This window comes from Schistocerca piceifrons, chromosome 5 (assembly GCF_021461385.2).
Source record: "Schistocerca piceifrons isolate TAMUIC-IGC-003096 chromosome 5, iqSchPice1.1, whole genome shotgun sequence".
NCBI classification, from domain to species: domain Eukaryota; kingdom Metazoa; phylum Arthropoda; class Insecta; order Orthoptera; family Acrididae; genus Schistocerca; species Schistocerca piceifrons.
In genome coordinates this window covers 503,785,443-503,929,621 of record NC_060142.1, presented here as the reverse complement: position 1 = coordinate 503,929,621, position 144,179 = coordinate 503,785,443, and the positions used below count along the sequence as shown (strand labels likewise).

Below are 144,179 nucleotides of genomic sequence, written 5' to 3'. Positions count from 1 at the left end.
TAGTGCATAACGTCCTCTTGAATTATAGCTTGTTGTTGTCGAATGTAAAATGATTATCTTTTTTTTTGACATGTGGCTAAATGGCATGAAAGATTGTATTCTGTAATGTAAATTCAAGTGTCTGAAATGTTTGTAATACGCATATGTATGACAGTTTATTTACATACACTAATTTGAGAGACGCTCTCAGATCGTGTAATTTGTCCACCAAGCTTAAAGAAATTGCGTAACATAGAGCTGGAAGCTTTGGCCGAGCTGTTCTAGGCGCTTCAGTCCGGAACCGTGCAGCTGCCATGGCCGCAGGTTCGAATCCTGCCTCGGACATGGATGTGTGTGATGTCCATTGCTTAGTTAGGTTTAAGTAGTTCTAAGTCTAGGGGACTGATGACAACATACATGTTTTTTCTTCAGAGTTTAAATTTTCGCTTTTTCTTTACTCTGATGACAGTTTCTAAATAACGAGGTCGTTCTGTGGGGATCGGTAGTTTTCGCAGCAAAATAGTGGAAGTTTTTTTCCCAATTTCACGCAGGGTGGTCATGTATAGGCCTCTGAAGTCGGATCGTTTGTAATTTGCGGTGGTACACTTCGTTGGATGTCGCAGAATAGTGAGATGCGAATTGTATCCCACAGTCGAATGTAAAAACTATACCAACTTTGCTCATAAAACTAAAAGAAAGTCCACATTAATTATTGTAACGATTGTGTTCTCCTTTTTATAGATGCTTGATTATAAGAGATGCATTGACTGATAAGTCTGTAGATACACTGAAACCCGGTTAAGTTCTGAATTGCAGCTGCTGAAAAGGACACATCAGCCAATCAGAGTTGCAGCTAGCAATGTCATGTTAATTTAGCAACCTTTGGTAGAGGCTTATGTGTCACACACTCTACTGTAGACTGAATGATGAAAAGTGAGCTCACCTGGCAGCAGTTTTATCACATTCAGAAGGGCGGGCGCTTGTGGGGGCGATGTGAGGTCGCCCTAGCCAGCTGTGCATTACCAGGGCGCGGCATGTGGGGTGGGCCTGTGCCACTAAATTTTAGTGAACAAAAAAGTTGTACTTAAGGCAGCCCCCCATTTATCTCCTATTGTGTAGTTGACATTACATCATTTTGTGTTGGCCTAGGGCCGATGCCGCACCGTTGCCGTAAGGCGGGGAGGGTACCACTCGTCTGCTGGTGGGAAAGTGGTATGCTGCAGATAAATATGCGGCTCATTAGCAATTGGCCATTTGAAAAGCCTGTGCCCCCCCATAGGTGGATCGAGGTAGGGGGAGGGATGAGTGGAGGTAAGAGGGCTTCTAATTTCTGCAGTTTGTGAACATACACCATCTTCTCTGCAATCCTTTGGGACGATGGTTTCCCCAGTGCATGCATTGCATTATGACCTGTTCATTACGAGTGCTGGTTGTCTTCACGACAATTTCGATGTGTAGTTAAAGAAGTGAAGCATTTTCCATCAGTAGTGGCAGTTTGTATTGGCTTCGATCACCTGGGCTGCGGGGTGATTGTCTAGCTGGCGTCTGTGCCGAACTCTGATAAATACATTCCTCAGCTGTGTGCTTACTTATTAAACTGTTCTCTGCCCAACACCAGCATCTTGTCAATTGAATATATTTCCCACCAAAAAAAGTAAACATATCACCTTCCGCTCCAGTCTTTTTCCTGGCAGCTTGTAGGTGGAGAGTGTGTCTGGCACTAGTTTTGAGTGGTATTGTTCAATTTTTTACCAGCAGGATAACACCACTTGTGTGACATCATCAATTTTTTAACTGTTTTGTGAATTTAGCCACTCCTTGTGTAGTACTGTGCATGTCGTTCTGTAATTGGGACCAATCTTTATGATTAATTATGTAATTAGGACTGATCTTTACATCAACTTACCAAACAAAATAAATAAAGTACACTAATCTACCCCTCCTCTCCTCCATCTGGACAGCTTCCATGTAATTGGGGGAGGGGGGGGGGGGCGGGATGCACTTGGGATTTCCATCCAGAAGGACCAGGCTTTGAGTCCCAGAAAGGGCACAGCCATTTTTAATTTCCCACCAATTCCTAGGTGGGGGAGGACTGAGGTGGGACGTCAGCACAGCTTGGGGACAAAGAAATTCCCGCTAAAATTCGAAATTCCCACCAATAGGATATGTGGGTGATGGGTAGGAAAGGAGGAGGGAACATGAGGGGGCAGGGACAATGTGCAGGCTGACGAAAACACATACGTCGACTGGGGGTGAAGTGGAGGGGGGTGGGGGGTGGAGGAAATGAATTGATCAATTTAATTAATTTGCATATCAATTTAATATCAAAATTGAGGTAGAAGCCCAAGTGCCCTACTACTAAGATTATCACCAAAGTGTTGGCAATATGTTCCCGTTATTCTTGCAGAACCTTGTCTCCGTCTTATAGAGCAGTGAGATCGCTCTCAACAACCAAGAGAGGTGTATGTTGGCATCAAATAATGCCACCCCAGAACAATACTGCACCACCACCTTGTAGCGCATGTGGGACACAGTGATGGAGGCATTAGACATTACCAGGTTATCTCCACACATTTTGTCTACATTTGTCAGGGTAAAAACCAATAGGAGTTCCCAGAATGAAATTTTCACTCTGCAGTGTAGTGTGCACTGATATGAAACTTCCTGACAGGAAATTACTATGTAACAGACTGAGACTTGAACTCAGGACCTTTGCCTTACTGGGGCAAGTGCTCTACCAACTGAGCTACACTAGCATGACACACAGGCAGCTTCACTTCCACCAGTAGTTGGCAGAGCAATTGAGCGCAAAAGGCAAATGTTCCGTGTTAGAGTCTCGATCCAGCAAACAGTTTCAATATGCCAAGAAGTTTCACATCAGCGCACACTCCGCTGGAGAGTGTAAATTTCATTCTGGTAACATGCACCAGGCTGTGTCTGAGCCATGTCTCCATTCTATCCTTCCTTCTAGGAGTGCTAGTCTTGCAAGTTTCGCAGGAGAGCTTCTGTGAAATTTGGAAGGTAGGAGACGAGATACTGGCGGGAGTAAAGCTATGGGGACGATTTATGAGTCGTGCTTGGGTAGCTCAGTCGGTGGAGCACTTGCCTGTGAAAGGCAAAGGTCCCGAGTTCGAGTCTCGGCCTGGCACACAGTTTTAATCTGCGAGAAAGTTTCAAATCGGAGTTTCGTTCCTAAAAATCGCCCGATGCCAGTCCTTGGGCATCCCTTCTGCATGATTTCTTGCCCATCTGTAACGGAGCCCACAGTATTGAGATGTACGACGTACAGCTCACTGTAGCTGTCAAAAATGGGGATTCGCATCATGCAATCGTCTCGCAACAGTTTGATGCAATACATGGCGTCATGTAGCTTCTTTTGAAGCTGGATACAATTCTGGAGCACTAAACCCATGGTTCCCTTGTCTCAAAAGTCGTAGATATAATCATGCTGTGCATTTGCCAAATGTGGACTGCCTGTGTAGTGTTATGTCATCAACAACACTTGTCAACTGGAGACGATTCCATGTCGGCACTACATCACTTTGACTCCGCTGCACAAGTCGATTAACGTCCCTAGTGCCATACCATCTGTGTGTAACGCGATGATGTGGACCCGATCACTCGTCGAAATTGTCCTTCGTGGAATGATGGATGCTCACTCTACTGTTTGACAGACATCTCCAATGTCGTCCTACAGGTGCTTTATTTTCAACTGAAATGGTGTAATACATTAGAGTACGGAATTCTACCCATAAGTAATGCTCATAGTAACAGCCTATATGTTCACAAAGTCAGGGGTGACCTTCCAATCGGTACAGCAACGGTCGCAATGGCAACACATCTGCATGACATCTCGGGACTATGTAACACTTCTGTTGATGTGTGTATATGGCCTTTTTACGAGTGTCACCCAGTTGAGATATTTATCAGTTCAGTTACACTCCCCCACTAGACAGACAAAGCAGTGGATATTTGGATCTCCTTTCTGAAATAAATCTAAAGCTGCCCCCGACCTGAAGGTTGGTTTACACAGTGTAATGCTCTATTAGCCAGCCAGATGTAAGCAGGGGGGGGGGGGCGCACAGTTTCATCTAGTCATTGAATTAAGGTGTAGCTCGGCATTTTGCACATTAAAAAATCTTTGTCAGAGCTGAAAGAAGCATTATGTGACAGAAAAAAATCCTTGGATGTTACAGCCAATGTGATCTGCCACCACAACTCTACCAGTCATCTGCATCTGGTGCGCACATCCCATAGATTATCTCTGTCGAAAATAAACCCACATGAAATAGATTCATTAGCAATCCTCAAACATGCGTGAAGTAAGTTATGAAGTGCATAGAGGATATGACAGTGGATCTTTAAGGCACTTAACGCATTGAAGGGAGTGCTTTAAAAAATATTCCATTTCCAGTTTGTGTTGTAGTAGGGCTAGAGCGTCCAGTCTGCTGATGTCATTTGCGAAACTCGATTTTTCTTCATACTCATATCGTTCCCCCACCCCTTCTCTCATTACCCAGCCGTACGCCGCGTCGGAAGCGAGATTGTTGGCGGAGGGCGGGGTGAGAAGTGATCGCCGAATGGTGGGGGCAAACCCCAGTTCCCCTCAGTACTCTGTCGCCACAGTCGAACGCGGAAGTCTCTCTCGTCCGCCGTTGTGGCTTCTGATGACAGAGAACTGGGTCCCACGCTTTACTCTGAGTAAAGCAATTGTTACTATTGATCAGGGCGTCAGCCACTTGTATTTCAACAGCCTCCCTTAGAGCACAATTCTACAACGAGGACTTAGCACTTTGTTTGCTCACATTTCATCGAATCCACTGTAGCTATGCACTTTTCAGCAATCGCAGATTTTATTGCTTGCTTGAGTTCGGTGTGTCTCCTGTTCTCCTGGCGTCTTTCTTCAACTGTTCGCACAGCCTGCCCGATGTATACCTTATCGCATTTGCACGGAATGCGGTAGACGCCCGGTTTATGGGGCTCCAGGTCATATTTCACCATAACTAACAGAGCGCGCGGTTTCGGATTGTACGGAAAACGCATTTTATGTTGCTTCTAGCCAAGATTCGACCGACTTTTGCAGGCGTACGGCAGATATGCCACAGTCTTATCATTCATCGTTGTATTTTATTTGCAAGGGCTGTACCTCCAGCCGCTTCAGTCTGGAACCGCGCGACTGCTACGGTTGCAGGTTCGAATCCTGCCTCGGGCATGGATGTGTGTGATGTCCTTAGGTTAGTTAGGTTTAAGTAGTTCTAAGCTCTAGGGGACTGATGACCTCAGATGTTAAGTCCCATAGTGCTCAGAGCCACTTGAACCATTTGAAACTCCAGCTTGAAAGCACGTCGGATCTGTCTCCCATTCTATCTGATCTTCTCGAATACATCCTTAAGATGATTCAGCTCCCTCAGTAGGGTTTCTTCGTTCGATATTGCACAGACTTGCAGCCCAGTATACGTAGCACAACCGCACTCTGTGAAAGATGTTGGCAGCTGGAGGTGTGAAGATATAAATCAGTGTGAGTGGCTTTCCTGTATACAATGTTTTCACTTTCTGCTTTCCACGTTAGTAGGAGGTTCAAAAATTGGATTTATAACAGTAGTATTAAGCCCCTACATCGGCAAACGTCAGCACCTGGAACTCTGTAAATTTCATTCAACAGCTGCAAGAACTACAACTTCGTAACCAGGATCTTACAGTGAGCTTTGATGTGATATACCACTTCATAAGAGTGCCATTTTCTGACTCAAGGAGAAATTCAACCACACAATGGTTAACCGAATTCGTTCTCGCAGAGTCTGATCAAGATGGCCGCCGAGTAAGTGACGCCAGAAACTATTTCCAGAAAGTTAAGTGATTTAGACAGGAATATAATTTAGTTTAACACTGACAACAAATTAAATACGTGCATTAGTGTATCGTTTAGTCTTGCCGTTAAAGGTTTCACTTTTCTTTGCGTATTTTTTCAGAAAACAGGAAAAGATTGTAACTTCGCGAAATCGCGTTTAGGCTTAAATTTTGTAAACGTATTTGTTTCTTGTTTCACGGTAATTTGACTAGTTTCTCGTTAACAAATAAGTAAACTACCATAAATAGCGTATACCTTCATTGTTTTAATACAGATCTCACAAAAATAGCGGAATTTTAAATCAGAAACTTGCTTATATACATTTGTGAATAGGCTTAATTCTTGTAACGTCTTTTTTGACTTTCGGTAATTTAATTGATTTATTCTAGCTAAAGTATTATTTTTGACATGAGTGAGAAGTGCCTGACTTGCGGTAGAATTGTTAGTTCCGGGGTTTGGTGTGATGGATGCAGTAGTTTTTTTCATTTGGGGGGGGGGGGGGGGGGGGGGACTGCAGTGGCGTGGGTGTCGGGAAAGTGGATCAGGCTCATCAGTGGTTATGTAGGATTTGCAGCAGAGATAGGAAGATAGTGGAACAGGAGGGGAAAATTGCTGCCCTTCAGGCTGAGTTAGATCAGGCTAGGGAAGATCTGGACAGGTTACGGAGGGAGAAGGGCAAAGAGAGGTGGGAAGTGGCAACAGGTAACAGAAGGAACAGGCCTAGAACTAAGTCTGACAGTTTTGTGGTGAATGTCAAGAATAAGTTTGACCTGTTGCTTCAGTTAGAAACTTTTGAACCTCAAGCAGAGGTAGATGTAGACAGGACACAACAAACTTTCAATAGGAAATTGAGAAAGAATGTAGGAAAGTCATCGAAAAGGAAGAAAGTTTTGTTGTTAGGCAGTTCTCATGCCAGAGGTGTAGGCCAACTTCTGCAGGAGGAATTAGGACCAGAATACCAGGTCACAAATTTTTTCAAACCAAGTGCTAGTCTGGATCAGGTGACAGAGGATTTAGGTTCACTCTGTAAAGGATTTACCAGGGAAGACACCGTGGTTATTGTGGGAGGGCCAGGGAACAGTATCGACAGAGATCCTGGGTACAGTATAGAGTGTGACCTGGTAAAGATTGCGTCGGCATCGAGACACACCAATGTTGGATTTGTATCTGCCCTGAGACGCCATGACCGGCCTCATTTGAACTCTTCTGTTGGGAGAGTTAATTTGGAGTTGGAACGGCTGCTTGGGTCAGGTGCAGGGGCTCATATTGGTGTGGTTCCTGTTGATTCTCTCAGTAGGTGGGACTATACCAGGCACGGCCTACATCTCAACAGGAAAGGGAAGGGTAAACTGGCTAGGGTAATAGCTGGAAATTTAAGGGGGGAGGCACTGCCATGAATGGTAAAATACCAGTGGTTACAGGTGTTGGAGCAGCACCTTTTTTAGGATAGGTAAGACAGAAAGATGTCAAGTTCTACGAGGTGTCAGGATTGAAACAAATCTTCAGTTTAGGAAAGAAATTAAACAGCACAATTCTAGCACATTGGATCACCAATCACAGCTATCAATTATAAATTTTCACCAATCACCAGAAATTTTATCTCCACCAAGTTGTATCTCAGTCCTAGGTAATTGCATTGATGAATTAAAGTCACCCAACCCAGTTGACATAATCTGCCTCTCTGAACACCATGTGACCACTGGTATAGGAACTATGCCTAACCACAATGAGACACTCAGACAGGAGAGTACTGCAAATGTTAGAATAAGGAAAGGTTCTCATAAAAGTATAATTAAAAATAATGTAAGTATATTTCATCAAAATATTGGGAGTTTAAAGAATGAAATAGATGAGCTTCTAGTTTGTTTAGAAGATATAGAAGCTGAGGATGAAATAGATATCTATGCCTGTCTGAGCATCACATTGTTACTGATATAGATAAGGTAAATGTAAGTGGATATAAGTTCTCTGCACATGTAATTAGAGAAAATATGGAGAAAGGAGGAGTTGCCATATATGTCAAACGTTATCATTGTGCAAAAAGTACAGAAACAAAAAAGTTTTGTGTAGAGAAACATATAGAAGCATGTGCCTGTGAGCTTCAATTAAATAAAGGCAAATTTATAATTGTAACTGCATATAGGTCCCTATCGGGAAATTTTCATCTGTTTCTGAAAAATTTGGACTCCTTGTTGTGCTATCTCTCAGACAGGGGGAAGCAAATTATTATTTGTGGGGACTTCAATGTAGATTCTCTGAAAGAGGGTAATAGGAAAAAATGACCTTGAAGTATTACTCGGTTTTTTCAATTTGACACCCATTATTGATTTTCCTACTCGGGTGGTAAAGGATAGCAGCTCACTGATAGACAACTTCTTTATAGACCAAGATAAGTTTAACCAGATAAATGCTCAGCCTGTTGAGAACAGTCTTTCTGATCATGGTGCACAGCTAGTTACAATATATGACATAGCTCCATTCAGCAGTACTAAACAGTCCTCCAAAGTAGTATGTTCAGTCAACGATTTAACAATTCCAAATTTCAGGAAAGCCTGCAGCAGTTAGACTGGGATGAGGTGTACCGTGAACCTGATGCCAATTTAAAATATAATTTATTTCATGACACTTTTGTAAATGCATTTGAAAACTGCTTCATAAAAATGTACTCGTAAGACACCATGTAACAAACCATGGCTTACTAAGGGTATAAAAATATCTTGTAACTGGAAAAGGGAAATGTATCTGACAGCAAGAAAGAGTAGTGACCCAGAAAGTATCAAACATCATAAAAACTACTGTGCTATATTAAGAAAAGTTATTAAAAAATCCAGAAGTATGTGTATCATGTCTGAAATCAGCAACTCTGATAATAAAATTAAAACAATTTGGAATATTATTAAAAGAGAAACAGGTCCACCAAGAGCACAGGAAGACAGTTTTACCATCAAATTGAATGAAAACTTTACGAACAAAAAGTCAGAAGTTGAAAATATTTTTAATAATCATTTTCTAAATGTTGTGGATATAGTAGGATCCAGGTGTTCATTAGAAGATGCTAGGCTGTTAATGGAACAGGCCATACCTATGCAATTTGATACAATTTAAATCTCAGCCACTTCTCCCTCTGAAATTAGGAAAATAATAAACTTGCTTAAAAGCAAAAACTCACATGGAATTGATGGCATTTCCAGCAAAATACTAAAAGCTTATTCTCAACAGATAAGTAAGATTCTCAGCCACCTATGTAATAGCTCTCTGGAACAGGGCATTTTCCCTGATACACTGAAATATGCTGTTGTTATACCTTTGCATAAAAAAGGGGATAGATCTGATGTCAACAATTACCGTCCAATCTCCCTTCTAACAGCTTTATCCAAAATTTTTGAGAAAGTAATATATTAAAGAGCAGCTTCACATATCTGTAAAAATGAAGTTCTAACAAAATGTCAGTTTGGTTTCCAGAAAGGTTTTTCAACAGAAAATGCCATATATGCTGTCACCAATCAAATTTTGAATGATCTGAATAACCGAACACCACCCATTGGGATTTTTCGTGATCTCTCAAAGGCTTTTGATTGTGTAAATCATGAAATTCTGCTAGACAAGCTCAAGTATTGTGGCACGAGTGGGACAGTGCACAAATGGTTTAATTCGTACCTAACTGGAAGAGTGCAGAAAGTTGAAATAAGCAGTTCTCATAATATGCAAAGATCAGCACATTCCTCAAACTGGGGAACTATCAAGAATGGGGTTCCACAAGGGCCGGTCTTGGGTCCTTTGCTGTTCTTAATATATATTAATGACTTGCCATTCTATATTCATGAAGAGGCAAAGTTAGTTCTCTTTGCTGATGATACAAGTATAGTAATCACACCTGACAAACAAGAATTAAGTGATGAAATTGTCAATAATGTCTTTCAGAAAATTACTAAGTGGTTCCTTGTAAACGGACTCTCACTGAATTTTGATAAGACACAGTACATATGGTTCCGTACAGTAAATGGTATGACGCCATTAATAAATATAGACCTTAATCAGAAGCATATAGCTAAGGTAGAATATTCAAAATTTTTAGGTGTGTCCATTGATGAGAGATTAAATTGGAAGAAACACATTGATGATCTGCTGAAACGTTTGAGTTCAGCTACTTATGCAATAAGGGTCATTGCAAATTTTGGTGATAAACATCTTAGTAAATTATCTTACTACGCCTATTTTCATTCATCGCTTGATATGGCATCATATTTTGGGGCAATTCATCACTGAGGAATAAAGTATTTATTGCACAAAACCGTGTAATCAGAATAATAGCTGGAGTCCACTCAAGATCATCCTGCAGACATTTATTTAAGGATCTAGGGATATTCACAGTAGCTTCTCAGTATATATACTCTCTTATGAAATTTGTTATTAACAACCAAACCCAATTCAAAAGTAATAGCAGTGTGCATAACTACAATACTAGGAGAAAGTATGATCTTCACTATTCAAGATTAAATCTAACTTTGGCACAGAAAGGGGTGAATTATACTGCCACTAAAGTCTTTGGTCACTTACCAAATAGTATCAAAAGTCTGACAGATAACCAACAAGTATTTAAGAAGAAATTAAAAGAATTTCTGAATGACAACTCCTTCTACTCCATAGAGGAATTTTTAGATATAAATTAAGAAAAAAAGAAAAAAAAACAACAAAAAATAATAAAAAATTAAAAAAATAAAAAAGTTGTTATATTAACTTAATTATGTTGTTAAATTAACTTAATTATGTCATGTATTGGAAAATTTGACATGTTCCACATCATTATGAAATATCGTATTCATGAACCATGGAACTAGTATTAATCTAATCTAACATCTATACTTTCTCTCTTCAATGGCGACTACTGTGAACAAACGGATGGCGTAACTGTGGGCTGCCCTCCGTCACCTATTGAGGCAAACTTATTCATGCAGAATTATGAAGAACAACCTCTGGAAAAAAAACTGCAATGAAGGCCACATGCTTTTTCAGGTATGTCGATGCCACATTTGTGGTATGACCACATGGGGGAGAAACATTTCAGGAGCATCTCCAACGTCTTATCTCCTTGCATCCCAGTGTTAAAGCCACTGCACAGTTGAAAGAAAATGGCGAACTCCTTTTTTTTTTGACGGCCTACTAAAGCACAGAAGGATGCCCCTATGAGATATAATATGTGGAGGAAAGATGCTCACATTGATCTTTAGTCCCATACCACCAGCTGCTATCATCCTTCACAGTCTGAGGGTGTGCTAAATACACTGGTTCACAGGGCCCATCAGATGAAGAAAGCCTACCAAGGGAGCTCAATCACCCTTAAGGAGATATTAAAGATGAATGGATATGGCGGGAGACAAATGCGACAAACTTTCAGGCTGGAGGTACAGGTCCAGCGAATAGATCACAAGGAGGAGAAAAATTGTGTATCTGCCATACACTGGCAAAGCATCAAACAAAATCGGTAGAATAATGGTTCAATATAACATTAAATGCATTTTCTGTATTCCTCCAAAAACGCATACGCTATTAGGTATGGTTAAAGATGACTAGGGACTCCGTAAACCTGGTGTCTACAGTATTCAATGCGACTGTGCTCATGCATACATCAGGCACAATGCATGGACAGCTGATAGCCTACCACGGTACTCTTTTTGTGAGGATGTGGCAAAGATGTTAAAGCCCAATGTATTTACACATATTAATACCAGGTATCTGGTTCTCCCAAAGGAAGCAACAGATGGCAATTTTTCGCTTTTAAATGGTTCTTAAAACAGGTTATACGATCTGGTTTTGTGCAGTCATTATTAATTGTTTTTGATTTACCTTACATTTCTTAAACCCTAAACCATATCATGTAAGTTTTCATTGTCTTTTAAAATGAAATTCAGAACATCAAATTTCGTTTTTATTTTAAAATTTTCATTTCTATTACAATGTGACCTCTGTAACAAGAGACTGTTAAGTGTGGCTTTGTGTTTCAGTGTATCTCATCTTGCATTACTACTTAAGCTATTTGCTAATTCACTTTGAATGAGCATTTCTCTATGTATCTGTAGAGCAAGTTTCTTTCATACTATGGTATAAAATGATATTTTAATTTCTTAATATAAATTACATGTATCATCTAAGACGTTTCCAGGATGTTTTTATTCCTAAAATTAATATGCATACTATAAAATAAAACCTTCCATGTACTTCTAAAGTTAATATTTTCTTTGTATCTCACAACTTTCCTTGCACTGTAAAATAGGTTTCCTTGAAATTTAATGATTCTATTTGGATGAATTTCATGTTTTCTATTCTCTTTCTATTTGCATCACAAAAAACTTCTAAAGTAATTGCAAATAGTATTCAGTTTATTGTAATGTGTTCTGTACATCTGTTCTGTCTTAGATTAGTCTGGATTCACACTCAGAACTGCAATGACAGTCTAAAGTGCTTTTCACTATTACTATATAATGAGAAATTTCTTTCTCTTGTGTTTATGGGCTTTATATATTTTTTTTATATTTGATGGTAAAACTGTTCCAGGAAAATTAAATTATTAGACTGTGCAAAATTTTGGCTTACTTTTTTAATATGGCTGGTTGTAGATTGGATAACTGTTAACATGGCATTCATAAAACTCAAAAACACAGTTTATTATAGATTTCAACACTATGACACATCATATTAATTACTCATTTTTCAGAATGCTAGAAGAGAACACTGTACCAGATTTCGGTAAGTTACTCAAGTTCAGTTGAGGATCCTAAGACAAAAGCCAATGGGCAGTAAAATATAATGAATAGTCCTGTTGTGATAATTAATAATATGTTCTTAATGTACATAATGTTTTGGTACACAATCAGCTGGTGCCAGTAGAGCCCCTCCCCTTCCAACAGATTTCTACAATGTGTCATATTACCTCTTTTAGTTGTTATTCTTATTGCCCTTCTCTGCAGTTTAAATAGTGAGCTGGTGTTTTTTGCATTTGATCTGTCAAACAATAATACTACAGTTAAAACTATGTGTACATAGAAATAGTCTGTTGTACACTGATGACAGGATTCTACAGACGTAATATGCTGATGGCATTCTTTGCTGTAGTGTATTTGTGTACTCATTCTTCTACGAGTGACAGTCAATAATCATCCCTGAAATTTCGTGTTCATTACACAGTCTATGGAAATATCACCTGCATTTAACACAAAGGTAATACTGGTACTCTCCTTCTTCAAAATAAACTCATGATGTTTGATTTCTTCACGTTCAACATTAGTTTATTGGTTATCAACCAATTGTAAAAGTCTCTAAACTTTAATTTCTTGTTCCTACCAAAAATTCTGCTATTTTATCTGTTATTACAATATTACTGTTATTATGACCACACAACATCGTGATTCCAATACAACATTAATTTATTTCTCTCCAAGGAACGTACATCATGGAATATAAAACATTAATTCAAGGATAATCAACATTTCCAGAGTGTCTATAATTACAAAAATCAACCCGCAACACCCTCCCCACCCTGGTCAACTTCTAGAGGTATCACCAGTTGAACGGGACGTGAGATTATGGATCCTTCTGAAGTTTGTAAGGATACAGTTCGTATTTTCCCATCTCTTCCTTCATGAAGATCTTCTGTCCGCACCTTCCTCCACATGTGTCGTGGGCAAACATCCTCTTGTAGAAGAATGTCATCACCCAGCTGGAGTCTTCCTGAACCTGGCCTTGGTTGATGAGTTTCATGGAAGTTTTTGAGCAGGATCAGATATTCTTTCTTCCACCTGTTCCATAAATGATCTACCATCTTCTGCAGCCGTTGAAATTCCTTGAACAAGTCCTTCCTAACTGGTGATTCTGGACCAGTAGGTAGTGTTGTGAGTCGATCACATACAAGGAAATGTGTGGGCGTCAGTGGCTCAGATTCCTCTCCCCCTTGCGTAATTGGTCTAGAGTTTAGTGCTGTTTCTATGCTGACCAGGATTGTATTGAGACCTTCTTCATCCAACTGTGACTGTCCTAAAACTTTTCTCAGGCAGCGTTTGACAGATCCCACCATCTGTTCCCATGGAACCATACAGAAGCATGGTGAAGTGTATCTGCTGTGGTACCTCTGGAGGTTAGATCAGCTCGATTTTCGCCACCAGGGCAGTGCCTCCACTGTGATGGATTCGTTAGTCGTTGTATTTCCGTAACACGGTTTGACACCAAGGTTTTTTATCGATTAGGGTCATGTTGTATCCACCTTAAGGCTACAGTTGAGTCAGTCCACAATGTAGCACGACTTGCATTATAGCTTGTGGCCTTACAGGAATAATGAAGTAATCTTGATCAAAGAAGTGTCGCTAGAAGTTCCAGCCGTGGAAGAGTTATTTTTTTGATGGGAGCGAGTCGGTTTTTACTGCAAACTAAATGGACTGATGCCATATTTGTTGTGGTGCACCGTACATAAAGGACTGATTCATAGGCCTTTTCTGATGCGGCGTAAAAGACATGGATTTCTGGCTCAGTGTTTTCAGATACACCAACCCATCGGGACATTTTTATATGTGAACATGATGGCAATGTTGATACCCACATTCGCCAGCGTTTGCTAAGATCAAGGGGTAAAAGCTCATCCCATTCAATTCCTCTTGATCAAATTTCTTGAAAAATTATTTTTGCAGTGAGGGACACAGGCGACAACAAACCCAGTGGTTCATAGAATCTAGCAGTGTTTCGTAGTACTTCTCGCTTAGTGGCAGGACGATTTATAACATTGTCGGTAACATTGTTGTTAACAAGACTGAGCGTATCAGTCTGTGTGTTCCAGTGGACTCCCAGTACCTCCGTATCTGTAGTGTTTATGACACCTTCTGATTGCCATATTCCAATCAGTTGGCTTGAATTTGTGGCCCACTTTGCCATTGGTAGACTGATCTGTCTCATGAGTGATGTAAGCTCATAATATAAGTTAATTACGGCATTGTCATCTTCAGCACCTGCTATAAAATCATCCATGCACATATTATCTTCAGCAAGTAAAGCAGCTTGCGGAAAATTCGTTTTGTGCATTACAGCAAGTTCCTTCAGCATGGCTGCAAGAAGAAACGGACTGCAGGTAAGTCCGAAAGGTAGCCGGGTGAAGCGGTATGTAATCGTTTCGTCAGTAGTAATATAGTTTCCTTGTTGATCTATGATTACTTTGCACCAAAAAACCTCGTAAGATCTCTATCTTTCCTGTGAAGAACTAACTGTAGAAACGCTTGTTTGATATCGGCAATTAAAGCTACTTGATGCAGGCGATATCTCAGTAATATTGAAAGAATGTCAGGAAGTAAATTAGGACCTATTTCTAAAGAGTCATTCAATGAACGTGCATTCTGGTCGTGCGACGAACCATCAAATACAATCCTCCATTTGATGACACCTAACCTTTTTTTCTTTACTGCATGATGTGGCAGATAAAATGTGTCACGCAATTTCTGTCCAGAAGGGGTGACTTCCATATGTTTCCTCTTGATGTGTTCTATCATTTGCGCCTCGTAAAATTGTTTCAGTTTCTTGTCCTCCGTAATTTTTTTCTCCAGTGAATCAATTCTCTTCTCTGCTTGCTGAAGATTATTAGATAACATAACGTTGAGTTTTCTGGGGAAAGACACCACTCCTCTTACGTCTTTGATGTAGTAGGATTTTGAGAAATCTTGCAATAACGCCAATTCCTTCTGATTCAGAGTTGTTGTTTCATCTTCTGTGATTCCCATTGTTTCTAAATTCCAGAAACGCCGTAAAATAGCGTCTGTTGTTGTCGCTGTCTCTAAACTGATGTAGTTTGCCGTCACAAGGTTAGCCGTGGTGCTTGATTTGCTTCCACTAAGAATCCAACATAGAATGGAAGATACCAGAACAACTGGTGACGTTAGTCGAATCGGAGGGGAATCTTTAACGATTGTCCAATAGTAATCTGCTCCGATAAGAATCTCGATGGGAAGATCTTCTGTACCATCCCTTAGGTCCGCAAACTGAAGTCACCGTGTGCGTACTAGCTTTCTTAAATCGGAAGGCACAGTTGGGTGCGCGGAAAAGGAGTATGTGCTTCCAAACGCAGTCATAGACGTCTTGGAATTAGTCCACGTACCCTGTAGTGTGAATTCTACGATTGTACGATGCGTTGAAGTTGCGGATGGCATTTCAAAGGCGTTGACAGATAGATCACGATGTTCTATAGTTCTTAAACGTAGCTCATCAATCAGGAACTTGGAAATGACTGACTACCCCTATCCAGAACGCAGCGAGTAAGTTTGCTTAATCCTGCGGGTCCACTGACCCAAACTCGAGCTGTCTGAAGATAAGTAAAACCTGTTGAACTTACGTCGATTTTCCCTACAGATGTAGAGCTAATTTGCTGAGAAGATGAAGAAGAGGCAGCAATGTCAGTACAGATACCTTTGTGATGACTTTTCTTGCACTTAGAACACGAGACCTTTCCCTTATTACTGCAGTTTCTAGCATGATGACCTCGGTTTAGACATATAAAATAGCGATTATCTTGCTTTAGTTTATCGATACGTTGTTGGCTGTCAGTTACTATGTTGCAGTCTTGGGCCCAATGAGAGCGAGCTTCGCAAAATACGCAATATGGTTGTACCGGTACTTCTCGTATAGGCTTAACGCGGATTTTTCGCTTGCTTTGAATTTATGTGAAGCGTTGTTGCAGTGGGCGTGAAGTTAGGAGATGACTGATATTCTGTACGAATCTTTTGTGCAGTGAGAGCACCACGAACTTCTTCCAAAAAGTTAAGTAGTTTCAGTATATCTCCTTCCGCTACTTCGGTTCTTCTAGCATGAATGAGCCATTTCTGGCACATTTCAGCGGGAAATGCACGCAGAATTTTCGGAGTGAGAATTTTACCGTATGCCACGACGTCATCTCCTGAGGCACGCAGTGCTTGAATACGACGGTTACATTCCAGGAATGTACTGTTCAGCGTCTCAGGTGTCGCTGACTGTACAGGCTTTACCACATCCAAATAATCGAGGTGCGCCTGTATAATGCAATTGCTATCTCCGTATCTATTCAATAAAATTTTCTTTGTTTCTTCATACGTGTTAGCCGTTACAGGTATTCCACCTACTAGCAACTTCAGTTCGCCTGGCAGATACCCTCGTAGGAAAACATGTTTGTTTTACTGTATAAAGGGATGGGTCTTTATCACTTGTGGATTCAAATTGTTCCCAGAAGCGGGACCACATTTCGACATCTCCACAAAATGACTCAAACTTAATTGCTGGTAGCTTGACAGAGTGGAATACAGTTGGTTGTGTAAGCACTGGTGGTGACGTGATATTCATCTGCGACGTTGTGGCTGAAAGCTTGTAATCAATTGCTTTTGTAGCCTTCTGTATAGCGCGTTTGACTTTGTCTATATATTCCTCACAGCTCAGCACGTCTGCATTGTATTCATCGTCAGAGAGAATATTATGAATAGCGTCATCTAATGAAACGAGCTTCTCTAGAGTTTCTTGAAGACGTTCCCTGTAATGTTCAAAATCATCAAACGGGCTTTCTGTGGTAAGAGCATCAACAGCCGCACAAAACCGCGTAGCATTAGTCCTCTCCCTAGTTCGCTTTCTTTTGAAGTTTGCTAACTGTATCTCTGATTCGTCCTGCATTATGTCTTACTAAAGACGGCTGTTGTAAGATTGTTTACGAGTGCGCTTGTGAATAGCTTAAACGTTTAACAAGCGGCGTATGCGCAAACATAAGTGAACGAAAACCTTTTAACAAAATTAGCTACTCTGAGTGCAAGTTTCAGGCTTGCAATACAAAGCCGCAAAAATTGTTTTCAAGCAACCAGTTCATGCGATCACACTATATTGGAATGGACTTAGCATGTGATACGGTCCGACGTCATCTGTTGTATACTACAGCGTGAAGCAAGCTGTTAATTGTTGAAATCGCGCAGGAAATCGTAATTTCTTCCCGAGTTTCGGCACCAAAATATTACGGACACACAACACCGTGATTCCAACACAACATTAATTTATTGCTCTGCAGGGACGTACGTCATGGAATATAAAACATTAATTCAAGGATAATCAATATTTCCAGAGTGTCTATAATTACAAATATCAACCCGCAACAACTGTCATCCACAAACAGAGTTTCTCCTTGTGCTTAGCACTGAATGGAAAGTGAAAGCTGTATAGAAAAATCAGTAGTGGTCTTATTACACTACATTGAGTACTCCTGTGTTAATGTATTTTGGATCTGATAACTGCTTTATTACAATTCTCATTTCATTCGATACCTTTACTGTCTACACACTCCATAATTTCCAAATATGGTAACAATCATTTATTTGCTTCTCCTCTTAATCCTAATAATCGTAGCACCTTTAATAGAATTATGTGGTCAACAATGTCAGAGACTGCAGATGCATTTCAAAATATGCCTGTTATGCAATTGTTGTTGTTGTTGTGGTCTTCAGTCCTGAGACTGGTTTGATGCAGCTCTCCATGCTACTCTATCCTGTGCAAGCTTTTTCATCTCCCAGTACCTACTGCAACCTACATCCTTCTGAATCTGCTTAGTGTATTCATCTCTTGGTCTCCCCCTACGATTTTTACCCTCCACGCTGCCCTCCAATACTAAATTGGTGATCCCTTGATGCCTCAGAACATGTCCTACCAACCGATCCCTTCTTCTGGTCAAGTTGTGCCACAAACTTCTCTTCTCCCCAATCCTATTCAATACTTCCTCATTAGTTATGTGATCTACCCATCTAATCTTCAGCATTCTTCTGTAGCACCACATTTCGAAAGCTTCTATTCTCTTCTTGTCCAAACTATTTATCGTCCATGTTTCACTTCCATACATGGCTACACTCCATACGAATACTTTCAGAAATGACTTCCTGACACTTAAATCAATACTGGATGTTAACAAATTTCTCTTCTTCAGAAACGCTTTCCTTGCCATTGCCAGCCTACATTTTATATCCTCTCTACTTCGACCATCATCAGTTATTTTGCTCCCCAAATAGCAAAACTCCTTTACTACTTTAAGTGCCTCATTTCCTAATCTAATTCCCTCAGCATCGCCTGACTTAATTAGACTACATTCCATTATCCTTGCTTTGCTTTTGTTGATGTTCATCTTATATCCTCCTTTCAAGACACTGTCCATTCCATTCAACTGCTCTTGCAAGTCCTTTGCTGTCTCTGACAGAATTACAATGTCATCGGCGAACCTCAAAGTTTTTATTTCTTCTCCATGAATTTTAATACCTACTCCGAATTTTTCTTTTGTTTCCTTTACTGCTTGCTCAATATACAGATTGAACAACATCTGGGACAGGTTACAACCCTGTCTTACTCCCTTCCCAACCACTGCTTCCCTTTCATGTCCCTCGACTCTTATAACTGCCATCTGGTTTCTGTACAAATTGTAAATAGCCTTTCGCTCCCTGTATTTTACCCCTGCCACCTTTAGAATTTGAAAGAGAGTATTCCAGTCAACATTGTCAAAAGCTTTCTCTAAGTCTACAAATGCTAGAAACGTAGGTTTGGCTTTCCTTAATCTTTCTTCTAAGATAAGTCGTAATGTCAGTATTGCCTCACGTGTTCCAGTGTTTCTACGGAATCCAAACTGATCTTCCCCGAGGTTGGCTTCTACTAGTTTTTCCATTCGTCTGTAAAGAATTCGTGTTAGTATTTTGCAGCTGTGACTTACTAAGCTGATAGTTCGGTAATTTTCACATCTGTCAACACCTGCTTTCTTTGGGATTGGAATTATTATATTCTTCTTGAAGTCTGAGGGTATTTCGCCTGTTTCATACATCTTGCTCACCAGATGGTAGAGTTTTGTCAGGACTGGCTCTCCCACGGCCGTCAGTAGTTCCAATGGAATATTGTCTACTCCGGGGGCCTTGTTTAGACTCAGGTCTTTCATTGCTCGGTCAAACTCTTCACGCAGTATCGTATCTCCCATTTCATCTTCATCTACATCCTCTTCCATTTCCATAATATTGTCCTCAAGTACATCGCCCTTGTATAGACCCTCTGTATACTCCTTCCACCTTTCTGCTTTCCCTTCTTTGCTTAGAACTGGGTTTCCATCTGAGCTCTTGATATGCATACAAGTCGTTCTCTTATCTCCAAAGGTCTCTTTAATTTTCCTGTAGGCGGTATCTATCTTACCCCTAGTGAGATAGGCCTCTACATCCTTACATTTATCCTCTAGCCATCCCTGCTTAGCCATTTTGCACTTCCTGTCGATCTCATTTTTGAGACGTTTGTATTCCTTTTTGCCTGTTTCACTTACTGCATTTTTATATTTTCTCCTTTCATCAATTAAATTCAATATTTCTTCTGTTACCCAAGGATTTCTACTAGCCCTCGTCTTTATACCTACTTGATCCTCTGCTGCCTTCACTACTTCATCCCTCAAAGCTACCCATTCTTCTTCTACTGTATTTATTTCCCCCATTCCTGTCAATTGCTCCCTTATGCTCTCCCTGAATCTCTGTACAACCTCTGGTTCTTTTAGTTTATCCAGGTCCCATCTCCTTAAATTCCCACCTTTTTGCAGTTTCTTCAGTTTTAATCTACAGGTCATAACCAATAGATTGTGGTCAGAGTCCACATCTGCCCCTGGAAATGTCTTACAATTTAAAACCTGGTTCCTAAATCTCTGTCTTACCATTATATAATCTATTTGATACCTTTTAGTATCTCCAGGGTTCTTCCATGTATATAACCTTCTTTCATGATTCTTAAACCAAGTGTTAGTTATGATTATGTTGTGCTCTGTGCAAAATGCTACCAGGCGGCTTCCTCTTTCATTTCTGTCCCCCAATCCATATTCACCTACTATGTTTCCTTCTCTCCCTTTTCCTACACTCGAATTCCAGTCACCCATGACTATTAAATTTTCGTCTCCCTTCACAATCTGAATAATTTCTTTTATTTCATCATACATTTCTTCAATTTCTTCGTCATCTGCAGAGCCAGTTGGCATATAAACTTGTACTACTGTAATAGGTGTGTGCTTCGTATCTATCTTGGCCACAATAATGTGTTCACTATGCTGTTTGTAGTAGCTTACCCGCATTCCTATTTTCCTATTCATTATTAAACCTACTCCTGCATTACCCCTATTTGATTTTGTGTTTATAACCCTGTAGTCACCTGACCAGAAGTCTTGTTCCTCCTGCCACCGAACTTCACTAATTCCCACTATATCTAACTTCAACCTATCCATTTCCCTTTTTAAATTTTCTAACCTACCTGCCCGATTAAGGGATCTGACATTCCACGCTCCGATCCGTAGAACGCCAGTTTTCTTTCTCCTGATAACGACATCCTCCTGAGTAGTCCCCGCCCGGAGATCCGAATGGGGGACTATTTTACCTCCGGAATATTTTACCCAAGAGGACGCCATCATCATTTAATCATACAGTAAAGCTGCACGCCCTCGGGAAAAATTACAGCTGTAGTTTCCCCTTGCTTTCAGCCGTTCGCAGTACCAGCACAGCAAGGCCGTTTTGGTTATTGTTACAAGGCCAGATCAGTCAATCATCCAGACTGTTGCCCTTGCAACTACTGAAAAGGCTGCTGCCCCTCTTCAGGAACCACACGTTTGTCTGGTCTCTCAACAGATACCCCTCCGTTGTGGTTGCACCTACGGTACAGCTATCTGTATCGCTGAGGCACGTAAGCCTCCCCACCAACGGCAAGGTCCATGGTTCATGGGGGGGGTTATGCAATTATTGCTCCCTAATGCATGAAGCACCACTTTTATCATTCCCACTTTTGCTGATTCAGTAATTCATCTACGAGGGCTATCCACAAAGTACATTACGTTTTGGAATTAAAAATAAATAAAGTATTGGAAAATTTTTTATTATATACAGATGAAAGCCACACTGAAATACTACTTTTCTACATAGTTGCCATTTAAATTAAGGCACTTATCGTAGCGATGGACGAGCTTGGAAATTCCTTCGTCCTAAAATTCGGCCGCCTGCACCTTCAACCACATGGTCAATCAGTAACCCGGTAGAAATACGATTTTTGTGGATTTCCTGGAAAGAGGCACTACAATAAACTCTCAAATGTACTGCCAAACACTGCACAACCTCAGAAGAGCAATACAAAACAAGCGCAGGGGAAAGTTGGGCTCAAAGATCTTGCTGATTCACGACAACGCTCGGGCCTACACGGCAAATGCCACTCGTGAAGTTCTCGAATCTTTTAAGTGGGAGTTGTTTCCTCATCCACCGTACAGTCCCGACCTGGCACCGAGCGACTTCCACTTATTCCCAGCAATGAAGAAGTGGTTGGCTATGCAGCGTTTTGACGACGACGCACAGCTTCAAGAAGAGGTAACCACGTGGTTGAAGGCGCAGGCGGCCGAATTTTACGACGAAGGAATTTCCAAGTTCGTCCATCGCTACGATAAGTGTCTTAATTTAAATGGCAACTGTGTAGAAAAGTAGTATTGAAGTGTGGCTTTCATCTGTATATAATAAAAAAAATTTCCAATACTTTATTTATTTTTAATTCCAAAACGTAATGTACTTTGTGGATAGCCCTCGTATTTTGGTAAACAAACTATACATCACTAAATATGTTATATTCACTCACGCAATTCATTAGTGATTCTTTATTTTTTTATAATGTTAACTGTAGAGAGACAGATCTGTAATTTCCCATGTCTTCTGGAATACCGGCCTTTTGTGTAGATACAATTTTATCTTATTTTAGACACTCTGGAAAGCTACCTGAGTTGAAGGGATAATACGTTAGTTAAAATACTTTCAGTACACAGAACTGCACTTCATCTGTGCATACTGACTTCCAGTTTCTGGTATTTATACACTTTTCGTTACTTCAAGCTCTGTGGGAGATAACAATATTATTTGCACTTTGCTTGTGGCATATGCGCAATTCCTTTTACAGAAGCTACATCTGTTTATGACAATTTCTGTTGCAAATTTTCTTCAGTACTGGAAAACATTCATTCAGAAAATTTGTTATTTTCTGTAGGTTATTTATTATTCAGTTCATATCAAGGTGCATGTCGTTATGTTTCCATTTGTTTTTCTCTGTTCCCTATTTTACAATCACCCACATTGCTTTATTTTTATGCCAAACATTAAATAGTATTTTGCCACTTGAAGACTTTTTTTTTTACAAAAAACACTATCCTCATGTAGATCTTTTTGCGAAGTTGGTAACAGTCTATGAATTCTGGGTCACCATGCTTCTATTCTGAGAACTTCTGTATTTAAAGGTGTGTGAGGACTTTCAAACACCTGCTGTTATTCACATGCTTGTATTCAACATTTCTACTATATGGGAACTTTTGGAAATCTCAGGGCACATTTATTTTTAGTGGTGTGTTTGTGATTTTTATTGATCCCATAAATTTCATATCATACAGGTATGTACTTGTAATACAGAAATTTCATTTCAGTTACATCCAGAAAATATACATATAATAGGTTACACAACAAAAACATACAATAGCTTGCATAGTATGTATATAATGCTCAATAATTTACACTAGAGTTAAAAATACATTTTTGTGGAACTTATATTGTACATGAATAGTTTTAATTCTAGTTTAGTTCCATACACTAGTTAGTAACTCTAGTTTCTCTTCATATTGTAACATTTATAATTCACAGTATGAACTTTTTCTCAGTATCTGATCATGTATTCAGCCACACTGTATAAGTCTCCTTCTATTAAAAACTTTTTTAGAGATGTAGGGAACATCTACTCAGTTTTGAGGTCTCATAAATCCCTTGGCAATGGTTTTATTAATTTTGTACCAGTGTATTTAGGTCCTTATTCAAAAATTTAAAGTCTGTGTGAAACGTACTGCGATTATTTTATGTTATTTGTGTTTTGAGGATAAACAGTCTCATTGGTTTCCAGCTGCGTGGCATCTCTTAATGCAGTCGCAATGTTGTTTTATATACAGGGTGGAGACAAATTGTATCACAACATCTTAACCCTGGATAGCTGATGCCACTAGGAACTAAAATTACTAATGTTGTCTAGGTCGACAACCCACAATTTTTAAACTATGAAAACTTGGCGCCACGTGCTCCGGTTGGCCATGGAATTGCTCTGTTGCCAGATGGTCTGGAAAACGCATCACTGTATATGCTTTGCCTGCTGGAGATCGCGATGTATCCAAAGTGCCCCACATGCTTGATGGTAGCACGCCAGCCTTCCACTTTGGGGCCTGGGGGCGAATCCACAGGGGTCCCGACACATCCATTGTAGTTTGTAATCTCCCCGCAAAGTATGTTAAATAAAAATGGAAATGAAGCCAAGCGTAACCTTCCCACAAAAAATTGATAAATGAAAATTGACCAAAAACCCACACAATAATATTAATTAAATAATAAACCATGAACCAAATGTAACCTCCTAACAGAAATAATAATATCTGGTAAATTTTATAAGGACAGCAGCGCTGACCTTCGGCCCTGTATTCTGAATAAAACAAGCAAAAATTCTTACCTCAATAAAACTGCAAATATATCTGCTCTTAATTATACATTCTTTGACACAGCTTCGTGCAATGCTGACGTATATATACACTCCTGGAAATTGAAATAAGAACACCGTGAATTCATTGTCCCAGGAAGGGGAAACCTTATTGACACATTCCTGGGGTCAGATACATCACATGATCACACTGACAGAACCACAGGCACATAGACACAGGCAACAGAGCATGCACAATGTCGGCACTAGTACAGTGTATATCCACCTTTCGCAGCAATGCAGGCTGCTATTCTCCCATGGAGACGATTGTAGAGATGCTGGATGTAGTCCTGTGGAACGGCTTGCCATGCCATTTCCACCTGGCGCCTCAGTTGGACCAGCGTTCGTGCTGGACGTGCAGACCGCGTGAGACGACGCTTCATCCAGTCCCAAACATGCTCAATGGGGGACAGATCCGGAGATCTTGCTGGCCAGGGTAGTTGACTTACACCTTCTAGAGCACGTTGGGTGGCACGGGATACATGCGGACGTGCATTGTCCTGTTGGAACAGCAAGTTCCCTTGCCGGTCTAGGAATGGTAGAACGATGGGTTCGATGACGGTTTGGATGTACCGTGCACTATTCAGTGTCCCCTTGACGATCACCAGTGGTGTACGGCCAGTGTAGGAGATCGCTCCCCACACCATGATGCCGGGTGTTGGCCCCATGTGCCTTGGTCGTATGCAGCCCTGATTGTGGCGCTCACCTGCACGGCGCCAAACACGCATACGACCATCATTGGCACCAAGGCAGAAGCGACTCTCATCGCTGAAGACGACACGTCTCCATTCGTCCCTCCATTCACGCCTGTCGCGACACCACTGGAGGCGGGCTGCACGATGTTGGGGCGTGAGCGGAAGACGGCCTAACGGTGTGCGGGACCGTAGCCCAGCTTCATGGAGACGGTTGCGAATGGTCCTCGCCGATACCCCAGGAGCAACAGTGTCCCTAATTTGCTGGGAAGTGGCGGTGCGGTCCCCTACGGCACTGCGTAGGATCCTACGGCCTTGGCGTGCATCCGTGCGTCGCTGCGGTCCGGTCCCAGGTCGACGGGCACGTGCACCTTCCGCCGACCACTGGCGACAACATCGATGTACTGTGGAGACCTCACGCCCCACGTGTTGAGCAATTCGGCGGTACGTCCACCCGGCCTCCCGCATGCCCACTATACGCCCTCGCTCAAAGTCCGTCAACTGCACATACGGTTCACGTCCACGCTGTCGCGGCATGCTACCAGTGTTAAAGACTGCGATGGATCTCCGTATTCCACGGCAAACTGGCTGACGCTGACGGCGGCGGTGCACAAATGCTGCGCAGCTAGCGCCATTCGACGGCCAACATCGCGGTTCCTGGTGTGTCCGCTGTGCCGTGCGTGTGATCATTGCTTGTACAGCCCTCTCGCAGTGTCCGGAGCAAGTATGGTGGGTCTGGCACACCGGTGTCGATGTGTTCTTTTTTCCATTTCCAGGAGTGTATATGCAATGAATACAAATCATGTTAACAGAATGACGAAAGTGCACTGTAGTACAGAACATATCAGGAAATCACAAATGTATAGGCAACGAGTACAAATCATATTGAGAAATGACAAAAGTGCACACGCACTGTAAAACTCTCTAATATTTTTTTACAACAAATAAACATATCAAGGAGTGAAATAAAGTGCACACACACTATAGAAGTCTTTATTATTTTTAGAACAACTGATCTTGTTAACAACTGAAATGAAGTGCACACGCACTGTATATGTCTTTATCATTTTACAAGAATTAGGAAAGGAATGGGAAGGATTGCGTCATGGTTGTAGCACTTTAGTTTGCACGCAGCTGCACTGAAAGTCCATATCTTTCTACAGAAGCACAACACCAAGTGAGACAATCTGAAGTTCTTTTCCTTGAAGTATTAATCAGTGTAGCCAAGACACTGAAATGTCGTAATAACATTCCATGCTATCATTTTGGTAGTACACTAGGTACACCAAACAGTGGGACCATACTAACATCTCCATCGCTCAAGGTGGTGGACAGCATGCCGTGTCAACACCACATTCTTGTAAGGTACACCAACGTAGAATTAGTGCAAAAACCAAATATAGTGCTCCATGATCATGAGGATAGACAATACAAACGGATAATGCAGTAATTTCTGGTAATTAGGTCAGAAGGTGAAGGACATTAAGTCACATAGTAGTCTTCATTGAGAATTATACTAGTCTAACAACTGATTTGAGTAATTGGTGGCACTCATCGCCCAGTTACTGAACATTTCTGTACCATGTATGTAGTATTACAGAATAATGTTCATAAAATTATCTGAATATAGTAATTATTGGCACTCATTGCCCAGTTACAAACCATCAGAAGTCATCATTCAAAACAGAAGCTAATGAATGGCATAGTATTAACATAATTCACTTAATTATAGTAATCATTGGCATCAGGTCATCTTATTACAATAATCAGTGGCATTCATTGGGCAGCTACAAAGCATTTTTTTTGTATTATTCAGAAGTCATTATTCAAAATTAGTTAATTATTGGCATACCATTTTTACATAATTAATCTAATTATAGTAATTATTGGCATCATAGGTCATCTTATTACAATAAACAGTGGCATTCATTGGCCAGTTACAAAGCATCTTTTTTTGGTATGTATTATACAGAAGTCATTACTGAAGTGACATACTATTCAGAGCTGATCAGAATACTCAGAACTCTCTTACACTAGTAGCATTATTTGGGACTGGTAATTCCTTTATTTGCTTTTGAGTTATTGCTGCAAATGAAGATGTGTAACGTCATTCGTCATGAGTCAGCTGTAGCAAGGTTATGAAACAAGTAGAGTATATGTGATCACATTCTTAAACGACATAGGTTTAATAACTAACTATTTATACCACATTAATTTCATGCATAATTTCTCCTGCAAAATATACAAAATGGATTATGAAACTGAAAGAAGAAACGCATATTATGCTGAAAAGTAGTGAACTTCGAATTAACAGGTAGTGAAATGTGTATAAAAAATATATATGTTCTCTAGCTGTCCTTTCCAAAACCTTCAGTCATCATACCATGCGATATAAGACATACTATCAAAACGAACTGCAACAAATACTTAAATAACTACATAGCATCTCTTAACTAACAGCAAATATATAAACTTCATCATTATTTTCATCTGCAAAGAAAAACTTCATTATCCATATCACCATAACTCCATTATTATCATCACCTGTAAAGAAAAACTTCATTATCCATATTAGCATATTCTTCATCATTATTCATCACCATTCATTATCATCTGCAAAAAAGTCACTTCATTATTCATTATACAACTATTCCTTATTTCTAGCATATTTCATCACTAAAACTAAGATGTGTAGTTCTGTCTGACAGCCTGCATCAATCGCCTCGTATTCTGAAAGAAAAAATTAGTTAAGACTGCTATTCTACGATGTGTATAGTATATTCTTGTTAATGCTTGTTTATTCTGATCCATTTACTCTTCATCACGAGGTATTGCATCCTCTTTCGTTCATTCCGAAGGTGAAATTCCCATTTCTGTTTAATTTATTTCGTTTACACGTTATTTCTTTCTGAAAATGATGAACAAAGATTAATGTCTTGCATTTAATTCATATACCCATTAGATAAAAACTGGTTTATAGTAACATAATTGAGCATACAGCATAGCATGACAGAAAACGTAATATGTCAAAAACATCGACAGTGTTCAGAAGCAAAAATGTACACAGTGTATCACAATGTAGCAGCAAAAAAAAAGTAAAATAGTCACGATATTTAGCTATCATAAGGCAAAATTTTAAAGTCAACTGGTGTTTGTTATATCTTAAATATTTCATAGTGCATACAAACAAAACAGGAAAACAATCATACATACATGAAAAATGGAAAATATGCACGGTCTGATGTGTAACGACAAGAAGAGCGACTTGCTAACCTTACCTTGCCGGACACTTGCCAAGAAAAAATACGATAATCATCAGTAAGTGTTCATGTGAATATAATTGCATAAGTGGTCATAAAAAAATTAGGAAATGGCATTACAGTGTGATAAATCATAAACTATGTTCATTCAATAAAAGGTTTGATGTTGGATACGTGGTGGTTCCCTTTGGTTTTTCTTGTTCTCAAAGTTTCGACGTGTACTACATTGGGGTGAGGAATGCTCCGAATCCGATATGGACCTGCGTATAGAAGTTCAAATTTACTGCACCTACCTTTTCTCTATTGTATAAATAGTGTGTACGTACTAATATCTTCTGTTCAATGTGAAAGTCACGGCGTGTACAAACCTGTTTTTGCTGTCTTCTCCGGCGCTCTGCGGCACGTTTGATGTTGTTCAGCGCAATGTCAATTATTTCATGGTGTCGTAGTCGACGAGATGTAGGAAATGTTACTAATTCTTTAATTTTGTTAGGTGGTTCAATATTTTTCAGTATAACAGACGGAGATAGCATAGTAGATTCATTTGGTATGGAATTAATTACATCTTCGAATGAAAGTATGTGTGTGTCCCAATCAATATGTCTTTTATGGCAGTATATTCTACACAGTTTACCAATTACTTTCATTAATCGTTCACAAGGGTTCGAAGAAGCATGGTACCTGGATATATAGATCGGAGAAATGTTTCTAGCTCGTAACATACTTGTCCATATAGCAGATCGAAACTGTGATCCATTGTTGGAAATTACTTTCAACACATGCCCTACATGAAATAGGAAATGTTTTACAAATGCTTTCGAAACAGTTTTAGCAGTAGCTTTGCGTAACGGAGTGAAGGTAATAAATTTTGAAGTGGGTTCAACAGCAACAAAGATGTAGCAAAAACCTCTATTAGTTCTGGGAATCGGACCAAAAATGTCTACAGCGGCCATGTGTCTTAATTTAACAGGTACACTGGGATGTAATGGAGGAATATGTGAAGTCGTGTCTGATTTAGCTTTCTGGCAGATTTTACATGACGCTAAAACTCGTCGTATACGTTTCTCCATATTGGTTAAATAACAGTTCTGTCTCAGTATAAGAAAACATTTTCTGGCTCTGTAATGTGCGTAACTTAAATGAGTATACCAGATTAATTTGTTAAGAAGTTCATCAGGAATGCATAATAACCAATTGTTGCTGTCAGGATGAGAGCAGCGAAACAGAATGTCATTGCGTACAGTGTAATGGTTTCTAATGGTAACATTATTCCTATCTTACCAAAGGGGTTTGATTTCTTTTCATACGTTGTCTTTATTCTGCTCTTGTGCTATGTCTTGTAATGATGACGAAATAAAATTTTCAAATGCAACTTGTTGAATGTACATGACGCTGAAATTTGCTTTGCAGAAGTTGGTTGCGATGTCTTGCTGATTGTTGCGGAGAGAACGGGATAGTGCGTCTGCTACAATATTTTGTGTGCCGGGAATGTGAACAACTGTAAAATTAAATTCCTGCAAATAAAGTTTCCATCTACTTAATCTGTCGTGTGTAAATTTAGCCAAAAGTAAAAATTGTATCGCTCTATGATCTGTGTAAACGGTAGTATGTCTTCCATAAAGAAAATGCCTAAATCGGGTAAAAGCCCATACAACACATACTGTTTCAAGTTCTGTAACAGTATAATTTCGTTCATCCGGTGACAGAATGCGACTTGCAAAAGCGATGTTTTTAATTACTGTACAACCATCTTCTTCAATTTCCTGAAAAATATGTACGCCTAAAGCGGTGTTAGAACTGTCGGTGGCAATGGAAAAATTTCTGGTAAGATCTGGGTGTGATAAAAGTGGTGCATTCAACAAGGCTTCTTTCAGGTTCACAAATTCAGAATGTGCTTGCCTATCCCAAGACCAAATAGTGTTTTTACCTGTCAATTGACATAATCTAGGGGTGTGTAAAGCAGAGTAATGAATAAATTTACGAAAAAAGTTAATTAAACCCAAAAAGCTACGTAGTTGCTTCTTCGTCGTAGAAACAGTAACGTCACGTAAAGCTTGAAGTTTTTCCGGGTCAGGCGTAATGCCTTCTGCTGAAATTACATGTCCAAGAAATTTTATAAAAGTTTTACCAAAGTGCGATTTACTGAGATTAACTGTGAGTCCTTGTGCACAAAAAGTTTGCAACAGTCGTTCAAGAATCAGATGGTGTTCAGACCAGTTAGCTTCTGCAATAAGAATGCCGTCTACGTACGTTGTGATTCTGTCTTTTAAGTTCTGTAGGAAGTATTGTACTCAAACCGCGAATAAAAGCTGCTGAAGAAATTGTTAAACCGAACGGTAATTTACAAAATTGAGAACAGTCACCAAAACAGAGAAATGCTGTGTACTTTCTGCAGTTTGGATGGAGCTGAATTTGCCAAAATCCCGTTTCCAAATCTAATGTGGAATAAATAGCAGTACCATGAAATTTCTGTAGAAGTTCTTCTAGTGTCTGTGGGCGATCTGTTTCAGTAATAATAATGTCATTGATGTGACGCGAATCAAGTACGAGGCGAAGTGAACCATCTTTTTTCTTAACACTATGGAGCGGGTTTATGTACGGACTAACTGCCGGTTCAATAATTCCTTGGTCAAGCATAGCTTGCAATTCTTTCTTAACTTGTTCTCTATGAAGATACGGAATAGGATAATGTTTGGCTTTAAATGTGTCGTGCTGTTTAACTTGAAATTCGTACATAAAACCGGACATAGTACCAGGAACGTTGTCAAAAACTGGAGCTTGCTGTAAAAGAATTTTGTGTAGTTACGTGCGTTCGTCGTCTATATTTGCACTGCTCTATTTAACTTTATCTGAAATCATCTGTATAACGTCATAGTCGGTTTCGTCTGGAGTATTATAGTTGTGTACGTACGTATCTGTGAACAATGTGGAATTACAGTCTATGTTACGTGATGCGGAAATCACATCTGTACGATTAATTGTTTGTTCTTCTGCAGATAAAGAGTGCTGAAATTCTAAAGCCAGTTGTACATTTTCATCCTTTAACATTAAATAGGAGTTTTGAAAGTCAATAATGGCATCGTGTTGTACCAGAAAATTCGTACCTAAAATAATGTCTGTCGTCAGTAAGGGAACAATCCAAAAATTTGAGTGAAACGTATGACCTGCAATACAAAATGATAAATGTGTCTGTAATTTTACATCTACTCCTTTACTAGATACTGCTCCTTTCACTTTTGTTTTGCCTAATGGTAACGTAGGATAGGTATTCTCTTTGTTACACTCATTGAAAGTGTCTTCATTAATAATTGACATTGGTGATCCAGAATCGATTACTGCTGAAAATTTCGATGATCCAATTTTATTTTCGATGGCAGGGTGTGAAATGGTTTTTTGAACAACTGGTCTTTCCTGCAAAAGAGTGTCTCGGATATCGTCAAAAGTAATAACATTTTCGTGAACAACATTCTGCGTGTCAAAAGTAGTTCTTGTGTTGCTGGAAGATGCAACCTGTACTGTATTTAATCAAATTCTATCTGATGTGCTATTATTTTCAGGAGGATGCTGTGGCATATCGACTATTTGAACTGTTCTGTTATTTCTTCCTGACGTATTACGTTCCGGATGATATCTACTGTCTGGTTCATTCATGATGATATGTTGTTGCTGATGTTCTTGCTGCTGATAAGATCGACTGTTGTTAAATGTACGCTGAAAATTGTGCTCATTATTTTTACGTCTGTCGTGATAGTCATTTCTATACGGCGCATTGCGATAGGAATTGAAATAGTGTGTTTTCTGTACGTACTGATTTCCTTGTTGCTGTGCGTTACTATTTGTTGGGGGCGACGCTATACGCGTACGCGGTGAAACATTAAAGCCTGGATGACCTTGTACATTACATTGTTGGTTAGGTATGCTAACCGGTTGGTTTTGTTGCTATTGCGGTGAAAAACCTGTATTGTTACCAAAATGCGTTCGCTATTGGTGATAATTTTACACATACTGATGATTAAAATTTTTTCTGTTATTAAAGTTCTCGTGTTTGTCATTTCTGGAGCGTCTAATGAAAAATTGTCACTTTCGGTAAAATTTGTCATATCGGGTTTTCTTTACTCTTTCTTAATCCTAGATAGGGCGATAGTTAAAGAGCTGTTTTAATAGATATAAAGGATAGTAGAAGACAGGGCAGCAGTGCAGAAAACTAAAGATGAAACAGCACTACTACGGCTCGGGGCCCTGTGCATGCTACGGCACATACTCATTAAAGCGTAATGAATCCCCTGAGGTCAATTACGCGCTGCAGATAAACTTTAGCTTTTGCGTTACAGGCAATGGCGGTAAAAATTCAGAAGCAAATTGCTGTATCCATGCTAATTCAAGTTTCTGCATTACAGGCCAAGCTGGTGAAAGTACAAAAATAAATCGACGTATCCAGTTCAAAGCGTGTACCTGTGCTCTGTCATTTTCAAATACCTTAGATTTTCTTACGGATATAAATTGCTTATAATCAACGTTATCGTCTCTGACTTTGTGAACAGGTCCAGCATTGCATGAGAATCTATTTGTCTGTGTCTTTTCGGATTTTAAGTCCTGTAGCTTTTCGGATTTTAAGTTGCATAGTCTCTGTAAATTGCTTACGTTATACTGGCTGTGTGAGTATAACAAATGTTCGGAATGTGCCGTATGCTGCGACGTGTTAGTGACTGAATTATTTTTCATTTCTGTCACTTTAATACGTTCGTCAACTTGCTTGTTCTGTTGTTCACATTTCTTATCGACTTCTGTATCCACAGTGTGTGAAAGTTCTGGTGACTTTAAATTAAACTCGTCGTGTAACTGTGTTGCGTTTTTAGGACATTGTTCAGTGACTGCACTAATTTCATCTCTAACTGATTCTATTGTGGCTGCATGTGTATTATTTAATTCTTGTGCAACAGATGTAATTTCTTCATTACTGTTCCTAGCATGAGCCTTACTTTCTTCACATGATTGTTCTTTCGTGTTGTGACATTGCACGGTAACAGCTGTAATCTGTTCACTAACTTGTTTGTTCTGTTCGTTAAGGTTGTCGTGTTTTTCGTTCGACAGTTTGACACTTTCATTAATTATTTCGATCGACCTGTCATATTTTTCATTGAGTTGTTGGCACGAATCAATAAGTTTGTCTTGTTTTTCACTGAATTGTTTGAAATTTTCATTACGTTGTTTGTACGATTCAATAAGTTTGTCGTAACTTTCATTAAGTTGTTTGAAATGGTTTTTTTTGTTTTTCATTTCAACGTTTGACATCTTCATTCATTTGTAGCAATAATGCCATAATTTGTTCCAAAGTAACATTACCTACTCTATTCTCTGTACTGTTTGATGGTGTATATGCATTTGTCACGTTTTGTGTATCCATTTGGATATTCTGTGATTCTTGAAAATGTTTGCTAATCGGATGTGCACTGTTAGTCACTACCTCGGAATTAAATAAATCTGTCGAACTCTGATTACACTGTTCATTTTCGTTAGAAAAATTTGTCTGTTCGTTACGTAAATCTTGCAAACCGGGTGTGTCAAGCTGGGCAGCGTTCATTGTAACAGAACGTCCCGTGTCATCAATTGTCGTCAAATTAACAGAGGTCACAATTGAATTCATTTGTTCATCATTAGGATCAAAATCAACATTAGTGGTCGGTACACACCAATTGTCTGTAATTGAAGGATTGTCATCGTTACACTGCGTGTTGCAAGTACTATCGGTCAAGTTATTTAAGTCAGCTATTTCACTCATTATACATCGCGATGTACTATTAACAGTTTTTCACGGCATTTTTACACAAATCAAAACTATTCACAAATGAAACAAAGACAATGCAAAATGCAACAAACACAAATACAACAAAGAGCAACAAATTGCCGATGATCTGTGAAAGAAAGAGTGACAAATTAGAAAATGCGTTGCGCCAGATGCAAACTACGTTTAAGTAATTAAGAGCAGATATATGACTACTTATCAGAAGATTCACAAAGAAATACGATCCTGGCCGGATGTCGCCAAGTGTAACCTCCCAGCAAAATATGTTAAATAAAAATGGAAATGGAGCCAAGTGTAACCTCCCCACAAAAAATTGATAAATGAAAATTGACCAAAAACCCACACAATAATATTAATTAAATAATAAACCATGAACCAAAAGTAACCTCCTAACAGAAATAATAATATCTGCTAAATTTTATAAGGACAGCAGCGCTGACCTTCGGCCCTGTATTCTGAATAAAACAAGCAAACATTCTTACCTCAATAAAACTGCAAATATATCTGCTCTTAATTATACATTCTTCAACACAGCTTCGTGCAATGCTGGCGTATACATATTTTTTTTATGCTTGGAAGCAATGGTAATGCATTGGAAAAATTCTTTAAATTGAAATGAATGCTTTTTTTTAAAAAAAAGAATTACTTCATATTATAAAAATTATTATTGGGGCATTTTTTCTGAACAAATTAAATAACAATTAACGTACATTATTAATTATGCGCAAGGCTGCTTCTTTACCTTCTACAATGATACTCATCCTCCAGAGTCCTGACCAGAGTCGCGAGCAGAGCACACAGCCGATGCATGCTGACTCCCGCAGACTACTACAACCGTCCACTCGCTACTAAAGCCGACTGACTACTACTGTATCCGACTGACTACTACTGTCGACTCTCGCAGACTAGCACAGACACGCGACAAGCAACAACTAACAATAAACTACTCTCTGGTCAGAGATTCTGTCATGCCTCGCCCATCGCCGGCGAAGCGTACACCTTACAAGTTTCATGATAAGATGTACCAGGAACAAACCCATCAACAGCAGTTAGTTCGCATACAGGAAGTCTTTTACAAATAGTGTCAGCCCTGGAAAGGGCCTTTTTTTGGAGCTAGGACATTGTTTACTTAATGATGGGGCTTGAACTGGCGACAAGCTTGGTAACGCCGAATGGTGTTTCACCAAACTCTTTCAAAGATTTCTGGCATTGCCGTGATGTGATTTGCGGCATGTTGAGTATGATCCATTAATTCCTCTTTGTTTCTATGTGGTTCGCATCTGGGTGGGTGAACTAGAACCTTGAAGAACCCCACAGGAGAAAGTCCAGTGGCATGAGGTCTGGTGATCACGGGGACCATGTCCTATGAGCACCTCTGCCAATTACCTGGCCGTCAAAGAGTTCATTTAAATATTCACGCACAACACAACTTTTATGTGCGGGCACCCTATCATGCTGCAACCACATACATAGTCATATGTCCACGGGGACATCTTCCAGCAGGCCGGATAGAGCTTCTTGCAAAAAGTGAAGGTAATTTGCCCTGGTGAGTTCAGGAGGTAGACGTACCGGCCCAAACAGATTGTCACCACAATGCCTGCCCAAATCTTGAGCGAAAATCGTTCCTGGTGTCCGTGGACGTATGCAATGTGAGGATTTCCCCTTGCACAGTAATGAACGTTTCGAGTGTTGTAAAGGTCGTCCTGAGGGTAGGTGCACTTGTTGGTAAACAACACAATGGCAGGGAGGTCGGATCTCGTGCAACACTTGCATAAACCACCGGAAAAACCGTAACCTGTGTTCATAGTCCTCCACAGGATTTAGGTCTTGGACAGGGTGGAAACTAAATGGATACTGGTTGTCATCCTTCAAAACCTCCCAGAATAACAGATGAGTGATCTCCGTGTCATGTCCAACCACTTGAGTACTTGTCATAGGTGCTTCCTCAAAGTGCTCGAGAACACTCTCTTCAAATGCTGCACTCCATCATGTTCGAGGTCTTCCAGCATCACCATGATATCCTGCTAAATAGCCTGTTTCGTCAAGTCGCCAGTAAATTGCCATAAACGTTTGTGGATGTGGGTGGCGCCTTGCTAAGTACCATTCCTGATACAAGCGCCGAGCTTCACGCGCATTACCATCGGCTAATCCATAAACAAAAACCATATCTCGTTGTTCTTCAGACGAATACTGTGCCGCCATGCTTACTGTATAACTACATCGCAGGTGACGTGTGTGTGCTCCCAAGCGAAGCTTACATGTGAGTGCCTCTGATGTGAGGTGGAGACAAACAGCAAGACCTATTTGACACATGTGCGTATCACGATGGGGCAGTGACAGGACGAGGGATATTTGTATGTGTAAACTGACAACCATAGCACTGCCCGTCAATCAGCAAATGGCAGCAGGGCAATCCCACACCCAATCCGAGCACGTGGTGCCAAGTTTTCGTGCTTGAAAAATGGTGTATTGTTGACCTACACAACATTAGTAATTTTGGTTCCTACTGGCATCAGACATCCAGGGTTAAAATTTCTTGACACAATATTTCTCCACCCTGTATACAGTGAAGGAAACATCAAAGTATTAAGATCTTTGAAACAGATTCTACAAAATTCCTTTTGCTTCTTATCCAGTATAATTGAAATGGCTTTCTTCTATAGTACTAATACCGTTTTATTCCTGTGGTAGTTGAGTTCTCCCATAGTGTGATTCTGTATAGCATGTATAGTTCAAAAAGTACATGATAGACAGTGCACAAGAGGTCTTGATGTGAATACTAAGCCAGTTGTTTCATTACAAATATCACTGAGCTTAGCCTGTTGGTACAGTATTTATCTGCTGCTTCCAATTTAGCTCACTGTCTATTGTTCCCAAAAATTTAACGGAAATTACTTCTTTCAATTCTTTTTCACATAGAAAAACATCTATAAGTTCTTCCATCTGTTTAATGTTGAAAACCAAGTACATAGTGTATTTTAGATTAAAAATTAACTCATTGTCCATGAGCCACTGTGGTTATTGAATTATATGATAGTGTTTTTCTCTAGTGCTTCAAAATTGTTGGAAAAATTTAGCACAGTCATGTCATCTGCATACAGTATCTTATTTTCATTTTCATATCTTTGTACCTTATCTACAAATAAACTGAAGAGGGTAGCTCCCATAACACATCCTTGAGGTACACCATACATAATGCTTCTACTTCTGATCTGTGTAAGTTGTTAATGGTTATATATTGCCTCCTGTTACTGAGATGTGATGTTGTACAGTCTGCTGCTTGTCTGCAAATACCAGTATTATCTAGTTCATTTACCAGGACTGTATGATTAATTGTGTCAACTCCTTGGATAAGTCAAGAGAAACCCCAGACATTATCAGCTGGTTGTCCAAGGCCTACATAATAAATTCTGTTAATTATTCAATTGCTGTTTCTGTTGATTTCTCTTTTTGGTATTCGTGCTGTGCCGGAGTTAGTATATTATGCTTTTCCAGGTAAGCAGTTAGTCTGTTGAGCATGAGCGTTTCTAATGTTTTGGAGAAGACTCATGCTAAGGATACTTGTTTGCGATTATCAGAAGCATCATCTATTCTCCTTTTATATATATGTACTACCGTACTTTAATTAATTTAGGTTGATCAGGAAATATTCCTACTCGAAATGAGCAGTTGACAATATCCAACTTTGGAACCAGCATATTCTGCTTACACTTCCTCCCAACTTTAGTCTAGCAATAACCTTGAAAAATCGTGCATTCTATATTTTATGTATGATCACTCTATTCTGAAGAGTTAACAGCGAGAAATTTCCCATGAATTGTTTGCTGTGGTGTGTGGTATAACATTTGATTTATTCACATTAGGTATTTTTTCTATAAACCTATCTGTCACCTGAACCAATAGAAGAAACGGTTATCGTCAGACTATAGTTTGCATTTATCGCTATTCTCTTCGGTTTTATGTAGACGTGCTCTGCTTGTTATTGTTACCATAACAATGTATCGTTGTAGTAAACATACCTTGTTGTGAACTAGTTGGAAAAAAAGCAAATATTTGTTTCGTTTATTCCTGCTGATAGGACGTTGTGGCTGTTAATCTGCAGCAAAGTTAGACATTACGCAGCGCAAGAGGTATTCTTATTTGTAGAATTATAAGTAAACACTTTGTGAGTACAAACCTTACTGGTCACACTGTGTACACAACTAACGTACTGTTTTTACTTCTCATCTTAGATCTGAATGAAATAACATCATTAGGTGTTGTGTTAACGACAAGAAAATTTTTTGTTCCTAAATTTTACTTCAAAAAGTCGTAAGTGGATACCACTGTTTTGACATAGGCCTACTAATGTTGTATTTGATAGTATATGGTTTGTAAAAGTCAAAACTATTTTTTTTGTAAAATGATTTATGATCGATTATTATCTTAATAATTTCGACGATAGCATTTGAAGCGAAAAGAGCACGTTTTGACACTGTTTTCCGTGGAAGGGGATAAACTAGAGTCTTTGTTCGGGGAATCATTCATCTACTAAACCCCTTAACATTTCAATGAATTCTAGGATACACTGAAATTTAGAGTATGGGGCGTGTTGATGTGAACTCTATATAACCATCTACAACATACTAAAATTCCAGTTTAAACTAAGTATTTTGCGTCACTAGAATTCATGAATCAACCTTCGACCATAGATATTGGTAGACTGGTCATGACGTATATTTCGTGGCACCAACATCTCTACTGCTATACCACGTGACTATTGGCAAAACAACGGTGGTATCCTGTTGTGCTTATGGTTGTACCGAGCGTTTTGTGAAGGGAAGTAACATTAAACGTCGCGTGTAAGTATTATTAGTACAATTTAGCGGCATTTCTTGAATACTGATAAACTATTGTGTGTATCATATCCTTACCCAGAACGCCACAGTTACGTAAATTGGCGGTTTGAAGTGCTGTGTGTGTTTCCAGGCGCACATTGCAATCGTATATATTTCTTGATATGGTAAGCTACAAAGCCGCTTTTTCTCTTTCGTATAGGTTTCCTAAGGATGAAGGGTGCAGGCAGATGTGGATACAGGCAGTGAAACGAAAAGATTTCGAGCCTACTGCGCACACACGCATCTGTTGGAAGTACTTTGAAGAATATATATATATATATATATATATATATATATATATATATATATATATATAAACAAAGATGATGTGACTTACCAAACGAAAGCGCTGGCATGTCGATAGACACACAAACATACACACAAAATTCAAGCTTTCCCAACCAACGGCTGCTTCATCACGAAAGAGGGAAAGAGAGGAAAAGACGAAAGGATGTGGGTTTTATGGGAGAGGATAAGGAGTCATTCCAATCCCAGGAGCGGAAAGACTTACCTTAGGGGGGAAAAAAGGACAGGTATACACTCACACACACACATATCCATCTGCACATACACACTATATATATATATATATATATATATATATATATATATATATATATATATATATATATATATTGTGTGTGTGTGTGAGAGAGAGAGAGAGAGAGATATTTATTACCAATAACCCTTCCCACTCCAAAAGCGATGGCAATGTGCATTGTTACTACATAAGAAGAAAGGATGATTTTTACTATCCTGGATTAAATCTGACTTTGGTACAAAAAGGGGGAATTATGCTGGTATTATTTTAAAGAACAATTTGCAAAAACAAGTTAGGGGTTTGATTTCTCATCAGGGTTTAGTTTTATTTTGTACTTCCCAGTTACAAAACATACGAATATCAGAAACAAATACTAAATACCATTTGCAAAAAAGTAGTTGTATGACCTATGTTAGTTTCCAGATAATAAGCTGTAATGTATGGGATAAATAATATGCTGCTACAAAAATCTTTGGTCATTTACCAAAAAGCATTAAAAGCCTGACAGATAGCCAACCAGCATTTAAAATCAAACTAAAAGAATCTATGAATGACAGCTCCTACTCAGTAGACGATTTTTTAGGTATAAATAAGTGATTGGAAGAATTGTCATGTAATGATAGGTCTACCTTTCATTAAACTGACACTGTGAAGTATCGCATTCATGATCTGTGGGACAAGTATTCATGTAAGTAGGTACTGATTTTGTAGATATCTTATTTGATACATCTACGAAACAAACTGTTTAAACCAAAAAAGAGCTTTCAAATGAAACTGCTTTACGTTTTGTGGGTGAACGACACAATTGAGTTCGTTACATTCGATGTGAACACGTGTGTTTACGTTACAGGTTTCGTTGTTTATGCCGATTTATGAAGTCTATAACACTTTCTACAACCAAGGCACTAAAACACACACACGCAATATTTACATTTTATGCAGTGCATTACGCATATTGTTAGTAGAGAATGCATCTCATAATTGGTAACACTGAAATGTTCGCGGCGAATATATTGCCGAACATCGAAAGTGTTTCAGCAGTTCACAAAGTTCATTGTGAAGTAATGGCTATAAAACCAAATTTGTACCGTGGTTAAGCAGTAATTTATCACTTCTAGCTGTGTTTACATAAGCTACATTTAATGTGGTGAAGTTAGCAGGAAATCCACTGAGAAATACTGGAAGTGAAATCAGGAATCAGAATGCTGCCTTGAACTCCCGCCGACGTTCTGCCAACAGTCACGTGATTCTATGTTGCAGCCACGCTAGATGTATAGCCGCTGCACTGCTTGCCCAGTCTATTAGTATCTATGGTCGAAGGAATCAACCGGTAAATTACCGCTGCACTACCCGTTATCATCTTTGCTTGTTCACCAGTAACATCTCTGATGGCAGTAGGTGTTAATGCTAGTGAATCGTAATGAATTACAAGGAATAAAATTTACATTAGTGTGCATTTCTTTTCCTTCTGGATATTTGCAAAGAATTTTTGAACTTTTTGATACGTGTGAAACCAGTTCTTTGTGTTTTGAGTGAAACGGTCTTTATACGATTCGTCTTGAAGTTGCATGACAACCTCGGCCATATTTTGGTAGGTCTAATCATTTCCACTGTCAAGGACTGGAAAGAAACTTACTGGAACAAAGACTTTTACGTTAGTGTTAAGTGTAGTATCCAAGCAACGAAACAGGCCTTACTAACGAACAGCGTCATATTGAATAAAAGGTAACTATCTGATTATCATATTGTTCATGGGAAAGTGTAGTTACATACGTCATATTACCTACAAATAGTTTAATTGTATGTGTAATGTGACCTGACATTCGGAAGTTATCAAAGTTTTATGTGACTATCATAGTTGAAAGTTTGTTTTGTTTTCTGCAGTGACAGCTGTCTTTAACTGCTGTTATAGAGTTTTACGCTGCGCGGAAGTGGCGATATGTAAGTAAGGATTAACGTAGTATTTCTTTGCGTGTTCTCATTTTTCAGTAGTCAGAATGTCAGCAGGTCCGTACAACTACTCCTACATTTTTAAATATATAATAATTGGTGACATGGGAGTGGGCAAGTCATGCCTCCTGCACCAGTTCACCGAGAAGAAATGTAAGTATTAACTACTTTTCCAATATTGTTAACTAATTGTATTATATTATTAAATATATTGTCAGTCTATTGCCAGAACATGCACTCAGTACGATAGTTTGCCTTGACGTTAGGTATGCAGTAATATTTCGTGGGAAAGATTACGCTTTTATTATTGTAGGTCTAGTTGTAAAATTGTTTTAGTAGTAGTTAGATTTCTATAAACCTATGTAGTTGAGGGATTTCTTTTCGTAAAATGATTCCTGTGTGTGTGAAGAAACATTTTAATTTTCATTACACAAGAGTGTTGCTGTACATATACTGAACAAAATATACAAAAGTTACATAGGAGATAAGATTACGATATTTGTACAAAGTTGTTCAATAGTTGACTGTTTTGCTGGTGTACTTCAGAGGAGTGGGCTGCAGTCCAGTAGTCATTTAGGTCTTCCATTTAATTTTCCTTAACTATTACAGATAATTGGACTAAATTTTAAATGCCACAACCACATTATCTAGCCATACAGTCATGCCTATGTAGATGAAATTATGTTCATCTTCAATTCTGATATTCATTGACTTCAATCAGGCTATGAACTTAAATCGAATATTACACTAGTTATAATTACATAAATATGTATTCTGCAACTGTCTTAGATGTATTTTTGTACAGCTTTGGTTGTTAAGGTCAGCCCTAACATTCAGAAATCAGAAAGCGCCTTAAGCTGCTAATCACTTGTGGTAGAACTGAATACACACCACAGAAGTAGTGAACTCTGCCTGGGGTACCTATAGTTGGGAACATGAAAATTACCACTACCACCATGAGAGAGGTCGCATCCTCGAGAAACAATCCCTGTAAAACATCACTAACAACTCAAAAACATTATCAGAACAAGAATTGACAAAGTACCAGGATTCAGGTTTTTTGGGCTGAGGGTGATCTTGTTGTTAACTTGAAACATACTACAGTATGAAAGTGTCAGACAACAGTGAAAACAGGGAAACAAAGGCATAATTGTGGAAAACATTATGTGTGAGAAGAAGAGTATCACAACACAGCCATTAGCTTCACCAAGTGCAGCCAAACCTAGATCTCTTATGCTACACGTCTGTCACCTTGATAGCTATTAACAACATGTAAAGTGGAATGACTGTCCAATACACTAAAATATTTCTAGCAGACCTGTATAGATTTAACATGTAGCATGATTTTAAACAACCACTCAGTATGAACAAACATCATAACTGTAACGTACAAGCAAAACCATTGCAGGTACCAACTGTTACATTTGATTGTGTGTTAGTTTGTTGAAATGTTAAAATAATGCCAGAACAGAGGTGACAAGTGTGTGCAAAATTTGATTGATTCAAGGGGAGTTAAATTGTCATGTCACATTTGGTAACTTCTTTCCTAAATAAGTTATAGGCTTATTGTATTTCCATAAGGTAGCTTTTAGATGTTCGAACAAAAAGTATCTGTGAATATGAGTATGCCCATTACTCTTTAAATATTGTATGTATTGTGACGAAAAATATTTGAACGGGTTGCCACAAGGGCACAAGTTCATCACAATTGCCTCTTAAATGTTACTGTTTAATTCATGTAATTTTTTTAAAAACCATACAGGGTATGGAAATCCCACTTGGTTGTTGATAAAGTCAACTACATTAATTCATAAACTGTAATTAATTTTCAATGTAGTGAATTATGTAAGGCAATTTACCCTTTGTAATTTGCTATACGGAACAGAATAGAACATACCCATAGATTGCTGGAATATAGGGAAAAGCTCTCTAAAACGTTAGCACACAAATTTGTATTGTGTGGATTAAAGATAAGGGACAATAGATTATCACAGTATGTGAGGGCTGGCATGGCCTGTTTTTCTTATGCCCCTGCAAATGTTATCTTCATTTGTTAAGCTTCCAACACACTTTCCGACTCATGGTAGAATGCTGCCAGGTCACAGGTTACATTTTTGAGGCAATTATCTAAGGGAGGCTTGTGCATACAATCAGAAATATGGTTGTTATTCCACCATGAGTTCTACAAAAATTGATACAGAATCAGTAATACTGTCACTAAGGAGAGTATCATGAAGTTTGTATCTCAGATGATGGGACAATCATAAGGAAAAAAGTTATCTAGGACGTGTAGAATTTATTCCAGTCTGTGATGAAAATATATTTATCCTCACTGTAGTTTTCGCTCAGTAAGACAGTGTAACATATGTTTAAAACATGTCCTAATATAATAAAGCTAGAGTGGCATCTTCAAGAGATGCAGTATAATTGGCTACGTATTATTGAGCACAACCAAAAGTATGGTTCAAACTGTGCCACAGTGCTAAGTCATCATGTGAATGGTGCCATTGTTTGTTATTTACAGTAGCGCCATTTACATGAATGCCGTCACTGCGGCCTAGTTCGTACTACATTGTTAGTTATTTGATGAAGTCTAGCTGATTTTGTTTGTATTAGTTGATGTCAATCTATCTTTATAGTAATAGGATATGGTTTAAACAGATATGAAGATGTTCACCACAGACAGAAGTAGTAGGAGGGCAAAAAAATTTTGCTGCCCACTAATACCAACATAAATTTCTAGATGAAAGATAAATTTAAAAACATGACATCTTGGAGGTACCTGAAACACTCAGGAGATTGCAGCACTTGTCAGAAGCATAAGTAGCTTCGTGCAGAATTAACAGCTACCAGCACTGGCACTCAAAAACAGATAACCTTCAAAGTATTAGCATAGCTTTGCTATGACGCGAATTCGTGACTCTTGGCATTAAAGCATTAGTGTAAATTATTTTTCTGAAATATTTTTAAGCCAAACTGATCATTTCCTTCTGAACTTCAACTGTATAAATTTTGCCATCTTTTTATTGTGTTCATTGAACAATCATTATTAGCCACAATCAAATATTGTGGAGTAGACTGTGTGTGTGTGTGTGTGTGTGTGTGTGTGTGTGTGTGTGTGTGTGTGTCAGTATACATATAATTTCAGTGTGTTTATTTTATGCTTCAGTTCGTATAAAAAAATTATTTCATTATTAGCCACAATCAAATATTGTGGAGTAGACTGTGTGTGTGTGTGTGTGTGTGTGTGTGTGTGTGTGTGTGTCAGTATACATATAATTTCAGTGTGTTTATTTTATGCTTAAGTTCGTATAAAAAAATTATTTCAGGTAAATTTTTTTTTTTTTTTTAAAAAGATTGAGCCTGTTTGAAACTGCAATTTTGCCTGCAGTGAGGTACTTCTGAAACTGTCTTGGGATTGTGCAGTGTGCATTTAAATTATATTGTCTTACTTTTGCCTGTTGTCATCAGGTATTGAATACAGGCCTCTTCCAGTTTGTGCCAATCTACACAATAAGTAATTTCCCATCTAATTCTTCTGTGCAGCACTTGGCCTCGCAGTGAAGTCCCAATCTGAAAACCATGTTGCAGTGTCATCTCACATGTTCTAAACACTAGTTATGTAAATATGTTAAACTAGGAGTCCATCCCTTCTAATAATTCCTGTTTAAGCTCGCTGAGTATTGTGAAATATAAATATTGTACCTACTGATGCTGCTTTTTTTCAAGCAGACATCAAAAGGCGGTATACAAACCCTTTATCAAGCTTCAATATGCTGAAAATATGTAGCATAAAAATTATTTTTCTGATGTTACATTTGTTCACTTTGCCAACTCAACATATAAACTTTTTGTAAGCGTAACCTAGACCTCTAGCCAGAGCAGTGTGGCGCAGGGGTTAGCATACCGGACTCGCATTCAAAAGGATGGCAGTTCAATCCTGTGTCTGGCCATCCTGATTTAGGTTTTCCATGATTTCCCTAAATCGCTTCAGGCAAATGCAGGGATGGTTTCTTTGACAGGGCACGTCCAACTTCCTTCCCCATCCTTCCCTAATCTGCTGAGACTGATGACTTTGCTGTTTGATCACTTCCCCCAAAACAACCCAACCCAACCTCTGGCTGATGGAGCTCAGCATGACATCACAACCCTGCTCCAAAAAGTATTGTTAGTGTTAGATTCTGGCGTGGTTTACAAGTATTTATCATACAGCACAATTACATAATGGATCAAATCTGATGTCACGTATAGGTAGGTTTTATGTGGAAGTTTGTGTTGACTCCGTCTCTCAAATTTCAACCCATTCCTTAGATGTTTACATTCTGGCATACTTTTTTGAGAGGTGGTCTTCCACGTGCATAAGTACATAATCTTCCAATGCTGATCTTTTTGTAGAATTAGTAGGTACAGTCTCGTACGTCCGATGTATGCAAAAATATCTTACAGAATTTTCCCTGTGCTCCAAATGCAGATAAAAGGTGCTATTTGAATGGTAAGCATTTATGTAATGGAAGGAGTCCATCCTTATGACATCCTTATTCCCCCTCCTCAGCCATACGGATCGTATTCTTGTGGGACATCAAAAGTTAGACTTATCCAAGCCATACAACCATCATTTTTTTCAAATACTGATCTATGGTCATCACGATCCGTCCATTGGAAAAAGATTCTGGCTTAGTCCTCCATTCGGATCTTCGGAAGGGTCTGCCAAGGAAAGATGACCACAAGAAAAAGATAAAGTGGCCAACAAAGGCGTAACGTTCTAAAAGTTGCAGCATGTAATGTCAGAAGTCTCAATGTATTAGGAAGGCTAGAAAATACGTAAAGGGAAAAAAACAAAGGATATTCACTGAGAAATGCCAAATAAACTGGTATAAGCATGCATATTCAAATACAGAGATGTGTAAACAGGCAGAATATGGAACTGCTGTCAGCAATGCCTGTATAAGACAAGAAGTGCCTGGTGCAGTTGTTAGATCGGTTACTACAGCTACAATGGCAGGTTATCAAGATGAAAGTGAGCTTGAATGTGCTGTTAGTCAGCACACCAGTGTTGGCACACAGCATCTCTGAAGTAGCGATGAAGTTGGGATTTTCTCATAGGACCATTTCATGAGTGTACTGTGAATATCAGGAATTCGGTAAAACATCAAAGCTCCATCATCACTGCAGCTGGTAAAAGGTCATGCAAGGATGGGACCAACGATGACTGAAGAGAATCATTCAGTGTGACATAAGTGCAACCCCTCCGCAAATTACTACAGATTTCAATGCTGCACCATCAACAAGTGTCAGTGTGTGAACCATTTAACAAAACATCATCAATATGGACTTCTGGAGCTGAAGGCACAGTCGTCTACCCTTGATGACTGCACGACACAAAGCTTTATGCCATGCCTGGGCCCATCAACACCGACATTCAACTGTTGATGACTGGAAATGTGTTTCCAGGTGGGACGAGTCTCATTCAAATTGTATCGAGTGGATGGACATGTACAGGTATGGAGACAACCTCATGAATCAATGGACAATGCATATCTGCAGGGGACTGTTCAAGCTGATGGAGGCTCTGTAATGGTGTAGGGCATGTGTAGTTGAAGTGATGTGGGACCCGTGATAAGTCTAGATACGTTTCAGACAGGTGACAAGTACATAAGCATCCTGTCTGATCACCTGCATCCATTCATGTCCATTGTGCATTCCGATGGACTTGGGCAAGTCCAGCAGGACAATGTGACACCCCACACATCCAGAATTGCTACAGAGGGGCTCCAGGAACACTCTTCTGAGTTTTAACACTTCAGCTGCCCATCAATCTTCCCAGGCATGAACATTATTGAGCATGTCTGGGATGCCTTGCAATGTACTTTTCAAAAGAGATCTCCTTCTCGTCGTACTCTTGCAAATTTGTGGACAGCACAACAGTGCTACTTCAGACATTAGTCAAGTCCATGCCACATTGTTTGTGGCACTTGTGTGTGCTCGTGAGGATCCTATACGGTATTGGGCAGGTGTACCAGTTTCTTTGGCTCTTCATTGTATTTGTTACGGCATGGACATGACGCCCTACTACTGCTAGGAAGGCTAATTGTTCATTTGTTTTATCTGGTTTTCAGTTTCTAAATGTCAATCTTTGTTATAAATTTCTTTATTGCTAAATGGAGAAGGTTGAACTGTTGTTTTACTTCAGATTTCAAACAAAATTGATGATGGGGCTAAGACCTGGTATGAGTGTAGAAAGACTATAAACAGTTCAGCAGTAAATTTCAAATGGCAATATTGAATATTCTATTCAAGAATCATAGAAGGAGGTGGTGTACTTGGGAGAAATCTGGTGATTCCAGCTGGATTATGTCATGGTCAGACAGATTCCTCCAATGAAGAGTAGACTGAAATTTAAGATAATCGTTTGGAAGATTCAGTGTGGGATACTGAAGTACTGCGGAATGATGACAGGTTCGGAGTTCACTAAGGTTGTGTTGATGCGGTGCTAAGGGACATTTCAGTAGGCAGTTCAGTTGAAGAGGAGTAGGCATGTCTAAAAAGGGTGAACAGTTGGACAGACATATGTACAAGGAATATAACTACAAAAAAACCTTGGGGAACAGAAGAAATACTTGATTGAAGAAAGGAGGAAGTATTAATTAAATATTGAGGGAAAGACGGGAAAACAGCAGTATAAATTACTTATGAATTACATGCATAGGCAGTGTAAGGCAGCAAAGGCCAAATGGCTGCAGGAAAAATTTGATTAAATCGGAAAGAAAAGATGGTCGGAAAGACTGACTCATCATATAGAAAAGGTCAAAACACCTTCAGTGAAGTTAAAAGCAAGGATGGTAACATCAATAGCACAATCAGAATTTCATTGTTAAATTCAGAAGCCAATGGATATATGGAAAGTGTACATTGAGGGGGCTGTGTGGGGGAGGACTCGACTAGGATGACTGGATAGAAGAAGAAACTGAAGTTGATATGGAAGACATAGAGGATCCAGTATTAGTCAGAATTTAAAAGTGCTCTGGAAGACTTGAAATCAAATAAAGCAGGGGAATAGATAACATACCATCTGAATTTTTAAAATGATTGGTGGGAAATGGCAATGAAATAACTATTCAAGTTGGTGTGTACCACCAGACTTTCAGAAAAATATTATCCATTCAGTTTGGAAGGTAGCAAGAGCAGATAATTGTGAGAACTATCACACAGCCAACTTAACAACTCGTAGTTCAAAGTTGCTGACAAGAATAATACACAAAAGGCTGGAAAAGAAAATTGAGTAACTGTTAGAGAACAATCAGTTCGACTTAAGGAAAGGTAAACGCACCACAGAAGCAGTCTTGATATTGTGCTTGATAATGTAAGCAAGACTGAAGAAAAATAGATGCCTTCATATGCTGTGTTGACTTGGAAAAAGTGTTAGGCAATGTAAAATGGTGTAAGACATGCAAGATTCTGATAAAGATAGGAGTAAGCTATAGGGAAAGACGAGTAATATATAGTATTCACAAGAACCAAGAGGAAACTGGAAGGTGAAGAACAAATTACTTGTATTAAAAAAGGGATACAGTCTTCCACACTCACTGTTCAACCTGTACATCGAAGAAGCAATGAGGAAAATAAAATATGAAAAGATATCAGTGATGAAATTCACTGATGTGTTGGATGGAAGTTAAGAAGAAATACAGAATCTGTTGAATGGAAAGAATAGTTGTGTACTGAATAGGGATTGATAGTAAACCAGAAGAAGACAAAAGCAGTGAGAAGTAGCAGAAATGTGAATAGTGAGAACCTTGACATTAAAATTGGTTATCATGAATTTAAGAAGTTCTGCTGTCTTGGAAGCAAAATAACCCATAAAGGACAAAGAATTTGATATCAAGAGACGTAGGCCTTAATTTGAGGAAGAAATTTCTGAGAATGTACATTTGAAGCACAGCATTGTATGGTTGTGGATCATGGGCTGTGGGAAAATTGGAACAGAAGAGAATTAAAGCATTTGAGATGTACTGCAGAAGAAATCTGTCCTCAGTACCTCAACTATATGGTGAGTGTTCACCTGTATTCCTTCTAACATTTTTATTCCATTGAGGATTGTCCAGTATCATTAACATATTCATCACAAAACAAATATTACAAGAAGAAATTTCAAAGCTAAGTTTCTGATTTCTACCATCCTTATCCAAGCTTTTGGAAACTTCATGTAAATGCTGAGGTATTTGAAAATGTCTACGAGTAGCTGGCAAACTTGCACTGCGTTGAGGGTCCCAATTTAAAGAAAAAAATAGTGATTCTGTTATAAGGTAGTAAGTACTCTTACCTTTCTGCTTTCAAACTATGGCTGTTGTTGCTAGAAGTATGCAAAAAATCAATATAATGATGTGCAAGAGATGTTTTCATGTATGCTTTCATTTGATTGTCCCTTAACATTAACCAAGTGTAATAAATATGTTATTTGTTACCACCAAATGAGTAAAACAGCTATTTCTGAATTGTTACAGTTATGGCAGACTGCCCTCACACTATAGGTGTAGAATTTGGAACCCGAATTATAGAGGTTTCAGGCCAGAAGATAAAATTGCAGATCTGGGACACTGCGGGTCAGGAGCGCTTCAGAGCTGTGACAAGGTAATTTTTGCAGTGGTAGTTGGTCAACCTGGAGTAATTTGAAAAGGACTACTGCTGTGAAAAACAAATTTTGTTTGTAGGTCGTATTACCGGGGTGCAGCTGGTGCTCTGATGGTGTACGACATAACTCGGCGATCTACTTACAACCATCTTAGCAGCTGGCTGACGGACACTCGCAACTTAACGAATCCTAGCACTGTTGGTTTAAATATTCTTAATAGATATTATTACATTCCTTATAGTCACTTAAACTATCAAAACTTCATTTAATGTTCAGCTTATTCAGTGCATATCTGCAAATGCTGTGTATTGCAACTGCCTTCACAACCTTATGTTATAGTAATGTTCAAGTATTAGTAGTATAGGAGTTTATTTTCCAAGACTGATAAATATACTGCCTGACAAGGAAAAAAAGGGAAGCACACAGAAGACATGGTCAGATGTTAGAGCACACATGTTTGAAATTGCACTAGGTTAGCATGTAAATGATAGTTGAAATTCTCTGACAGGTAGGACAACCAATGTGTATTAGCGTTGTTCATGTTCAGTGTCATTACTAGATGTGATAGGGTGTTTTAAGGAGTGTGAACAGTGTAAGATATTGAATGTTCACTATGAAGGGCCCAGAGATGCCGCGTACTTGTGAGAGACACTATTATCAGCACCTCACAAGAGTTCGAAGGGGGTGTCATTGTGGGTGCCCATTTGGCCAGTGGGTGGAGTTGGGCATTCCAGTTTTGTGGGGTGTTCAGACAGGACAGTGGCCAGATATTGGACTTCATGGGAAGTTTAAGGCAGACTACTCATCATAAAGGTTCCAGTTGAGCAGTTCTGACCATCACAAGGGTGGATTGCCGTTTTGTGAACCAAACACCTCCTAGTCCCTTCACAGCTTTGTCTGTCATCTGAGAACAAGTAACAGATTCTTTGCACAAAAAAAACTGTTACTCCACACTATTGATGTGAGATTATCAGCAGTCAGACTAGTAAATTACTTCAATAATCATAATTGAAACCAAAAGCTGTAATCCAACGCCATTCATTCAAAACGTGCTACCAGTTTCATCGCCCAAAAGTGTTACCTTCAGACCCCTGTATATGGAAATTATGTAGCACGATAGTGAAGTATGAGGGCACAGACAACAAAAATCACAATATGTAACTAAAACTGATAAATCACATTATAAAACTACATAGTAAAAATGTACTATTGTTATCAACACAAAATAGAATTTAGCATGTAATTTATATTGCCTAATTTTTAAAATCCAATAATCACATATTCCAATTATGTAACGTAACTGAGAGCAATCCACATGTACAAAGAATTACACCAGCAAAGCAGGCAGTCACGTATATCCCTAACCAGAACACCTACCAATAATAAAAACGAAACCAGTAATAAAATATGAAACATTCTAATAACATAATACCAAACAGCTAGAGTAAACAAATTCAATGAAAACCTAATGAACAAATATTCACTGGATAATGAAAACCCACCATATTGGCAACATATATTCTAATGACCTCTAGTACATAAACAATGTAAATCACAATCTACAACTTGAGATACAAATAGCACTGAAATCAGAAAAAATTATAAACACATTCTCCATCGATATTGCTGTACAACAACCCAGTTATATCCATAAGATCCACGACCACACTAGCATAGCAATTGTGTAACTTAAAGATCCTAAATGCAACATCTCCAAAGTAACAATAAAACAAATCACCAATTTTTCTGCCGATTCCAGGAAAGGTACTGGATGTAAAACCGTGTTGCTAACATTAGTAATATCCACTATGAATGTGTACCCTCAGGGTAAAAGTGACATGTGACATGTCAATGGCTAATTGATGAACATCTTGTGCAGCAAACCCTCTATTTATATGCAGCAATAGCCTATAAAGTAACCTTGTAGAAGTCAATCAGAAAAACCAATAGCCACCTGTATATATAAAATACACTTACAGGACAATGAACTTGGAAACATCCACATGGAAAGCCAGCAGAATAAAACAATGAACGAACCTCTTGTCAATCAAAATATCCACGGGTATGCTGCCGGTCTATAGTGTCCAACACTATAGACTGGCAGCATACCCGTGGATATTTTGATTATCAAATACGCCAGGAGAAACTCAAGAATCGAACCTCTTGTCGACTCCTGTTCATGAGTCTGGGTATTTTAACACTGGCCTCTCAATATATGTATATTCCTTACTGCCATTTCTTGTTAACATTATGAGCTTATTCCCAAGAATGAGCAGCTTTCACTCAGTTAATACTCGGCAGAAATGAAATCTGCATTTGGGTCGGACTTCCTTAACTCTTGTGCAGAAAGGTGTGCAATGTACTGCTGCATACATTTTCAACAAGTTACCCACTCGAATTCAAAAATCTTAGCAGTAATCCACACACTTTCAAATCGAAACTGACGAGTTTCCTCATGGGCCACTCATATTCTCTCGAGGAGGTCCTTGAAAAATTAAGCTGATTCTTGTTGTATTGTTGACTGTGTTTACTTAAACTTATGGATTGACTTTTTTCTGGGTCGCAAACATTTTATTTTTATCTGTTTCTACTTTTATGTTGTAATTTCATGTCCTGACACGTTACATGACCTTGGAGATTTGCTCCTCAATTTGATCCTACGGAACTTGACGTGTAAATAAAAAAAAATAAAAATAAAGAAAAAAGAAGAAGAATAACAAATGTATTAACATACAAGAGCAAGACAACGAACGCCAAAGGTTCCATAAGAAGGGAAACCCAGACAATAACTTACATAAATGTGACAAACGCAGAGTACGTACTTTCATGCCCTCGCTAACCTAGAAAGACGGGATGCTATCTGTCCCAAACCCAACCACAATCTATGTGAAGTAATGTTAGACAGAATACATAATTCATCTATTCTTGGTTCCAGTTCTTATGGAATCTTCAGAGTTGGTTATCTCGCTAATGTATCAGGGTGTCTACAGGTCATGAAAGTCATGAAAAAATAATGGAAGTGAATGGATGGCCATGAAAGTAATGAAGTTCTGAAACTGAGTGGGTGGCCATAAATTTTGTTTCATGTGTCAGTTATGTATAGTTCTAAAATAGAGTAGCAAGTTAGATCCATCCCCAAAAGTGTTGTATTCAGCAGTCCATTTAATAAAAAATTATGTGCAAAGATTCACCATAAAAGTCTGTTACATGTATTGGACTTAATTGGCGATATGTGCAGGTCTTGCAGTTTGGGCAGGTGTGAATGGAGAAATTTGGAGGCGTGGCTTCGTTGAGCTATATGTGGTGTATACACTCCTAGTGGAAATGACATACAGATTGTACCTCTGCTCATGACTGGGCTGCCATCTTGTGTTCCTGGAGGATTGTCAGTTCAGCTGTTTCTCTGTCTTTTTTAGAAAAGGAGAAAAGTAAAAAGACTGTCAGTGCTCCTGGGGAATTGGAGGCTGTGAAGTAGGGACAAGGAATAACTAACAAAGGCTGAGTCCAAGAGAGCTACTAGTCATAGGATATATTGCAGGGAGAGTTCCCACCTGTGAGATTCAAAACAGTTGGTGGTGGTAGGAGGGGTGCAGATGGCATAAGCTGTGAAGCAGTCATTAAAATGAAGAATGGTGTGTTGGGCAGCATCCTCAGCAACTGGGTGGTCCAGCTTCCACAGCCTTGTATTCCACAAGCAAAACCAGTCTTTTTTAGTTCCCTTTCCACCCCACCCTACTGCCCTCTGATCTCCCGACTAAACCTAGCTGCCCTATGTTCTTTCCACCCCATCCATGCGCAGTTACTCGCTGTCTTGAACAGACAGCCAGAGACAGTTACCTTATGTTTGAGTGTGTTGTCTATTTCGGAAGAAGGTCTTCTGGCCAAAAGCTTGTGTGTTTAGTAGCCTTTTTGTTGTGCCTGTCTGAAACTCAGCATCACTCATGGAGAGTTTAAACACAATTGTGCAAAAGGGACAGATGGATTTCGTGGATTGTTTCTGGGATGAGCAAAATCAGTCTGTATCTAAAAGATATTTAACATATATGTTTTTGAATTCTGCCACATTTTCTAATTTACGGTCATGTTTCCAGCAGGGCCTAAAAATATAAAGTTTCAATGGATGGACCAAATGTGAACTTAAAGATGTTGCACAATTTGTAAGCATTTCTAATCAGTGAAGAAGGTAATGAACCACAAATGTTTTATTGTGGCAGTTGCTCACTTCATGTAGTCAATGTAGATTTGAAAATTGCTCATAATAAAAGTGGTTGGAATGTTCACAAAGATCTTAGGATGATCTGGTACTTTATGAAGGATTTTCGTTAATTAAGGGCAACATTCTCAAATACCACTGGGTTTTCAAAGTCTTCTCTCAAATTTTGTTCTATGAGATGGATTGGAAATATTGAAGTCATGAAGAGAGCACTGGAACTTATTCCGCATTTCAAGTAGTATGTTGCTGAAGTACAGAAAAGACCATATGAAACTTAAGTAACGGCCAAATAACTGTCTTTTCCCTTTTTGTACAAAGATTTTTTCAGTTTAAAGTATAGCATTGCTTCTCAGTCCTATTGATGTTACCGAAGCATGTAGTTGTAAAAAGTGTCATTATGTAGATAATTGGATTTGGTGCCACTGCTGCTACTAAGAACTACACAGAAAAGTTTATCCTTATTTTCAGAAATAAGTGCACAGGAATTTTTCAGTTTGTATCAAATAAGTGCTGAGAAGAGTCTTTTGAAATTAGTCAACGATAGCTCATTTTTATCACCTGTAGTAATGCAGAGCTGCTTTTGAGAAATTCTCGAGTAACAATTGCCATAAAAGAATTTGTGTCAAAAAAATGTGACTTTATCAACAGCTGACAGTGTGAAGAGAGAAGACTTCAAATTTTTTGAATATTCTGAAAACCAACCAAATATCTTAATCCTAAGGAGGACTTTCTGATGAATTTATTGTAAAGTGCGAACCATGACTTTGTGAGGTTCATGCAGAAGCTGTTATGCGTGTTTCATGGGAACACAGATGAAAGAGGCTTTTCTGTGAACATACAAGTTTTCAACGAAAAGTTAGAAGAAGATACAGTTGTTGCAAAGAGAAGTGTTTGCAATGCAATAAAATTGTTAGGTGATTTACCTAATAGTGAGAAACAACTGAATGTGGTCATTACAAAATCAGTGATATTAGTTATGAAGAAAGCTTCATCAGAAAGAGTAGAACCCTTGAAAAAGAAGAAATCTGATTAATATGAAATGGCCAATCATAAAAGAACAGTGGGCCTAGTTCAAGAAATAAGAGCTCAGAAATAAAAAAGTGCAAAGGTTAAAGAAAAAGTTGGAAATTTTAGATGTCGAAATTTCAAGTTTTAGCTAAGAAACGCAAACACTGAATGTTTTACTGTGAAAATTAACATTTGACAAAAATATTATTCCTTCAGAATTGTTATATTGTCTTATAGAAAATTGTGATTTTTTTTCACTACATTACTATGTTAAAACAATTTGTATTTTAATTGATGTGATGATAAATGTGCGTGAAAATATTCATACCCTCTCGTCACCCCTGTGGGTCCGGAGGTTAGAATAGGTCAGAGGTCTTCCTGCCTGTCGTAAGAGGTGACTAAAAGGAGTCTCTCATGTTTCGGCCTTTATATGATGGTCCCTGTTGGGTTTGTCCTCCATTTTTAAAAAGGTTTCCAAGGAGTGAGCAAATTGGGGAAGGGCACCTTACATGGTGCATTGTGTCCATGTGGTGAGACATACCGCATCCTTCGTCGACGTGGATCTGCACTTCTGCTCATTCTCCAACTTTTTGGCAAGGTCACCCTCCTGGGTGCATATTTTTCCATCAAATGTGCAGTATCATTCTCTACACTGACCATGATGATTGACTTGTTTGCTTAGTTGTACCCGATATCCAGCACAGTAGCTAGTCCATTGTGGTGGGGCTGCCTTGTACCCTGTTGGTTGTAGCCCCCTGACCACACAGAGATCGCTGTGCTGATGCCAGCGCCGTTAACACCCCACGTATGCCGAGGAGTAGATGCCAATCGTCTGGGGGCATCGGGACTCCTGGCAGTGGCCATCCTGCCAAGTGGCCTCAACTGCAGCTGGGTGGCGCCCGTGGGGAGGGTCCCTATTTGGACTGGCTGGCATCAGGGCGGATGACACGCGATGAAGCGTAGCACATCATCTCTTGCTGGTGGTCAAACACCAGCAATCTCTTAAGCGTTCATGGGCTCAGTTCAGTGCACGGAAGTATGACCCCAAACCATTCCTCTCCCTGGCCACGCCATGGTAAGAGTGTCAGGCTAAGGACAGCAGCAGCTCTTATTCACCCCGGTACCTTGTATGTTCGAGATCTGATGGGGAATCTTTCATGACAATAAAGCCTCAGTTTTTTGTTGAGCATTTAGAAGACAAGTTTGGGGAGGTGGAGGGCTTGTCCCAAATGACATCTCTGTCAGTCTTGATCAAAAGAGCATCCTCTGCCCAGTCATGGGTGTTACTCGCTTGTGACAAGCAGGGGATGTTTCTGTAACCATCATGGCACAAATAGCTTAAATATGGTCCGGGGTATCACATTTCACAGGGACCTTCTTTTGCAATCTGACAATGAGCTGCACGCCAATTTAGAGCGGCGAAGTTTTCATTTCTTCTGGCGTGTCCACTGGGGTCCAAGGGATAATCAGGTTGCCACTGGCACCTTCATCTTGGCCTTCAAGGCTGATACATTACCCAAGAAGGTCAAGGTGGTGGTCTACTGCTGTGATGTAAAGCCCTATATCCCTTCCCAAATGTGGTGCTTTAAATGCTGGAAGCTCGGCTGTATGTCTTCCCACTGTACTTCCAGCGTCACATTTCGACATTGTGAGCTCCCCTCACATTCCAAAACCCCATGTGCCCCACCTCCCATCTGTGTGAACTGCAGAGACCACCATTCGCCTTGCACGCCTGACTGCAGGATTCTCCAGAAAAAAAAAGAAAATCATGGAGTAAAAGACCGTGGACCGACTGACCTACACTGAGGCTAAGAGGAAATTTGAACTCCTACATGCTGTACATATGACATCATCTTAAGCTACTGCTACAACAGTTCTAGCCCTATCAGCTCCGCCAACCCGTCACCTCTCAAAACCGGAAGACTACACCAGCCCCCTTGATGGCGGGGAGCGCATCCCTCCCTGTTGCTCCTGCACCACCTACTTTGGGAGCAACACTCCCCCCCCCACCCCCCCCCCACCCCCCCAAACCATTGGGGATATCAGTCTCCGCGTCTGCACTGGAGAAGCGTAAGTCTTCTTTGGCTCCTCTCGCTGGGAAGGACTCCCTTGGGTCACTCCCTTCCCAAGTTTCTGCTAATGGGAAAGATGACACCCGCCAGTGGATGAAGAGCCCAAAAGAAGCTGGTCGTAGGGCTTCACGCTCATCCTCAGTCCCGGAGACTGAATCACTGAAGGCCTCCCAGCCAGCGAAACCCAAGAAGCAGTGAGAGAAATCAAAAAGAAGACCCCTAAGACCAAGGGAATTGGGGTGACACCCTCACCACCGTTACCAACAAGTTCTTTGTCTGCAGATGAGGTGGAGATTCTGGCGTCCGCTGAGGACCTAGATCTTGCTGGACCCTCAGACACTGTGGATATAGACTGCTTAGGCAAAAAGTCAGTGACAGCAGGTGACCACAAGGTGTAAACTGCCTCATTGAATGTTCCCTGCCTTCCCAGTCTCACGATGTTGTCATCCTCCAGTGGAATTGCAGCGTTTTTTTCCACCACCTGGCTGAGCTATGGCAGCTGTTAGGCTGTACGCCTGCTTTCTGCATTGCCCTCCAGGAAACCTGGTTCCCGGCAATGCGGACCCCGCCCTGTGTGGCTATAAGGAATGTTACAGGAACCATAGCAACTATAATAGAATGTTAGGTGGAGTTTGGGTTTATGCCCTAAAGTCAATCTCTAGTGAAACTGTGCCCCTTCAAACCCCATTTGAAGCTGTGGCTGTCAGAATAAGGATGATGCAGGAAATAACTGTCTGCAATGTATGTCTTTCTCCAGATGGTGCAGTACCCCTGAATGTATTAGCTGCACTGATTGATCAACTCCCTAAACAAGCGTTCGGCATGTAGTTTTCAGTGGGGTCTGAATTCGGTGTAAAATTTATGGAGGTCCAGAAAAAAACTAATAATTAAAAGGTACTGGTTTTTATTTTGTTTTCAAGTCGAGTTAGTTTCCAGAAAAAGGGTAAACCAAGTAAGACAAGTAGTTCTCAGTTAATGTTGTAATATATTCAGTGTGAGAAATTACATCAATGGTCTCGAGCCAGTTTTTTAAAGTTCGGTGTACTAGGGGTACAGCAAATGCAAAGTATGTCTTCGAGGTGGGTGTCCGTCAACCTTGACCAATATGTGTTCTTCGAAAAATTCATTTTTGAGAATGATGATTCGCATATATATGTCGAACCAAACATAGTGGCCAGATTGATAGCTACTTTCTTACAATTTTCATATTTTTCTGAAACGTGTTTGCCCCAAAATTCTTCAGTGGATATAGTTTTAGACATTTGTAAAGAAATATCTTCTTGCAAGTCGATTATCTCCATTTGAAGTGAAGACTTTGAAACGCAGAACAACTTAGCAGCCACATCAGTCCATTCTGCCGATGCATCAACTTCATAAGAAAATTTTAGGAATTGAGGCAGCTTTCCAATTTCTGCAGTCTTGAAATCTTGTAGCAAATTCGTCCCTTGGATCGAACAGAAATCTTACAAACACTGCAATGTCTTCTTCAGAGTTCTCTTTTTTATACTCAAATTGTTGGGAAATGAATAAATTCGTGCCTTGCAATATCTTTTTCAAAAATATCCAGCTTACGATGAAAAGATAGGATCACATGTTAATTTCCCATTCCCTTGTAACTCTATTTTGAGTGCATTTAAATATCTCAGAATATCCTTCAGAAAAGCCACAGCTAGCATATTGAGCTGATTTGTTATGAACTCTAAGTGCTTCTTTGCTCCCTGCGTATAGAGATTTGCAAGGAGGAGGCTACTTCTTCCTTTATTAGCCAGAAACTTTAAACAACTTGACCTTCACTTAACCAACGAACATTGTTGTATTGCAATAAATCAGAATATGCTGCCTCACATTCTGAAAGAAACTTCTTGAACTCTCAGTGTTGAAGAGAAGAATGAGATCTCGTAAAATTAATCAACTGCACCAAGCTGTCCATTACTTCTTTCAGTGCGGCACTGAGTTTTCCACAAAGGGCAGTCTGATGAATTATACTCTGATACGATATTAGACTTGGATTCTGATCCCTGATTTTCTTTACTACACCTTTTTCTTTGCCTGGAGAACCGTCAGTTGAAAGCGATACTATTTTATAATAACGAATGTTGAAATTATTAATAAATTCACCAATAGCTTTGAATAAATCTTCTCGAGTGTTACCTTTCAAAGACGATACTGCAAGCAATTCTTCCCTGAATACCTTATTTTCAATGTCGAAAAATCTCGCGAAAATAAATATTTGTTCGTCATCAACAATGTCACATGATTCGTCAAGTGCAATGGCGTAGCATGGTACCTCTTCCAAAAGTTCAAGCAGGGTGCATTTAATATCAGTAGCTAAAATTTCCTTTCTTATTGTATTACTTCTTGCCGACATTGGAATACTTTGAATTGCAGCGACAACATCCTTTTTTCTTCAAAAAGTGTCGAGGCTACTTCCAACATAACATTCTTTCATTATTTCAGAATCTGAAAATGGTTTTTGGTGTTTATAGTGTCCAGCACACATGTAACGCTAGTGCTGCCGATTTTTCTTGCTCATTCATGTCGCGAACCAACAATTTCGTGCTTTTTTTGTTGTAAGAATTTAGATATTCCTGTAATTTAAATTTTATCGTGATAAGTTTACAAAGCAGTCATACATATCATATTTATACATTATCTAATAGAATTATATTATCTGTAGTGTTTCTTTATGAACCTCACTGCCAAGAGGGAAGTTTTTGTGGAATTGCTGATGAGTTGTTTCATAGTGTCGCTTTAAATTGCCACTTTTAATAACAGCGACAGTTTTATTACATATTAAGCAAACTGGAACTAGAATGAGATTTTCACTCAGCAGCGGAGCGTGCGCTGATATGAAACTTCCTGGCAGATTAAAACTGTGTGACCGACCGGAGGCAAAGGTCCCGAGTTAGAGTCTCGGTCGGGCACACAGTTTTAATCTGCCAGGAAGTTTCAAACTGGAATTGCTTGAGGCCTATCAGGCAATGTAAAACAATATTGTTCACTCCATTCAGTCAAAAATCTTCTATTTTCAGTGTCCACTTCTCGCTTTTTTAGGACCCATTATTAATGTAGGTATGTTTGTACGAAAAGGTTTTTCACACAACAAATTGTAAAACAAATGAATAATTGCTTTGTGGCCTGCGTGCGATTGACAAAACGAAGTAGTAAAGACCGACCGCCCACTGTGCTCTCTTTGAATGAAACAACAGGTTCGGACTTGTTTAGCAAATGAACGTGTGAGCAGTGACGTGTGGTGGGAGGTGCTACTCACCGAGAAAAATGGAATGAAATGGATCGATTCGACTAAATGATTTGCTAATCTACTCGACTAAATTCTTGTTTTTCAGACACTTTTAGTTACTAAATTACTCAGTACTCGACTAAATTACTAGTGTAGTGCGAACGAGGCGCCGGGATATTTAGTTGGACGTTGGACTGTATTTAAGAATATTTGGCGGTCCGAGGTTCGACCTTCCGCAGTCCATATATGGACCACGGTCCACCTGTTGCCGATCTCTACCATAAACCTTTCCTATATTTGGGGATTTTAACGCCCATAACCACTAGTGGAGTGGCACCGTGCTTACCGGCCAGGGCAGAGATGTTGAAACTTTGTCTCAGTTCGACCTCCGCCTCTTAAATGTTGGGGCCGCCACACATTTCATTGTGGCTCATGGTAGTTCCTTGACCATTGACTTATCAATTTGCAGCCCAGGACTTCTCCCATCTATCCTCTGGTGAGCACATGACGACCTGTGTGATAGTGACCACTTCCCCATCTTCCTGTCGCTGCCTGGCATCAGGCCCACGGACACCTGCCCAGATGGGCTTTAAACAATGTGGACTGGGAAACTTCCACCTCTGCTGTCACCGTTGAATCTCCCCCACACAGGAACATCGATGTGATGGTTGAGCAGGTGACAACAATAGTTTCTGCAGCAGAAAACGCAATCCCTTGCCCTTTAGGGTGCCCCCGGCAAAAGGCGGTTCCTAGGTGGTCACCAGAAGTCGCTGAAGCAGTTGAGTAGCGTCAGTGAGCTCTACAGCGGCACAAGGGGCACACTTCCCTGGAGCACCTCATAGCCTTTAAATGGCTCCGTGCCCACGTTCGCCAACTTATCAAACGACAGAAACAGGAGTGTTGGGAGAGATACGTCTCTACTATTGGATGCCATAAGTCACTTTCCCATGTCTGGGCAATGTTCAAATGTGTTTTCGAGTACCAGACTCAAACAGGTGTTCCCACTGTTAACATAAATGGCGTGTTATCTAACGACACAATCGTGATTGCCGAGCACTTTGCTGAGCACTATGTTCGAGCCTCTGCATTGGAGAATTATCCCCCAGCCTTTCACACTCTCAAACGGAGGCTGGAAGGGAAAGTCCTCTCATTCACTACATGCCACTGTGAATCATATAATGCCCCATTTACAGAGTGGGAGCTCCTCAGTGCCCCTGCACATTGCCCCGACACTGCCCCTGGGCCAGATTGGATCCACAGTCAGATGATTAAACATCTCTCATCTGACTACAAGCGACATCTCCTCATCATCTTCAGCAGAATCTGGTGCGATGGAGTCTTTCCGTCGCAATGGTGGGAGAGTACCATCATTCCGGTGCTCAAACCCGATAAAAAATCTGCTTGGTGTGGATAGCTATTGGCCCATCAGCCTCACCAACGTTCTCTGTAAGCTGCTGGAACGTATGGTATGTCGGCGGTTGGGTTGGGTCCTGGATTCACGTGACCTAAAGGCTCCATAGTCAGGACTGCTTCTGCCAGGGTCACTCTACTACACCACCCGGTTGCCATCTTTTTTGATTTACGAAAAGCGTATGACATGACCTGGCGATGACATATCCTTGCCACATTATACGAGTGGGGTCTCAGAGGCCCGCTCCCGATTTTTTTTCCAAATTTTCCTGTCGCTTCCAACTTTGTGTCCAAGTTGGTGCCTCCCATAGCCGCCGCCGCCCCCCCCCCCCCTCCCAATATTTAGGAGAATGGGGTCCTGCAGGGCTCTGTATTGAGTGTATCTCCACTTTTAGTGGCCATTAATGGTCTAGCAGCAGCTGTATGGCAGTCTGTCTCACCTTCTCTGTATGCAGACGACTTCTGCATTTTGTACTGCTCCACCAGTACTGGTGTTGCTGAGCGGCACCTACAGGGAGCCATCCACAAGGTGCAGTCATGGGCTCTAGCCCATGGTTTCCAGTTTTTGGCCGCAAAGTTGTGTTATGCACTTCTGTCGGCATCGTGCTGTTCATCCAGAATCAGAACTTTACTTTAATGACAATCCATTCACTGTAGTACAGACATACAATTCTTAGGACTGGTTTTCAATGCCCAATTGACTTGGCTTCTTCACCTTCATCAGCTTAACCAGAAGTGCTGGCAGCACCTCAATGCCCTCTGCTGCCTGAGCAACACCAATTGGAGTGCAGATCGCTCTGTGCTACTGCAGCTCTACAAAGCCCTTGATCAATCCCAACTTGACTATGGGAGTCTGTTTTATGGTTTGGCAGCACCCTCAGCGTTGCATTTACTTGACCCAGTGCACCACTGTGGTGTTCACCTAGCGACAGGAGTTTTTAGGACGAGTCTGGTGACCAGCGTCCTGGTGGAGGCTGGAGTCCTTCCATTGCAGGTTAGGCGTGCACAACTGCTGACCAGTTACGTTGCACACGTTCGTAGTCTTCTGTGCACCCGGATTACCATCTCCTTTTCCCACCCACGGCAGTTCATCTCCCGCATCGACGGCCCAGGTCAGTGCTTACAATTGCAGTTCGTGTCTGATCCCTTCTTTCCGAACTGGAGTACTTGCTCTTACCACCTATACCTGAAGTCCATTCACGTACACCTCCATGGTGTACACCTAGGCCGAAGCTTCATCTGGACCTTTCACCCTAAGGACTCAGTTAACCCCGCGGCTCTCAGCTGCCAGTTCCATCGATTCTTGATGTATACAGAGACCATGAAGTGGTTTAGACTGACGGCTCAATGGCTGATGATCACGTTGGCTCCGCGTATGTCCATGGAGAACATGTTGAACAGCATTCCTTGCCCGATGGCTGCAGTGTTTTCACTGCTGAGCTGGTGGCTCTCTCTCGTGCTCTTGAGCACATCTGCTCATGCCTAGGGAGTCGTTTCTTCTTTGTACTGACTCCTTGAGCAGCCTACAAGCTATCAACCAGTGCTACCCTTGTCATCCTTGGGTAGCGACCATCCAGGAGTCCGTCTATGCCCTGGAATGGTCCAGTCGTTCAGTGGTGTTTGTCTGGAACCCAGGTCACGTTGGAATCCCAGACAACGAACTTGCCGATAGGCTGGCCAAACAGGCCACACAGAAACCACTTATGGAGATCGGCTACTCTGCAACTGACCAGCATTCAGTACTGCGCCACAAGGTTTTGCAGCTTTGGGAGATGGAATGGCAGAACTTCAGTACGCACAACAAACTGTGTGCCATCAATGAGACTACAAATGTGTGAAAAACCTCCACATGGGCCTCTCGCAGTGACTCTGTGGCTCCATCCTGACCATGCTTGGGTGACACATGGCTACCTCCTGCACCGTGTTGACCCACCTCAGTGTCAGTACAGCACCCGGCTGTCAGTGGCCCGTATCTTGGTGAGCTGTCCTCCTTTGGCTGCCCTGCAATGGACTCTTCAGTTACCGGACACATTGCCATTAATTTTAGCTGATTTAGTTTTATGTTTTATATGTGACGGTGGGTTTTATCATTCTACATAACTTTTTGCACGTCTTTTGTCCCTTTGTGTTCTCCACTCTAATGCTTTTAGGCTGGATATTTTAATTTGTCTCAGAGTGACCGGCTCTTCCTTTTTATTCTTGTGGTCGGCCAGCCACGGTCATCTTCTCTCTTGTCTTTATCCGTTCTTTTTTTTATCCGTTCTACCTGTTTCTTGCTTCTCTCTGTGATTTTCTTTTCCTATTTTGTCCATAGCACTGTTGGTTGTTATTCTTCTGGTTCTTCCGCTCTCCTGTTATTGTGCTGTATGTCTCCTTTCTTTTCTTCTTTCCCTTGTGTAATTATTTTACCGGGAACAAGGGACTGATGACCTCGCAGTTTGATCCCTTTCCCCCCTCCTTTAAACCAACCAACCAACCAACCCCATTGTCTGTATTTGTATTTATTTATTTATCCTGTGGATCACATATTGTACAAAGTGCACATGATATAGGACAAGTCATTTTTCTTAACAAATATGTAGTTTGGAGAAAAAAAATAGGCAATGGACTGCCATTTACAAAAATGTACACAAAATTGTTCATTGATGAATATAGTAACTTCACATACAGAGAATACAAACAATTTACATGGGGAACTAAGAAACATGTAGGCAATGTAGCGCTACTTTAAATTTACACAAATAATCACTGAGATTACAGAATAGTGAAAATGTCAACTGGAAACACAACAGAAGGACAATGTCATTTAAAAACTACATTAAACATGAAATTAACATTGAGATTTCACAGACAATTAAGTTTTAATACTAATAGAATGTGTACTTGTTGTTGTTGTTGTTGTTGTTGTTGTTGTGGTCTTCAGTCCTGAGACTGGTTTGATGCAGCTCTCCATGCTACTCTATCCTGTGCAAGCTTTTTCATCTCCCAGTACCTACTGCAACCTACATCCTTCTGAATCTGCTTAGTGTATTCATCTCTTGGTCTCCCTTTACGATTTTTACCCTCCACGCTGCCCTCCAATACTAAATTGGTGATCCCTTGATGCCTCAGAACATGTCCTACCAACCGATCCCTTCTTCTGGTCAAGTTGTGCCACAAACTTCTCTTCTCCCCAATCCTATTCAATACTTCCTCATTAGTTATGTGATCTACCCATCTAATCTTCAGCATTCTTCTGTAGCACCACATTTCGAAAGCTTCTATTCTCTTCTTGTCCAAACTATTTATCGTCCATGTTTCACTTCCATACATGGCTACACTCCATACGAATACTTTCAGAAATGACTTCCTGACACTTAAATCAATACTGGATGTTAACAAATTTCTCTTCTTCAGAAACGCTTTCCTTGCCATTGCCAGCCTACATTTTATATCCTCTCTACTTCGACCATCATCAGTTATTTTGCTCCCCAAATAGCAAAACTCCTTTACTACTTTAAGTGCCTCATTTCCTAATCTAATTCCCTCAGCATCACCCGACTTAATTAGACTACATTCCATTATCCTTGTTTTGCTTTTGTTGATGTTCATCTTATATCCTCCTTTCAAGACACTGTCCATTCCATTCAACTGCTCTTCCAAGTTCTTTGCTGTCTCTGACAGAAATACAATGTCATCGGCGAACCTCAAAGTTTTTATTTCTTCTCCATGAATTTTAATACCTACTCCGAATTTTTCTTTTGTTTCCTTTACTGCTTGCTCAATATACAGATTGAACAACATCGGGGAGAGGCTACAACCCTGTCTTACTCCCTTCCCAACCACTGCTTCCCTTTCATGTCCCTCGACTCTTATAACTGCCATCTGGTTTCTGTACAAATTGTAAATAGCCTTTCGCTCCCTGTATTTTACCCCGGCCACCTTTAGAATTTGAAAGAGAGTATTCCAGTCAACATTGTCAAAAGCTTTCTCTAAGTCTACAAATGCTAGAAACGTAGATTTGCCTTTCCTTAATCTTTCTTCTAAGATAAGTCGTAAGGTCAGTATTGCCTCACGTGTACCAATGTTTCTACGGAATCCAAACTGATCTTCCCCGAGGTTGGCTTCTACTAGTTTTTCCATTCGTCTGTAAAGAATTCGTGTTAGTATTTTGCAGCTGTGACTTATTAAGCTGATAGTTCGGTAATTTTCACATCTGTCAACACCTGCTTTCTTTGGGATTAGAATTATTATATTCTTCTTGAAGTCGGAGGGTATTTCACCTGTTTCATACACCTTGCTCACCAGATGGTAGAGTTTTGTCAGGACTGGCTCTCCCAAGGCCGTCAGTAGTTCCAATGGAATATTGTCTACTCCGGGGGCCTTGTTTCGACTCAGGTCTTTCAGTGCTCTGTCAAACTCTTCACGCAGTATCGTATCTCCCATTTCATCTTCATCTACATCCTCTTCCATTTCCATAATATTGTCCTCAAGTACATCGCCCTTGTATAGACCCTCTATATACTCCTTCCACCTTTCTGCTTTCCCTTCTTTGCTTAGAACTGGGTTTCCATCTGAGCTCTTGATATTCATACAAGTCGTTCTCTTATCTCGAAAGGTCTCTTTAATTTTCCTGTAGGCGGTATCTATCTTACCCCTAGTGAGATAGGCCTCTACATCCTTACATTTGTCCTCTAGCCATCCCTGCTTAGCCATTTTGCACTTCCTGTCGATCTCATTTTTGAGACGTTTGTATTCCTTTTTGCCTGTTTCACTTACTGCATTTTTATATTTTCTCCTTTCATCAATTAAATTCAATATTTCTTCTGTTACCCAAGGATTTCTACTAGCCCTCGTCTTTTTACCTACTTGATCCTCTGCTGCCTTCACTACTTCATCCCTCAAAGCTACCCATTCTTCTTCTACTGTATTTCTTTCCCCCATTCCTGTCAATTGTTCCCTTATGCTCTCCCTGAATCTCTGTACAACCTCTGGTTCTTTTAGTTTATCCAGGTCCCATCTCCTTAAATTCCCACCTTTTTGCAGTTTCTTCAGTTTTAATCTACAGGTCATAACCAATAGATTGTGGTCAGAGTCCACATCTGCCCCTGGAAATGTCTTACAATTTAAAACCTGGTTCCTAAAGCTCTGTCTTACCATTATATAATCTATCTGAAACCTTTTAGTATCTCCAGGGTTCTTCCATGTATACAACCTTCTTTCATGATTCTTAAACCAAGTGTTAGTTATGATTATGTTGTGCTCTGTGCAAAATTCGACCAGGCGGCTTCCTCTTTCATTTCTGTCCCCCAATCCATATTCACCTACTATGTTTCCTTCTCTCCCTTTTCCTACACTCGAATTCCAGTCACCCATGACTATTAAATTTTCGTCTCCCTTCACAATATGAATAATTTCTTTTATTTCATCATACATTTCTTCAATTTCTTCGTCATCTGCAGAGCTAGTTGGCATATAAACTTGTACTACTGTAGTAGGCGTGGGCTTCGTATCTATCTTGGCCACAATAATGCGTTCACTATGCTGTTTGTAGTAGCTTACCCACATTCCTATTTTCCTATTCATTATTAAACCTACTCCTGCATTACCCCTATTTGATTTTGTGTTTATAACCCTGTAGTCACCTGACCAGAAGTCTTGTTCCTCCTGCCACCGAACTTCACTAATTCCCACTATATCTAACTTCAACCTATCCATTTCCCTTTTTAAATTTTCTAACCTACCTGTCCAATTAAGGGATCCTCCGATCCGTAGAACGCCAGTTTTCTTTCTCCTGATAACGACATCCTCTTGAGTAGTCCCCGTCCGGAGATCCGAATGGGGGACTATTTTACCTCCGGAATATTTTACCCAAGAGGACGCCATCATCATGTAATCATACAGTAAAGCTGCATGCCCTCGGGAAAAATTACGGCTGTAGTTTCCCCTTGCTTTCAGCCGTTCGCAGTACCAGCACAGCAAGGCCGTTTTGATTATTGTTACAAGGCCAGATCAGTCAATCATCCAGACTGTTGCCCTTGCAACTACTGAAAAGGCTGCTGCCCCTCTTCAGGAACCACACGTTTGTCTGGCCTCTCAACAGATACCCCTCCGTTGTGGTTGCTCCTACGGTACGGCTATCTGTATCGCTGAGGCACGCAAGCCTCCCCACCAACGGCAAGGTCCATGGTTCAAAAAGAGAGTTAAAAATTTTTGGGAAGTGAAACTGAAACATAGTTGTGTATAGTAGAAATTAGGTTATTATTTTGCCTACAGAATGTTTTACTCTAATCACAGTATTTTACAAAGGAACTTTATAATTTTTCATTTCCAGGTATTCTTGTACTGAATAGAAACAGTGCTTTGTCCGAAATGCCTTTAGTTTATTTTTAAATATTGGATCTGGAGCAGTTTTTATTTGTTCTGGAATTTTATTGTGTAAAACGACACCCAGATGAGTTATATATTTTTGGTATGATGATGTCCTTGAAAAAATTTGATGGATATTAGATTGTCCTCTGGTATAATGAGCGTGTATATCATTGTTTTGGATTAATTTGCTTGTTCTTGAGAGGTATTCCCTGGTGAATAGGGTTGTTTCTTGAATGAATAGGGATGGGATGCTTAGAACATTAAGTTTTATAAATTGACATTTACAGGATTCAAGCTTTTGAGGCCACAGATTATCCTCAGTGCTCTTTTTTGTAGTTTAAATATATTTGTGCTGGAGTTGAATTTCCCCAAAAGATGATTCCATAGCGGAGCAATGAGTGGAACTGCGCATGGTATGCTTGCATTAGTGTGGATTTACTTGTAGTAGATTTTAGTATTCTTAGTCCATAGCACAATGATGAGAGTTTCTTTGATAAGTTGTTTATATGTGTGTCCCATTTTAAATTTTGTTGGACCCATAGACCCAAAAATTTTGTTGCATTTACATTTTCAATTTTACCATTATTTAACTTTACTTGGATAGTTTTTTGATTGGATGTGGGAATTAGATGGAAGTTGATACGTACAGTTTTCCCACTATTAACAATTAGGCCATTTTTGTTAAACCACTCAAAGTTTTTTCATAGAGTTATCAGATATTGTCTGAAGGGATTCAGGGCTAGATCCAATCAACACTATGCTTGTATCATCAGCAAACAGGATAGTTTTTTGGGGCTCAAATGTTCAACAAGATCATCTATGTAAATGAGGAAAAGTAATGGCCCTAGAACAGAACCCTGGGGAACACCATATCTTATTGTTCTTTTCTCCGAGAGGAAAACTGTGTTATTTTATTCTGTACATTAATATCGTATTGAAGTGATACCTTCTGTCTGCGGTTTTGTAGGTAAGAGCATAGCCAGTTGTGAGCCACACCTCTTATTCCTCTTCTTTCCAATTTAGCAAGCAGTATTTTATGGTCTAGTATGTCAAAGGCTTTAGAGAGATCTAAGAAGATACCTGCAGCTATATTATGTTGGTCAACTGATTTCAGTATGTGGTCCAACAGTTCAAAAATTGCTGTCTGGGTGGATAAAGATTTACTAAAACCATGTTGTTGAATGCTGATTTGTGCGTGGTTTTTTATGAAATTTATAAGCCTGTCATAAAGTTTTTCCAGGATTTTTGAAAAGATGCTTAATATGGATAATGGTCTATAATTGGATATTAAATCAGGGGAACCTTTCTTTAGTAATGGTGAGACTTTAGCTATTTTGAGAGAATCTGGAAAAATGCCAGTTTTTAATGATTGGTTGTAGATGGTTGATAATGGCTTCACTATATGGGGAGCACACACCTTTAATATGAGGTCAGGTACTTCATCATAGCCACTAGAGATTTTATTGGGTAACAATTTTATTATGTTCCTAATTTCATCAGGGTTTGTTCCATAAACAAACATTGTAGCATTAGTGCTGTTTGACGTATTGGTGGAATTGAAGAACGATACCTTGCAGTCTGCTAGTGAGGTGAAATATTCATTGAACTTGTTTACAACTGTGTATGGATCAGTGACCTTAGAGTCATTAAGTGTTAAAGAAATGTTTTCCTTTTTAGGTGTTGAACTAAAAGTTTCTTTTTTAATAACTTTCCACATAGCTTTCATTTTGTTTGAAGAGTTTCTTATGAAATTGTCATTCCATAAAAGTTTTGCCTGTCTAATCACTGTAAGATAAGTTTTTTGTAGGCTTTACAATAGTCAGAAAATTCTTCAGTGACTATGTATTTTTTGGAGCAATATTGGAGAAATCTGTTTCTCTCACTAGAAATTTTGATTCCTTTTGTTACCCATGACTTTCTATTTTGATTGCTTGAAGTTTTTGTTTCAAAAGGAAATGCTGTATTAAAGTAATAAAGGAAGGTGTTATGGAAGCTTAAGAACATATTATCAACAGTTGTTAGCATGTAAACACTGTCCCAATTTTCCTTAGCTAATAGGAAGTTAAAAATCCTAATATTGCCATCTGAAAAGTTTCTTCTTTGAAATACTTTTTTGGGGCTGATTTTATTATTTTCCATGTCAACGCTCAGTAGCTGAGCATCATGGTCACTGTATCCCATGCTCAGTACTTCGCCAGTGAATTTGTAACCAGTATCAGTTATGAAGATTTGATCAATTATTGAATCAGTATGCTCTGTTGATCTTGTTGGAGAGTGTTTTGTGGGGATCATATTAAAGGATTTGGTCATGTTTAACAAATCAAGTTTAGCATTACTGTTTTTTGATAAATCAATGTTAAAATCGCCACAAAGTATTATTCTCATATTTAATGAGCTGACACTATTCAGCAGAACTTCTAATATGGTCATAAAATTTGGAATATTACTACTTGGTGCTCTGTATACATTTATAATTATATAGTTTAGTTCAGGCAGCTTAACCATAGAAAGCTCAAATTCCTTATCTTCAGATAATGCAATCTGTTCATTTAGGCCTACCTCACTGAATTTTATCTGGTCCTTTACAAATATAGCAGTACCGCCATGTGGAGAAATTCCTACAATAAAAGCTTGTTAATGAGTACCTTGGAATAGAGGTTGACTGAATTTCTTCTTTAGACAGCCAGTGTTCGGTAATACATACTACATCCGGATTTATTTGAGACTGAAGTAACACTTCCAGCATTTGAATCTTATTTCTGAATGACTGGACATTATAGTGTAATACAGGAAATGATGGACTTTGTGACTTTTAAGTTAAGGGTTTAATTAATTTCTTTTCTAAAGGAATTTCTAACACAGCACTTACCCTAAAAAATTGGCTGAGATTTTATTTTTGTGTGTGGCTTCTTGCACGCAATTTTTAGTAGCAGAGATGGTTTTGAGTGGTTGACACAGTTCTGCTTCCATCAAAGCTTCTGTTTTTGGCCTAAACCATTTTGTAATTTGTGGTTGTTTGGCGATCTTGATACTTGGGGCTGATTTCTTCAGGATATGATTTCGGAGTTTTTCTACTATTTGGTCTTTTCCTAACATATTTAAATGTAGTCCATGAGCTGTATGAAATCTTCTTCCTAAATTGTATGTATCAATTATCTCCACGTTATGAAATGTAGAACATATTTCTGATATGTTTGTTTGCAGTGTAAATTTCTTGGTTGACACAGGACCAGGAAGGCAAATCATAACAATGAGGAATGTTAACAACGAGTACATTTGTATGTAATAGGTTGTTCAAGCATTCCTTCATTTCTTTTGCAAACCCTTTTGTTTCATTCCTATACATATATATCGTTTGAACCACCTAGAAGCACGACAAAATCACAATTACTTAAGTGAGATACATCAGTAGAGTGTGTTAGTTTATTTACCTCACAAAACTGCGCTCCTGGCTTCACAAAACCTGTTACCATTAAATTACATTTATCTTTCAATAGTGCTGAAATTCCACGTCCATGACTGTCACCAAGCACACAAATTTTTTTGTTTATCACAGTTTTGGGGCTAGAAGGTTTTGAAACGTGTTTTTGCTGTGTAGATATATTCTGTTTTTGCACATTCGGTAACCTTTTTTGATAACTATGAACCTGTGTTAACTTTGCGGTCTTGGGAGCAAATTTATTGTATGCAGCAGAAGTTTGTTTTTCACAATGACCATCGTTTTGTAGGAGGATATCGAATTTGTTTTTTTGAGCTATTACTGAAGAAGAAACACTATTTACGATATCTGCACACTTTGTTTTACATGGACTCTGTTGTGTAGGTTCCACATTTTCCTTAATAACAGGCTTTTCTTTCAGATGATGCACGATTTGATCTTTTGTAGATAGGCCTACCGTTTTTTGGAGCACGGCAGGAGAATTTTTTGCTAAAGACGACGAAATGATTGCGCTATGGTTTGCGTTACCGGTACACCCAGAATGTGTTGGAAAACTTGAAATGGCGACGGAATCATCGGTTACTGTGTACACTTTATTTCTGTCGAATTCACTTACGCCCTGCTCGGCGGTTTTTAGTTTTCCATGATCATTTTCAAGACATTTGAGTCTATGCTAGTGTAATGTTTTTATAGTGTTTGATGAATGCTATACTCAGTCATACATAGTTACATTATTCTTGCTGTGTATTTGTCAGGTAAGAATTATTATATTCAGCTTCCATTTCAACCAGCTTTCAGGCTCATAAAAACGTGATATTGTCATTGAATCATGCATATTTTCAAGAGGTCATAATGCAACTAAAGAGATATTGAAAAACTCAAAAGGTCATGAATGTGATCCTCTGAAAACCTGTAGACATCCTGTGTATGTTAATATGTATGTGTTCTTGGTTTTATTCCAATGGATTTCCCTATAGATGTTGAGTTCATAGTCCTGTATGTGTATGTTATACGCACGTGGCTGTTGGTTTTAGTGATTGACTTCTACTACGTTACTTTATATACTATTGTTGCCTATAAATAAAAGATTTGCTGTGTGAGATGTTTTTCAGTAATTGTTCGCTGACATGTATCATGTATGATACTTTTAACCATGTGGGTACATATTGACATTGGATGTTACTAATGTTGGCAACGTCGTTTTATGTCCAGTACATTTCCTGGAATTAGTAGAAAAATTGGTGACTTGTTTCAGTGTTATTTAGAAGATAATGCGCATATTGTCTTTTACTTTCGCAAGTTACACATTTCCTATCCTAGTGTGGTTGTGGACCTGGGTTGCTGTACAGTAATCTCAATGGAGCATATGTTCATACTTTTTGTGACTTCAATGCTATTTGTGTACTAAGTTTTAGGCTGTGATTTACATTGTTTATGTATTAGAGGTCATTAGAATATATGTTATTATTTCAGTTGGTTTGCATTATCCAGTGAACGTTTGTTCATTAGGTTTTTGTTGCATTTGTTTATTCCAGCTGTTTGGTATGGTGTTATAAGGTGGTTCGTTTTTTTTATATCCCATATTCGTAGGTGTTCCAGTTAGGGATACACGGAACTTCGATTACTTTTCTGGTGTAATTCTTTGTATGCATGGATTCCTGCGGGGTACATTACAGTTTTGGAATATGTCGTTATTGGATTTAAAAAACGTTAAGCAGTACAAAATAGATGCTAAATTTTGTTTTATATGGGTAACGATAGTATATTTTTATCATGTAATTTTATGATGTGATTTATCCCCGTTTTAATCATGAACTGTGATTTTTGTTGTCTGTACCCTCAAATTTTACTATCATGCTGTGTTCTTTCCATATATAGAGGTCTGAAGAAGATGCTTTTCGGTGTTGAAACTGATAGCGTGTCTTGAATAAATAATATTTGATTACAATACAGTTGTTGATTTCAATTGTCGTTATTAAAGTACTTCATGTCTGGATACTGTCCGTGATGGATTACCAGTGATTTAGGAAATCATTGGTCCATGTGAAGGCTGCCATTAACACCATGACACAAACAGCTGTTTGGAGAGGTGCCATGATCTGGAAATATCGACTGCTGATGAACGGCATTGCACTGTGTTACAGAGAATCACAGTTCTGCACTACCAAGGGTGACTGTCAGCGACTCTGGCAGTGACTTGGGAAACGGCACCATTCTTTCAATGTTTTGTAGCTACAGTGGTGTTACTCATGGTGTCATGCTGTGGGAAGGCATAGACTTCTCGTCATGGTGGGAATTGTAATGTAACAACAGAATCTCATGTGCATGCTGCATCTTCGTGTGTTACTTCTGTGTGACAGTATAATGGTGCAATTTTTTGACAAGGCAGTACTCATCTACACACGGTATGTGTTTCTATGAACTGTTTGATGTTGAGGTTCTCAAATGTTCAACAAGATCCACAGATCTGTCCCCCACAGAACGTGTGTAGAACCTTGCTCGGATATCCAGTACATCCCACAGGAGTATCCAGTGTATCGAGGTCCCAGTAAATGAATTTTAGGTCATCTTGCCTCAGGAGAGGATATAATGTTTTTATGACTCTTCCCAACGAAATCAGCACATGTATAGAGACCATGGGGGTGCTCATCATACTGGTAAGTGGGCACATACTGCCAAGTTATTTGTAAATTTGACTTGATTTTGTAATTGCTGCAATATCATCACATACCCTCTCAACCCGTGAAGTTTCATTTCATTGTTTCTCCGTTTCTGTGCGCTTCACTTTTTTTTTTTCCAGGCGTTGTATTAGGATGCATAGAATTAAGCTACCATTCAGTTTATTTGTGGCATTGGTTAACTTTATGTGGTGTACAGTTACTGCACTGACACACTAGTTAAGTGTGTTGGAGCTGCCTTTTGCATGGTGATAATCGTTTCGCCACATTCAGGAACAAGAGGATACCTGTGATTCTTCTTTGGGAAGTGTATATTTGTTTTCATTGCATTATGGACCCTAAAACACACACACACACACACACACACACACACACACACACAAAAAAAACCATTTTTCCATTTCTCATTTTTGTAATCTGTTACTGATATAACTCAATGGCGGATGTGATCACATATCTTGTATTTAGAGAATTATAACAGTTAAGTTGTTGGTTTTATGTTATGGGTTTGTGTCATTGCCTATAAGTACACTGCTGTCCAAAATTAAAGCAACAAACTGCTGTTTCCTCGTCCTGTGTCTAATCTGTGATATAATCATACTATGTGCCAACTAGATTCCATACGGTTTTGTTGTGCACAGAAGATGGTATTCTGCTCAACAGATAACCATGGCAATGAGGATGTCAGGGCAGGTAGTGTTTGCTGGATAGCCCTACATCCACAATCACTGTGTACAGTGTCACAGGTGGTGCAGTATGGCACAGAGAAGATGCCTACCAGACTCTCTGCAGTGGAGGGCATAGAAAGAAAGGAATCAGGACAGTTGCAAACTGATTTGGCGTGATGGCTTAATGTGAATCGCTCTATTGTTTCTCAGATGTGGTGACAGTTTGTAGAGATCAAAACTGTATCCCGAAGACCAGAGCAGGGCCAACCGCTTGTGACTTCAGAAGAGAGGACTGACATTTGGTTGTAACGACATGACAGAACCACCGCAACTGGCATCTGCCCCCGCAGCATCCTTTAGACTTGTTGTATCTAGGCAAACAGTGTATGCAAGACTTCCGCAGAGTGGCTTTTATTGTTGGAGACATGCTGTGTGTCTATCTCTGTCGCAACTTCACAGAAGGGAACTTCTAGAGTGGAGTCATCAACATGCCACCTGGATGGTTGAACACTGGGCCGATGTTGTTTTCACAGATGAGTGGCGATTTAGGGTGGAGAGTGATTCTCAATAGATTTGCATCTTGAGGGAACATGGGACACATTTCGGGACCCAAACATTGCAGCAAGAGACAGATCGAAGAGGAGCCCTAATGGTGTGGGCAGGGATTACGTTACCACACAAACCCCTCTTCATGAAATTGCAGGTGAATCGGCAATGTATAACTGCTGTCAGGTATTGTGATGGGATCTTGGGGCCTCATTTGCAGTTGTTGCATTGCTGTGGGCCCAGGTATAGTATTAATGGATGATAATGTGCGACCTCATAGAGCACGGTTGTTTGATGTTTTCTTGGAAATAGAAGATATTGCACACATGTTGTGACCTGCTCACTTTCCTGATTTGAATCCCGTAGAGCATGTCTGGGAAGAACTAGGGAGACGGCTTGCATCATGTCATCATCCACCAACCACTTACAAAGACTGCGAGCAGCTCTACAGGAAGAGTGGGTGTTAGTGCCTCAGCATGAGACTGATGACATTCACAGCATGCCCCATCATTGTCAGGCCTGTATTGCTGCAGGAGGTGGTCACACACCATTAACCAGTTGTCGGAGTGTGTGTGCAAGCGTGTTAAGTTGGAAAAAAGAACAACATTTTTGTCTACTGTCATCCATGTCAGTCTTTTGTGTGTATTCATTACATTGTTTCTACATTACTATCACCTGTTTATATAGTTTTGGAAAAATAAATGCTATCTTGCAAAATGTCTTATTGTTGCTTTAATATTGGACACCAGTGTATTTGCTATGTATTTATCTGTCCTCTTCCCCTCCCCCTATCATGTGTCCACACTAACTAAGAATTTGTGTATTGTTGCTTTAGTTACTTGGAATATGGTTTTTCACTTCTTGTTGTTATTTTTAGGTAATATTTTTGATTGGAAACAAATGTGACTTGGATGCCCAGAGAGATGTAACATATGAAGAAGCAAAGCAATTTGCAGACGAAAATGGCTTGATGTTTGTGGAGGCCAGTGCGAAAACGTGAGTGTCCAGATATGTATACTTTGAAGGATGCAAGGGCTAATGTAGCATGTGATTCACAAAGTTGTTGTCAGAAACCTTTAGTTGGCAAGAATAATTTCCTTGTTAGCTTCTGTTATTCCCAGAAATTTAATTGCCCTCCAACTTTGAGTATCTAGTACTTATTTCACTTCCCATGTGCTCATAAGCTGGTAAATGTTCTATAAGCACTACTGTTTAAAAAGACTACTTAAAACTGTGTACCATTGCCGTTTTACAGTCTATCCCTCCAACGTCAGAGCACAGTGTAAGTTTGTGATTTTTATCACTGAGCAAATGATGATATGGTAACTACGGCTATATCATTATTAAGTTAGCAAAACCTCGTAACTAAAAAAAAATTGTCAGTTTTGAGTTAAACTTTTCATCAGTTTAAGAGATGTCCCACATAAGGTGGAAAACCCCATATTTTAATACAGGTATGCTCAGCTCTCCTGTGACAAAATATCAAAAGCTTGTATCGTGTAATATTCAAATCCCAGTGCATAAAACTTCATTCCAGAAGTATGTTTCTGCATGGAAATGTACAGTGTTTCTTTCATGTTGTGTTATGTAATAATTATTTGGTTTGTTCAAAATATTTACTACATTCTTTGTGTGGAATCAATTTTCATTCTGAAGCGGTGTGTGCTGATTCGAAACTTCCTGACAGATTAAAATTGTGTTAGATCAGGACTCGAACCTACAACCTTTGCCTTTCATGGACAAGTCCTCTACCAATTGAGCTATCCAAGCATGACTCAAGAGTTGGCTAAGCTGTGTCTCCACAATATCATTTCTTCCAAGAGTGCAAGCCCCACGAGCTTGAAGGAGCTGTGATGTTCGAAAGGTAAGAGATGAGTTACTGGCAGAAGGCGGACTGTGAGGGTAGGTCATGAATCCTGCTTGCTCAGCTCAGTAGGTACAGCAATTACCTGCAAAATCCAAAGGTTCCAGCTTTAAGTCCTGATCCAACACACAGTCTCAATCTCCCAGGAAGTTAAATTCTGAGTGTAATTTAACAGCATTATAGAGTACTGATTAATATGCAATACCGTATTTACTCGAATCTAAGCCGCATCTGAAAAATGAGACTCGAAATCAAGGGGAAAAAAAAATTCCCAAATCTAAGCCGCAACTGAAATTTGAGAGTCGAAATTCAAGGCGAGAGAAAAGTTTTAGGCCGCACCTCCAAATCGGAACAAAGTTGGTCCATTGTAATATGAGACACAATTGTAGGTCGAATGAATGACTATACAGTTACAGTAGTTTGGTTCGAGTCGTAAGCAGTTAAGCTTTACCAGGTAGCCATTGCTATGTGTCAGGTGCTCCATCCGTATTTATACGGGTATCCTTCCTTTATCACATGCTTCATCTGGTTTGAATTAATTGCTTATTTTTCTTTGACCTGATAAGTGCCGTTCTTTTTCTTATAGGTGTTTGTCACTCTAAGCTATAAATGCATTACTGTACCATGTCATGCATTGTCTGTCTCATTCTGATAATGAGTGTTTACTACCTGTCACCACTCATGGCATGGCTTGCTTTTGTGCGCTTTATCGCCGCTTAAAAGAGAGAGAGAGAGAGAGAGAGAGAGAGAGAGAGAGAGAGAGAGAGAGAGAGAGAGAGAGAGAGAGAGGAATCCTCTCACTAGCGAAACAATGATAAGAGACTGCTATTTGTTGTTACTTACACAGCTGCTTTCTTTGATAATGATCAACAAGAACCAAATAATAGACTGCGTATGATAGAAAATGTTCTGAACGAGTTTAGCGAAAATTTTTCTCCGTTTGACAATCTTTGCAGATGCCTCTTTAGTACATTATATTCTGCACAGAAATTAGTCATCTTAGATATAAAAATCTAGTCAATTGCCGTGCTTCATTTCTGACTGTATCACTATTAGGCATAAGAAGAATACGAATATAAACATGGCATGATATGTATATTCTTCCGCGTTTGCTGTTGTCTCACTCTAGTTTCGTAGTTTACTAGGCAGACAGGATTTAAATGAGATAGCTGCAAACACAAAAGAATACATGGCAAAATGTTTATTTTCGTATTATTCTTATGGTGAGAGAACACGGCATGTGATTCACAATTCATAGAAGTTCCTATTAGCAACCACCTCTTCTCACAGGTAGGAAAAAGTTCAGAACGTAGAGTTGGCCATATTGACAAACATCCCAAACAGTCTTGCCAGTCGGATTTTCGGAGTACATTGAAACACTGCAACATTCGAAGATGAACAATACGGAATTTGTATTTACTTCCTTGGATAATGTATGAAAATGCAGTGGCCGAAACTCGGGGTGGAGAAAAAAAGCTAGTCTTCCACCTTTTTTAATTTATTTACTGATGCAGAGGTTTTGGTGCCAGTATTTATCTTTGTGTCTGCAAATTATGCCTGTGTAGCGCTACTTATATTCGACGGCAGAAGTTAGTTGTGGCGGCACCTACCAACATCTCTCAGAACTTCCGCTTACTTAGCACTCGATTCTAAGCTGCAGGTGGTTTTTTATTTTATTACAAAAGCCGGAAAGAAAGTGCAGCTTAGATTCGAGTAAATACGGTACATTGTTAAAGTGATTATTTAATGTATGCAGAAGTTTAAATAACTATCCAAAAAATGGCAAGTACACAAGTAATGAAGTATGCTATTTTCATTAAACAAATAATCAATTTTTTGAATGAAAGGTTAATGTAAAAGTATTTTGGGTAAGGAAATAGTGAATAAACTAAAATAACAAAAGAACAAAGGAAAATGGGTCAGCGATGCTCATTGAAATTTGTTGCAAAAGACAAGAGTATCTTAGCAGCAGTCTGCAACTGTTTGCTGATGACACTATAGTATATGGGCAAGTATCATTGAATGACTGTGTGAAGCTACTTGAAATAATCAGTTTTCAAAGCTGTTTTTTCTAAAGTATGGATAAAGTCACAAGGCATTCCTTCCGAATGCATACTGTATGGTTACAACAGATAAACATTTTACAACATTCCAACATGCAAAACGTTTTTCTTGCTTTGTTGTTCTTAAGCCAGCTGGCTGTGTTGGATTACCACAACAATGTCCAGGAATGGGTGGACCACGTAACACCAGTGATCCATCGTGCGGCTGGCTTCTCCATCCCAAAGTCCTCCAGTCATCTCAGGAGGTGACAGATGAGTGCCATTCAGCAATCAGGGACAGACGTGCAGCTCTTAGGCGATTTAAATACCAGCCCACAGCAGACAACCTCATGGCGTTTAGTCACAAGAAACCAAGGCTCGATGCATAATTAAGGAGAGTAAGAAAAGGTCATGGCAAATGTTCCTGAACTTAATCAACCATTCCACGTGTTCTACAAAAGTATGGGAAACTATCTGGAGGATTTCCAGTAAACACAGTCGTCAGTCAATAGCAGTAGTGCTGAAACAGGGGTGCCTCCATAGAACACCCAAAGACATCGCTCAGATGATGGCAGAGCATTTTGCGAAAACTACTGCCACTGCCAGCCACAATCCGGTGTTTCGTCGCTACCGTGAGACTGTAGAGAGGGGTAAGTTTGACTTCAGATACCATGATTGAGTCTTAACTGCCCTTTCTCCATGTGGGAGCTGGAATACCACTGTCTGAGACTCGTGGTTCTGCACACGGTCACAATAAAATATGGTACTGCATGCTTCGACACTTGACACCAGTGTCGAAGGAAATCCTTCTCGAATATATTAATCTCACATGGCAGTCAGGTCACTTCCCCAACTTGTGGAGAGAGCCGATTTTGGTAACCCTCCTCAAACTATGAAAGGACTGCACATGTCCCTCTAGTTACCGGAGTATCGCCTAAAGGAGCTGTGTAGGAAAGACTGAAACAAATGGTTAACTATTCTCTGGTGTGCGTCTTTTGTGGATTCGAGAGATTTCAGTCCACTGTCGACAACCTGACCCTGATAGAGATGGCTATTTCAGCCGGCTTTCCTACTTAATCATCACTGTATCAGAATATTCTTCGATATCAGTGAGGCGTACGGTGGTACTTGCTTGGAGACACTGTATTCTTGCACAACTGCATCAGTGGGGCTTTTGTGGCCACCTCACTGTCTTCATACAGTCTTCACTGTCTCAGTGGTGTTTTCAACCTGATTTGGTAATATGCTGCCAGATCGTTTTGAGCAGGAGAATGATGTCTGTCAGGGCAGTATTTTAAGTGTTACCCTCCGTATGAGGGACACATCCTACATTTCAGAGCCTCAATGAGGTTTCTGGGCCTCATTTTTTACTCCAAATTGTCTTGATAGCCACCCCTGAGAGACCTGAAAGCCAGAAGCCTCAAGGCACTGAACATCATAAAGTGCCCAAACCATAGTTCTTGGGGTGAATACAGAGCACTTCTGCTCAAGTTTTATAAGGCTTTTGTGAGTTCTTGGCTGGACTAAGGGTTCACAGTGTATGGGCAGGCAAGCTTTCTTATGTGAAGATCATTGACACACTCCACCATGAGGGTATCAGCTGGCCATGGTGCTTATAGGACCAGTCCCATAACCAGTCTCTGTGCTGAGGCTGGTGAACCACCACTCGCCATCTGGCTGCAATTCCTCATGGTGGATCTGGCATGTAAGTTCCTTGCAGCCCCAACTTCACTCGCATACCATACTGTTGCCTGTCCAATGCTGGAATACCTTTTCTCCACCCGTCAATGAGTCACAATGCCATTTGGGATCAGTGTGTGATGTGTTGGAGTCACTTGCTGTGGAGCAGGTATGACCTCAACTCCAGGGTTTTAACCATGTCACCCTGGCTACTGCAGAGCCCCAGGATAATTTTAAATTTGGTGCAGTACAGGAGAGATAGCACTTCTGCTTCTGTTTTTAATGCACTATTTTCTGACATTTTATATGATCACCACAACTATGTAGCCATCTTTATGGATGGGTCCAAACAGGGGGCCTCAGTTGGTTACTATGTCATTTTCCCAGATCTTGTCCTTGATGTCCGACTGACTCAAGAATTTACCATCTTTGATGCAGAATTATATGTGATCTTGCAGGCCCTGGAGCAGAGGAGATAATTTTCCAGTGGCAAATTTCTTATCTGTTCAGATTCTCTGAGTGCCTTTCAGTCTTTACAATGTTTGTTCCCAGCAGATAAAGTTGTCCAGAATATCCAGGATGCCCTCTTCCAACTACAGCAACTGGGGATGGTGTCTTTCTGTTGAGTACCAGAGCGTATGGGACTTGCAGGGAAGGAAAGGGTAGATCAAACAGTGAAGGAGGTGCATCGTGATCCTCTTGTATTTCATTGTGCCATCCCCCTGCATACTATAACCTATAACTGTCGGTGTTGAGCTCCAGTCTTGCGTTGATGGGAGGATGAGCAGCTGGAAAGGACAGATAACAAGCTCCATCTAGTAAAGCCCACAACATGGCCATGGCGTATCTCCTTCCAGCCACGTCGACGAGGCGAGGTCCTCCTTACTAGTCCTCCCATAAGCCACAGCCGTATGGCACATGGCTTCCTTCTCTGTCGAGAGGACCCTTCTGTGTTGGGTGTGCTGCATGCAGATAACAGTGCACCACATTTTATTAGACTGTGTTTTATTTTCCAACCAGCGGGCCACATGAGATTTGCCCTTGGATTTACTGTCTATTTAGGTAATGTTTGAACGAATGTGCTTAGAGAATTGTCGAACATTTTTCCCAAAATTTTTGGGCAATGGTTTTAATGCATTAACAGGATGACTGGCTCACCCATTATCTTGCAAGTGGTCAGCTAGTCACATCTGCCTGTGCCCTTTTTTGAGCTCCTTTCGTTTTAATCTTATGGATATCTACTATTACTTGTTCTCCATTGTTTTAGAGCATGTCAGATGAAGTGATTGTGTGCTTGATTTGAGTGCATAAGTGTGGAACAATTTTGGAGGTTCTAGCCACATCTGTTTTAATCATCATCATCTTTCTTTGTTGCCCTTTTGCCAACTGGTGGGCACAATGCAAACTCAGTGAGTTTACAGTTCCTACCATGTATGTCATATTTGTACAGGTAACACTCTGGACAATTTAGAACTTAGAAAATGAATGAATCATTTACAGTAGCCATATAGAATGATGCATGATGACTTTGACCTAATTTCTATTTGTTGTGATGAATTACAGTTGGCTGCAAATGTAGAAAAAGCTAAGTTAATGCAGATGATGAGGAGAAACAATCCTCTAATGTTAGAATAAAGCATTAGTGGTATGCTGTTCGATAGTTGCTCCAATCGTGTATCTAGAAGTAACGTCCCAAAGCGATATGAAATGGAAGCACACAAGGGCGGTAGTAGGAGAGGCGAATAATATACTTTGGTTTATTGGGAAAGTTTTACAAAAACGTGGGTGATCTACAAAGGAAACTGTGTGTGATCTACAAAGGAAACTGTGTATAGAATACTTGTGTGACCTATTCTAGAGTACTCCTTGAATGTTAGGGAACCTCACCAGATTTGATTAAAGGAAGATATTGAGGCAATTCAGAACCACGCTACTAGATTTATTACTGGTAAATTCAATCAACAAGCCAGTTACTGAAGTGCTTCACAACTCAAATGGGAACCCCTAGGAGGAATATGATCTTTTTGCACAACACTTGTGATATAATTTAGAGAATAGATAGCTGCAGCTGACTGCAGAAAGATTCTACTGCTGCAGACTGTGAAGACAAGATAAATTGGGGCTCATATGGAGGCAAAGAGACAGAAGTTCCCCCCCCCCCCCCCCCCCCCACTCCATTTGCAAGTGGAATGGGAAAGAAAACAGTCGGGGTACATGGTACCCTCCACCATACACCAGCTTGTGGGATATGTTTGTAGATGCAGAAAGAACGATAATGTGTCCTACAATGTCTGAGGAAAACAGTAGTGTAGTATTTAATATACTCTTGTCAAATAGGAATGGGAACAGGAACAACAGAAAGTGTATGTTGATACCCTATTTCGCAGGAAAGAAGTTAAACAGAAAACAAAGTAGGGGAGTTAAAATTAAAAGATAATATAAGTTTGTGTAAAGAAAGGTTTCTTTAAACTTTAGGAGTTGGTGAATGGTCAGACAACAGGTTAAACAGAGTAAAGATAAATAATTGTTTCAAGGCAGAAAGGGAATGGAAAAAAGAAATTAATACATGTACGTGAATCTTTAGATAAAATTCACAAGCTGCCATCACATTAATGTCAAGCATCTACTTCCAACCTTTGTTTGGAGCCCTGTTTTTAATTATTTTGTGAATGCATTCACAGTATTGTTGAACTAACTGCAAGAAAAGATACATTTAGAAAGAAATAAAAGAAATGTTGCGTTATTCTTTCAAAAGACACGTTAGCATAATCTGTTTTTCTTGCAAGTTATATAATACTTCAGTGCGTCAGTACAATGCTCACTAGATGAAAACAAGAAGCAAGACAGGAAAAGTGTAATAATAAAAAAGAAACTGAAGCAGGAAATTGCTGTGTGTTTATGATGGATGTACAAGCAGTGCAGTTAGTCCTGTAACCCAGACCAGTTGTCTTTATTTAAAATAGAACCTAGCATGTCAAAATTTCGCTATGTATAATTTAGAGGATGATGCAATGGTAGGTTATATTTAGCAGAAAGGAAAAGGACTAGGACTAGATGCTAACGTGTTTGTGACATTAGTTTTAAAGTTTTTAGATCCAGAACAATAGACTGTGACAAAAGCAAAACTAAAATATTTTTATAGTGATAAGTGATTGTGCTTAGAACCAAAATGTACGTTCCTCAAATGTGTTAAAACATTACAGCAAAGAAAGTGGTACAACAATCATTCAAAACTATTTGCTATGGACACAAACCCAAATGGAATGCAACTGAACACAGGAAAAGAAACAGGTTGCTCTATTACACTCTTAATTGTGTTAACATTATTCAGGAACCAAGATGTGGCAAACACAGGGCCAGTGGAAAGTAAAGTATGTATCACATTACTTAAAGACTTAAGTTCTGTACTACAAATGATTTTGTCTGCGGATGCAGTAGGACATCCATGTTCTTAGACATACTGTCTCTGAGGTATAATCCATATGTGGGTATTGGATATAAACTAGATTTTGAAGAGGATTGGAAATTACACCCAACACACCCGAGTGTAGTCATTGGGAAAATAAAAAAATCTGACACTGGGCCAGTTGCAATTTCTGCGTGAAAGTATCATGACTTATCTCTGAAGTCAGTTATTTCAAGAGATTATCATCCTTCTTATGAAGGTCGTCTTTACAGATAATGTCGAGCAAATTGCGGGAAAATATACAAAGAACTTTCTGTAACTCATATCTTCATGTGAAAAAGCTTTAATCTCAAATTGAATTTTTTCTGTGTACATTCGGTTCAGACAGTAACATTAAAAACTAAGTGCAGAAAACTTCTTGTTCATTAACAATGTTAGATTGCAAAAATTAAGGTGGGCCAGTAATGCCATAAAATTGCTGAATGATATGTGCAATAAATATTGTTACTTCAGTTTGACTAGGCATATCTATAAAGCAGTTAAAATTGTAAGTATTAGATTTTTTATTCGTGTAAAACACATTTTTGAGAAGTTTTTGCTACCTTAACAACACTATGTAATTAATTACTTTTTTATTATAGTGGTAACTGACAAATGTAGCTTTAAAAATTATTAATATACTAGATAACATTGTTTCACGACCAGTTCTAAAAATTAATAGTTGGAGTAAAGATGATGAAAACAAAGGTGTCAGTCTGCTTCTGCATCACACAATTCTCTGGAGGGGGTTGGGTTTTTTGGGGGAAGAGACCAAACAGCGAGGTCATCGGTCTCATCCGATTAGGGAAGGATGGTGGAGGAAGTCGACCGTGCCCTTTCAAAGGAACCATCCCGGCATTTGCCTGGAGCGATTTAGGGAAATCACAGAAAACCTAAATCAAAATGGCCGGACGCGGGATGGAACCGTCGTCCTCCCGAATGCTAGTCCAGTGTCTCTGGAGGAAAAGAATTGGTAATATGGGCATGCAGAAACTAATACGAAAAGATGAAGAACTTGTATTTCTCCTTAGAATTTATGTATCATTTTCAACATTCATGTTGGAACACTCCCCTAACTGCATATAATGTCCTTGGTGTCTCTGTGAAGTAGGTGAACAGTGTTTCCAAGGATCGTGCAAATGGTGTACACTAAATGTTAACAGTTAAGCGGTCCTTTCCACATGTTTTAGCACTTTAACAACACAGTGGTGTAAAGGTTACCACATGGCCATCATGGATTTTGATGAAATTTCGTATGAACAATCGCACGTGTTCCCAATGAACACTGATGAAGTTTCACTATTCAATATTTCTGGAGATACAGTCATTTGTTTGACCCGTTGCACAGCTATCAACAGTGCACTCATTAGTTCCCGTAACTTGGAAACCTAATATCTCCAGTAATATTTTCTTGAAGGAAACAAAACTAGGTCATCTTTTACAAATTTTGTACTCTCTCAAGCGAATTACTAAAAAAAGATTCCCTGCTTGGTTTGCACACCAATAACACAAGACTGTGACATAAAAATTGTTTCAAATTTATTAAGTTATTTTTATAGCGTTTTCAACACTGATTTTGGGAAAAATAGTGAAAAAATTCCATCACATAAAGTTATTTCACAAACTGCTTGTCTAGTTGGTTTTTTTTTTTTTCAGCACTCTAGTGAGTTCAATTTTGGTTTTTAGGATCTCCATAAACTGTTATTTAGCCGTTTTTATACTAGATATACGTAAAATAAACAGTAATTAGGAGAAACCAGCAATATTTTCTTGTCGGCGCCTGTCTGTCGCACTGCCCCTTCCCCCGCCATCAGTGAGCTTCTGCTATTGTCCTTCAGTTCACAGTACCTCTTCACTCTGTGCTGTTCACGTGTTGTTGCTAGTGCTTTAAAGTAGTGACTTTGAGTTGTGAAGTTGTTTTATGGACAATGGCTACCAGAGGATGTATAAACTCGCCAGATTGCTTCTGCTACATTTGCGGTAACTATACTGTTAAAAAGCAACGAAGAAACATTTCAGCCTATTTTGGTATAAAGTTAGGCGATCAAGATAAGCCGTGCGCCCTACACAAAGTTCGTTCAGTGTGTGTTGAAGAACTGAGGCAATGATTTAAACATAAAAAGCTGCCCTTACGTTTTCTAATACCAGTGGTTTGGAATGAGCCCAAAAATCATAGTGATAATTCCCCCCCCCCCTCCCCCCCAGTGTAGGTGGTTTCAATTTGAAAAACAAAAAGGATATTTCTTATCCTAACATTCATTCAGCCATTCGCCCTGTTCCTCATGGAGCTGAAGTACCAATACCCTCTCTTCCAGATTCTTTGGATCATATAGATGATCACGGGCCATTTGCTCAGCAAGGTGATAGTGAAGAAGACAGAGATTGCTGCAATCCTGGCGCAACTGATCCCATTCCATTCTCACAATATGAACTGAACGATTTAGTTAGAGACCTAGGCCTTTCTAAAGAATGGGCAGAGGTTTTAGGATCCAGATTCAAAGATAAACAATGTTGGCTCCAGGTACATCCTTTTCTTGGTATCGATTGAGGAACAGGAGTTTGTGTCTTTCCTCTCTCAAGAAGGTGACCTGGTGTTTTGCAGTGATGTTCCTGGACTTATGGCACGTTTCAAAATAGAATATGCTCCTGATGGGTGGAGACTTTTATTGATTCTTCTAAAAGAAGCCTTAAAGCAGTATTCTGCACAATGGCAGTAAGTATGCTTCTATACCAGTTGGACACTTGGTTCACTTAAAAGAATGTTACGAAAACCTTGAACTGGTTTTAAGCAAACTCTGATTCAGACCACAAATGGACACTGTGTGGTGATTTAAAAGTGATTTCAATGCTGCTTGGTCAACAAAGTGGCTACACAAAGTTTCCTTGCTTACTCTGTGAATGGGACAGTAGAGACAGAAAGCAACACTAATAAAAAAAGCTTGGCCCTTGAGAAAAACTTTACAGTTATGGGTTAAAAACGTTGAGAGGAAAAGCTTTGTAGATCCCAAAAAGGGGTTAACTTCCACCACTTCACATTAAGTTGGGGCTGGTGAAAGAATTTAAGGTATTGCTAAAAGGACAGTTTCCTGGTTTATCTGAGGCAAAGCTAAAGGAAGGAGTCTTTGTTGTACCAGACAGAAAACCAATGACGGATCCCAACTTTGTGTACAAACTGGAAACAAAAGAAGAGGCAGCATGGACATCTTTTAAATTAGTTGTTACCAGTTTCCTAGGAAACAAGAGATCCAAACTACAAGACAATCGTTGCAGACATGCTTGACAACTTTAAGAAGCTAGACTGTAACATGAACATTAAAGTTCATTTTCTCCACTCACATCTTGACTACTTCCGTGCAAACCTCGGTGTGTAAGTGAAGAGCAGGATGAAAGATTCCACCTAGACATCAAAGAAATGGAAAGAAGATATCAAGGAAGATGGAATGTCAGCATGATAATGGACTACTACCAAATGATAAAGAGAGATGATCCTCAACGAGTCCACAGTCGGAAAACCAATAAAAGAAGCTTTGACAGAAAACGAAAGTGTTGTTATAAGGACTTAGGAGCTTACAGAGAAATGGAAGTGTACTGGAAATGTAGTTTAGAACATGATTTATAAATTAAATTAAATTTTATAATGTTGGAAAAAATGTGATAAAATTGCTTAAATTTTGTTATTATACCCAAAAATACTCCTTTTTTGTGAGAAAACTTGACGTTATAGAAAAAATGGATTGCATTTTTGAAACCAATGCTGAAACGTTAATCAGTCAGTTATCAAATTTCAAACAACTTTCAAAAAAATATTTTTTTTGCAGCTGTAATTTGAACAATGGCGGCTGAAAAAATATGCTCGGAAAAAAATTGAAATTTAGCTCTCTATTCTCTGGAAGTAATTGCAGGATACACCTGAAACCAGACATGTAATAACATGCCAATATAAGGTTGTAGAACATATTTCATTCTCCTACAGCTTCCCAGTAGTTTACAAATTTAGGGCAAGGCTGACAATTTTTCTAAAACTGCCACACTTTTACAAAAACAAAAAAATACAAAAAATAGTCCTCTGCAAACTCTTAAACTGGTTTCATGGACTAAACCACCAAAAAATTATATTTAGTTTTGCAATGCGAGTGTATAAAGACCTTAAAAAGAACAAGAAGGTGCAGGTGCATTGGAAGTGCCCATATTCAGCTGGTAGTTCATGTAAATCTGATATCTTTTATTATGTTCTATAGGTGTTTAGTACTCTCTTGGGAGGCAAAATAAAAAGATTTGATGACTAGGAAAGGGGGGGGCACATGTCTTGTCACGACTCATTGTGACATAGTTCAGTCAGTTTTTCTGCTATAAGTATAGAATCAAACTGGTTATAAACTTCACACTGTAACAGTGCATTACCAAGGCAGAGGATGTCATGACAGTAAAATTGTTGTAAAATAGCTGGAGCCCACATTATATAAATAGCCTGCAGGTTCTACACTACTGTCACGTTGTGGTGGAGTTCATAGCAGACTTCCTGACATTTAGTGCAGTGTTTCATGTTACAGAGAATTACAGTCTATTGATGTGCTAGTTTAATAGTAAAATAGTATAAATGTGTTGGTATGGTCCATGGTGGCTTAACCCATGCTGGTTCCTTTTAATGTGAGAAAATCAGCATCCACTTTGCCATAGGGGCCATGCCCGATAGCTGTGCAACAGCAGCCACGGGGGAGTTCCTGTACCACAGTTTCCCAAGCTAATGACAGATTTCTGTGTCAGAGGATAAAGCCAGAAGAAGTCTCTTTTAGGATCCCAAGCACGTTTTCTTCAAGCTACTTAATTTTTTTTCTATTTTCTTTAAGTTGCTCTGTAGTGTCATAAGAAAAACTATACTGCTGGAAAGATAATGTCACTGACGGGATCATTTGGGAAGAAATTTTGCTGAGACAAAACACAAAAAATTACTTTTTTAAATGTGATTACTTCAAATTATTAGAGCCTCAAAAAGATCTCTCTCTCTCTCTCTCTCTCTCTCTCTCTCTCTCTCTCTCTCTCTCTCTCTCTCTCTCTCTCTGTGTTGTGGTCTTTGGTCCAGAGATTGGTTTGGTACAGCTCTCCATGCTTCTGTATCCTGTGTAAGCTTCATCTCAGAGTAACTACTGCAACCTACATCCTTCTGAATCTGCTTAGTGTATTCGTCTCATGGTCTCCCTCTTAAGATTTTTTTCCTCCAATACTAAATTGATCACTTGAAACCTCAGAACGTGTCCTACCAACCAATCCCTTCTTTCTGTCAGGTTGTGCCACAAATTACTCCTCTCCAATTCAATTCAGTACCACCTCATTAGTTACATGATCTTCGCATCTAATCTTGAGCTTTCTTCTGTAGCGCCACATTTCAAAAGCTTCTATTCTCTTCTTGTCTAAACTGTTTATCGTCCATGTTTCACTTCCATTTGTGGCTTCACTACATGCAAATACTGTCAGAAAAGACTTTTACACTTAAATCTGTACTCGATGTTAACAAATTTCTCTTCTTCAGAAAAGCTTTTCTTACCATTGCCAATCTAGATTTTATATCCTCTCTACTTCAACCATCATCAGTTATTTTGCTCCCCAAACAGCAAAACTCCTTTACTACTTTAAGTGTCTCCTTTACTAATCTAATTCCCTCAGCATCACCTGATTTAATGCGACTACATTCCATTATCCTCATTTTGTTTTTGTTGATGTTCATCTTATTTCCTCCTTTCAAGACACTGTCCATTCCATTCCAACTGCTCTTCCAGGTTCTCTGCTGTCTCTGACAGAATTACAATGTCATCGGTAGACCTCAAATTTTTGTTTCTTCTCCATGGATTTTAATTCCCACTCCAAATTTTTCTTGTTTCCTTTACTGCTTGCTCAATACACAGATTGAATAACATCGGAGATAGGCTACAACCCAGTCTCACTCCCTTCTCAACCACTGTTTCTCTATCGTGCCCCTCAACTGGCGTCTGTTTTCTGTGCAAATTGTAAATAGCCTTTTGCTCCCTGCCACCTTCAGAATTTGAAAGAGAGTATTCCAGTCATCATTGTCGAAAGGCTTCTCTAAGTCTACAAATGCTAGAAATGTAGGTTTGCCGTTCCTTAATCTGTCTTCTATGATTAGACATAGGGACAGTATTGCCCCGCTGTTCCAACGTCTCTATGGACTCCAAACTGATCTTCCCTGATGTTGGTTTCTACCATGTTTTCCATTCGCCTGTAAAGTACTCATGTTAGTATTTTGCAACCATGACTTATTAAACTGATTGTTCAATAATTTTCACACCTGTTGACACCTGCTTTCTTTAAGATTGGAATTATTATATTCTTCTTGAAGTCTGAAGGTATTTCTCCCATCTCGTACATCTTGCTCATCAGACAATGGAGTTCTGTCATGGCTGACTCTCCCAAGGCTATCAGTAGTTGTAACGGAATGTTATTTACTCCCGGGTTTGTTTTTGTGCAAGTACATCGCCTTGTATAGATCCTCTGTATACTCCTTACACCTTTCTGCTTTCCCTTCTTTGCTTAGAACTGGTTCTCCCTCTAAGCTCTTGATATTTATAATACAAGTGGTTCTCTTTTCTGTGAAGGTCTCTTCAATTTTCCTGTAGGCAGTGTCTATCTTACCCCTAGTGATACATGCCTCTGTATCCTTACAGTTGTCCTCTAGCCAACCTTGCTTAGCCATTCTGCACTTCCTGTCAATCACATTTTTGAGACGTTTGTAGTCATTTTTGCCTGCTTTATTTACTGCATTTTTATATTTTCTCCTTTCATCAATTAACTTCAATATCTCTTCTGTTACCCAAGGATTTCTATTAGACTTTTTACCTACTTGGTCCTCTGCTGCCTTCACTTTTTCATCTCTCAGAGCTACCCATTCTTCTTCTACTGTATTTCTTTCCCCTGTATTTGCTTAATGCTATCTCTGAAACTCTCTACAACCTCTGGTTCTTTCAGTTTATCCAGGTCCCATCTCCTTCAATTCCTACCTTTCCGCAGTTTCTTGAGTTTTAATCTACAGTTCATAACAAACAAATTTTGGTCAGAGTCCCCATTTGCCTCTGGAAATGCCTTAAAATTTAAAACCTGGTTCCTAAATCTCTATCTTATCATTACATAACCTATCTGTTAGCTTCCAGTGTCTCTACGCCTCTCCCACGTGTTCATGATTCTTAAACCAAGTGTTAGCTACGATTAAGTTATGCTCTGTGCAAAATTCTACCAGGCTGCTTCCTCTTTCATTCCTTACCCCCAGTCCATATTAACCTCCTACTTTTCCTTCTCTTCCTTTCACTGCTATAGAATTCTAGTCCCCCATGACTATAAAATTATAAAATTTTCATCTCCCTTACCTATCTGAATAATTTCTTGTATTGCATCATTCATTTCTTCAGTCTCTTCATCTGCAGACCTAGTTGGCATATAAACTTGTACTACTGTGGTAGGTGTGGGTTTTGTGTCTATCTTGGCTACAATAATGCATTCACTATGCAGTTCATAGTAGCTTATGTGTGTTCATATTTTTTTAAATTCATTATTAAACCTATTCCTACATTACCCCTATTTGATTTTGTATGTATAACCCTGTATTCACCGAACCAGAAGTCTTGTTCCTCCTGCTCCGGAACTTCACTAATTCCCAATATATCTAACTGTAACCTATCCATTTCCCTTTTTAAATTTTCTAACATACCTCCCTGATTAAGGATCTGACATTCCACACTCCGATCTGTAGAACACCAGTTTTCTTTCTCCTGATAACTATGTCCTTGAGTAGTCCCTGCCCGGAGATCTGAATGGGGGACTATTTTACCTCCAGAATGTTTTCCCCAAGAGGACGCCATAATCATTTAACCATACAGTAAAACTGCATACCCTCGGGAAAAATTACGGCTGTAGTTTCCCTTTGCTTTCAGCTGTTCCCAGTACCAGCACAGCAAGGCCGTTTTGGTTATTGTTACAAGGCCAGATCAGTCACTCATCCAGACTGTTGCCCGTGCAACTACTGAAAAGGCTGCTGGCCCTCTTCAGGATCCACACATTTGTCTGGCATCTCAACAGATACCCCTTCATTGTTGTTGCACCTATGGTACAGCTATCTGTAGTGCTGAAATACGCAAGTCTCCCCACCAACGGCAAGGTCCATGGGTCATGGTTCCTCTGTAAAAAGAATTTTTTAGAGTTGATTGCTGTAGAGGTGTCAAACTACTTACCTGCAGTTTTTCTGACTCAAGCTCATTTCCAAGTCAGGAGGAAATGTGATTTACCTTCCACACAGAGTAATAAATATCTATATAACATAATAAATGAGGTCAGATTTACTTTGAGTACCAGTGGAATATAGGCCCATTTTCAGTGCACCTCCACTTTTGTTCTTCTTCTTTAGGGTCTTGTATGCTCGCATTGCAAAGTTATAGTTTTTAGGCAGTTTAGAACATGGTCTTCATAATAAAAATGGTTTAAAAGAGTTAGCAGAAGACTTTTGTAAAAGTGGGCCAAAAATAGCAATTTTTTTGTTTTCAGAAAAATTGTCAGCTTTGTCTTCAGTTTGTAAACTATTGGAAAGCAGTAGGAGAATGAAATTTTACATTGTAAGTCCTCATATTGTTAAGTTGTTATGTGCAAGGTTTCATTTGTATATTGGCGTTTCTTCAGGAGATATGAAAAGCTAAACTTCACATTGTTTCGAGCATTTATTTATTTATTTTTTGACTAACTTTCCTTCAAATTATCTGTACGCACATCACTCGGCTAATTTTTATTATTATTATTATTATTATTATTACTGTTATTGAGCTTCAGAGAGGGCGGAGAGCTCTAAGAGTTGGGCTAGTTTTCTTTCAAGCAAATATTTCTGGAGATACTACTACTCAGTTGCAAAAATTCACGGGTGCATTGTTGACAGCTGCACAATGGGGTCAAGCAGATGACTATCTTTGATAGTATTAAATTGGCGCAAGTAGAACTTTACCCCAATATTTATTGGGAACATGTGTGAATGTTCAATTTCAGCAAAATCCGTGATGGTCATGTGGGAATTTACTCCGAAATTAGACCACTTGGCATGGAATGGCCAAGTGACGAGGTCTGATTCCACTTTCGCATGCCTTGTACAAGGAGGAACCTTCGAATTACCTGTGTCAATGTTTATCAAAAAATTGTCAGAATCAGCATCATAACACACAAGCAGTTCTGCACATCTTGTCCTTTGTTGCTCTTTATGGTCTGTTAGGTGGTGAGGAACCCAGCACACACACCTTTGAGAGCCCCAACTGGTGGACAAGTGTGTCAGCTTTATGAAAAGAGATGTCCAGCTGTGCTGCAAGGTGTTTGATAGTGATTCATTGATCACATGGAATGTGTTTGCCTGCACATTTCAACATTGCAGGAGTCACAGCTGTCTGGCACGTGAGAGATTGGACAGATTTGTGTGACATTGTTGCAATGATGAGAAGGCTCACACAGACTCACCATGCTTTTGTTCACTGCCAGGTCTCTGTAGGCCTTGTCAAGCACCTACGAATATCTGCAATTCTGTGGTATTCTGCCAAAAGAAACTCTGTGTCAATTATCTTCTTGGAATGCGCCTCCATTACAGATGCCTTTTCGTAGGCTGTGTATAGTGCCACCACCTGTCGCACCTTCATTAAACTATAGGGACTGAAACTGGAATATTCCACAATGTCCCACAACAAATTCGATATTTTTCAACTGAAATTGCCAGAGAGAAAATTTGCTACATTATTTATTGAACACCTCTTGTTGTATTACATGCTCACCCATATCTTCATCTAGTTCCTTTTACTTTTCCCTAATATTTTTAAGTTTATTCCATGAAGTTTTGGGATTGTAGCCAGATGTCATTAACTGCGCGCTACGATGTTTCGGCTGACACCCATTCAGCTTCCTTCAGGTGAGTAGTTTGCACTGGAGATTGCTAGTTCACATCGCCACCTTCATACACACCAAAAACTAAAATAAAATGGAAATTGCCATGAAGGTGCTTGTGCAAAGGCAGCTGCTAAATGAGGGAGCTCTTTGGAGTTCCATGCACTCTTGAGATACTGCTCCATCTATGGTGTGCAGACACATGCGTAATGTGATACTACGTGTGTGCTCTCTGTTGGAGTGTGCACTTGTGGAACTAAAATTCAGATGTCAGAATTAATAAAATTAAATGTTGCTTGAAGGGTGTCATTGGTCATAAAATGTTTTCTTTTTGAAGAAATTAAAGAAAAACCATGTCACATGCCTTATCTAGTTGAAAGCTGCCATCATGATCATGGGCTAACGTAATTCCATCAATCCCTTGATAATCGAATCCCCAAAAGACCTAATTAAGGCCAAGGTTTCCAAAGCAGAATAACCATGGAATCTCTTGTGGAGACTCAATGCCCAGCTATGGCTGACTTAGTGGTGAAAGGCAAGTGTGATCATGTTCAATGCATCTTTCATGCTCTGTGTGTGTTGTCTGACCAATGTAGGCCTTGCCACACCCGCAAGCCATTCTGTGTATTCCATCCTTCTGCAGTCCTGCCGAAATTGGGCAGAATTTTAAGGAAACATCATGTCAGAGTATTTTCTGTCCACCCACAGTGACGTGTGCACTTCTTGATTCTTCAAAGGACGATCTTTGATTGTCACTTAGATTGCTGAATGATTGTCAGCTGAAGTATCATGCCAAGATGTCAACACTGTCCTGCTGCAATCCTGAAACTTCATGGAATACTCTCTTTGTGGTGAATGTTTCAAGAATCATACTTTGTTTGTTTCCTTCACATAGCCATTGTTTAAGGAGCAGTCAAATGAGTGAGACAGATGGAAGAATAGTGAGTAAACTGTTAATTATTCCAAAAGTAATGCCCGTAATTGTTAACATATTATTCCACCATGAGACAAGACAGTCAATCTTGGCGATTGTTTGCCTACAGAACCTTGGTTGTACCCAGGTGTGCACCTATTTGTCCTAAGCAAGATACTCATGGCCATGGATTTGCTTCAGATGGAGAGGTAAATGCCTGGATACAATCATGGTTCCCGCAAAAATTTTTCCGAAAACATTGACCATCTTGTCACAGTGGAATAAATGTATTAAATTATGGTGATCTCTTTTGAAATAATAATTTACTTACTTTTCTTAAATCTCTGGTTTTCATTTGAATGTTCCTTATACATAATCCTCTCACCTTTCAGCGTTCCCTTCTTTGCTTACTAGTGGATTATGATCTATGATCTTCATGTTCTTACAACACTTTTTCTTTAGTTGTACATACTTGTTTGTTGGGCTTTGCATTTCACTTAAAGCCATTTGTGCTTTGCTAGTTTGCACCTGCTATCAGTCTCATTTTTTGTGTTTATTTTTTGTGCTTGCTGCTTCACTGTTTTTTAATATTTTCTCCTTTCATCAATTAAGTTTTATATGCTGTGTTATGTAGTTATTTGTTTTGGGCCCTATCTTTGTGTATAGTATTTCGTTGGCTGCCTCTATTATCCTGGCCCAGCATGTTTGGAAGCCTGCCGGAAGGCATGGACCTCAGTGATGGCCCTTAGATGAGCTCCGCTGCTGTGCTGGTTAGACATGCTGCTCCTGCAACCAGTCAGTGCCTGTGGTTGTCTTTTAAAACCAGCAGCACAGCCACTTAAGGGTCAGGGTTCCCAACTCATCCTTGCTGTGGTCATTCACCAGACAGATCTGCCTACCCGCATTTCCACCATTTAACAATGCCGAAGCGGATTGGGACACATTATCGTTGGCTGAAACAGCCCTTTGTTAAGTTTCAGCTATGTAATGCTCCCCAGTGGTTTCTCTTTCTTTCTGGGGCTTTAATGGAGATGATTTTCTTACAAAGTCGTCTCCACATTGAGACTCCTACTGTGCTCGTGTTAAAAGATGTGTTCGTTGCAGACAAATTATTATTCGCAGCAATTCCATATGGTCGCATCGTGCCTAGAGTTCCATCAATACCACAACCAACCTGGTCAGTCATATCGTTCGTGGGTGATAGATTTTCAAGGATTGAGTCAGTATTGTGATTTCACAATGAACCTGGCATGCAAAACTTCATATGCTGAATCTGGGAGTATACACTGCAGTTCTTGAACTAGACAACACTTTCTTGGATGACGATGATTTGGAAATCATGAACTGTTGAGATCACACAGGTAGTTGATAAAAACCTCATGGCTTGACCTGCAAGTAGCCACCACCTAGGGGGTGGAATTTTTTGCAAGTCTGTCTCCCGATGGCAGTGGCACCATTAGTTGATTTTGGACATACTTACAGCCTCTGAGAAGCCTGTCACACACTGTCACCTTAAGCATCAGGGTGTCCTGTCATGTCCTGGGTGTTTCACAGCACACCCACATGTTAACTGTACAGATTGTTGGCCACACTGCACATGTGGGAAAGATGGGAATCTCCAAACTGTCGTCAGTCATCATGGAAAGTTAGATGGCCTACCCACATTTGTCAAGAGATGTTGCATGAACTTCATAAACATTTTTCAGCACGCTCCTTCCACCACTCACGTTGTTCATCAACCTCATGATTGCAAATGAGGATCTTCATTTCCATGTAGACACAGGAGCTCTGGTTTCTGTTAACCTCCAAACATATGTGCTAATCTTGGTTCATGATTCACCCAGCCCTCCTGTACACTGGTCACATGTGGTGACGGATTCCCCTCTGATGTCAACTCACAGCCAACCCTGCATACAGAAAGGTCGTAGAGCTCATAACTCTGTTGTCAATAGTCACTCTGTTGGCAATGTTTTTAGTCTGGATGCCTTCCCTTTGTTCGGGTTCTCCATCGCTGAAAAGGTACTGATTGTCAGGGGCACAGTTGCCTTCCAGGAGTTTGATGATCCCTGTATCACTTCTGTGCCTCGATTAAAACCAGGTGTGGGGCGCATCACAGATTTGCTGGCTCATCTCCTTATGTCCAGATGCAGTGCCCAGTTTTTGTGGGGTGCATTCCATTCCTGTCTGCAAGTGGGTGGCCACTAAGCTAGAACTGTCACCACCTCAGAACTGGTGGTATTGGAAGTATTAAAAGTAGTGCTTGGGCCACGCTCATGATGGTAGTGGTCAAGAAACCTAGTGGCTCTCTGGCCATATGGAGATTTTAAATTGACAATCGATGCCCAAGCACAATTGGAAACCTACCCCATACCACATACTTCGAGGGACCTCCTTACAAAGCTTGTCGGAGGTGAATATTTTTCTAAGATAGCCCTTGCCTATGCATATTTGCAGAACCCATTAGACAAGGAATCATAAATAACTTTTGTCATCAACATTCCCTTTAGCTTCCACAGATACAAGTGCTTGCATTTTGGAATCTCATCTGCTCTGGCTGTCTTGCAGAGGTACCTGGAACAATTAACCATATCCATCCCTATTTATACTAAGTATCTTGATGATTTAATTCTAAAAGACATTAGATGTCATTATCACCTGCACAACTTTTGTACCCTCCTTACTACATTTTGTGATGCAGGGGTCAATTGCCACTTACACAAATGCCAATTTTTTCAGGAGCAAGTAGAATAACTGGACCACTTGCTCAACAAAGAAGAGATCCAGCCCACTAACCACATAGATTGTGCTGGTAACTCTCTATACCACCCTATAGCTTAGAGTAGCTGCCAGATTTCTTTTTTGGGAAAGATGTTTGTTGGAGTTCCTTCCACAAGCGGTCCACATTATTTCGCTCAACCGATTGCGAAAGAAGGGCATTTAGTTCATGTAGACAGCTGATTGAGCACATTACACAGTGCTGAAATATCAGCTGTTTCACTCGTCCAGTGGCAAAATAGTGTGTGTGGTCCAAACATGTAAGCAGAAAATTGTAAAGGCTCTGGGCACTTTTACCAGCACTGCTGCGTTCACAATTTTTCTGATCACCTACATAACTACTCCTGTCCATAACAACAGCCCTGTGGAGCTCCTCCGTAGGTGACAGCTGGTTACTCTCCATCTTCTAGTCCTGCAGACAGAGGTGGAATGGACCTAGCATGCCAGGCACTACCCAGGCCAGGACCCAGTACACCAGGTGCTACCTGCAGGAATCAGCTGTATGGGTGAAACTCTCGTGTATTCCCACTTCATGTGTTGCCATGTGTGGGTAATGCCTTAAGACAGTTTGAAGTGTCTTCCAGTCAGTATAGGAAATTGTCCATTCATCTTCAATTGCATTTCTTTTGCCTATTTGTGTGTCATTGCCTCAGGATCACTTCAAAACTGAATAACCTCTTGTTGTTTGAAATTATTTAGGTTCCATCTCCTTTATTTCCTACATTTCTGCAGTTTCGTCAGCTTGGCTATGCATTTCATAACTAATAAATGGCAGTCATAATCCAAACCTTATCACAAACTCTCTTTTTTGAAAAGAGAGAAAAAAATGTTCCATTAATTTGGAATGAAAATATTTGATTAAAGAAAATCTTTTACTTTCGTTAAAACCCATGACTAAATTTTCTCAGGGCACTATGGCCAGAAATATGTGTATTCCAATGTGAAGACATCCATCTTACTCACTATGGATTAAAAAAATTCTTTCTTAAATGTGATGCAATAAGCAAATTTAATATAATATTCAAACTATTATTTTTCTCTGTAAGGCTTGATGCTCCAGTGTAGCTGCCTATGTGCAATGGCAGCGTACACAATTAAAATAATTCCTTTCAAGAAAACTGTACCTCTGGCCTAAAATGAAATGTAAATTATTATGAGACGCCATTTTACCTTTACTGAGATTAAATCCTTTCAATATTGTCAGAATTAAATAGCTATGAAGAAATTTTTATCAATTTTAACACCAGTGGTCGCCTCAACAATCGAATTACAAATGGCCAGGGCACATTTAATTATTATTTAATTAATAAAATAAAGGGGACAGGGAAGGTACTTTCTTGCTACTAAAGAAAACACATGCTGCATTAAATACTGACATATATATTTATCAGAAATTCTAAAAACACTACCTATATTAGAAATAATTCTTTACAGACTGTAATTGAAATGCAACATCAGAACCAACCAGGCACAGAAGGCAAAGGAGGAGACAGAGAAGACAATGAAATCTTTTCTTATATACTACAGTAGAGAGATAATAGTTATTACGATTCTCTAAGTTCGTATAGCGGCTCCATTGTAGTCACCTATGGATAAAATAATTTACATTACTTTTTTAAGAAGCGATGCTATAACCTGACCCTGGAATGCAGATCACCCTTTCATTTCTTTTGCCCAGTCATTGCTCTCTTAGCATTATTCCTTCTATTTTTTCCTGCAGTTGGATTTTATCTCAAACAAATTTAATTCTTTTACCTCATCCTTCCCTTGCACCTCTCCCCTCTGTGGAATTATTAGGCATACCGTATTTGCCCAGTTACAATTCATCATTCAAAAAATGCAGGATCGTCGTACATTCACAACTATTGCTGCTGCTGAAATCACATGCAAATTTATTTTGAAGAATTCGAAAGGATTGGATGGGGGATGCTGACACCAGCTTGACTGAGAACTAAGAATAAGGTGAGGGGGGGAAATGGTGAGGAGGCAGCAAATTTCATTGTGCTGCTACCTGTAGACAAGTATACAGCGTACCTTAGCTTTCTTTGAATATCTAAAATCTTTAAACTTTTGTTTGCCTTTGCCCATTTGCAGTGAAAATTAATGGAATTTATTTTAAAATTATACAAATACTCAGCACTAATATACATTTCTACTGATGATGGTAAAAGTTTAGATAGTGGCCAGTGGTATACTTACGTATTTCATACAACGTTGGTGATGCTCGCCGTGCGGCATAGTGGGAAGAAGATGGGGGGTGTTTGTTACTTTTTTGTATATGGCCAGTGAGAGAGCAGTGGACAGACAACATGTTTGGAAATAAGAATGTCACATTTTCGTGTCATTGTAGATTTGAAATCTGCAATGTATATGGAGAAAACAGCTGTTTTATCAGATCCCATTATAATGACAATGTTGTAAATCACTGCATATTTGGAAGAAACAGTCAGATACTTTGACCAAAGAAGATTAGAAATTGTATTGATCCTCATTTCACTCGGAGCAGTTTTAGCTGTGATAATGTTACCAGTGATTATCATCATCATCATCATTATTATTATTATTATTGTTATTTTTAAAAATAGTGATACCACAGGCAGCTGGTGTGGATATTAAGCAAAAAAGATAGTAAAGATAAAAGTTAATGCAAACCATTTCTTTTCTATTATCAGAACACAGACAATCGGTAAGTGGTACAGATTTATTGTAAGTGTAATGTTATGTTTTCTAAGTGGATACTTGTCATCAATAAACAGTTTGTAATTTTTATTAGATTATGTTGAATGATTTCTCAAGGGATTTGTTAAAAAGGGGGTCTCATTCTATAATGAGGGTTGTCTTATACTTGAGTAAATATGGTACATGATCTTCTAGTGCTGTGCTTTTGATTCAGTCTTGGCTATGACCATACCTATCCCCTAGGCTGTTAATAATAGTGTACCACATTCCTGTTGTCTTTTTTCCTTATTAGACTTGCATCTGAATTTGCCCTTACGTAATGATGTTGATAGCCTGGTAGTCACAAGGCCAAAATTATTCTTCCTGCCACTGCACTTACTAATGCCCACTTTTAAGGACTTCAACCCACTGATTTATTTTTTCAGTTTCGATAACCTACGCTAATTAAGGGATCTAATAGTCTACATTGCAACCAGAAGGAAGCCACATTTGTTCCTACTGAGTAGTCCCCAAATATCCTAATGGGAGATTAAAAGAATTCCACAATTTTTATCCCATACAATATAGCTACAGGTTCTTGGGAACACAAAAACTGTAGTTTCCTGTTGTTGTCAGTCATTGAGTACCAACAGAGGTCATGTTGGCTTATATTAAAAGGATAAAGCAATGAATTGTTCAGACTGTTCCCCCCCTGTAATTACTGATAAGGCTGCTGCCTCTTGAGGAAACATAGGGTAGTCTGGCCTCATCATAGATACCCCTCCATATGGTTGCAGTGATGATAGTCAAATCAAAAGCAGAAATTGAGGAGGAGGGGGGGGGGACTTGCTATCATGAAAGCTGGAGTACAGAGCTTTTATTCGTTACTGAATTGTCATATGCTCACAGTAAGAGATTTCCTGTAATTCTGCTAACTTCCTGTTTAGCCAATTGTAGCATTACCAGGCTGATCGCATTAAGACAATGTTGTAGCTTCTTGAAACTGACTAGCTCATTTATATTAAAAATGGCAGTTCTAGAGTCATTGTTCAACCACCTCCCCCAAATAAATTTCTGTGGTTTGCTCTTGTGCCTATAGTACTATAAATGTGTACAGTGGTACCGTCCCCCACCCATTTCTTCCAGAGCAAGGTTCATTGGATTCATAGCCAGTTACTGAACATCCACACAGACATAGTGGTATAAGGGAGACCAATAAATGTTCTCTTTGTGCTTTACCCATTGTCATGGTGGGTATGCAAGCAGTTAGAGTTGAAGTTGTTTTAAACTGGGCAATAGCATTATTTTGTAAACTTTGTTGTTTCCGAACTTTTCTCACCCTTCCAGTGAAAGTATTCCATGTGACCAATGGCACCACTGCAAGTAACCTGCTAAATCCATACAGCATTGATGTAATAAAATGACTATTAACTGTGATCTGTGAAAGAAAAACTATATGCTGTAATGCAACAATTCACCATGCAATTAGAGCAAGCTATTGTCCACCATAACAGTTCAGCATAATTTGTCATGTGTGTGTTGTATTATGACATTTTCTCCCCTCCTCATCCCCCCCCCCCCCTCCCCAATACTACTTCAGAAGCTGAGAGGGACTTGAAAGATCCAAAAGTATGGCATTACATTAGCTTCAATGGCACATACTTCAGAAATGATTGTCAGAATAAGCTTAACAAAGTGTCTTAGTTTCCATTATATGGTCTTTCCAATATATCTTCTACGCCAGTGTATAAAATGTTAACCATTCAGAGGATTGATAAGTTTCACAGTTCCAAGGGAAAAACTACAGAAAAGCTACTGTCAGTTTTCGCCCAGGAAAGAGTATATATTTTTTTAAATGGAATATCTGGGAAAAATCTAGGAATTTTTTTCCCTTATCCGCGTATACAACGTGAAAGGTTCTAGTAGGGAAGGTGAATGGTATACTTCGGTTGATTGGGATAATCTTGGGAAAGTGTGGCTCATTCGTAAAGGAGACTGCATGTAGTACACTAATGCGACCTATTCTTTAATGGTGTGGTTGGAGCCATACCAAGTCAGATTAAAGAAAAACATTGCAGCAGTTCAGTGGTGGGCTGCTAGATGTATTACTGGTTGTTTCAAACAACACACAAGTGTTATGGAGATGTTTCAGGAACTCAAATGGGAATCTCTGGAGGGAAGGTGAAGTTCTTTTTGAGGAACACTGTTGAAAAAATTTGGAGAATTGGCATTTGAACCTGACTCCAGAACAATTTTACTGCCACCAACATACATTTCACATAGGGAACCACAAAGATAGGAGAAATTAGGGCTCACATGGAGACACATACTCACTGTTCCACTCGTAGACAGAGCAAGGGAAAAAGAAAGGAAATGACTTGTATTGGTACAAGGTAATTTCTGCCATGCACCATATAGTGGTTTGCAGAGTATGTATGTAGAAGCAGATTTTCTAGGCATCTGATAGTTCTGCTATGGAAGCCAATATTGTTGTTTCTTTATGTGTACCTGTTTGAAGCTGTTGATTATGAACAGTAGCTAGTAATCGTGCAAGTATTTAATTACTTACTGTTTCATTACTCTTTCAAATACTTGGAAGAGTGATATCCATATTGTTTGTGTCGTGTTCTCACTTTATGTTGCAATAAAATCAACCTATTTTGTGACGCTTGAGAACTAATCCATCAATATGTTAAATGTAACATGGAAATGTCATTTGAGTATCTCAAAAATAAAGCACACAAATGCTGAAATGGGAAATGTATTTGGAGTAGCATATCAATACGTTTCTGTTCATGCTGGCGAAACTGTTCAAATTTTCTATTTGTTCCGACAAATTATTGAATACAAAGAGCATTGCTGCTACTTGCTAAGTAAATTTCTCAATTATGAAATTATAAATCTGGTTTTTTAACTAGAAATTATAAAATACTGAACAAAATGTATCTCAGGTTGGAGACCTTAAGTCATTCATTTCCACACCAAATGACCGTTATGTTAAGATACGAAATGGGAAATACAATTTGGTATGTAGTGTCTCTCTCTTAGTCTCTTAAAGGAAACATTCGTCAGTTTGTGCCTTTGGGTATAGTTGCATGGTTGTTAGCATAGTTGAAAGGTGTCACAGTCCAAAGTAGGAACACAAGCATCAAAGGTAAGCTGGCTTTATAAAGTATAACATGGAAACATTATTGGTGACAAATGTGAAACAGTGAAGTTGCTGTAAACCTTGAGGATTTTGGCAGCTGATAGATACTGGCTTCATCATTACAAAAGCACTACAGTATATTGTCAGAGTTAAGAATACAGTTCTAAAGATCGTAAGTGGGAAGCAGCCTTCAGTTTTACTTCCTTCCAAGAGAAACATCGCAATATTTGCCTATAATGTCAATACATTCTTCTAAACTACATACATTGCCCAATAAACACATTGCAAAAGCATTCACACTGGAACATAAACTTGTTTTATAAGCTCATAAGTTTCACAGTGCAAATGGGTAGGAAATTGAAACAGCCACTATGATTTGTATTCATTGTAAACAATTCAGTTAGTATAAAAACAAGTACAAAAATTTTGTGATCTCTTAAGGTTTCTTGGCATGATTGCATAAATGTGTTTGTGTGTGTTTTACTGAGTTGATTTTCATTTTATGCACAATATTTTGATATGGGGACAGACTTCGTCCCCACCCATGAGATTTCATGTTGACTTTTCATCAGGGAGCTGATGACCATTATGTCGGGTGCCCCCTCAACTAAATCATCATCAGTATTGTTAATTTTGACTGTATGCCCCATTCAGTTTAATGCTTTGAGTACCTACCATTCCTTCGAAACATTGTTCTTAAAAGTTGGAATTCTTTGGCAGTCCACTCCTTGTATGAAAGTGTTGTTGTGCTATGGACAGGAGTCTTTACCATCAAATTTCTTTCTGACAGATGGTGATTAATCGAAGCATGGAGTTAAAGGTCATGGTGCATAGATTTTCTGTAAGCACTGTGACCCAGGGGTGGGTCTGTTCTTCTCTTGACTACCACTGTGAAGAAAAGTAGTTGGCCCTCTTTCTAAAGTTCCATCCTGAATTTTATAGTGTATCCCAGGAGGGAAAAAAGAACAGTAAACATGGACTCTAAAACCCATGTCTTAAGAGCTATGAGCACATGTTCTTCACTACTGTGAAACACCTCTTGTATCGAACAAGTGCTCGTAGCTTTTAAGCTGTGCATTTCACAGCCCATGTTTACTATACTTTTTTGCTTTGGGTGATTGTTACTGCGATGTCCATAAATATTGACCATCGTTCCTGGTACACCCTGTGTTACAATGAATGGAGTTTAAATGTTCCTGAAATCTTAAGATTTTTGCCTCATGTGGCCACATAAGATACGTTGTCCACATACCCACAGAAACACATCAGTTTAATATGGCAGATTCTGCCGTTTTTGCTTCAGTGTTTTCCATGTATAGGTTAGTCACACAGGTGATTACTGACTACCCACTGCCATACCATCTGTGTGTTCTTAATACAGGGTTATTATAAATTATGGACCCATTTTCAAAACTTCGTATTTATTCAAGTACTATATCAGTGAAAAGAGGAAGTTTCAATGTTTTTTTCATTATGTTTGATATCAATTTAATAATTGGCAATAATTTGTAATATCTAGTTTTTAATAATGAGAAATGTGATAAATGTTATAAATGTTCACTGTGGCCACCGTTGGTTGAATACCGAATTTGGTACGAAATGCATACTGCACTGCAATTTGCGAGACACTTTTCGCGAACTCAAGACCGCTGAAAACCTTGTGCTCCACTGTCGCCATCTCACTCACAACTGACAGTGAAATGGAATAACAGCCCTATTACAGTGCAAACTGCGGCCGCTTTTGAAACAGTCACTGCCCGCCGAAAACTTTGAAACTTCCTCGCTCCATTGGTATAATGCGTGTTCATTTTGGATTTGTACTTGAATGCACCCAAATTTTTGAAAATGGGCCCATCATTTAGAATAACCCTGTATTTTCGATTGAACAGGAAATAAGTGCCTAAAAAGACCCGTGATGAGTTCCAAGAATCATAAAGTAGAACTTTCATGAAGAGGGCGGCTATATCAATACTGGCAGTATTCTGGTGCCACAGTTGACTGAGATGGTGTCAAAAGTCAGCAGAGTTCATGTTGTGGTGTTCTCACTTCCCCACATTTTCACAGAGAATGTGTTTCAGGTATTTTAACAGTTGGTATATAGGTGTGCCAGTATTATTAGCTTTCATTGGTTTTATTCATAAGATGGATATGTCTATATTTATTGTCTTTGAAAAGATAGAAAATTTCTTATTGTTGTCTACATCTGACATTAGGACCATAGGATTGCCCTTGTTGGCTAAGAGAAGTACAGTGTCCTTGTCCTCTTTGTTGTCGTCTAGATGTTTGTTAGTGAGATTAATTATAGAACAGCTCCCAGCATCCTATCTTGCCTTATTGTGCAAGTGATAGAACTTTGTTTCCTGGTGTGCAGACTTTATCTCCATTGCTTCTGCTTGTGACAATGTCATACTGTCAACCCATTTCCAAGTATCTGCAGTGTGTGGCCAATAAATGAAGATTGAGATGAATCTCTTTTGAAGTGACATCAAGCATTTATCAGGGGTCATGGGTTGCTTTTCTTACTAGAGCTAGGTTTGCATGGTGCATAATCCTATTTTCTGCTGACATGTTATGTGATGTTCCATTTTTGTGAATGTAAGTTCAACTTAGTCATGTTCACGCCTTGTTAGGTCAATGTGACCACATGGAGCGGAAAAGTTTAAAGAGTTGATGTAACATTTAAACTCGTCCATATATATAGATGATGTGACTTACCAAATGAAAGTGCTGGCAGGTCGACAGACACACAAACGAATACAAACATACACACAAAATTCAAGCTTTCGCAACAAACTGTTGCCTCATCAGGAAAGAGGGAAGGAGAGGGAAAGACAAAAGGATGTGGGTTTTAAGGGAGAGGGTAAGGAGTCATTCCAATCCCGGGAGCGGAAAGACTTACCTTAGGGGGAAAAAAGGACGGGTATACACTCGCGCGCACACACACACACATCCATCCACACATATACAGACACAAGCAGATTTAACTGGATAAAGAGGGCCAACTGCCTTTCCTCGACGTGTTAGGTAAGAGACAAATAGATGAATCCCTAGCTCACAGTGAGCATAGGAAACCTACACGCCTCAAGGCATCACCATCCGTCATAAAGAAATTCAGTTCTAAAGACTGGTACGCAGATCTCAAACACTCTCTGACAAGGAAAAGAAGCCAAAAATTGTGTATCTACCATATCCTGGCACAGTATCTGCAAAGGTCAGTGGGCTCCAGCAGAAACATGGCATCCAACATAATCTTAAGAACAACCTAGATCTTCAAAAGCCGGGAGTGTATCACAGTGTGTGTGAATGTAGCATGTCTTATGTGGGGAGACTATCAGAACAGTCGAATAGAGATAAAAGAAACGTAAATGACATACGCAATTAAAACAATCAAGCAAATCGACTTTTGCTGAGGGCTGCCTCAAATATAACTATGAAATGAAATACGATGAGACCAGTATGACGGTGAAAAAGCCAAGCTTCTGGGACAGCATAATTCAGGAGTTTACTGAAGGAAAGACGTCAAACTTTTCAAAAAACAGGGATGGCAGCTTTAATTTAAATTATGCTTGAGGGCCTGGCAATCGCTCAAAATTCTCATTGGCCATCACATCCACCAAAGCTGGAAAATGGTGAGAGAATTTGCATTTCTGTGACACACTGTCGAGCTCTGAAAAACAAAAGAGCATTAAAGAATTTAGTGGGCATTGGGACTCGCTCAGCTATAAAAAGTGGTGCAAGACCAACAGTAGTTGACAGGTTGGAGTCTAGGCAGCGAGTACACATAAGAGCCAAATTTGCAGCACTTGATGATGGATGGGTCAGTCATTGAAAAATATGCTTCAAATGGAACAGTATTTCACCAGAACACCTGGAAGCACACTATTAATACATAAAATTTTGCAATGGTAAAGGCCAGTACCTACTTGCATGGTGAAAGTCTTTGCATTGTGACACAAAGCACATTAAAAACTGGACCTCAGTTGATGAGGTGAAAGATGGGGGACGAAAAAAAATCTTGTAGAGTCGGTATGTGATCACCATCCCTCTTTTGATATCTGCGATCTGTTAGAATCATTAAATCTTTTCAAAAACTAATGCCCTGTTATCATTAAATTATGCAGCTGCACAGTAGCCAGAACAGGATCTCAAGAAGCATGTAATGGGGGGGGCGGGGGGGGGGGGGGCGGACTGATGACCGTGGCAGTCTGATCCCTTTCATCACACAAACCAACCAACCATGCAATGTGTTGATAACAGAAAGTTCCATCTTAAATCATAAAAAACATCTGCTTTGAAGGTTGACTAATAATCACTAGATTATTCAAGACCTGTATACTGATAATATACTGAAGGCTTTAGGACTGGATGTCTTGGCTTCCATTCATACTGTTCTGTCCAGAGCTGCACTGGACATTTTCAGAGGTGCTCCTGTTTGTGCTGTGTCTGCCCAGTTGATGGTTCAGACATTGGAGAGCAACATAAATTCTGTGAAAGGAGGAGTGTGATCATTTACAAGTGATCGGCTAAGATAATCCGTCTCAGAATGGAACTTACCGATGGTCATCTGTCTAAGATTAAACTGTTGATTCTGTAGTGTTACTGTTCATATATCACTAAGTTTCATAGCTTTTCTGTTAATTATCTCCACATTTATATATTTTAATTGTTTCTCCGTATAGATATGAATAGTTTGTCATTGTAGAAAAATTTTGGTTTAGGTAACTTAATGATTTTTTTTGGCTGAAGAACATGTTCCGCTACACGTGAATTTTCTACTTTCGCTTATTGACCTAGACTTTCATGTTCCTTCAACCAAGTATTCATGCTTCTCCTGGTACTTCCAGTGTAGACCTTACCGTATGTACATAGAATTTTATATAACCCCACCTCCCTTCATGCTGGCAGAAGAGAGCAGTTATCCTTTACATATCAGAGAGTTTGACACATTTTCTTAGTTGGTCTGAAAATTCATTGCTAGTACAGAGAGATTTCTTTCATAGAAAAGACTGCCTTGCATTTGGGTCTGTGTACAGTATAATAGAAAAGACTAGTAGGCATAAGTAGTAGTTCAAAAATTGCAAACTATTGTAGAAAGTACAAACAGTATGTTGATGTCTGGTTCTGTTATTAATAAGCCAGACAGAGTATTGCCTCAAGATGGAATTTCATTCTGCAAAAAGGGAGATGCTGCTATAACACTTACGAAAGCACCAGTTAAGGAGATTATTATGAATGTAGAAGCAGGGATGAGCTATTCCTAACAAGATTGCAAATGCAGTTTGAATCAAAACTGCCAGACTGTTGTGCTGCAGTAAACCTTTGACAAATAATTTAACAAAATGTGAGAGAGAGGCTCTCAAAACATTCAAATGCAGATGAAAGGGTAGTGGTTCTTCCTGTGGAGCAAGGGAACACTGCTGTTATGAATAAATGAGAGATCATCAGTGCAGAATTTTGAGTCTGTTAACATCAGGATAGTACCAAAAAAATTGGGACCTGACACAGTGAAGAAAACAAATAATCTAATGTTATCTTATTAAATTCAAAAATGTAAAAAAAGCCTTATTGAAGACTGGAGCTGTGTATTCCAGACCTTATGGCCTACCCAAAATTTATCTTTCCCCGAGACACATTGTGTGTGGCACATACACCCAAACTAACTCCAATTTACCATGGAAATGGAATTATTGTACAGCATTGTTGGACAGGAGGCCCCATCTGGCATTGTTCGGCTGCCTAGTGCAAGTCGTCTTGCTTCACGCGGGTGCCATCTCTGAACAGACAGGGAATCAAACCCAGGGCCCTTACATGGCAGTCAGCTTGTGCTGACCAGAGCTATGGAGACAGATTTGCTGTGGGAATTGAAAATGACAACCAAATTATCCTTCTTCAGTGCCTTATTGCAGAGAGAGACCAATGGGAGGTTGAAACAAAGTTTTACGGAAAGTCACACATGTGCACAGATATTTCCATAAGAAATCCATCATCTCACACAGTGGGGCCAGAATGTTTTTAAAACTGGAACACCTGAATACTGAATAAAAACATCTTAAGCAGGCTTTTGAGGAAAATGGGTATTCAGGAAAAGAAGTAAATAGTCCTTACACCAAATAACAGTTCGCTGAAGAGAAAAGATAAAACATAGTGGTGGAAGAACACTTTTGCTTCTTTTATTTAAAATGCGATTAGATGGGCAGCACTATACACGAAAATATCAGACTGTTTTTTAGACCAACCAAGGAAATAAGTCAAGCACTCCAATCTTTAAAGGATTAATACAGTCCTCTGTTGGTGAGTGAGGTATATAAAATTCCATGTATGTTTGATAATCTCTACATTGTAACTACAAAGACAAGCAGGAATACATGGCTGAAGAAATGTAAATCTTTACTGGCAAATGAAAATAGAAAAATCAGTAGCCAAGTATGCCCTTCAGTAAGGAAATTGTGAAGTTCTCCGAAACCAATGTTTTATCTATAGTGAGAACATCCATAGCCACAGAGAAGCCATCAAAATACAGGGCTATTACAAATGATTGAAGCGATTTCATAACTTCACTGTAGCTCCATTCATTGACATATGGCCACGACACACTACAGATACGTAGAAAAACTCGTAAAGTTTCGTTCGGCTGAAGCCGCACTTCAGGTTTTTGCCGCCAGAGTGCTCGAGAGCGCAGTGAGACAAAATGGCGACAGGAGCCGAGAAAGCGTATGTCGTGCTTGAAATGCGCTCACATCAGTCAGTCATAACAGTGCAACGACACTTCAGGACGAAGTTCAACGAAGATCCACCAACTGCTAACTCCATTCGGCAATGGCATGCACAGTTTAAAGCTTCTGGATGCCTCTCTGTAAGGGGAAATCAACGGGTCGGCCTGCAATGAGTGAAGAAATGGTTGAACGCATGCGGGCAAGTTTCACGCGTAGCCCGTGGAAGTCGGCGAATAAAGCAAGCAGGGAGCTAAACGTACCACAGCCGACGGTTTGGAAAATCTTACGGCAAAGGCTAAAGCAGAAGCCTTACCGTTTACAATTGCTACAAGCCCTGACACCCAATGACAAAGTCAAACGCTTTGAATTTTCGGCGCGGTTGCAACAGCTCATGGAAGAGGATGCGTTCAGTGCGAAACTTGTTTTCAGTGATGAAGCAACATTTTTTCTTAATGGTGAAGTGAACAGACACAATGTGTGAATCTGGGCGGTAGAGAATCCTCATGCATTCGTGCAGCAAATTCGCAATTCACCAAAAGTTAACGTGTTTTGTGCAATCTCACGGTTTAAAGTTTACGGCCCCTTTTTCTTCTGCGAAAAAAACGTTACAGGACACGTGTATCTGGACATGCTGGAAAATTGGCTCATGCCACAACTGGAGACCGACAGCGCCGACTTCATCTTTCAACAGGATGGTGCTCCACCGCACTTCCATCATGATGTTCGGCATTTCTTAAACAGGAGATTGGAAAACCGATGGATCGGTCGTGGTGGAGATCATGATCAGCAATTCATGTCATGACCTCCACGCTCTCCCGACTTAACCCCATGCGATTTCTTTCTGTGGGGTTATGTGAAAGATTCAGTGTTTAAACCTCCTCCTACCAAGAAACGTGCCAGAACTGCGAGCTCGCGTCAACGATGCTTTCGAACTCATTGATGGGGACATGCTGCGCCGAGTGTAGGAGGAACTTGATTATCGGCTTGATGTCTGCCAAATCACTAAAGGGGCACATATCGAACATTTGTGAATGCCTAAAAAACTTTTTGAGATTTTGTATGTGTGTGCAAAGCATTGTGAAAATACACTCCTGGAAATTGAAATAAGAACACCGTGAATTCATTGTCCCAGGAAGGGGAAACTTTGACACATTCCTGGGGTCAGATACATCACATGATCACACTGACAGAACCACAGGCAACAGAGAATGCACAATGTCGGCACTAGTACAGTGTATATCCACCTTTCGCAGCAATGCAGGCTGCTATTCTCCCATGGAGACGATCGTAGAGATGCTGGATGTAGTCCTGTGGAACGGCTTGCCATGCCATTTCCCCCTGGCGCCTCAGTTGGACCAGCGTTCGTGCTGGACGTGCAGACCGCGTGAGACGACGCTTCATCCAGTCCCAAACATGCTCAATGGGGGACAGATCCGGAGATCTTGCTGGCCAGGGTAGTTGACTTACACCTTCTAGAGCACGTTGGGTGGCACGGGATACATGCGGACGTGCATTGTCCTGTTGGAACAGCAAGTTCCCTTGCCGGTCTAGGAATGGTAGAACGATGGGTTCGATGACGGTTTGGATGTACCGTGCACTATTCAGTGTCTCCTCGACGATCACTAGTGGTGTACGGCCAGTGTAGGAGATCGCTCCCCACACCATGATGCCAGGTGTTGGCCCTGTGTGCCTCGGTCGTATGCAGTCCTGATTGTGGTGCTCACCTGCACGGCGCCAAACACGCATACGACCATCATTGACACCAAGGCAGAAGCGACTCTCATCGCTGAAGACGACACGTCTCCATTCGTCCCTCCATTCACGCCTGTCGCGACACCACTGGAGGCGGGCTGCACGATGTTGGGGCGTGAGCGGAAGACGGCCTAACGGTGTGCGGGACCGTAGCTCAGCTTCATGGAGACGGTTGCGAATGGTCCTCGCCGATACCCGAGGAGCAACAGTGTCCCTAATTTGCTGGGAAGTGGTGGTGCGGTCCCCTACGGCACTGCGTAGGATCCTACGGTCTTGGCGTGCATCCGTGCGCCGCTGCGGTCCGGTCCCAGGTCGACTGGCACGTGCACCTTCCGCCGACCACTGGTGACAACATCGATGTACTGTGGAGACCTCACGCCCCACGTGTTGAGCAATTCGGCGGTACGTCCACCTGGCCTCCCTCATGCCCACTATACGCCCTCGCTCGAAGTCCGTCAACTGCACATACGGTTCACGTCCACGCTGTCGCGGCATGCTACCAGTGTTAAAGACTGCGATGGAGCTCCGTATGCCACGGCAAACTGGCTGACACTGACGGCGGCGGTGCACAAATGCTGCGCAGCTAGCGCCATTCGACGGCCAACACCGCGGTTCCTGGTGTGTCCGCTGTGCCGTGCGTGTGATCATTGCTTGTACAGCCCTCTCGCAGTGTCCGAAGCAAGTATGGTGGGTCTGACACACCGGTGTCAGTGTGTTCTTTTTTCCATTTCCAGGAGTGTATCTCAAATAATAAAGTTATTGTTGAGCTGTGAAATCGCTTCAATCATTTGTAATAACCCTGTACATAAAAATGGGAATAATTAACAGAAAGGAAGTCACGAAACTTGGTGATGAATGGGCAGTAGCTCTACAGAATCGATAGTTTCATTGTTTACACAGGAACATAAATGGTTTACTTTTATCTCTGCCAGTCACAAGTAAACTTCAACTCCCTTTTTCATAATCACTGCAACCTGTCAGTTGCCAAGACTGAGTGGAAGCAGGAGCACCTTTGAAGATACCCAGCACAGCTCTGGACAAAACATAAGGAATGGAAAAGTTTCATAGACCACACCCCATGCCCGTACAGCCCAGAAGACTCGCCAGTTGTTAATGTATATTGAGTCAGTGAATAGGTAAAAGTACCTGTTGTGAAATTCCTTGGTATCCATTTATATAGTAAACTGAAGTGAAATCAACTACTGAGAAAGCTGATTAAATCATGGATCGATGGATAAATGATTGGATGAAAAAGTTCAATGCAACAAGAAATTTCTGCTTGTTTTGCGTTAGTCTTAAACACAGATTGTGATGTTAAGTGGAAGTTTTTCATGTTGTAACTGGTTTACATAAACTTCCAGTTAATTGTAGATAACTTTCAATCCAGGATTACAAATTTGAAAACTATAGGAATTTAATTACCTAAGCCTACTAATATTTATCTAGAAAATAGTACTTGTTTACTGTAGTCAGGAGATAACTGTATAGTTGACTGTTTTATGTTAGTGAATGTTGGTGCTTAATATTTCACGGATATAGCTTACTTCATTCATAGAAATAGAATCAAATTTTCAAAACATGTAAGTGAAGTTTGATCCATGCTCTAATCTGCACTTTGACCCAAACACACTGTCCTACAATCTTATTCTTTTTCTTCCAGAGGAGAAAATGTAGAGGAAGCATTCTTGGAAACTGCCAAGAAAATTTATCAAAGTATACAAGATGGCAGGTAAGGAATTCAAAATTTTTTCAGTAAACTCTTCACGTGTTGGATGTGGATGAACACCCCATTCCACCATAAATAGTTTCGCTACAAAATTCTGCAAATATTTTTCTTCTGTTGTAGGTTGGATCTGAATGCTGCAGAATCAGGAGTGCAGCATAAACCATCACAGCCTGGCCGAAGCACGCTGGTCAATGATCAGCAAGCCAATAAAGACACTTGTGCTTGCTAGGTGTGTATTTGGATTGTGCTGTTTCATGCAAAAAGTGGTGTAATAGCTGCTGTATGAGCAGCATGAGAAGAAAAATATTTTTTGTAACATTATAATAATTAATTTAAACTTAATGTGTGTTTTGGAAATAGACCTGCTAATTGAGGCAGAGCTTTTGAGCCTTACCTATTACAGTGTTGTTTGGAAGCTTGTTTTAGTAATATTCATGCTTCTGAATATGTTTATAAGCTTTCATGGCGTTTCATTGTGATATGGTATCAAGTGCATAGTGATTTAAAATATTGGCTTCCAGGTGTTTCTAATTTATACCTTTGCTTTCTGCCTTTCTTAAAACTCTCCCACATTTCACTACCTCCTTACAAATATTTAGTCCACAAAGTGCATTAATGGTAGTTTTTGTCTTTCATTCTAAACTGTAATGCCATATTCTTTTATATATTCAAATTTGTAAATAAGTTGGTGATTGTTGCATGAAAATGTGTTGTATTCTTGCTCCACAGTAAATAGTCGCTTACCGAGGACTTCCTTAGCATCTTTTGCTTAACTAACAAGATAGTACCAGCTAAGAATTGTACCTTCATTACCTTAGCTGTGTATTATAGTGGTTTCGCCCAGTGAGCCTGTGCTCTGTAGTTCTTACCATGCAACAGTAAATTCATATAATGTATTCTTTATATGGAATGCATTGTATTACTTGGCATGGTGAACTGGTTAGCCAGCCATAGCAGGATTAACGTGATGAGACGACTAAGTACACCCACATTCTGATCCAAAGTTGCGGCCATTTTAAATCCCAGTACGAGCATGAAGAGTGATTGCAGAAAATACCATAATAAGGAAACAGTGACAACCTGATGTTAATGCCTTCAATTTTACACAGTCAGAACAAGAAAGGTGTGATGATACAGATGTAGAAGGCAGTGGAAGGTGCAAGTAATTATTATTAACAAGCAAAACGTAAGTGTGTAAATGACAGGGGATGGGGGGCACAAGATGCTGATACTGAATGGAGTAAAATTAAAATATCAGCCCCAAAGCAGAGATAGTAAAATGCACACAATGCATATTTAATTGATGATATACATAAATACACTAATGGGAAAAAATCACAGCACCAAAAATTAATTAATTGGATCAAATTTCTGAAACACATTTGTCTAGGTAACGTATTTAAGTGATTAAAATTTCAAGACCACACGTTAATGTAATGACAAGATAAGCCATTGTAAATGTGGCATGCTGGTACATTAATAATCAGTGTAACCACCAGAATGTTGAATATAAGCATGCGAACATGCATGCATTGCATTGCATTGGTGCCTGAGGTCAATGTGTGGGATGGAGTTCTATGCCTGTTGTACATGGTCTGTCAATACAAGGACAGTTAATGTTGTTTGTGGATGATGCTAGAGTTATCACTTTGTCCCGTATGTGCTAGATTGCATGCAGGTATGATGATCGATCAGGCCAAGGCACCATGTCTAAACTCAGTAAAGCATGTTGGGCTACAACACCAGTATGAGTGTGAACGTTATAATGCTGAAAACACCCTCTAGAATGCTGTTAGCGAATGGCAGCAAAATACGTCGAATCACCAGATTGACATACAAACTTGCTGTGAGAGTGAGTGGGATAACCACGAGAATGCTTACGCTTTCACACAAAATCTTACACAAGACCATAACTCCAGGTGTAGATCCGGTAAGTCTAGCATCAGTGGAATGCACACTACAGGGAATCTGGCTCAGAACTTTCCTTGAAGTAATTCTTTTGTAACAGATCACTGTGTCACTGTGGTGCCAAATGTTACTCAAATTTCTGCTGCAGATGCAGTACAATGCACCAGAGCCGTACGTCATATGTGACGGTCTTCTTTCTCGGTAGTGCCACGTGATCATCTGGAGCCCATCTTCTTGTGACCATACATTTTCGTGATCACTGCTGCCAGCAGTCATGTACAGTGGTTACATTCCTGCCAAGTCATTGCAATATTGCAGAAGAAATCTCCAGCTATTCAAAGCTCCGTTACACCCATTCATTTAAATTCTGTGAGGTGATGATAATGGTGTCTGTCACCCTAAAGGCAGTCTTGACTGACATCAACCCACCATGTCCAATCTCAAAGGAAACTAACTCCCCTGGCCATTAAAGCGTGTATTTAAAGCAAATCTAATTTGCATCCTCATAGTGGCTCTACTAGCGCCACTCTTATGTGACCAGTGTGCAATTTGAACAGGTGTCATCTTTCAGGTTAGAAACATGTCTACAGTTTTTGTTTGTCACACAGCTCCTTCATCTTTTGATTTTTTCCTGTCAGCATATGTTACTAGATAGCAATTTCTGTGATACCATCAACAGGACAAGGAGATACCATCTTTGCAAAATCTTCATTTTTTGATGTGCGCCGGCCTGGGTGGCAGAGCGGTTCTAGGCGCTAGAGTCTGGAACCGCGCGACCGCTACAGTCGCAGGTTCGAATCCTGCCTCGGGCATGGATGTGTGTGATGTCATTAGGTTGGTTAGGTTTAAGTAGTTCTAAGTTCTAGGGGACTGATGACCTCAGAAGTTAAGTCCCATAGTGCTCAGAGCCATTTGATACATTTTTTTGATGCGCAGAAGTAGACTTCAAGGCTATCAAAGAAACTTTGAGAAAAACTGTTCCATTTCTGGAATTCAATTTTAAATGGTGCCAGAAGGAAGGGGATACGAGGTGGAATGAGTATGTGAGAATTGTGGTATGGAAGGCAAATGGTCAGCTTCATTTTATTGGTTGAATTTTAGGAAAGAGTGGTTCACCTGTAAAGGAGACCACACATAGGATGCTATTTTTGAGTACTGCTAGTGTGTTTGGGATCTGTACCAGGTCAGACTGATGGAGGACATCGAAGGGATTCAGAGGTGGGCTGCTAGATTCGTTACCATTAGGTTTGAACAACATGCAAGTCACGGGGATGCTATGGGAACTCAAATGGGAATCCTTGGAGGGAAGGTGACATTCTTTTCAAGAAAAACTACTGAGAAAATTTTGAGAAGCAGCAGTTGAAGCTTATTGCCGAACAACTCTACCACTGCCAACATACATTTCACGTAAGGTCCACGAAGATACAAGAAATTAGGGCTCATACAGAGGCGTATAGGCAGTAGTTTTTCCCTCACTCTATTTGAAAGTGGAACAGGAAGGGAAATGACAAGTAGTGATGCATGGTACCCTCCTCCATGCACTATGTGGTGGCTTGAAGAGTATCTGTGTAGATGTACATGTTGAATGAAAATCATTATGTGCAAGCAAGTGAACGTACTTGCGAAAAGAATATAGGACATTAGATTTTTTCAAAGATATGAAGCTTCGCGATTAAAGCAGCCAATGGTTTATTTAGACAACCTATGAATTCATGTACACTACATGGTAAATAAATGTTGTAAAGTGATAGTTTGAAAAAAGTATTGTGAAACAATGTTTTGTTGTGAATACAGTTTCATTAAGAAAAGGCAAACCTACGTTTCTAGCATTTGTAGACTTAGAGAAAGCTTTTGACAATGTTAACTGGAATACTCTCTTTCAAATTCTGAAGGTGGCAGATATAAAATACAGGGAGCGAAAGGCTATTTACAATTTGTACAGAAACCAGATGGCAGTTATAAGAGTTGAGGGACATGAAAGGGAAGCAGTGGTTGGGAAAGGAGTGAGACAGGGTTGTAGCCTCTCCCTGATGTTATTCAATCTGTATATTGAGCAAGCAGTAAAGGAAACAAAAGAAAAATTTGGGAGTAGGTATTAAAATCCGCGGAGAAGAAATAAAAACTTTGAGGTTCGCTGATGACATTGTAATTCTGTCAGAGACAGCAAAGGACTTGGAAGAGCAGTTGAATGGAATGGACAGTGTCTTGAAAGGAGGATATAAGATGAACATCAACAAAAGCAAAACGAGGATAATGGAATGTAGTCTAATTAAGTCGGGTGATGCTGAGGGAATTAGATTAGGAAATGAGACACTTAAAGTAGTAAAGGAGTTTCGCTATTTAGGGAGTAAAATAACTGATGATGGTCGAAGTAGAGAGGATATAAAATGTAGACTGGCAATGGCAAGGAAATCATTTCTGAAGAAGAGAAATTTGTTAACATCGAATATAGATTTAAGTGTCAGGAAGTCGTTTCTGAAAGTATTTGTATGGAGTGTAGCCATGTATGGAAGTGAAACATGGACGATAACTAGTTTGGACAAGAAGAGAATAGAAGCTTTCGAAATGTGGTGCTACAGAAGAATGCTGAAGATAAGGTGGGTAGATCACGTAACTAATGAGGAGGTATTGAATAGGATTGGGGAGAAGAGAAGTTTGTGGCACAGTTTGACTAGAAGAAGGGATCGGTTGGTAGGACATGTTTTGAGGCATCAAGGGCTCACAAATTTAGCATTGGAGGGCAGCATGGAGGGTAAAAATTGTAGAGGGAGACCAAGAGATGAATACACTAAGCAGATTCAGAAGGATGTAGGTTGCAGTAGGTACTGGGAGATGAAGAAGCTTGCACAGGATAGAGTAGCATGGAGAGCTGCATCAAACCAGTCTCAGGACTGAAGACCACAACAACGACAGTTTCATTTCATGTTCACTTCTTTTTCTGTAAGAGGAAAACTTCAGACTGTTTAGAAATACAGAAAAAAATAGAAATATATAGAGACAAGGGGAGCCAAACTCTTGACTTGAATTACAGAATGTCTTCTCACCATTTTTCCATTGAGAAAATTTTGTAAGAAAATGGTTACCTTCCTACTACCAGCTATACTATAGGGTTAAATCATATAGAACCTACGTGAGATCATACAAATAATAAAAGCTGTAGTCGTATTATGCAGGTATCTCGCATGCAAACCAAAACCAAGAAAACTGATGCTATTGCTGCTGACAACCAAATACAGTGTCACTTTTACTGGCACAAGCCTGTCTGGCAATTTGTGCTTAAATTTAGCTTCCTTTATATTCAAGCAACTTTTCAGTTGTCTTTGCAAGGCCATGTGGACACTCTTCCACATCTTTCCACCAGCAAAAATTTTAAGTTGGTCACTGGGAATCAAATCATGTGACCTCAGCATCACTAGCCAAAAACATTAACCGCTAGACCACATAGTCAGTTTGCCGTTGCTGTTGTAACATTAAATTTAACTAATAGAGGTAATAGGAGACAAGAAAGGACACACATCACGCCAAAATGTGACACCACTGGAGAGAAGATGTTTTGATGGACAAGGAAACAGAATATAATAAAATCGAACAGCATAGATTGAAACAGTCAGTATTATTATCCACGGTAGAAATGCCAGACAATGAATCAACGGACACAGCTGTTGAAAAGGCAACATTACTGAGGATGTTTTATGGATACCACCAGTGAAGCATTGTAAGGAACATAACTGAGATATATTTACGTCCTTATTCCATTCTTGTTCTAGGCACTTCATTCAGTGGCACTACATTTATTACACACATAGCACAGGACAGCCTTTTATTTAGTAGAATAATAGAGTGTATGACTGAGTGAGGTAGCACAGTGGTTAGCACCTAGGACTCACACTTCAGAGGACAACTGTTCAAATTTGTATCCAGCCATCCAAATTTATGTTTCGCATTATTTCACAAAATTAATCTAGGCAAGTGCTGGGATGGTTCCTTCGAAAGGGCACGGCCAATTTCCTTCCCCATCATTGACACATTCAGAGCTTGTGCTCAATTTCTGATGACCTCTATGTTTATGGAATGTTAAGTGCTAATCCTTCCTTCCTTCCTGAAGTGCATGCTATTACTACCACCTCTCTTTACTTCTAGGGCATAGTAGTAGTTCTGCCACCCTGCCAGTTCACTTTGCCATGTAATACTTTCATAAGTAGTGTGGTCTCTAACATTGTTGTCTTATCATTGTTGCAGGTGTTCGATCTGTTGGTTATGTCTCGTGTGAAGGTGCTTTGTCACTGCTCTGTGTAAATATCTGCAGTTGACGTGTGGGTCACGAGTGAGTGATGTAACTTTTTGTGATACAACTAGTGTTGTAGGAATTGGCTGTTCGTGCCAATATGTGGTCAGGATTAACGGCTCTAAGCAGATGCCACATTCAATTATTCCAATGTGAGTAGGTTTGCACTTTGTGTCTGAGCACCTTGCTTTTTTTTTCTGTGCAAGAAAAGCGAAGTATCATTTGAAGAACTGCAGTTTAAGTGATTGGTATCTGAAGTTTTGTTGGTGCATCGGATATTCATTTTCGAAAAGCAGCTACTGTATGACACTTCGTTAAATGTAACAATTACTTTCTTGGCATATACAGATGTAAGCATCAAAATTATTTAAGCAGTAGCTTCACATTTCTTTTTATATTATGTGGTTGACACAAATCAAAACACTCCACTCCATTTTACTACAGTTTTCAAAGTCTTCGTTTCATCCATTTGTTTGGAGTTGGATAGTTGTCAGCCTTTGATATCAAAAGATTACTACAAGAATAATCTGGCTGCTGTAAATTTATTCTTCCTATTTATGAATTGTGATGAAAAATTAATTACCATAATCTTGCAACTTAGGACCACAAGTATGTATGTATCTGGAGATAGTAATAATATTCATTGATATTAGAAATTTATTTTGTCATGGAAACCCTTGGTCTTGATGTCTACTATTGTGAATTAAACCCAGCTTAGAAAGTTTTAAAATATTACTAATATGCTAGAGAAAAACCAGCAAAGTTTGAGTGAATGTTGTAATTGAGATTCAGTTGTGATAAGATTTAGAACTTGAGAATTCCAGGATACCAAATATGTGCATACATTGCATACAGATATTATATTTGTGTGCTATTTGACATTTCCTTAAGTCACTACGGATTAATTTCATGTGGTCCACTTGCACGTTAAGAAATTTTCAATTTCTCTAGTTTAGCAGTAAAGTACATTGTTATATAAATTGGTGTTATAGATTGAAATAGCAAAAGGATGGCATTTGTGTGCTACTTAATGTATGTTTGATATGGGTGCAGAGTTGGGTGCAGTTCTGTTACTACTGTTCAGAAATTAAGTATGGATTACTGAATAAATTTGTGTGTAATATTCATTGTGTGTATCAGGAAAAATGAGAATAAGTTTAAGAGCTAAATTACACTTTATTTGAAACATATGAATGCATTCAGTCTTCTCTTCCATATTTTAATGTATTAATAATTATTATATATTTAGCTACCATGACATGTGCCTTGTTCCCAGAATTTCTGTGCTGTTGAAATGTTGATTGAGAGAAGGCTGATTGAATTATCATGCTGCTTGAACATACCTAACAGAAACTTGGTGTGTTGTAGCGAGCAATAAAGTTGGAAAACTAATGTCTTCTTTACTTAAAAAGAAACATTATTTCTTTAAAAAACTTTATATATTGGTATACTCATAAAATTGTAGTTCTGTTACTGATACCAATGTTAAATCTACAGTTCTTAATCTTTGAATGATGTTTTCATTGCTACACCAGTCTGTGCTCATAAATTACTTTAAAATTTAGTTCAGTGCCTATTTTGCTTAATTGTTGGATTTAGGTTGTTTGTGCTTTGCAGTTTCCTATTTCTCTGCTGTTCCTTATACTTACTGCTCTGAAGAATACTACTATTCTGCATTTTCATTTGTTTTCTTCACTCACAGCAAAATAGAAGAATGGCAGTTGGTTGTGACACTTGTTTAGTGCCCAAACATATGTGGACTTGGCTCTTAATTTATTGGAAAATACCAAGTGTTTCTGACTTTTTTCTCTGTAATGTATTTATAAACCTGCCTTCAGTATAAAGTGATCTGATATTCAGAATTTCATCAGCATTTGAATTGTTAAGCTTTAGAAGCAGTTATAAAGAAAGCTTACTGTAGTACAGCTGATAAGGCTGAACTGAAAGGTGATAATGTGACTAGTATAGATTTAAAATATTTAATTAGAATATGCTAAAAATTTCTGTTCGTGCAGTAAAAATTTTAATCTTCCTTAGACAGAAGTGAAATACACAATGTCAGTTGTATGCAGAACTGAGAGTGCTAAAAAGGTTCAGTTTTGTAAAGAAAGTAATTTTCTTTCAGTGTTGCACTTTCTTTGCGGTATTACAATGTTCATACACCTAACAGGACAGAAGTCCTGATTCATTTGGAAATATGCATATAGGGTTAGAGATGAAATTTAAAAATGCATTGGACAGATTTTGTCAAGTCAGCCTGCATTATGATGGAAATTTCACTCCTGTCCACCAACAATTCTCCAGGAATTTAATTTGCTACTTTTGAATAAACTGGTGAATTATGCTCATTTCTTATATTACTGTGTAGCCAGTAGCAGAAATGGAAAATGGTGGCTATTTTAAATGTTACGCAGTGAGGTGTTTCTGGGTGAAGATGATTAACGAATATGTGATATGGATTCACTTCCGTATGAACAGCCTTGATATCTATGACACTAAGTTTGATTGCAGTCATTGGGAAAACAATTTAATAAGAATCTTATTTGTTAGATCATTGTCTGTTGTTACCTGTGAAAATTTATTGTTGAACAAATCGTGGAAAGGAAACAAATAATGACATGTGAACTGGGACACTGCATGTAACTGACCTTGTGTTGAAAAGCAGTGAGAGTCAGACTTTTCATGCTGTTGGCTGAGAGAGGTCTTCCTCTTACGTATATGAATTAGCTGTAACAGCTTGTGCCCAGTGATATTTTTGGAAAGCCCATTAACACTTGGGATAACTAAGGAGGGCTGTGCATCATTGATTACCTCAGTGAACTGTTGTCTGAAAGGTTTTTCTCTAACTTCTACATGTCAGTATTTTTATTCTTTTGCTGTGATTGTTTCTGCTTAAAGACTGTGATTTTACTAATTTATATTTGTTGTTATGTTTAGAGTTTACAGAAGACCATTTTAATATTCTGTCTTAGGGAGAAGTATAATATTTTTTTTAATGTTTATTGCGGCATGCAGCTACATCGCTTTAATATGTGGTCCTCGTTATAATGAGAACTTGAAAGTGTATTTCATTTAAGTGCTGCTGATGTTTGCTCTGCCTGTTCATTACATATGTGCTGGCAACTGTTTGTTCCCACCCTGCCCTTGCAACTGTATCACTAAATAAAACATTCCAACAGTTAATGAATTCTTTCTTTCCAGTAACACACAGAATACCTTTGAGTATAATAAACTATAAAATTAAATAGTAAAACTATTTTTTGATGGCCGTTCTTTATTTCTTTAACAAATTTAATTCTGATTCGCTACAAAGACCCCAGAATTTTAAACAAATAGACTTTTTCTCCCTTTTTTCTTTTTTTCCATTAATGAGTACTGCACAGCAGAGAAATACACTCCTGGAAATGGAAAAAAGAACACATTGACACCGGTGTGTCAGACCCACCATACTTGCTCCGGACACTGCGAGAGGGCTGTACAAGCAATGATCACACGCACGGCACAGCGGACACACCAGGAACCGCCGTGTTGGCCGTCGAATGGCGCTAGCTGCGCAGCATTTGTGCACTGCCGCCGTCAGTGTCAGCCAGTTTGCCGTGGCATACGGAGCTCCATCGCAGTCTTTAACACTGGTAGCATGCCGCGACAGTGTGGGCGTGAACCGTATGTGCAGTTGACGGACTTTGAGCGAGGGAGTATAGTGGGCATGCGGGAGGCCGGGTGGATGTACCACCGAATTGCTCAACACGTGGGGCGTGAGGTCTCCACAGTACATCGATGTTGCCGCCAGTGGTCGGCGGAAGGTGCACGTGCCCGTCGACCTGGGACCGGACCGCAGCGACGCACGGATGCACGCCAAGACTGTAGGATCCTACGCAGTGCCGTAGGGGACCGCACCGCCACTTCCCAGCAAATTAGGGACACTGTTGCTTCTGGGGTATCGGCGAGGACCATTCGCAACCGTCTCCATGAAGCTGGGCTACGGTCCCGCACACCGTTAGGCCGTCTTCCGCTCACGCCCCAACATCGTGCAGCCCGCCTCCAGTGGTGTCGCGACAGGCGTGAATGGAGGGACGAATGGAGACGTGTCGTCTTCAGCGATGAGTCGCTTCTGCCTTGGTGCCAATGATGGTCGTATGCGTGTTTGGCGCCGTGCAGGTGAGCGCCACAATCAGGACTGCATACGACCGAGGCACACAGGGCCAACACCCGGCATCATGGTGTGGGGAGCGATCTCCTACACTGGCCGTACACCACTGGTGATCGTCGAGGGGACACTGAATAGTGCACGGTACATCCAAACCGTCATCGAACCCATCGTTCTACCATTCCTAGACCGGCAAGGGAACTTGCTGTTCCAACAGGACAATGCACGTCCGCATGTATCCCGTGCCACCCAACGTGCTCTAGAAGGTGTAAGTCAACTACCCTGGCCAGCAAGATCTCTGGATCTGTCCCCCATTGAGCATGTTTGGGACTGGATGAAGCGTCGTCTCACGCGGTCTGCACGTCCAGCACGAACGCTGGTCCAACTGAGGTGCCAGGTGGAAATGGCATGGCACGCCGTTCCACAGGACTACATCCAGCATCTCTACGATCGTCTCCATGGGAGAATAGCAGCCTGCATTGCTGCGAAAGGTGGATATACACTGTACTAGTGCCGACATTGTGCATTCTCTGTTGCCTGTGGTTCTGTCAGTGTGATCATGTGATGTATCTGACCCCAGGAATGTGTCAATAAAGTTTCCCCTTCCTGGGACAATGAATTCACGGTGTTCTTATTTCAATTTCCAGGAGTGTATTTGTCGGCATGTGCATATTTACAATCGTATATTTAGTGACAACCTGGTAAGAAATTGATTATTTGTAGTGGGAAATATCTTTTTAAGCAAAAAATCTGTAGTAATGAAGTCACAAATTGAGTGGTGATGACAATCTTACATGATAACTTTTGTGTGACAACTTCTGTTGTACATATAGAGCAGCTTGTACAATAATTGCACTTTTGCAATTGTAAGTTAACTATGCAGGTGTTATTAAAATTTAAGTTTTATATACATGTTTTTATCCTGTGTGGAAACTTCTTAATGTTTGCCTCACTGCCACTCAGCTCTATTCATCTTCTCCAATTATTTTACACCAGGAGGTTTATTTCACATGTACTGATTTTTAAGACGATTAACAGTAGAAAGTTAAATGAATAACAAATTAGGAAAGGACTCAAATTGCAGAGAGTAAATAGATAATACAATCAAATTAGAATTTTGTTCCAGCTAACATATTTACAGGAAGTTAATCTCTTCTGTAACTAGAAAAGTTCTGTAGTTCTCCAGTAGTTACAATTTGTTTTGAGATTAGGAAGCTGATCAGTGTTGCAATGGCACATAGTGAGCCTATTGTTTGGGCTACACTGTCTACCCTGATAAAATAAGCTAGGAACAAAATTTGTGAATACAGTACTTTAACATTTGGCTAGAAGTAATCTCCATCTACTTGCGAGATGTTTTACACTCACTAATGTAACACAAAATTCTGAATGTTCGCTGCTCTGCAACTTTTTAAGGAATCTATTGATGGACACCTTCAAAACACCTTGAGCTGCATGTGAAATTATTTGCCACAGATATTTGAGTGTATAAGCCATGTCGGTGGCATCTGATACAGAGAAACAGACACTTGTACGTACATATATTTATACATCATCACAACTATTAATGAATAGCAGAAATATAAATCTATATACAACGTTATGTATCTCTGTACCAATGACGTGTGTTGGTTAAAATGGTAGGATGTGAAACCCGTTGTATCACATCATACATTGGTTGTCGTGTATGTTATTGATGTCAGATCGTAGTGACAATTCTTGATCATGACTGACATAACCATTACAAAGTATAAACATGGGACTGACAGGTCAAATGGTTTACATCACCTGTCTTTTGTTAATTTCAAAATCAATACATCTGTGACACGCTTTAATATATGTAAAATAAAATTGTTGGACAGGTGGTACACGAAGGTAGAATATACAAAAAGCATAAAATTGTGAAGAAATCTAAAATATTAAATAAAATTAGAAAATTTTACGTGCAGTATGTGAAGAGACTCCATATCCACTATATTCGATTAAAACTATTGAAATTTTGTACATACATCCGATTTCATAATGTATGTGATCCACTTGTTTCATAATATGAGTGTATATTTCAGTTTCTTCTAGAATATTTAATAAACTGACTTTTCTGTTTTAAGAAGATGGTGATTTTGTTTTATTAATATCATTGGCAGAAAAACTTGCATTCTCTTGAATGAGCAAATGAATGCTGAGGGATTGGCTTCACTAACATTGTGTTCTCTAAATTTTGTTTTGCAGTTTCACACAGTTCGCCTGATACAAAATTCAACACATTCACTACATGTTATTTTAAATACACCTGACACAGTATACACTGCAGTGCCAAATAAACATATAGGCATGCGTATTCAAATAAAGAGCTATGTAAGTAGACAGAATATGGCACAGACGGAATATGGCACTGCAGTTGGCAGCACCTATATAAAACAAGTGTCGGGTGCAGTTAGATCGGTTACTGATACTAGAATGGCAGATTATAAAGATTAAGTGTGTTTGAACATGGTATTATAGTCGGCGCACGAGTGATGGGACATATCATCTGAAGTAACAGTGAAGTGGGAATTTTTCCTTATGACCATTTCACAAGTGTGTGTGAATATCTTGAATTCGGTAAAACAACAAATCTCCAACACTGCTGCAGCCAGAATAAGATCCTGCAAGAAGGGACCAAGAACAACTGAAGAAAATCATTCAGTGTGACAGAAGTTCAACCCTTCTGCAAAATACTGCAGATTTCAATGTCGGGCCATCAAGTTTGTGTGTGAACCATTCAGTGAAAAATCATAGATATAGGCTTTCGAAGCTGAAAGTCCATTCGTTTACCCTTGATGACTGCACGACACAAAGCTTTACGCCACGCCTGGGCCGTTCAACACCGACGTTGGATTGTCGATGACTGGATATATCTTGCCCAGTCGGATGAGTCTCGTTTCAAATTGTATCGAGTGGGTGGACATCTACAAGTATAGACACAACCTCATGAGTCCATGGACCCTGCATGTCAGCAGGGGCTATTCAACCTGCTGGAGGCTCTGTAATGGTGTGGGGCATGTGTAATTGGAGTGATATGGGACTCTTGATACATCTAGATAAGACTCTGATAGGTGACACGTACATAAACATCCGGTCTAATCACCTGCATCCATCCATGCTCGAGAACACTTCCACTTGCTACAAAACTCCCCAGACCTGAACATTATTGAGTATATCTGGGATGCCTTGCAACATGCTGTTCAGAAGAGATCTGTGGACAGTCCTGCAGGATTTATGGGTTCAGTTCCCTCCAGCACTACTTCAGACATTAGTCAGAGTCCATGCCATGTCATGTTGCAGCATTTCCGTGTGCTCGCAGGGGCCCTACACGATATTAGGCAGGTGTGCCAGTTTCTTTGGCTGTTCACTGAATTTTTGGCTCTTATATGTATTGTGTATCAGACATGACCTTAAATTGTTCTGTTGTCTGTTAAAAAACAAGTCTTCATAAAGCAGAAAAAGACAGATTATTAAATAGTTTAGAAGAAATTGAAAGGTACATCCGTATGAGAAAACAAGTGGACCCCATACTTAATGAACAAATAGTTACGGAATGAGATGTATATACAAAATTTCAATGATACTTTAACCAAATAAGTTTTGTTTGGAGTGTCTCCATATCCTGCATGTAAACTTGTCTATTTCATGTGATATGTTGAATTGTTCTGTAATTTTATATCTTTTTGTATATCCCACCTTTGTATACCAACTATTTGTATTTTACAGATATGAGTGTGTGTGTTACAGGTGTACAGGATCTTATAAATAATAAGACAGGTAATTTAGACACTTTGAACTGTCAGTTCCATGTTTACAGTACATGGCAGTTATGTCAGAAGTGATCAATAACATACACAACAACCTGTGTGCTATGTGATAGCAAATGCATCGTATTAACTGATAAGCATGTCATTGACACAGAGAAACATGATTTAAGTAGACTTGTATTTCTGCTATTACATATGTGGTTGTCATGTCATAGAAACTGATATACATACAATTGTTTGTTCCTCTGTATTAGGTGCCACTGACCATATAACCAAATAGATTGGCAAATAACACATTTCAGGTGCAGCTCATGGTGTTGTGGAGGTGTCCTTTTATAAATAGCATGAAACGTACTTGTGTGTAATTTAAATTACTTACAAAAAGTCTTTTCTCTGTTCTGGTTTTAATTCATACAAGATGTTTGGGACATATGACTGAATGCTCGTCTACAGTTTTTACACAGACATTGTCTAAGAAAGTGAAAATGGGATCTGCAATGTCTATTACTGTTTCAGTAATCATTTGACACATGTTTATGTGCTCCCTTTCAGAACTGACATGTCTGCTGCTAAATAATGGGATGTATTGCGACATGTTGGCTTCTACAGCACTTGAGAAAGGTCCATAAGACCAAAATTGGCCGATTGTGTGAAATTGAAGTAAATATTTGTAAACAACAGCTGAGGTGAAACCATTAGTGTCCTCCAAAATTCGTCACCTGCACATGCAATAATTAAACATTAATTGGCTATCACTTTTCCAACATTTATTCACAATGTAATGTGTATGACTTCACGTTTTGTCTAAATTAGCCACTTCTTACTTTAAACCTAATACTTAATTCCTTTAGTGAAAATCTAATGTAGTATGGCACCTTGAGTATGTCCAATCAGTTTAGTATGACTCATTTATTCTGGCACTTTTTGTAGCCAAATCCCACAGACTGGATAATTTTTCTGATAATTTCCTTGCTAGCCTTCAGGTTCAGTTCTGGGTAGCAAAATATAAGTTTTCCAGAAATTGGTAATTCTTTTTATTATTTGGAACGTCACAGAAATTGTTGCATAACAACACATTTGTCCTTACAATCAGTGGAATGTTTGGATCTAGATACTTGAATCCCTCTGCTAATCATGATGCCCATCCTTCTGTAACTTTGGATGCTAATATTACTTTACCGTATTTACTCGAATCTAAGCCGCACTTTTTTTCCGATTTTTGTAATCCAAAAAACCGCCTGCGGCTTAGAATCGAGTGCAAAGCAAGCGGAAGTTCTGAAAAATGTTGGTAGGTGCCGCTACAACTATAACTTCTGCTGTCGAATATATGTAGCGCTACACAGGTATGCTTTGTAGGCACAAACCTCTGCGTCAGTAAATAAATTAAAAAAAAAAAAGAAAGAAAGAAAGAAAGGTGGAAGACGAGCTTTTTTTTTTTTCTCCGCCCCGAGTTTCGACCACTGCATTTTCATACATTATCCAACGAAGTAAATACAAATTCCGTATTGTTCGTCTTCGAATGTAGCAGAATTTCAATGTACTACGAAAATCCGACTGGCAAGACTGTTTAGGATGTTTGTCAATATGGCCAACTCTACGTTCTGAATTTTTCCTACCAGTGAGAAGAGATAGTTGCTAATAGGAACCTGATGAAATGTGAATCACATGCAGTATTCCCTTCATCATAAGAATAATCGAATATAAACATTTTGCCATGTATTCTTTCGCGTTTGCTGCTATCTCATTTAAATCCTGTCTGCCTAATAAACTACGAAACTAGAGTGAGACAACAGCAAACGCGGAAGAATATACGTATCGTGTCATGTTTATATTCGTATTATTCTTATGCCTAATGTGATACAGTCAGAAATGAAGCACGGCAACTGATTAGATTTTTAAATCTAAGATGACTCTAATTTCTGTGCAGAATTTGATGTACTAAAGAAGCGGCCGCAAAGATTTTCAAACGGAGAAAAATTTTCACCGAACTCTCGTTCAGAACATGTTCTATCATACGCAGTCTATTATTTGGTTCTTGTTGATCATTATCAAAGAAAGCAGCAGTGTAAGTAACAACAAATAGCAGTCTCTTGCCATTATTTCGCTAATGACACGATTCCTCTTTTTTTTTTTTTTTTGTAAGCGGCGGTAGCGCGCACAAAAGCAAGCCGTGCCGCGAGCTGCGACAGGCCGTAAACACGCACTATCAGAATGCGACAAACAATGCATGACACAGTACAGTAATGCATTTTCATCTTAGGATGACGTGAACACCTATAACTTATCAGATCAAAGCAAAATAAGCAATCGATTCAAACCAGACAGAGCACGTGAAAATGGAAGGGTACTCATATAAATACGGACGGAGCGACTGACGCATAGCAGTGGCTACCTGGTAAAGCTTAACTGCTAAGCTTACGACTCGAACCAAACTACTGTCGCTGTATCGTCATTCATTCGACGTAAATTGTCTCATATTACAATGGACCAACTTTGTTTCGATTTGGAGGTGCGGCCTAAAACTTTTCTCTCCCCTTGAATTTCGAGTCGCAAATTTCAGGTGCGGCTTAGATTCGGGAAATTTTTTTTTTTCCTTTATTTCGAATCTCATTTCTCAGGTGCGGCTTAGATTCGAGTGCGGCCTAGATTCGCGTAAATACGGTACTCACAGCTTCTGTGCCTCCTCATTTATCACAGTCAGTCCTTTCGTCTTCTTTTGAATAAATCTAATGACATTAACATAAAGCCATCGCACTACTACCAAAGACATTTTCCGTGCTATCACTTGGTGGTAACAGTGAGCGCCCCCCCCCCCCTCCCCCCTTTAACTGGTACATGACTGTATATATTTACGTGATCAAGTTACTTCCTGCTAAGAGAGAGAAGCTCCAACCCACAAATCTACACTGATTGATACAGTGCTTGTTAATATTGACGTCAACATTTGCAGAAGATGATAACATAAATTCAGTGTTTAAACATGTCCACAAAGATTTTTATGTCTGTCTATGCAGAGGTTGTGTTTGGTGAGATAGAAAGCAGCTACATTAGAGAGGCTGCCATTGTATGTATGTTACATGTGACCAAACAGAAATCCATTTGTCATCTTACAGTGTGAAGCCGTAGCAAGTTGTCAGGTAAACAGTCCTACATGTGAGCAATGGGATTGCACCACTGCTAATTGCTGGGTCTTGCTGAATAACAGGAACAGACTTGAATGAACGTTACATTGTCAAGAGAACTTGTCCTTTCAGTTTTTTGGATTTTCTTTTGTTCACATGCCAGAATTTACAAGGGATTCAGTGGAAAACTCTAGTGCAACAAGCCACACACAGTGGAAATATTTTAGAAGAAAGAGCTACACACAAGTTTTACCATATCTATAGTGTCATTGTAAAGACAAGAATTAGTGGTCACACTGTCATAGTGACGAAGATTACTAAAGTTAATAAATACATCAAGAAGGCTAGAAAGACCAGGCAGGCAGTTGTTGGCATCCTACTCGGACAATGAATGGACATCATTTAGTTCGGAAATGGTGGACATAGTGTGTAGTGAGTAACTTCATTAAGGACAGAAGAGACGCACTGTGTGGTTTAATCACAGAATTTGGAAAATGCTGAGAAAACAGGTTATTGCATTCTTGGTTCAAAAGAACACAGAAATGTAGACAAGCGAAAGGCAGTGGAAATTTGTGCCTGTAAAAAAGATAAATGTGCAAAGCATACACAAATGTGTCATACATTAGCAAAAGACATTGGCAAGAATCACAGAAAATTCAGGTCTTACATGAGCAGGTCAAAGGCTTCTACTCAACTACTTGTAGACCATTCCAGTACTAGAATAGGACAGCACAAGGCAAACTGCAGTTTCTAATATCACATTTAGGACATTGACTGTCTTGTTGCCACAAGGAGGCACAGCAGAACAGCATGCCTGATGCCACATGGTTTGTGACCACAGCAGAGCCTCACACTGTTTGCCCAGCCAAGTGTGGCAGTGAAACTTGCAACCAGTGTGTTAAAAACTTTCATGTCGAAGGATCATACAGGCATATCATTATTTGACCATTGCAGAAACTGCTTTGTGGAGGATGTACAGGCAGACAACGCTGGTGCTACAAACTGTGACCAGATGGAATCCCAATTCAGCCAGGCAACTAGAAATATGTCACATGACTACTCTATATAGGAATGGTAAAAGAATGGACTCTCAGTATCTTTAATGTCGTTTTGCTACAGCATTCTTATGAATAAATATCCTTAAGAGAGAGAAGCTCCAACCCACGAATCTACACTGATTGAGACAGTGCTTGTTAATATTGACATCAACATTCGCAGAAGAATCGGAGAAATGCGCTAAAATTGGAAAGCAGTGCAGCTAGTCAGCTATTGTGGTGTTAAGTACTGCCAAACAGAGTTTTCACGACAGGCTATACTGTTATATGCAGCAAGACTGGTCCACATGACTAAGATAAAATTTTATTTCCTGTACATTGAAGCAGGGTCAAAAATTAATTTTCATTATGGGACTGAGGCATAAGGCAGCTTCTAGCACATTTGATGTGGCTTAGGATAACTATTTCAAACGCTTGTGTTTTCCAGGTTATGGAAACACCAACAGTTACATCTGGCAGTTTTAGTGTAAAGCTTCTGCATTGCTGTTTGTCAAAGCTGTAAAAGAAACTTCAATCATTCATACATCATAATGATAAACAGTTCTTTCATGACCCGATGGACAAGCAGCATTGAAGATATATCTCAGAGACATTATGTAATAAATTCCAGGTAGCTGCTAAAGTAATTTAATATTTTTATTGTAATAGATCCATTTCAGCTAGATTGCCATCTTCAGACTACTTGCAAAAGTTACATAATATTTTTTATATTATTATAATGTTGGTTACTCATTTTCGGATGGCCAACTCTCAGTCTGTCAGAACTGACAATAAAATGCCAGATTATAAAAATTACAGGGAAGGATGATAATAGCAGTAGCAAACCACAAAACATCTTATAGCATAAGAGTCCTAATCCTACACCACATCGTAATGCAATGTAGAGTGGCAGCAACAGCTTTCATAGATGATCTGAATGTAGAGTGGCAGCGACCACTTTCATAGATGGTCTGAAGGTGGCAATAAAAACTTTGAACTTCTATAGCAGCAATCTGGACTTTATTACATAAATGGTCCTATTCAAAGAAAAAGAAACCATTGTGTTGACTCCTTTAGATGTGGGGGAAAAAATATATGTGACCTGTCTTCCCAGAACGCTTCTTCAAGACACACCACCGGATGCCGGACAAATGTGTCTACAGAGACTACTCAAAATGTTAATTAGACAGAACACATGTTAAATTAACTAAAAATTTTATAGAGAATGACTGACAAGATGACACCCACAAAAGAAACACATTTCTTAACAAAATGTAGTTTTACACTTCACTTACGCATATGCTGAAATATTTTACTGTCAACTACAAGGCAGACTTGCAGTTGCCATTGAAGAGAGAGACGAACATATGAAAATGCATTGGATGATATGCGGTTGCATGCTGTGTCAATTTGATAGCACATATTATCTGATGTAGTACGGGCTTCATGATAAACTACATCTTTCATTGCTGCCCATTGAAAGAAATCGAAGAGGAGTCAAATAAAGTGACCTGGCTGGCCATTGTATTGCAGCATTCTGTCCTATTCACTGGTAAGGTAACTTTGCATTCAATATATGCATTGCAGCTTGGGAAGAGTGAACTGGATAGTTGTTGTGTTGGAACCACATACACTGACTTCTCAAGTGGCGCCTCTATTGAAGAGCAGGTTGAATGTTCATATGAAAGTGTGCATACATATTTCCTCTAAACAACCCACACAATGGACTTTCCAGGGTTGCAACAAGTTCTGAAAATCAGGGAATTTAAAATGAGCCAGGAAAAAAAAAGAAAAAGAAACACTGGAAAAATCACATTGGTCACATTTTATCAACATGGTGTCCGTAACACGTGAATAGCTGGCCACATAAGTGGACTTCCGCAACTTGCCAAAACCACAGGCCATTTCTGTGGGTATCTCTAACAGATCAGGCCTGCCGATCTGAAGCCCATCATTTCCCACTAATGTGTAAGCCCTGCCCACCGGATCTAGCCTCACAGATCTGCCTGCAGTTCGGGCCTATTTGTGTGAGGCATAATGCAGCAGATTTTTGTGGTTTATCCAAGGACCCAGGACTGTGGTGCTCCCCGGCAGGCTAGGGGCCACGGGTGATGGATTTCAGGAATTGTGACCGTCTCACTGTAAGTACGTTGTACAGTGCATCGTTTTATAGACATTTTATTTATTCTAGTACATTTTGGCACTTCAAAAATAATTTATATATTAGAAAGTGTGAATCATAAGAAGAAGACCATTGTGGCAGTCGCTGGTGGTTTTTGAGCTATGTACTTGTATATTTCTCGAAATAAAAATCACACAATACCTGTAAAATAATAGACTTAACACTGTGACTAATAACCGACGTAGTAGAACCAACATTTTATTGGTGGTCACCCAAAATGTTTGTTTACACAACTCTTCCCTGCCTTGTACACTTCTTTCAAGAGGCCTACTTCTTTCTGAGGTTATTTCTGAAATCAGCGAAGGTATTTTAAATGTCTTGTGACTCCAAGGAAATGCATATTTTTGTCACAAATGTGTTTTTTTTATTGAAATAAAATAACAGTGGTCTTAATGGAACACATATACCATTTGCCTTCCTTTCTTCATCTAAAAACAGTTCATTACAAAAGATGTTGATGTTAGTACTTGAGATTTTTGCTCACATGGGAGAGAAATCTACCATGAGGCCCCAACCTTTGCAGCATCTTTCCCCTTGGGTGCTGAATGTCTATTCTCTTGCTGTTCTTTTTCCCCTCCCTTGGCGAACATGTCTGGGATGTTTTTGGGAATGTTCGGCACTGTCTGTAGCTGACGTAAGAAAAGTCTCACCACTGTTTTTCATTCCTTTTTCCTTTCTTCATTCACTTTCTCCTACCCCTCCTCAGCTTCGCCATTTGAGGCTTCTCTTATTCCTTCTTCATCCCTGTGCGCTCCTGAAGGCCAGCCAATGCATCTAACACGTAACGGGTGACTGGGTAACACCTAATTCCCAGCCCTGGGTCAACAGGTAGGTTTCGCACATATCCCCCAGTAAAGGCTGTAATCTACCCTCCCTCACATCATTTGCTGATTGTCCCTGACTTCATTAATTAACTCTTTCAATAAGTTTCCTGATGAGTAAGATTTACAATAAACCTTTTACTTACCTTCTTTTCTCATAAATGGCTTCAGTTTTTCACGTCTAGGGGCATATTCTTGAAACTGAAATAAATTTTTGATATTATAAGTTCTCATGGTCCCAATTGACTTAAATAATGCTGAAGTATTGCCTGAGCTGCAATTTCTGTTTCTATAGGTTTTATTCTTTCTCATTTTTCTATATCGCACCGCTTTACAATTTCTACTACCGCAAAACCGAAAATTACATTGTTATTGCCAAAAATAAAAACATATCTGATCACATCAGAGGCATGCCAACATTCTGCAGTACTAACATTATTACAAAGAGTTTACAAATTTTCTTGACAAATGAATCTCTACCATTTCATTATCATTATTTTATAAATGAATCCAGAAGTATACATAATAAATATTGTCAGATTGCACAATTAATAATAGGAATTTTAAGTGTGCCAGATATTTCATAAGAATAATATTTCTTAAAAAACCGTTTTTAACTGTACGTACAGAGCTAGTAGATACCGATTATATCAACGAAAATAAAGTAATTTCTTTTTTTTTATTATAGTCTGAAATATACTACATTATGTACAAAATCACCTGAAATTCTGTTAGAAAAACAGCTGAGATAATATTAACCTGTTTAAAAAGTTGTAATTGTTTTTGGTATCGACTACCTCTGTTGAGGAAAAGTAATGCTAGGCAGTGTCCCTTTACAAGGCCAAGCCCAGGGAGGGTGATTGCCTGATCTGCTACCATCCCAAACTGCCGATTGGTCCCTCTGTTCGGTATTCAAGAGGTGTGACCTGAAATATGAACAATCATCTTAAGCGGTTGCACCCCCTTGTGAAGGGGGACCTCACCTGGAAGGAGCATGTCATCAGAGGCGCTGACAATCGTGTGGGATTTTCTCACAATGAGCCAGTCATCTTCACAATCAATGTCTACAAAACATAAACAGAACGCAGCTAACGATTCAAAGGCCCTCCCAGCTACGACATGGTTCCTTGTGGTTTCACGTACTGAAGATGGTCGGTCCTTTGCAATGGTAAATCCGTTCATTATTCAGAAAGGTGTTGGTGCAGTTGCAGGTCCTGTGAAATCCTGCTCTCGTTTACGGAATGGCACTTTGCTTTTCGAGACTACTTCTGGTTTTCAAGCACAAAAACTGCTTCCCCCATTATTTCTCCACAGCTATCTTGTTCGTGTCGAGCCCCATCAAACACTGAATTCTTCCCGTGGTGTTATTAACAGTAGGTTGCGTGACAGTCTGACCAAGCCGAAATCCAAACATACCTCTCTGATCAGGGTGTCACTGCCGTCCATCAGATGATGAAAACGGTAGATGCCTCCTTAGTGCCCACACGCACTCTTTTTCTCACCTTTGATAGAGTGGTGCTACTGTCCAAAATCAGAGCAGGCTATGAGGTTCTCACAGTCTGACCACAGATTCCAAACCAGATGTGATATTACCAGTGTTACCATTTCAACCACACTCAAATGTCATGTTGACATCTGGTCAAATGTGTAACTTGTGGCAGGGATGTGCATGAGGGTGATTATCCGCATCCTCCTCTCTGCTGTATCAACTGCAATGGCGGCCATGCAGCTTCCTCCCGAGATTGTCCCATGTATATCGATGAGCGGGTTGTCCAGGAGATCCGGGTAAAGGAAAAATATGTGAAATCACCCAGTGTCATGGTAGCAATGCAGTCCCCTTGTGCAGCTTTGCAACAAGCTACCAAACTCCCGCCTCACGGGGTGAAGGCACCAGCTACACAACCAGCAGCCTGGAAAGGACAGATGTCCTGTGAAGACTTCCTCTGACCCTCCAGCCAGCCAACACCTGAGTCTTCCTCTGCTAACCAGAAAGACTCGAAGAAGTCCAACAAAGGCAAACGGTCTTTTCCTTCACTGTCTTGAAGATCCTCTTTGCCACCAATCATTTTTCTGCGTTGGATTCTGCAGGCTGACAGCAGAAGAAAGCCAATGCTTCTGTGGACCTCATGGAGCAGGATTCACCTGCCTCGGTGCCCTGTAGCAGCGAGTCTTCACAGGCTGGCATTCGCCAGCTGCCGAGGTGACACCATTTTTTTTCCTCATCATGACTCTTCCAATGGAACGTTCATGGCCTTTGATCCAACAAAGAGGATTTATGGCTGCTTGTAGAATTGCAGCATCCACTTGTACTCTGCCTTCAGGAAACAAAATCGCATCCTCACAACCACTTTGAGCTTTCACATTTCTTCCTGGTCCATTTTACCTTCGACCCAAGGTCAGCATTCCATCTCCACAGGGTAGTCATGTTGCTCATATGCGATCATTTTCATAGTCAACCCATCTCCCTGACTGCCTGTCTTCAAGCTGTTGCAGTTCACCTTTTTCTTCCTCACTGGACCTTTCCCCTTTGTACCATTTACATCCCTCCATCATTCAATGTCACCAGGGCTGACTTCCTCCAGCTTATTGGGCAGCTATCTCACGCATTTCTGCTGCTTGGTGACTTTAATGTGCACCATCTCATGTGGGGTTCTCCCAGAACCTGTCCAAGAGGTGCCCTCTTGGCTGACCTTCTTAATCAACTTAACTTTTTCTGTATTAACACAGGAGCATCCACATTTCTTTCAGACTCCTCACATACCTATTCCCATTTCGACCTATCCTGCACTGCCCATCTTGCCCATCATCTTGAGTGCTCCATTCTTTCTGATACCTACCCAAGTGACCGTTTCCCATGTGGTATCTGTTTGTTGATTCGTACCCCACCTCCGTGCACACCCAAATCGCAACTTACTAAGGCCAGCTGGAGGCTTGACTCCTCCCTGGTGATCTTCAACGAACATGTTTTCCCCAGTTGTGACGACCAGGTGGAATATCTTACAAACATAATCCTTACAGCTGTAGAATGTTCCATTCCTTGCACTTCCTCTTACCACGCTGTGTCCCTGTCCCTTGGAGGACTGAGGTATATCACGACACAATTCATGTGTGGAGAAGTGCTCTTCACATTTTTAACTGTTATCCTATGATGGCAAACTGCATTCATTATAAACATACGCGTGCGCAGTGTCGTCGCGTTCTTCGGGCTAACAAAAAAGCTAGCTGGATTTCATTCACTAGTTCTTTTAACAGTTCCACCCCCTCTTTCGTAGTGTGGGCCAACCTCCGATGGCTTTCTGGGACCAAGATCCATTCCCCAGTTTCCAGCCTGACACTTGCAGATGATGTCATCATGGACCCTATTGCTATCTCCAACACTTTAGGTCGCCATTTTGCGGAAATTTTGAGCACCTCCCACTATCACCCTGCCTTCCTCCATTGGAAACAAGTGGAGGAGGCTCAGACAATACTCTTCTCTTCTCAGAATTGTGAGTGTTACAATGTCACCTTTACTATGAGGGAGCTAGATGATGCTCTCACTTCATCCAGATCCTCCACTTCAGGGTCAGATGCTGTACGCACTCAGATGTTGCAACACCTTTCTATTGTGGGCAGGCACTTGCTGCTTAATATGTACAACCGCATCTGGGTAGAGGGCAAGTTCCCCAGATGCTGGCATGAAGCCACTGTCATATCCATATCTAAGCCCGGTAATGACAAACATCTTCCTTTCTAGGTATACCACTCCATCTCTCTCAACTGCAAGGCAATGGAACATATGATTCATATGGTATGGTGGCTCAAGCCTTGCAATTTACTAACCACTGCAAGTGTGGATATCAAGCATGGCATTCAGCAATTGACCATCTTGTCACTTTGTCCACCCATGTTATGAATGGATTTCTGCGGAAATCCCAGACTAGCCATGTTTTTCAATTTGAAGAAAGCCTTTGACACCTGCTGGAGGACTGGTATTCTCCGTACTCTCTACACGTGGGCTTCTGTGGCCACCTGCCCTGTTTCCTTGAAGAATTTTTAAAAGACCAAGTTTTCATGGTACATGTGCGTTCTACCTTGTTGGACACATTTATCCAGGAAAACAGAGTGCCTCAGGGTTCCATCCTGAGCATCATCCTCTGCTGTCACCATTAAACCTATAATGGCCCATCTCACACCAGGCATCTCCAGCTCACTTTTTGTTGATGGTTTTGCGTCTATTGCAGTTCTCCACAGACCTGTCTCATGGCATTTTCAGAAATGTCTCAATCGTCTTTACTCATGGAGCATCGACAGTGGCTTTCATTTTCCCACTGACTAAACCGTTTGTATGAACTTCTGGTGGTGCAATTGGTTTCTTACACCATCTTTATATCTTGGGCCTGTTGCTCTTCCATTTGTTGAAACTACGAAATTCCTGGGGCTTCTGCTAGATAGGAAACTCTCTTGGTCCTCCCTCATGTCTTAGCTGGCAGCCCACTGTACATGGTCCCTCAATGTCCTGTGTGTCCGCAATGGTACTTCATGGGGTGCAGATTGAACCACCCTCCACCATTTGTACCGATCCCTTGTCTGTTTGAAACTAGACTATGGGTGCTTTGTTTATGCATCCGTACGTCTTATGCTGTCTCTATACTATCCACCATCGTGGCATCTGTTTGGCCTCTGGTGCCTTTTACACTAGTCCGGTTGAGAGTCTGTATACAGAAGCTGCTGAACTACTACTGTCCTACCACCGTAACTTCCTCCTCAGCAGATGTGCATGCTGTTTGTCTGCCATGCATGGCCACCCATCCTATGCCTCCTTTTGTGTGACAGCAGGAGTACTCTCATGGGTATCGCACACATTCTGACAGTAAGTTTGTACATTAGTCTGGTGATTTGACCTGTTGTCTTTCCATGCATGAACAGCATTCCAGAGGGCGTTTACCAGCAGGATAACGTTTATCTTCATGCCGCTGTGTAACCCAACATGCCCACAGAGTGTAGACATGTTGCCTTGGTCTGCTCAATCTCCATATCTGTCTGCAATCATGCACATATGGAACATCAGACAATACCTCTGGCGTCATTCACAAACAACATTTACTGTCCTGTGTTGACCGACATGATGGAACCATAGTACTCTTTGTAGTGACACTAGTATTCTAATTAAATCACTTAGTGAAGAAAATCTGCAGGAAACGGTAACATTGGTTATGCATAACTTAGTACAGTGGTTCAAGACCAATAGGCTCATGATAAATTGTGAAAAAACTATAGCAGTTACCTTTCCCACAATGCAAAACCTCCATCCCGCAAACCCAATTTTTGACAATGGAGGAAAAATATCTCAAAGTCAGTCATGCAAAATTTTTAGGCCTAGATATTCAGGAGGATTTGAAGTGGGAAATGCACCTTACCAATCTCAATGAAAAACTGAATACACCAATGTGTGCTGTAAGGATTCTCACTCACAATACAAGCTGCCCAGCAGTGGTGACAATGTATCACGGTAGTATGCAGTCACTACTGATGTACCGAATAATTTTTTGGAGGAATGCCACAATTTTTAAAAATCATGTAAAATACAGAAAAAGATTATAAGGGTCATAGTGAAAGCTAAATACAGTGCCTTTTGTAGATCCCTTTTTAAAAGTTTGAAACTACTGCCTGTGCCTTCTTGTATATATACTGATGGGAAAAAATTGTAACACCAAAAAAATAATTAATGTAGAATAATGAACTTTTGGGAATGCATTTGTCTGGGTAACATATTTAAGTGATTAACGTTGCAAGATCATAGGTTAATGTAAGCGCGGAGATAATCCATTCCAAATGTGAAATGTTAGTACATTAATAATGAGCGTAACCACCAGAATGTTGAAGGCAAACATGTACGCATTGTGATGTACAGGTTCTGGATGTCACTGTGCGGAATGGAGTTCCATGGCTGATACACTTGTTCAGTCAATAGAGGGGCGGTTAATGCTGTTTGTGGATGACACTGGAGTTGTTGTCCAATACCGTCCAATATGTGCTTGACTGGAGACAGATCTGGTGGTCGAGCAAGCCAAGGCAATGTGTTGACACATTGTAGAGCATGTTGGGTTACAACTGCGGTATGTGGGTGAGCATTATCCTGTTGGAAAACCATCCCCTGGAATGCTGTTCTTGAATCGCAGCACAACAGTTCGAATCACCAGACTGCCATACAAATTTGCAGCCGGGGTGCGTGGTGTAACCACGAGAGTGCTCCTCTAGTCATGCAAAGTCACACCACAGACCATAACTCCAGGTGTAAGTCCAGTGCGTCTAACATCCAAACAGATTGGTGGCATCCTAAACAAAATACAGCCAACACTTGCACTGAGGCAGAACAAGCTTTCATTCTGCCCTACAATGAGTTCTCTTTTGACGCCACTGAAGCCACAAGTAGCAGTGCTTTAGGGTCAGTGGTCTGGCTAGGAGCTGTCCTTGAAGTAGCCAGTTTGTCACAGTCGTGCCAGCTGCTGCTCAGATTGCTGCTGCAGATGCAGTACGATGTGGCAGAGCCATTTGCCGAACACAATGGTCTTCCCTATCAAGAGTGCCACATGGCCACCTGGAACCAAGTCTTATTGTGATTGTACATTCTTGTGACCGCCACTCCCAGCAATCACATACAGTGGTTACATTCCTACCAAGTCTTTCTGCAATATCTCAGAAGGAAAATCCAGCTTCTCCTAGCTCTCTTACATGACCTCGTTCAAACTCGGTGAGGTATTGATAATGGTGTCTTTGTCTCCTTAGAGGCATTCTTGATTAACATTAGCTCACAACATCCAATCTCAAAGGTAACTAATGCTCATGGCTGTTATAATGTGTATTTGAAGCATACCTGATTTGCATCCTCATAGTTGTGCTACTAGCACCACTGTTATGGGACTGGTGTGAAATGTACATAGATATCCTCTTTCAGATGTATAAATGCATGTACCAACTCTCGTTTATGTCACACAACCCCTCCTTGGCATTGCGATTGTTTTTTCATCAGAGTATGTGAAGTACTAAATTTTACAAAAGGGGGCATCTTAAAAAAGGAATCCTACTCAAACAAAATGTGATACACAGGCATATGAAACGAGGCAGAAGCTGAACATACCCGTAAACACAGTAAGCTCAAACTTATGCAAAAGAGCATTGTATCATACTGGAGTTATGTTATATAACCACATGCCTCCTTAAAATGCCTACCAACATTAAATACATTTAAGGTACAGTTGAAGCAATTCTTGCTTAACCACTGTTTCTACTCTGTCTCTGAATTTCTGGAACATCATAATAAGTAAACCTCATTTACCAAATATTGTTAATTATGTATTATGTCATTTCCCAGTATAATTTAATCATGTAGTCTCACTTACTAACCGCTGCTATCAAATGTAGAATCAACATACGAGGTGCGGCTAGAAAAAAACCGGACTGATGCTGGAAAAACATTTATTTACAATTATTTACAATTTCATGTTATCTCCTTCAATGTACTCTCCTCCTCGGTCTCTACACCGCTCCATACGAATTTTCCACTGTTCATAGCAATGCTGCAGATCATTTTCGGTAAGTCCATACATTACTTCCGTCGCTTTTTCTTTTACTGCTTCAACAGTCTCAAATCTAGTTCCTTTCAAAGCTGACTTGACTTTAGGGAAAAGAAAAAAGTCACAGGGGGCCAAATCAGGTGAGTAGGGTGGATGATCTAAGATGGGAATGTTGTGTTTTGCCAAAAACGTCTTCACTGACAACGCACTGTGAGCTGGGGCATTGTCTTGGTGAAGGATCCATGACTTTTTTCTCCACAAAGCGTTCCGTTTTCTCCGTACTCGCTCACGTAGGGTAGCCAGGACGCTAATGTAGTAATGCTGATTCACTGTTTGTCCCTCTGGTACCCAATCAATGTGCACAATCCCTTTGATGTCAAAAAAAACAATCATCATTGCCTTGAATTTCGATTTTGACATTCGTGCTTTTTTTGTCGTGGAGAACCAGGAGTTTTCCAATGCATCGATTGGCGTTTAGTTTCGGGATCGTAAGTAAAAAACCACGATTCATCGCAAGTAATAACATTTTGTAAGAAGGTGGGATCACTTTCAATGTTTTCCAGGATGTCAGAACAAATCATTCTTCGGCGTTCCTTCTGTTCAATTGTGAAACACTTTGGAACCATTTTTGAACACACTTTGTTCATGTTGAAACTTTCATGAAGAATCTGCCTAACACTTTCCTTGTCAACTCCTGTTAACTCAGACACTGCTCTGATTGTTAAACGGCGATCTTGTCGAACAAGTTTACCGATTTTTTCAATGTTTGCATCAGTTTTTGCTGACAATGGTCTGCCAGTGCGAGTGTCATCACTGGTGTCTTCACGGCCATCTTTAAATCGTTTAAACCACTCAAACACTTGTGTTCGCGATAAACAATCATCGCCGTACACTTGTTGTAACATTACAAACGTTTCACTTGCAGATTTTCCTAGTTTGAAACAA

The 144,179-nt window shown here is 39.7% G+C and overlaps 1 protein-coding gene across 1 annotated transcript; it reads left to right on the top strand.

Annotated features, from left to right (window-relative positions):
• Window positions 1-40,936: 40,936 nt before the first annotated feature.
• LOC124797829 (ras-related protein Rab-14) lies at window positions 40,937-123,764 on the top strand. The gene is made up of 8 exons (XM_047260867.1): window positions 40,937-41,283; window positions 41,548-41,661; window positions 50,010-50,136; window positions 50,217-50,334; window positions 76,641-76,759; window positions 114,323-114,391; window positions 114,509-114,617; window positions 120,536-123,764. Exons 2-7 carry the CDS (start codon window positions 41,556-41,558, stop codon window positions 114,615-114,617), a joined length of 648 nt encoding a protein of 215 aa, XP_047116823.1. The 5' UTR covers window positions 40,937-41,283; window positions 41,548-41,555; the 3' UTR covers window positions 120,536-123,764.
• Window positions 123,765-144,179: the final 20,415 nt, after the last annotated feature.

Coding starts and splice junctions, on each gene's coding strand:
- LOC124797829 (XM_047260867.1), top strand. CDS start 41,556: ATGTCAGCAGGTCCGTACAACTACTCCTACATTTTTAAATATATAATA. Junction 50,137..50,216: donor CGCTTCAGAGCTGTGACAAG/GTAATTTTTGCA, acceptor TTTTGTTTGTAG/GTCGTATTACCGGGGTGCAG. Junction 114,392..114,508: donor CAAAGTATACAAGATGGCAG/GTAAGGAATTCA, acceptor CTTCTGTTGTAG/GTTGGATCTGAATGCTGCAG.